This window comes from Rhinolophus sinicus, chromosome 2, assembly GCF_057876585.1.
Source record: "Rhinolophus sinicus isolate RSI-liver-muscle chromosome 2, RSI-T2T, whole genome shotgun sequence".
Classification (NCBI taxonomy): domain Eukaryota; kingdom Metazoa; phylum Chordata; class Mammalia; order Chiroptera; family Rhinolophidae; genus Rhinolophus; species Rhinolophus sinicus.
Genome location: NC_142502.1, coordinates 105575861 through 105715799, shown reverse-complemented (window position 1 = coordinate 105715799; position 139939 = coordinate 105575861). Strand labels below are relative to the sequence as shown.

General features: G+C 47.7%; 5 protein-coding genes, 1 long non-coding RNA gene, 1 other non-coding gene and 4 pseudogenes across 31 annotated transcripts; 7 read left to right on the top strand and 4 right to left on the bottom strand.

Annotated features, from left to right (window-relative positions):
• Nucleotides 1-18454: 18454 nt before the first annotated feature.
• Nucleotides 18455-18733, bottom strand: LOC109450934 (large ribosomal subunit protein eL43 pseudogene; annotated as a pseudogene).
• An 8427-nt stretch (nt 18734-27160) lies between these two features.
• On the top strand, nt 27161-38205 carry KIFC1 (kinesin family member C1). 2 transcript variants are annotated; one of them, XM_088795837.1, is made up of 11 exons: nt 27161-27724; nt 31130-31267; nt 31399-31498; nt 31998-32051; nt 32166-32216; nt 32422-32819; nt 33450-34229; nt 34861-35151; nt 35241-35314; nt 35431-35506; nt 38015-38088. In XM_088795837.1, the coding sequence occupies exons 1-11, from the start codon at nt 27167-27169 to the stop codon at nt 38057-38059; spliced, it is 2565 nt and encodes an 854-aa protein (XP_088651963.1). In that variant the 5' UTR covers nt 27161-27166; the 3' UTR covers nt 38060-38088. The 2 variants fall into 2 exon arrangements, with proteins under 2 accessions (XP_088651963.1, XP_074188885.1); XM_074332784.2 differs by lacking the exon at nt 27161-27724 and adding an exon at nt 27776-27919 and having other exon boundaries at nt 38015-38205.
• Nucleotides 38206-39477: 1272 nt separating this feature from the next.
• On the top strand, nt 39478-44565 carry PHF1 (PHD finger protein 1). 2 transcript variants are annotated; one of them, XM_074332786.2, is made up of 15 exons: nt 39478-39656; nt 40406-40580; nt 40672-40753; nt 40862-40957; nt 41398-41498; nt 41597-41745; nt 41927-42022; nt 42233-42301; nt 42440-42563; nt 42672-42739; nt 42901-43005; nt 43127-43313; nt 43399-43493; nt 43698-43778; nt 43935-44565. In XM_074332786.2, exons 2-15 carry the CDS (start codon nt 40422-40424, stop codon nt 44221-44223), a joined length of 1701 nt encoding a protein of 566 aa, XP_074188887.2. In that variant the 5' UTR covers nt 39478-39656; nt 40406-40421; the 3' UTR covers nt 44224-44565. The 2 variants fall into 2 exon arrangements, with proteins under 2 accessions (XP_074188887.2, XP_074188888.2); XM_074332787.2 differs by having other exon boundaries at nt 39481-39656; nt 43701-43778; nt 43935-44362.
• Nucleotides 44566-44667: 102 nt separating this feature from the next.
• Nucleotides 44668-46316, bottom strand: CUTA (cutA divalent cation tolerance homolog). Of its 4 annotated transcripts, none has more exons than XM_074332788.2 (7): nt 46186-46305; nt 45934-46100; nt 45575-45783; nt 45343-45402; nt 45194-45239; nt 45018-45067; nt 44668-44891 (listed from the first exon to the last, which is right to left on the bottom strand). In XM_074332788.2, exons 3-7 carry the CDS (start codon nt 45754-45756, stop codon nt 44765-44767), a joined length of 465 nt encoding a protein of 154 aa, XP_074188889.1. In that variant the 5' UTR covers nt 45757-45783; nt 45934-46100; nt 46186-46305; the 3' UTR covers nt 44668-44764. The 4 variants fall into 4 exon arrangements, with proteins under 4 accessions (XP_074188889.1, XP_019594394.3, XP_019594396.1 ...); XM_019738835.3 differs by having other exon boundaries at nt 45985-46100; nt 46186-46304; XM_019738837.3 differs by having other exon boundaries at nt 46054-46100; nt 46186-46302.
• A 2212-nt stretch (nt 46317-48528) lies between these two features.
• SYNGAP1 (synaptic Ras GTPase activating protein 1) lies at nt 48529-79444 on the top strand. Of its 19 annotated transcripts, XR_012496533.2 has the most exons (21): nt 48529-48683; nt 51837-51958; nt 54130-54235; nt 60313-60404; nt 60814-60935; nt 62678-62831; nt 63019-63117; nt 64542-65168; nt 65306-65450; nt 65660-65804; nt 67274-67510; nt 67634-67835; nt 68045-68223; nt 68870-68911; nt 69261-70335; nt 70730-70903; nt 72543-72754; nt 73779-73869; nt 74704-74783; nt 76752-76867; nt 77534-77554. XR_012496533.2 is itself a non-coding variant. In XM_088795830.1 (19 exons), the coding sequence occupies exons 1-19, from the start codon at nt 48617-48619 to the stop codon at nt 77678-77680; spliced, it is 4035 nt and encodes a 1344-aa protein (XP_088651956.1). In that variant the 5' UTR covers nt 48529-48616; the 3' UTR covers nt 77681-79444. The 19 variants fall into 19 exon arrangements, 13 of the variants coding, with proteins under 13 accessions (XP_088651956.1, XP_074188890.1, XP_088651955.1 ...); XR_012496531.2 differs by lacking the exon at nt 74704-74783 and having other exon boundaries at nt 76757-76867; nt 77534-77671; XR_012496532.2 differs by lacking the exon at nt 76752-76867 and having other exon boundaries at nt 77534-77669.
• Nucleotides 79445-80993: 1549 nt separating this feature from the next.
• ZBTB9 (zinc finger and BTB domain containing 9) lies at nt 80994-86625 on the top strand. Of its 2 annotated transcripts, none has more exons than XM_074332803.2 (2): nt 80994-81545; nt 81769-86625. In XM_074332803.2, the coding sequence occupies exon 2, from the start codon at nt 81775-81777 to the stop codon at nt 83176-83178; it is 1404 nt and encodes a 467-aa protein (XP_074188904.2). In that variant the 5' UTR covers nt 80994-81545; nt 81769-81774; the 3' UTR covers nt 83179-86625. The 2 variants fall into 2 exon arrangements, with proteins under 2 accessions (XP_074188904.2, XP_019594353.2); XM_019738794.3 differs by having other exon boundaries at nt 80996-81545; nt 81699-86625.
• Nucleotides 86626-93984: 7359 nt separating this feature from the next.
• On the top strand, nt 93985-94088 carry LOC141571943 (U6 spliceosomal RNA). The gene has a single exon (XR_012496985.2). It is a non-coding gene; the product is annotated as a U6 spliceosomal RNA (small nuclear RNA).
• A 669-nt stretch (nt 94089-94757) lies between these two features.
• LOC148758869 (pleckstrin homology domain-containing family A member 5 pseudogene) lies at nt 94758-97733 on the top strand (annotated as a pseudogene).
• A 443-nt stretch (nt 97734-98176) lies between these two features.
• LOC148758868 (pleckstrin homology domain-containing family A member 5 pseudogene) lies at nt 98177-99402 on the top strand (annotated as a pseudogene).
• Nucleotides 99403-109062: 9660 nt separating this feature from the next.
• Nucleotides 109063-138369, bottom strand: LOC109450981 (uncharacterized). The gene is made up of 3 exons (XR_002137904.3): nt 137834-138369; nt 114396-114526; nt 109063-113918 (listed from the first exon to the last, which is right to left on the bottom strand). It is a non-coding gene; the product is annotated as an uncharacterized LOC109450981 (long non-coding RNA).
• Nucleotides 138370-138400: 31 nt separating this feature from the next.
• LOC141571624 (small ribosomal subunit protein eS27 pseudogene) lies at nt 138401-138778 on the bottom strand (annotated as a pseudogene).
• Nucleotides 138779-139939: the final 1161 nt, after the last annotated feature.

The following is a 139939-nucleotide window of genomic DNA, read 5'->3' as shown; positions in this document are numbered from 1 at the left end:
GTTACGTTGGTGATCCCTAATGGATGCCTCCCGATATTCACAACCTCATATAGTCCCCTCTCCTTGACTCTGTGCTGACCCTGTCATCTGATTTAACCAGTGGTCATGACTATGTGCCAGTTCTGAGCCTAAGCCCTAAGAAACTTTGGTAGTTTCCATTTTTCCTCTCTTGGGAATTTTGAGACTCCAAGTAAGAAGTCTGTCTACTCTGTTGGAATGACCTCACGGAGAGGTCACATGGAGATGGACAGAACTTGAGATTTCACAACAAAGAACTGAGGCCTCAGGAGTGTGACCCCAGTTGAGCAGTTTCAGTCTCCCCCGGCCACTCGGGCCCTCCAAGCTGAGGCTTATGGGTGAAGAAACCCTGAGTCCCCAGTGGACATCACGTGGGTCAGAGGCGAGCTATGACCTACCAGAATTCCTGACCCACTGAACTGTGAGAAACAATACAATGGTTACTGCTTTAACACACCAAGCTTTGAGGCCATCTATTTATATCAGTCGATAACCTAAACTGAACCAGAAGAGGAACTTTGGGTTCTTGGTGTTTGAGGCATTTCCTCTACAGACTGGGAAGGTCTGATGACATTTTGACAGTGCTTGAAAAGAGCAAAACATACCGGGCAGCTAAAAGCCTATGGTGATTGTGAGGACAGAGCCAGGAGTGCAGTTTCCAGGCTCTCAGCCTCAGGTGGAAAGGTGCTGGCTCGGGTAGTAAATGGCCATCACCTGTGACTGGATGGTCGTGGGCTGTGACTGGTTGGCTGTTGGCTGTAACTGGTTGGCCAATTGGCCACTGATATAACTGCCATGACTGCGTTGGTTGGTTGGCTGGTTGGCAGGCAGTAAAGTGGGCGGTGGATTGTGGATTGTGTGGATCCTACTTCATGTGTCTCCCCCGGCCGCCAGCGAGAATATAGTGGTATGCCTCCCCTATCTATCGCTCCGTGGGTGTTCCTTTTTGGCCTCACCATATCCTGCATTCTTATGTGGGGGGCGGCAGCTGAGACCCCCTATGACACCCCACATGACAGTGATCTGAAAGAAAATATGCATTTTAGAATTTTAAAAAATCTTTTGGAAATATGAATCATAGGCACTGTTTTCTTTATACATAGTTATATCCTTCAAAAGCCTAGGTTTAAAGATTACCGTGGGAATTGCCCCAAATAGTACCTCCAGATTGGGTTTCTGACCCATCCTAGTGTGTGCTCCCTCTAACACATGGAAGGGGGGGACCAAGGACTTCCCTCTTGTGATATTTCTTGGAAGGGAGTTAAATCTGACACCTTTAGTTTAAAGCCAGGTTTAAAGTCAGATAAACTTACTTTTAAGCTTGTTTTAAAGATTAACTCCTAAAGGAAGGAAATATCCATCTTTAGCAAGTCCTCCCCGTGTCATGCTGGCACATTCTCTCAAGGGGCACCTCAACGTAGGGAAAGATGGTGAGGTTAGGAATCACAGGGGATAGAGTTTGAATCCCACTGCCTTCGTGTTTCAGCTGTAAGGACTTGGAGAACTTATTCAACCTCTTTCAGTCTATGTTCCTTCATCATTAAAAAGTGAGAATGATAATACCTACCTTCAAGGATTGCTTTAAGAATAAAATGAGGTAATGTATATGAAAGTACATAACATATTGTCAGGCATATGGCTGAGAATCAAAAATATCTTCATTTTCCTGCAGTTGGAGGTTGTTGGCGCCAGGGTGATGACTCAGAGAAGTCAAAAGAGGAGCCAGCGGGCTAGATAGCTCAGTGGTAGTTCGGTTGGGTCACCATCACTGTCCTCTTTTCTATCTCTATTGCTGTTGACTTAGATCCTGGAGATACAAGATTTTAAAAACAGTAACCTATTATCCTGTATATCCTGTAACTCCTATCTTATTCACATCACAAAAAAACAAGGATCCTGGACTTATTAGCTCAAGAAATGAATGACAGTAGAACACCAATTACAAATGAGTCAAACTTTTGACTTTGGGGTTTTAAAAGCCAAAGACTCATTACATAAGAAAACAATTTTGGAAGAATTGGAGAGTTCATTTTTCTCAACAATGTCACACATATGCATGTACACTCTCATACATATGCATATGTACACACCAGCACACGTGTGCATGCACACACATTCAAAGAACTAGATAAAAATTCCCTAGACTTTGGAGTAGGGACGTCAGGTGGAAACAAGGAGCTGGAATGGGTAATATATGGAGAAACTATTAATGTGTGTTTTTTTCTTTGCCCTTCGCAACTAAATGACCTCCTCCTTATTTGGTTGTGGCATCAATCTGTTTGTGAGGAGATTAAGATTGTTTCAGAAGAAATATAAAGAGAAGAAAAGAGCTAATATGCATCTATTGAAATTCAAAGTAGAATTTTTCAACAAGACAATAGGCTTGTAGAAATAATTTTCTAAATTTATTCAGCTCCCATTTAACAAAATCAAGATCCAGACCCAGATTCATGTTTCTACCAAAGAGGAAGTAATTTACTCTCTCATCTTTGATTTCCTTATCTGTCCATCATGATGATAAGAACACCTACCTCAAGGATTGCTTGCAAAAGGAACTCTGTCTTCTGAAGTCGCAACTAGAGCCTGGAGGCCAAGGATACGGTATGTCTTGGGGATTGAAGAGGAAAGCTGGGAGGTGACAGTCAGATAGGAATCAAAGAGCATTAACTTGGAATTGGGAGGAATAGCTTCAGAAACATCCAGAAAATAGAAGAAATCATAGAAGTTGGTACAAACTTGTAACCAATATAGATAAGGGGGCAAATCAGGGTGAACCAGCAGGGAGAAAGGGTCTAGTTTGTACTTCCAGTTCTTCTCTAATGATCAGTTTGAGAGCCATGGGCCTGCCATGGGGCATGGTGTGGCAGTGAATGGACAACAGAGGTGTATGGCTTGAACATCTTGGGCCAGGGGCTGGATGAGGAATATGATGGAGACTTAGGTGGTCCAATGGGCTTCCCAGAGAAACAGGAAAGTTGATTCAGCTAGAGAGTACCAATGAGATCAGACCCAGCCAATAGATACCCAGGAGATGCTCTAAGTGCTGACTTTAGCCAAAGGCCAGCAGGGTGAATATGACCAAGTGTATGTTGACCCATAAACCAAAGGAGCCAAAGGATAAACACTGAGAGCATGAGGATCCCAATTCTCCTACACCTGCCCCCCAAGAGATTGCTTAAGCCTCTCCTCTCTCTCCATGCACCTCCATTAGCCCTACTTGTCAAGAAGCCTGGGAGGAGGGAAGACCTCTGAGAAATCTGAGACCGAGCATTTTTCCCCAAAAGGACTAAACATGTATCTGAACAGCCTGTTTATTCTATGGCATTGCACTAAAACAACTGAGTTTTGCTGCTACCCAGAGCATGAGAGTTATAGGAAAGACCACATTGCTTACAGACAAACTATATTTCCTCACACCTCTGTTGATGGTGTAAGATAATTAATTGATCTTGCTAAACAGTTTAGACATCGCTGGGGCCCGAAAAATGGCTTGCAATAGTCAGTTTTTGCTGTGTAACAAACAGCCCCAAGAACTCGATGGCTTACAATGACAACCATTTATTTTCATGCGCATGGTGCTGGAAGGTGGCTGTGGTTTGGTTGAATCAACCAAACCACATATGGGCTCGACAGGGATTGGTAGGGCTCCATCCAGGCTTCTGGTTGTGTTCATTCTGGTCCACGGTCTTTATTCTGTGACCCATGCTGAAGCGGCAGTGGATATCTGGAACTTGCATTTCCCACATCACAGGAGTGCAAGAGGCCAAGTCAAATTACAAAAGCACATTTAAAGTATCTGTTTGCATCATGTCCTATGATATTATATTGACCCACACAGCAAGTCACACAGCAAAGGGCATGGAGGTATACTTAAATAATAAGAAAGAAAAAATTGGGAACAGCCATCCAAATCACCACAGGGCCACTGTCCCCTGTCCACCCTACCCCCCACACACGCACCCAAACAGTAATTGTGGGGACAAAACCCCAGAAAGCAGTTTCCAGGCTCTCAGCCTCACATAGAAAGGTTCTGGCTCAGGAAGTAAATAGCCATCAACTATTGGATGGCCATCAGCTGTGGCTAGTTGGCCATCAGCTGTAACCAGTGAGCCATTGGCCACTAATATAACTGCTATGGCTATGCTAGCAAAAAATGGGGGGCTAGCAAGAAGATGGTGGCTGAGCCTGCAAGCGGTACAGTGAGGGTTGCGAACAGTGTGGCTCCTGCTTCCTGTTTCTCCAACCCAGCTGCCAGCGAGAATATAGTGGTATGACTCCCCTATCTATTGCTCCATGGGTGTTCTTTTTTGGCCTCACCATGTCCTGCGTTCTTGTGTGGGGAGCGGGACCAGAGACCCCGCAGGCCGCCCCGCACAGCACCTGTTTTCTTGTGCAGGGAGCGGGAGCTGAGAGCCTGCCTGATACCCCGCACGACAGTAATACTCTCAGATTGATCTGGGAGGTCTAGGAGCAAAGTTTTCCGTGAGCCAAGAATATCAGTGGAGTGTTACAGAGGGCCCAAAAAACCAGAACACTAAGGATGATGGAGCAGGATGAGGTAAGCCTGGGTGAGATAGTTAAGGGGATTTACCAGCTGCCTACCTCTAGACCTTTTTGTTATATGAAACAACTTACTGTCTATGTTTAACTGAGTTTTCTTTGCTAGCGTCTGAATGTATCCTAACTGATGCAGGACTCTGATTAGCCCTATTTTTCCATGTGGTCCAGAGAAGTAAATGCTGGACGTTCGATTTGAACCCAGGCTTTGTCTCCAGAGTGCATGCTTTTACCTACTATAATGCCCGCTTTCCAAATCTTGTGTGAGCCTGAAGTCTTTCATGTATGAGTCAGTTGATTCAAAGAATAATACATTTAAAGGCTCCCATGGTGAAAAAGTGGAAGATCTGGCAGTAAAAAAATATAGGCATACCTCATTTTATTATGCTTTGCTTTATTTCACATCACAGGTACTGAGTTTTTTTACCAATTGAAGATTTGTGGCAAACCTGTATCAAGCAAGTCTGTTGGCATTATTCTTCCAATAGTTTGATCTTCGTGTATCTGTGTCACATTTTGGTCATTCTCAAAATAGTTTAAACTTTTTCATTATATATTTGTGTATGGTGATTTGTAATCAATGATCTATGATGTTACTATTGTAATTGTTTTGGGGCTACATCTATATAAGTTGGTGAACTTAATAAGTGTTGTATGTGTTCTGACCACTCCACCTTCCAGACATTCCGCCATCTCTCTCCTTCTCCTCTGGACTCCCTATGTCCTGAGACACAACAATATTGAAATTAGGTCAATTAATAACCCTACAATAACCTCTAAGTATTCAAATGAAAGGAAGAATTGCATGTCTTTCTTTAAATCAATAGCTAGAAATGATTAAGCATAGTAAGGAAAGCATGTTGAAAACCAACGTAGGCCAGAAGATAGGCCTCTTGGGGCCAAACAGTTAGCCAAGTTGTGAATGCAAAGGAAAAGCTCTTGAAGGAAATTAAAAGTGCTACTCTAGTAAACACACAAATAAAATGAAACAGCTTTATTGCTGATATGGAGAGAGTTTCAGTGGTCTGGTTAGAAGATTAAACCGGCCACAACATTCCCTTAAACCAAAGCCTAATCCATAGCAAGGCCCTAACTCTCTTCAATTCTATAAAGGCTGAGAGAGGTGAGGAGATTGCAGAAAAAAAGTATGAAGCTAGCAGAGGTTGGTTCCTGAGGTTAAAGGAAAGAAGCCATCCCCATAGCATAAAGGTGGAAGGTGAAGAAGCAAGAGCTAATGTAAAAGCTGCAGCAAGTTATCCAGGAGATCTAGTTAAGATAATTAAAGAAGTTTGCTACAATAAACAACAGATTTTCCATGTAGATGCAACAGCCTTTTACTGGAAGAAGATACCATCTTTCATGCTAGAGAAGAGAAGTCAATGCCTGGTTTCAAAGCTTCAAAGGACAGGCTGACGCTCTTGTTAGGGGCTGATGCAGCTGGTGACTTTAAGTTGAAGCCAATGCTCACTTATCATACAGAAAATTCTAGGGTCCTTAAGAATTCTGCTAAATTTCCTCTACCTGTGCTCTATAAATAGAACAAAGGCTGGATGAGATCACATCTGTTTACAATTTGGTTTACTGAGTATTTTAAGTCCACTTGTTGAGACCTACTGCTCAGGAAAAAAAAAAAAAGATTCCTTTCAAAATATTACTGTTCATTGACAATGCACCTGGTCACCCAAGAGCTCTGATGGAGATGTAAGAGATTAATGTTATTTTCATGCTGCTAACACAATATCCCTTATGCAGCCCATGGATCAAGGAGTAGTTTTGACTTTCAAGTCTTATAATTTAAGAAACCTATCTTGTAAGGGTATAGCTATCATAGAGAGTGATTCCTCTGATGGATCTGAGCAAAGTAAATTGAAAATATTCTGAAAAAGATTCACCATTTTAGATGCCATTAAGAACATTCATGATTCATGGGAAGAGGTCAAAATATCAACATTAACAGGAGTTTGGAAGAAGTTAATTCCAACCCTCAAGGATGACTTTGAGCAGTTCAAGACTTCAGTGAAGGAAGTAACTGCAGATGTGGTGGAAATAGCAAGAGAACTAGAATTAGAAATGGAGCCTGAAGATGTGACTCATGATAAAACTAACTAGATGAGGAGCTGCTGCTTATGGATGAGTAAAGAAAGTGGTTTCTTGAGATGGAATCTACTTCTGGTGAAGATGCTGTAAAGATTGTTGAAATGACAAGAATTCAGAATGTTACATAAACTTAGTTGATAAAGCAGTGGCACTATTTGAGAGGATTGACTCCAATTTTGAAAAAAGTGGGTAAAATGCTATCAAACAGCGTCGCATGCTACAGAGAAATCATTCATGAAAGATAGTCAATCAATGTGCCACACTTCATTGTTGTCTTATCTTTTTCTTTTTTTTAAAGATTTTATTGGGGAAGGGGAACAGGACTTTATTGGGGAACAATGGTCAAATTGTTGTCCTTTCAATCTTAGTTGTGGAGGGTTCTGTTCAGCTTCAAGTTGTTGTTCTTTCACTTAGCTGTGGAGGGCGCAGCTCAGCTCCAGGTCCAGTTGCCCTTGCTAGTTGCAGGGGGCACAGCCCACCATCCCTTGCGGGAGTCAAACCGGCAACCTTGTGGTTGAGAGGACAGGCTCCAACCAACTGAGCCATCCGGGAGCTCAGCAGCAGCTCAGCTCAAGGTGCCATGTTCAATTTTAGTTGCAGGGGGTGCTGCCCACCATCCCTTGCAGGATTCGAGGAATTGAACTGGCAACCTCGTGGTTGAGAGCCCGCGCTCCAACCAACAACTGAGCCATTTGGGAGGCAGCTCAGCTCAAGGTGCCGTGTTCAATCTTAGTTGCAGGGGGCAGAGCCCACCATCCCTTGCGGGACTCAAGGAATTGAACTGGCAACCTTGTGGTTGAGAGCCCAGTGGCCCATGTGGGAATCGAACCGGCAGCCTTTGGAGTTAGGAGCATGGAGCTCTAACAGCCTGAGCCACTGGGCCGGCCCCCATTATTGTCTTATCTTAAGAAATTGCCACAGTCACCCCAACCTTCAGCAACCACCACCCTGATCAGTCAGCAGCCATTGACATCGAGGCAAGACCCTTCCTCTGCAAAATGATTTGTTGAAGTCTCAGATGATGGTGACCACTTTTTTAGCAATAAAGTATTTTTAAAGTATGTACATTATTTTTAAAGACATAATGCTATTGCACAGCTTAATAAACTATAGTATAGTGTAAACATAACTGTCATATGCACTGAGAAAACAAAAAATTCATGTGACTCGTTTTACTGTGATACTTGCTTTATTGTGGTGGTCTGGAATTAAACCTGTAATATCTCTGAGGTGTGCCTGTACAAACATCGTCTTGGTCTGGCCTGTAGCTGTCCAACTCAGAGAAGAGTCAGGACCTCAGATGCAAGGCTAGTCCTAAGGTTTCCCTGAGTTTTATGCAGTGAGAAATACCATATTGTGTGCTTATCTCAGCCTATCAATAACCGATGTTGTGGTTGCACCCGCTCTGTGGTTCTTATTATGATTGCAAGAAGCCCTTCAGCAATAACCATCAGGAAACTCTGAAAAAAAAAAAAGGTTTATTACTTACAGGACCTGGAAACTACATAACACTCATTCATAGGGCTGAAACCCAAGGCCAAACAAGTCCAGGGCTCACACCGCCTGCGCTGCTCAGCCAATAGACTGACACAGGAGTTGGGTCATAGAATAAGCGTTTATTATCAGAGCACAGGTGGTCTGAGAAGGCAGCGGGTTAACACCTTCAAACACTGCCTTACCATCCTCAGACTGACTGGAGGTATTTAGTGGAAAATCTGGACATTCCTCTAGTGACAGTTTCGGGGGTCTGCATGGAGACTTCCCTCTGGAAACGTGGCTCTCTGGTGGAGTCGGCAATCTAGGACCAATGGTGGGAGCAGCCGGTAGACCACTAGATTGTGACGGATAAACCTGAGGGCATTAATCCTAAATTTCAGGGTAATTTTCTAAAACAGGGAACTGGGTGGGAAAGGGGACATTCCGAGCTCAAGCCGCAGGGGATGCTCTATTAAGCTGTAAGTAGGTCAAGGAAAGGCGAGGCCAGGGACATGGAGAGGCCTCTACTTTGGGGGTGCCAACCAGGCCCTGTTTCATGGCCACACGGAGGTCATGGGTAGAGAGAGAGTGTGTCTGTGTGTGTGGGCCTGGGATTCTGCTTTTGAGGTCAAGGGTGGTGGCATAGGGTTTCCGGGGCTCACTCTTTACTGGTGAATTTAAAACATCAGAGTGGGAATTTAAAGCGCAAGAAGAGAAAAAACAAGTGGGCTGAATTGTTGGTTATCCAAAACAACAAAAATCTTACCGAAAGTTCAGAAATAACAGAAGTAAAACCAATGAAGCACTTAAGTAGTAGTTAGTAAAAGATTACTGTGTATACAAAGACAGACAGTTTGCAAATAGGGAACACTCAAACCAAAACAGGAAACGAAACTCAAGGATATATTGTTATAAAGCAGCTTAAATAGTGAGAAAGCAGTGCCTGTTTATTCTTCACAGTGATTGGTTGCGTTAGAATTTTCTTCAATGATAGGAAATTGGTTAGTGGTTACCTTATATCAACCTTGGAAAACAGTGTAAGTTTTGCTTATGATTTCCAGACTCATAAGCAAGAAATGACCCAGGTCAAGTTAGCTTTACAAAATAAACAATTTTAAGCTTTGTTTGTATGACTAAACTGGTTTTATCTGCTCAGGGAATTTTCAAGGTTAGTTTGATTTTAGCAATCTCTAAAACAAGAGTCTCAGACAGGGGGAGGTGGCCTGGCTCTTTATTTAGTCATGTGTTTATTCAAGACAGCCATCTTTGATGTGGATGCCGCTGTAATCAGAGACTTAAGTCAGGGACTTGCATTAAAAAACAAAAAACTGTCATCATTACCACACCTTGTAATGATGACCCCACTCAACAATTTAGTCAAACTGCGCTCTTTTTTTTTTTTTTTTTTTTAATTGGGGAATATTGGGGAACAGTGTGTTTCTCCAGGGCCCATCAGCTCCAAGTTGTTGTCCTTCAATCTAGCTGTGGAGGGCTCAGCTCAGCTCCAAGTCCAGTCGCCGTTTTCAATCTTTAGTTGCAGGGGGCACAGCCCACCATCCCATGTGGGAATCGAACCGGCAACCCTGTTGCTCAGAGCTCACACTCTAACCAACTGAACCATCCGGCTGCCCCATCAAACTGCACTCTTAAAACAAGCCCTCTCAAGCACCTCTTCCCATCTTTCCCTTATTCTCCTTTGAAACAATGGGAAAGAAATTTACCAAATAACAGGTTTTAGCCGTAAGTCTTTAACTCTACTCTATAGATCAAGATTTCTGAGTCACATGGAAATAGCTCTCCAGGTGGGTACCAGGGACTGACCCAACCATGGTCTCCCACACAGGAGGTGTTCAGGCGGAGTTTACTGGATGAATGAACAGACCGCCACCCAGGATCAGCGCCTGTTGATCCTCACTGCACGGCTAAAGGTCTCTTTGCCAGTGTATTCAGCGTTACTGAAGCTCAAGGCGCTAAACGATGCTAGTCAAAGTCACATAAGACAGGCAAGCCGGGATGCCCAGGAAATCATCTCTCCAGTGAGTGACTTTCTCATACCTCTGTCCAAGGCACTTCTTGGTATTGAGGTGTAGATGCAGAATGAACATGATAGTCGCTGAGCATGAGTCAGAGGGATGAGGACTTGGCAAGGGAGGTTTCTCCAGGGACCTCCAGAAGCCACTGAGCCATCTCTGCCTCGAGAGGATTTGGGAATTTTGAAAGTGTAATCTAATTTCTCAGGTATGGATAAAAGTTGGTCATGCCGTGCAAAACAATAAAATAAATTGAAACCCAGAAAACTTAAACATATTTTGGGGACTCTGCCTGCAGTATGAAGAAAAATCTAGCCCCATTCAAGTCCCAGTCTCTGTCTGTGAGAGAATCTCTAGGGTCTTCCCCACGACCCTGCATAGTACCTGGCTCTCAGGTGGCATGATGACCATCCCAGAATCTCTACATGTCCAGGGCCATGTCTGGTAGAGCCCCTAGGGTTCTGGCAGCCCTCCAGTGATGATGTGGTCCCTGGTGCTGACACATCTCTGCCCCATCACTGTCTTTTTATACACAGAGGGATCAGGATGGTTCATCCACCTCCTTCCATAGGCCTCTGCTTCCGTAGCTGGGGTCCTTGTCTTTCTTGGTCCTTATCATCTCCTTGTTCTGAAGCAAAAGGTCTTCACAGGGAGCTCAAATTTGCCCATATCTAGGGATAACTGGATTCATGTCTCCTTTTGAGGCTATTTCTTTCACTCACTTAATCAAACACTCAACAAATATTTATCGATGGTTAAGCACTAAAGTAGTGATGAACAAAAATTAAGTCCCTGACTCATGCAGCCTGTGGTCGAGCTGCCATTTAGTGAGACATTACAATGAAATGTGAAGTGAGTTACGAGAGAGGAAATAAAATGTGCTATGAGAGGCATGGAATAGGGACACTTAATCTAGTATGAGACAGCAAAGAGCTTTTTAAGGATGTGAAGTTCACAATGAGAAGGATGAGTAAAAATTAGTCCAGCAAAAGAGTGGGGGGCCTAGAAGCTCACTGTTTTATACAAATTATTACTTGGATACAGAGTTATAACCAACATTAAAAAAACAAACAAAAAAAAAAAAACATACACTTTTCCAGAGAAAAGAAGAGAGTATAATTTCAAACTATTATATAAGACTTAAGATTACCTTAATAACATGAAACAAAGACAGTACGAGAAAGAAAAACTATAAGCTAATCTCATTGACAACGAAAGTTGGAAAAATCCTAAACAAAATTTACGCAAGTCAAATCAAGCAATATGTGTGTGTGCGCGCGCGCACTGCTAACCTGACAATGAAAAAGGAAAGAAAAGCATAAATATTGATTGTATTGTTTATAAGGATTTGATCATCTACACAGAGAGCCCAACACATTATCAGAATAGATAGGAAAGCTTGGATATGTTACTGGATATGAGAGTAATAAGCAAAACAATTGGTTTCCTTTATATCAGCAGCAGACAGTAAGAAAATATAACTTTATATAAGCCCTTTACAACGTGATAAAAAATTTAAGATAGCTAGGAATAATTCAAACAAAAATTTTCAAGAAATTTCTGATAAAAATTATAGCATTTTATTGAAAGGTGCTAGAGTAGACCTAAATAAGCAGAGAGATATACCATGCTTATGAATGAGAAGACAATATTACAGTGATGTCAACTTTCCCCAAATTAATCTATAAATCTAATGCAATTCTAATAAAAAATCCTCAGTAACATTATTTCTGGACATCATGAGCCGATTACAAAATTTATATGGATGAACAAAGGGCCAAGAATAACTGAAATAACAAGTTTGAAAGTTTGTCTTACTATATATCAAGAATTATGGTAATTATTTAGTAATTAAAATAGTCTGGTATTGATACAAAGGTAGACTAATAGACTTGTAGAGCAGAATAGAGAACTTAACAAAAAAAAAATCATGCATGTATGCAAACGCCCAATATCTGACATAGGTAGGTTGTCTTTGTTCTGTGGACAAGATTGAGTATTCAATAAATTGTGCTGAAGCAATTGGTTATCCATATGAAAAATAAGATAAAACCAGATTTCCATTGATTCCATACAGAAAAAGGAGGTCCAACTGGATTAAAGACTGAAATGTGAAAAGCAAAATTTTTAAACTTAAAAAACATATAGAATATAGAACAATAGGTTATTGGGATGAGATAAAATTTCTGAAATAAGATACTTAAAAAGCACCAGCCCTAAGGGAAAAGACCGATAAATTTGTGTTAAAAGCTTCTATTCATTAAAAGTAACTATAAATGGAGTTTTTTCAACAACAAAACATTGGTTACCTCTGAGAAGGGGTAACAGAGTAGCCAGGCAATAGGATTGTGAGAGACTTTTAATTGTGTTTTTTTTAAAGGTGAAAGTCACATAACATAGACTTAACCATTTTAAAGTATACAGTTAAATGATATTTAGCATATTCACAATGTGGTGCAACCACTACCTCGCTCTAGTTTGAAAGGTTTTTTATCTCCTCATAAAAACTCTTAATGGTTGTTTGTTAAGTAATCACTCCATATTCCCCAGGACGCCATCCGTTCTGTGTAAATCATATAATATGTGACTTTTTGTGTCTGAGTTCTTACACTGAGAATAACGTTTCTGAGTTTCATTAAAGCTGTAGCATGTATCAGTACTACGTTCCTTTTTATGGATGAAGAACATTCCTTTCTATGTATATGTCACAATTTGTTTATCTGTTCATCAGTTGATAGACACCAGGCTGTTGCCACCTTCTGGGTATTATGAATAATGCAGATATACAACTTGTACAAGTTTCTGTGTGGACATATGCCTTCATTTCTCTTGGGTATATGCCTAGGAGTAGAATTTCTGGGTCATGTCAAAGATAAACAAAGCTGGACACTAGTTATAGTGGTAAAGACATTTTAGTCAGTAATAAACTATTGTGATAGGCACAAGAGTCCAGTATGAATGGAATTCACTATGATTTGTACAGAGGTAACGGGGCATTTTAAAAGGAGAATGAGGGGAAAAGATCAATGATGTTGTGATAGCGTGGCACAGCGTCAGATGGTTGCTGGACTTATCATGGTGATCACTTCTTTAGCATTGGGAATAAAATCAATAACGTGGTAATAACACTGTTAAAGCCAGGTGGGTACTGCAGAATAACTATGATGTACACCTGAAACTAATATAATACTGTACGTTAGCTGTATTTTAATAAAAAATATTTTAAAAATAAAAAATAATTAAAAATTTTTTTAAAAGTAAAAGGAGAATGAGGAAATAGGGAGGGGGTGAGTGACAGCTCATTAAAGTCAGGGAAGTGAAAAATTACAAAAAGTGGGAAAGGGGTGTTGGCCCATGTGATATCCATTTGGGTTTGTTTACTGGCTCTTATCCAAGTTAGGTTCCTGCCCTCCCAAAGTGGCTTGGAGACAGGGGCCCTATGCTCAGATGTTGGCTGGAACAAACAGTAAGTTCCTCTAACAGCTTTGAGTTTTCTCAGTCAGGCACTTTAAGGGGGCAAGAGTCAGCATAGGGTTGTGGCCTTGAGTTGTTAGAAACTATGTTAGTGTTTGTTCACGTCTTCATAGGCCAAGGTAGGAACGGCTTAGAGGAACCTGGTCAAGGAGAGAATCCTTTTCAGTCATATGGTGATTTTATGTCTAATTTTTGAAGAACCCTGGTTATCTTTGTGTACCTTTTGAAATACACGTGAATATATTGCTATGCCAAAAATTAAATCAATAATAAAGGGCACATTATAGTAGATATCATATACAGGCATATAACCAAGAAAGAATTACTATCCAGAATTTATGGAGGACTTCCACTACACAATCAACCCAAGGGAAAAGTGACAGCAATAGGAAAGACAATTCCTCAGAGAGGAAAAATAAAATGCAAATTAAAATAATGATGAGATAACATTTTCACATCCATCAAATTGACAAACATAAGTCTGGTAATAGCAAATGCTGGCGAGCCTATGGGGCAGTAATAACCCTCTTACATTGGATGGGAGTGTAAACTGGAAAAACCACTGTGGAGACCATTTGGCAATATCTAGTAGAGTTGATAATACAATTCCACTTATAAACTTATACCTAAAGTCTCCCACATTTGCACAAGAAAGCATACAGAAGTGTGTTCATTGCAGCAGTATTTTGTATAGCAATAAGTTGGAAATAATTTTAATATCCATAAACAAAAGAATGGATACGTTATATGTGGTACATTTAAATCATTGAATATTACAGGTAGGGTTTCCAGGCGGGAATTCCTGCCTGTTCTCAGGAATTTTTCTCACTTTCCGGTTCTGAATCCGGAGAAAAGTTGGTCAGGAAATCCTTGAACTCAGGTGGTTGGTAGTATTGGCTGTCACTTTGTGGAAATGATTCATCGTGGAGAACATAAAACAGTTTATATCTCGGGATTCGGGACCCGGAAAGCGAAAAAAAATCCTGAGAACGGGCGGGAATTCCCGCCTGGAAACCCTAACAGGGCTGTGCTATCCAATACGGTAGCCACAAGCCTCATCTGGCTGTTTAAATTTAAGTTTGCATTAATTAAAATTAAGCCTGCGTTTTAAATTTTAAATTCAGTTCCTCATTCTCATTAGCTGCATTTCAAGTGCTTAGCAGCCACATGTGGCTGGCTAGAGGCTACCATATTGGATAGCAAAGAACATTAGGTACAGAACATTCCTGTCGTTACAGAAAAGTTTGTTGGACAGCACTGTCACAGGAAGATAAAATGAGCTATCTGGCTCTACATGTTTCAAAATATATACTCTCAAAAATATAAGGTTGATGAAAAAGCAAGTAAGTTGCAGAAGTACACCGAGAGTATCCTCTCATTGAACTAGCTTGGAAGAAATTGATAACATCAGATGTTATCAGGCAAGGGAAGGGAAGTGTGCGGTGAGGGGTGAAGTAGCTAGGAGACTTCTCATATATATCCTTTTGCAGCATTAAAATTTCAAACCATTTAATTGTATCATCTATTCAAATATAATAAGATAATTCTCCTGGCCCCAACTAATTCAAGAAAAAGGCCGAATGCATGTACAGCCTGTTTGGACTTTGGCAAAATCATATTTATTGAATTCTATCTACCAGGTTATCTAAAAAACGGTAAACTTGTGCTTCCTGTCTGTGATATTTTGCAATTTACACAGAATGCAAAATTTGAATATTTGCACCAAAACGTCTACAGCAAGATCTTGCTCCATTCTCTGTATTAATTTCATGTGGGCATGGTCAAAACAGTCTTGAAATTGCTTGGAAAGGGGCAACAGACAAATGTAACATGAACATGAAACTGAACTGTAATATGTTAGCTAATAAGTAAATCTGGCTTGAGCACATTAAAAATGTTATATATTTTCACAGATGCATAAAAATATGATAATAGTACAAAACCATTCGTTGGACTGTTAATCATCACATTTAGGCTAGAGGTTACCTCTGGGGAGGGAGGAAGGGTGTTAGGAACAAGAATGCAGGGGCATCAACTGAGTCTGTAATGTTTTGCTTATTTAAAAAACAGGGCAAATTATTAGTTGGATATGGGGGTGGTGATGCTGGGACATTCATTATGGCTATACTATGTTGTTTTCTACTTAAATATTTCATCGTTTTGAGAGAGGGAGAAGGGAGAAGATTGTTTTAAGCTGTAAATGTGAAGGCCTGGATGTGAGAGAGAACGTGGCACTTTTGAGGTTTTAAGACAAACTTCTGTGGCCATATACTAGTGCGAGGGTGGACTTGCCTTGCAGCAGTGTGGCCAGGCGGGTGTGGGCCAGCACACTGGACCAAGTTTTAAGCCATGTTCACCATAAAAAAATATGTAAGGTCTTCTTTCTAAGAAAATAGAAGATCAGATTCAGATACATGAATTTTTCTTTGAAGAGTGAAAATCCATTTTTAATTAGCAAAGGGCTCACTAACTAGATTTGGAAAACTTCAAAAAGCAAAATATAGCTCTCAAAGTGAATGCATTTTTACTTTGCACTTAATGCTCTCAAGATTCCGGCATCCAACGAGAAGAAGATAAGACTTCTCCGAGGGCTAATAAATTTTCAAATACCTTTTATTATATTATTTAATTGTTCCAAATGCTTACAATATGTTGTTTAGATAAATTACAATGATATCTGTGAAATTTAGTGATGGTTCAAAATTTGTATCACTTGGAGTAAATGGGGTATCTATGAGCTTACTAAGCTTTTCCTAAAAGTACATTATATTCAAAGACAAAAACATCAATTTGTGATTATGAAAAAGGCTCATCCCATTATATATTATTTAAATGAAGTTCACTCTAAAAGGGCTCCCCACCCCAAAACCCAAACACGGAACAATGTTCTTGCTTTAACTTTCTCTTCCATGTCATGGTAAGGAGTTTAGACTTTACTGTAAGTATCCTATTAAAATACGTTAAACTATAAACCTAAAAAGTTTAGACTTTAGACTTCAGCAATGAGAAGCAATGCTTCTTAATCCAGGGAGTGATGTGATAGTATTTGCTCTTTTGAAACATCACACTGGCTGCTTTGAAAATGGAGTCAGCAGGAGTTAGGAGGGGATGAGGGGAGGCAGTTAGGATGCTGCTGGAGTAGTCCAGGAGAGAGGTGAGAGAAGCCCGGCCTCAGGTGGTAGTAGTGGAGAGGCAGAGACATCAGAGATGTGGAAGGATGCTTAGCAGGTAGAATCTGCAGGACTTGGAGGTGGATTAGATATAAGTCTGATCGTGGTGGTGGAGAGACGGTAGTTGGAGGAAGACAAATGTACACAAGAGAAAATCCAGATCTCTGTTTGGACATGTCAAGGCAGGGTCGCACCTAGGGTGCACAGGGCTGAAGCAAATCTGTGAACAAATTGATTTTAAAATATATTACAAAATACATAGGCCCAAGTGAACTGTAGTGATATATTGATGAAAATTTAAATTGCTGGGTGAAAAGATAAGCACCTGGAGAATTTCATAGCTCCCAATACAAGAAAATAGATAGCACTGTTGTTATCATTCACAATGTCATGGCTCTTTGGAATTTGTTTGAATTGAAACAACATACGAGTAGCTCTCTTGCCTTACAAGTTCCCTAATACCATTTACTTACGTAATATAGGGACGTCATTACTCGGGACACTGCGTCATGTGTGACCCTGGCTTCCAATGACTCAACAATGTTACAGAGCTTCACTGATGACGACCCCAAATGCAAGTCTTACTCAGAGTACCCCGGAAGATGTAAAGGATAATTTGTTTTCTGGTCACGTTAAATTTATTATTTGGAATTTGATAATGTAGACATAAAAAAACCCATGTTTCAACCATGTACCGCAGGTCCTCGAATAACATGGTTTTGTTCAATATCATTTCATCACGTTGACGAGATGCCGTAGGCACTTAACTCTTGTTTATATCAATTAGCCTGTGGTAAAACTGGTTTTGTTCTATGTCATTTTGCAGTAGTTCCAAGAACCTATTGACAATATTAAGGGAGGACTTACTGTATTCTCTTGAGCTCTTTAGGACACAGCAGTTGCACTCTTAGACTATGATAATTTTCCATGATGTGGCAACCCTGCCTTTCACACACTGTCACTGGCAGGGTGGCGCGAGTAGAGTAGTCCCATTGTGCAAAGAATGTCCACCCCTCGACCAGCATGACTATAGACTAGCTTGGGAGAGCACGAAGTCACCACCTCAATGGAGGAGAAGAGGGGAAGTGCCTGTTGGGTTGCAGAACTGAGGTGTTGAAAGTCCAAGGAGAAGGTAGGCAGAGCCACCTGCAGAGGACAACCTAGCATGAGGTGCAGGGACTTGGAGCAGGTGGGTGACTTCCCTGGTACCAGTGGAGCCTGTGGAGCAGCACCAGTAGCCAGGGAGACAGGGTGAAGGATGCCTTTGACCACCTGACGCCCTTCCAGCCGCTTGTCCTCAAATTGCTCTGTGTTGCAGCCCCTTTTCATTCCCTGCCCTTGAAGAGCTTGGCTCTGACCTTCCTGGCCCTGCTGTGACTCAGTAGCGCACACTATTGGATGTGCTGTGCTAAGTGTCACATCCATGATCTCTTTTAATTTTTGTCATTGCCGCTCTGTCAGCTTATCTAACAGTACTCCTTTATTGGGCGAGAACTTCAAAAAAGTCAGGGGCCACATCTGTCCCGTCCACTGCGGTATTCCCAGCATCTAGTGCAATGTGGCACCCTTTTTGTTTGTTATATAAATTAACCCATTTATTATAGACTAGCAATGTTTCAAATTGTGGAGTTTCTACTGGTCTTTCACCTCCTTCAGTGGTCTGATGGCAGACTTTACTGTGAGGGCAGAAGTGGTGCTGTGGCTCCAGGCGCTGCCAGCTACTGTTTTCATGCAGGAGCCGCAGTGCCAGATCCCAGCAGCTCGTCTCTTCATCTTGGTTTTGCCACCGAAGGAGCAAGTGGACTTGGTGTGCGGGCTGATTTCAGTTTTCTTCACCATTTTCCTGAAGGAGGCACCTTGATGAGTCCCGTATTTACCCACGATTCTCACCTTCTTGGTGCGTTTAGCCATGTCACCTCTAACCAGGCTGGAACCCAGAAAGGAAGAACGTGGCACTTTTGAGTTGCCGGTGGCTCCATGTTATAGGTGGCCCACAATTTGTGTTTTTTATGTTTAATTTGTATCTTGCATAGAAAAATGAAGTGAGAGGTTATTAAGTGTAGTAACACTTTTTCCCCCTAATTGTTATTCTGAGGTACAATGACCAAAGAAAGGAAGATGTTTCCCTAGGCCTACTTTACAGGGCGTGTCTTCCCTGAACTGTGACTGCTTCTTGGAATAGGAATGGGCCTTACGCAGGAGTGGCTATCTCCTGGGAGGCCTGTCCCTGCAGATGGAGGGTGTGGGGGTGGTGAGTGATGCCTTCCTGGCAACTGAGCCTGGAGCCTGGAGAGGAAAGTCTTTGTCTCAAGGCAGGGGTCTGGGGAAGCGGAGTGTGTGCATAGACCCCCTTTTCACCTAACACCTTCCATTTCCCAACAAAGAAATGACAGTAAAATATAGAAAACTACATTTCTCTCTTCTAACCGAACTTCTAGCCCACTTCACTGACCATTCCTAGTCTGGAATGTGGAATTTTCCATTCTGCGAAACTCTCCAGGACCTTCATGCAGTACAGTTTGTCGTAGCAGAATTTTGTGATACAGGCATATAGCATTCCTGCAGCAGTTTGAGCTGAAACATGGATGACACCTGGACTCTGAAAGTGCCTTCAAACCCAATCTCACATGGACATGCTCAGCTTCAGTCTTGCTTTTCTCCTATTCTCAATCTGTGCCTTTAGCTGTATTTGGGTAATTTGGGAGGGTGGGGAGAGGAAGGATGAGATGGTGAAAGAGACTCCAGCCATCTGTTTGGAGTTAACATCAGGAGTTCTCTTATCTTTCTGAGAACTGGAAAGTCACTGGGGAAATAATTACCAAATGGACTAAAAATCTCTATTAGTCTTTGGGTAGAAAACTGCAAACAGGAAATTTCCAGTGTCCCCCATCTGACCTTTGTTTTTTCAAAAACATCTCAATTGATATCATTTAGGAAGGGGATTTCCTCCTTGGTCTCAAGGAAACTCTTTTAAAGTAATTTTTTCATACCTAGGTATAATAAACATGTTATGGGATATTTGAAAACACAGTGAAAAATTTTGCATTTTCATTATTTTTCCCCACTCTTTTTTTTGTGCACCTTTTTCCCCCAAAAAATGTAATTTTGAACATAGTATATGTACAAGGTGGTGGTGGTCTTCTTCACTTCACTTACCTTACATCATTAATTCTCTCCTTTGCGGAAAGTCCAGATGTAATGTGTTTTTGAAAGCAAATGTGTTACAATACATTTTTTTTTTTAACTTGTACTACCCACAATGAAGGAAACTCTAGAAACTCTAGAATCTAACTTAGCAAGATAATATACATACCGTGTTTCCCTGAAAATAAGACCTAGCTGGACAATCAGCTCTAATGCGTCTTTTGGAGCAAAAATTAACATAAGACCCAATATTATCATATTACATTATATTATATCATATTATATTATATTATATTATATTATATTATATTATATTATATTATATCCAGTCTTATAGTAAAATAAGATTAGGTCTTATATTAATTTTTGCTCCAAAAGATGCACTAGAACTGTTTGTCCAGCTAGGTCTTATTTTGGGGGAAACACAGTATATGATTAATTTTAACAAGATCAGTGAGGTCCTAAACAGTAGGCTATCATTATAAGGTAATTTCATGTAACAAATATAGTGAGGTGAACAAACACAATTTGCTGTACAAACATTCCCACAAATGCAAGTTCCTATAACAAATAATCAAAGCCTTAAACTTCAGTCTATAATTGCTGGAGTTAGAAGTAGACTACCACAGAGGCTACCTGACTTTATCCCACTTTTTAAAACAGAATGGTAGTTACCTTTAACTGAGACAGAGCATGCATAAACCAATCTTAAACACCTTCTTCTTTTTGGCCAAATGTTGGTCCGCGGTGACCTGGAGTCTATCATGATGTACAAGCATGGTATCTATACCTGTACCTGTACCTATCCTGCATTGAAAGACCTAATGTCAACAAAGTTCTTTTCTTGCAATGTTTCTCATTAGATAGCATCGTGACTTGTAACTGGTTTCAACCAAGGTTGAATTACAAACTTCTTAAATTCCTTATCATTTTTTTAAGCATTTTATTTTCAATTTTTTAATTAGGGAATATTGGGGAACAGTGTGTTTCTCCAGGGCCCATTAGCTCCAAGTCATTGTCCTTCAATCTAGCTGTGGAGGGCGCAGCCCAGCTCCAAGTCCAGTCGCCGTTTTTCAATCTTTAGTTGCAGGGGATGCAACCCACCATCCCATGTGGGAATTGAACTAGCAACCTTGTTGTTGAGAGCTCTGAGAGCTCGCACTCTAACCAACTGAGCCATCTGGCCACCCAAATTTCTTATCATTTTTATGGCACATCTGTTAATGTAGAGTCTTCAAAAAATCACTATTTTCAGTGGCTACATCATATTCCACATGTCCTCAAATGCCCTTCATAGAATCCATGTCATTTTACAATTGTCGACTGAACGGTGTGGCTGTGTGTTTCATGTGTGTCTCTTCATTTGACTGTAAGCTCCCTAAGGGCAGGGCCATGTTAGTTTTGGCTGTGGGTTGAATCACCAACAGCAGCAGTAGTAGTACATAGTAAATGTGAGATATTATATATATATATATATATATATATATATATATATATATATATATATATAAATTTGCATTATGTAGTATAATTTTGTCTGCTTCCTTCTATTGGTGGAAATTTTAATTGTTTCCAGCACTTTACCTTTGTAAACTTTTGTGCACATTTCCAATTATTTCCTTAAACTAAATTCTTAAATCAGAATGTTCATGAGATGTTGAGTTTCCTGAACTGCTAGGAAAGAAGTACCATTTTATAGTCCCAGAAATAATGTATGGAGTACCAATCTGACAGGGAAATGTATTTCATGCTTCTCATTTCCTTTTAATTCTATTTATCTTATTATGTTATATATTCATATAGTTCAAAATGTAAAAGTACTCCCCCCTGCCCTGGCATGCTTTGAGTTGTCTGGTCATCATGCCAACTTGGTCTTTACTTCCCACTCAGCCTAGGCAATATGGAGGTTTTCTTCTCACCACAAATACTTCTTTCCTTAGGGGGTAAAAGGCTGATGGGGTATCTCAGGCCTCATGGTATTTATGTTCATCTGCCACGGGCTACTCAAATCTTGGTGCCTGGAGAAAGCCCCACAACTGTCACTTGTGGATTTGGGGCAAGTAGGGCTCCTCCCTAGCTCACTGTGTTTCCAGGAGGTGAGTATGTGAAGGCCCCTGGAAAGACCCTCGGCACCCTCTTCCCTAGAGCCTGTAGACAAGGACCAGGGAGTCATTGCAATGTTGGAATACTTTGGAAAGAACCAGAGGCCTTCCTCTCCAGAATAAATCACAAGGCCCATTCCATGCCATGTTGAGGAAGTGAGTAGGTATCCCCCCTCATAGGACTGGTACCTATCTCTGAATTGGTTGTGTTAGCAAATGGAAGTCTGAAATAAAGGGAGAACAGCTTGGGGGGAAATCAATCACCTCTGGATGGGTCCTCTCAGATTCCCAGAGCTAGACCCATTCTTGGGGACCTCAGCTCCTATCCTGCACCCTGACAGGAGTCTTCAGCTCCTGTCAAGATGGAAGGTGTCTTTTCTCTTCACTTTTACTCATCTTGTTGGTCACAGCTGAGATGAGAACTTCCTCTGGAAATCTTTCTCCACTTCTCACTTCTGAGAAAGGTGATCTGACAGCACCTGTCTTCCATCTGCCATTTTATTGTCTGTCTCCCCTTTACTCGTAAACTGAAACTCTTGGAGGAAAGAGATGGTGTTTGACTCCTTTGTCATTGTTGCAACAAAGCCTAGTACAGTAGATGACACAGAGTGGGCACTTAAGAAATGCTGAATGAACTGTACTTGAAAATTGAATGAAAAAAAGAAAATTGAATGACTTATTAAAGCTTTTTTTTTTTTTTTAAAGATTTTATTGGGGAAGGGGAACAGGACTTTATTGGGGAACAGTGTGTACTTCCAGGACTTTTCCAAGTCAAGCTGTTGTCCTTTCAATCTTAGTTGTGGAGGACGCTGTTCAGCTTCAAGTTGTTGTCCTTTCAGTCTTAGTTGTGGAGGGCGCAGTTCAGCTCCAGTTGCCTTGCTAGTTTGCTCCTTGTGGGAGTCAAACCAGCAACTTTGTGGTTGACAGGACATGCTCCAACCAACTGAGCCATCCAGGAGCTCAGCAGCAGCTCAGTTCAACGTGCCATTTTCAATCTTATTTGCAGGGGGTGCAGCCCATCATCCCTTGCGGGACTTGAGGAGTTGAACCGGCAACCTTGTGGTTGAGCGCCCACTCGTCCATGTGGGAATCGAACCAGCAGCCTTCGGAGTTAGGAGCACGGAGCTCCAACAGCCTGAGCCACTGGGCTGGTCCTAAAGCTTTTTATAAAAATTCTGAGAAATAGAGTTCACCCTTTTAAAATGTACAAGTCAGTGGTTTTTAGTATATTCACAGAGTTGTTCAATCATTACCACTATCTAATTTTAGAACATTTTCATCACCACAAAAAGAAATCCATGCCTATTAGCCAGTCACCATTCCTCCCTCTCCTGTCCTGTGACAATCACTAATCTACTTTCTGTCTCTACGGATTTGCATATTCTGGACATTTCATATAAATGGAATCACACAATATGTATCCTTTTATGTCTGGCTTCTTTCACTTATCATAATATTTTCAAGGTTCATCCATGTTGTTAGTACTTTATTCCTTTTTCTAGTTGAATGATATTCTGTTTTATGCATGTACCACATTTTGCTTATCTAAAGTGTCTTTCACATTTTTTGTTTGTGTCTCTTTTGTTTTTATTTTTGGAATTTAAAAAATGCAGTATATGTATGGAAACAAGGCTGGGAGGCAATACACCGAAATATGAATCATGTTTATCCATTACTAGCAAAACGATGGATTTTTCTTCTCTAAATTTTCTACAGTGGAAAAGTACCACTTTAGAAAAGAAAAAAAAATTATGATGAACATTATTTTTTAAACGCTCCAAGTGTGGGACAACCAGACATGTACCTCCTGAGGAGATGCAACTGAACATGAGAGGAGAGGGGAGCACATTAAATGACACCACAAAATCACAATAATCCCAATCCAGAATGCAGCACAATAAAAATATATTATTTCCTCAAGAAATAGAGGTCATTTTAAAATTGTGTGTGGTGGGGTGGGGGTGGAGGTTGTCACGGAGAAATGGAAGAGACAAACCAATCAAATGTGATCTGTGGGTCTTGTAAAACCAGTTGCAAAAGAAAGTTGGGGACAATTAGGAAAAATTGAACCCTGGTTGATTATTAGGTAATATTGAGGAATTTTTGTTCATTTTACTGGTATAATAATGGTATTGTGATATATAATATATAAATATATACCATATATCATATATATATATATCATATATATATAATATCCATCCACAATGCCATTATATATTTATATATTTATATAATATATATATATATATAATATATATGTATGTATTTTCCAGGGAAATTATACAATCTCTGCTATTTGCTCTAAAATAATTTTTGAAAAATAGCCCTATAAGCTAAGAAAGGTTTAAAGGTGAAAACGTTTGTTTCTGTGATTTTCAGAATGGGGCCATGAGAAGGACTTAGGAGGAAGGTGCTCTTGCTCATCAAGGGTCTGTTGGGCCGGAAGCAGAAGTGTGCAAGCCTTTGTGAATCCTGTGTTCCAAGCTGGGGAGAGGAGACCCAAACTGGATAGGGCTTTCCTACTCGGAGATTAAGGGGTCTGAGGACCAAGGCAGTGAGAACCAACTTTGTGAGAGAAGGTAGCAGAGGCAGAACACCTGCAAGGACAAGAGCCTAAGTGACACACCTGTAAGAGAGTGGACATGAGAAGTTGCTGGGGTAATGTATGAATGAAGGGTTGATTTCCTTCAGACATATTCAAGGTAACTTCACTGTACACCTTGCCATCTGTGGAGAGGCCTGAAAAGGACTGGGCAGGAGAATGGAATCTGCCAGAGAAGCCAGGGAGGAAAGCAGGAGAGGGAGTGGGTGTGAGGCTCAGAAATGTGATTTCCAAGGTAAGAAATCCTCCCTGACTTGTAGGAGAGATCTCTGGGGAAGGGGGAAAGACCACCAAGAGCTGTTGCACTCAGCCCGCTCCTGAGATGGGCAGATGGGACAGACTCTAGCAGAACCAAACATCAAGGACTATCACTCCCTTAGCTCAACAACAATGACGTGGAAAGAACTGACATCTTTATAATATCAAGTCTTTCTCTGCAAGTATGTAGTTTATCTTTCAATTAATTTAGATTTTCTTTAATATCTTCTAATAAAGTTCTCTCGTTTTCTCCACAAAGGGCTTGCACACCTATTGTTAAATTTATTACTAAGTACCTTACTTTTTGTTGCCATTGCAAATGATATATTTGTATTCAAGTTTTTATTTCAGAATGACAAAGTGCACAAATCAAGTATACAGCTTGACTTTTATATATGTATATATTCATGTAACCAAATAGTATATTTTTAAAGTTACACTTTCCAACTGATGGTTGCTGATGATAGGAATGCAATAGATTTTGTATATTGATTTTTTTCTATATTGAGTTTGTACCTAGCAACCTTGTTAAACTCATTTATCAATTCTATTTGAACTTTCTCTAGGGGTTGCTATACATGCAATAATTTCATCTGCAAATACTGACATTTTTTGTTTCTTTCCAATCCTTATATATTTGTTGTCATTTATTGGACTGGCTAAAACTTTCATGATCATATTGACTAGGATTATTGAGAGCAGGCATCCTTGCCTTGTTCCTCATCTTAAGAGGAATGCTTTTCACATTTCACCCTTATTGTGATGTTTGGCATAGAATTTTTGAAGATATCCTTTATCAGGTTATTTTTCTTTAACATCAATGGATGCTGAATATTTTGAGTATTGTCTGCCTCAATTGAGATGAATAAACTCTTTCCCCTTTAATGTAATAAAGGATCCATATTTCTCCTAGAGTAGCTAACATTTGTTTTTTTAACTTTGATAAATGGCTTTTAATACGTTTCTTCTCAGGTTTCCCTTCTCAGTTCTCCTTCTTTACCCATCCATTAAGTGTCGGTCTTCTCCAATTTCCTCCTTCACTCCTCTTCTCACTCTCTTCTTTTCAAGCTCCTGCTTTTTTCAGGTTTCCTCGGATACCAAAGGTGGCGGGATGACCAGAGGGTTTTCAGATACTGTGTCTCCCCACAGTCTGCTCCCCTCCACAAGCAGCTTTGCATTCAAGTTATTAAAGCACTGGATTAAAAGATAGGTGGCTTGAGTTCCGGTTTTGTCAATCACCAGTTATACACCAAGTCTCCTGTCTTTCACTATCATAAATAAAATCCCTGTCCTGCCTATCCCCAGGATTGGTTGGAAACTCAAACGAGTAAATGTTGTAGAACCACTCTGCAAATCATTCATAGGTTGTTGTTTTTGTTACCAAGATTGTTAGAGGTAGTGTGAGGTGATAGATACAGCTTATATTTAAAGCTAATGGAATCTAGAATCACTCTCAATCAGAGTGTGACCTTCTACTTATTACTTGTGAAAGATGACATAAATGGAGCCATTTTTAAACGGAGCTAGGGCAGCCTTTCTAGAGGAACTGCATTGCTCATCTTGTTCCTTGAAACTTCAGACTGCGCTCTATCACAATTGTTTACAAACAATTGTTTGTAAAGTTGGCAGGAAAGCGGACATCCTGATCCCAAGGACTGATGATAACAGACCTATCTGAAGATAGAATCAGTAACCCCTCATGTATAGCCAAGAACAGCTCAGCTGTCAGCACCAACAGGAATTTTTTCTTTTCAGGTAATTACTCCTTTTCTCTCATAAAACCCCCTAGCTTTCACCCTATAATTAGGACACTATTTGGGTTTCTGCCTGAATCTGTGCTTCCAAAATTGCAATTCTTATATCCAAAATAGACGCTTTGCTTCTTCAACTGGTCGTTTTTTGTTGTTTTGTTTTTTCAGGTTGACATACTTAACCTTTCTAAACCTTCACCTAGCTTGCAGATAAGATATGTAAAGCACTGGACACATAGTAATAGCTCATTGAATTTAGTGATGATTAAACTGAGATAATGCACGTGCAGATAGTCTGAAAAACAAAATACTCCATAAATGGAAGCAGCAAACTCGCCGTGGGTTCGAGGCTCCCACGGTCCTATACCAGTTCTCCAGCACCAGTAACAGCGCCCAGGGACGGAGGAGGTATGGTACCTTTTGGAGGAGGTTGCAGAGAAAAATCGTCTTCCCCTGAGCCTCGAATCCCCACCGTCAGGTTTCCATGGAGCGTAAAGCTGCCTCCACGGTCCCTAAATTTGGTGAGAAATGCCAAAATGACCGGGAAATGGGCAGATTTGCCCACTCTCTCATCCGCGTGAGGGCGCCAGCTCCTACTTCCCCGGCCAGTCCGACTCCGCCGGGAGACGCCGCAAACGAGCGTCCAGTCGAGCTAACGAGTGCTCTCCCTACTGCAGTCGCTAGGGGGCGCTCGTCCTGCCTCTCGCCCTGCACGGCTCCCAGTTTGCGCACGCGTGTTTCCTTTTCACCAGCGTCCGCCCCGCCCCAGCAGTTACGTTCGTGTGGCGTGTTCAGGCCAACTTCTGACGTAGCGTGCGGCGGCCGGAGCCGTGTGGCAGCCCCGCCGACTACGGCTAGAGGAGGGGTGGGTAAGAGGGAAAGTGAGGCCGGAAGTGTGACCAACCCGCCTGCCTCCCGGGCGTCCGCGGAGCTAGAAGGAGAAGCGCTGGCCCGGCGGGGTGTGGCCTCGGGAGGCGGAGGGCGCTGCGATTGGCCCTCGGTTGTGGCGACGGCGACTATTGGTCCCTGCGGGCGGAGCGAGGTGAGTGGGGTGGCAGCCGTTGGAATTCAAAAGTGGCGGGTGTGGTGCAGAGTTGGTGGCTGCCGGAGCCGCGAGCGCGCGTGCTGTGCTTCGCGAGCAGGCGAAAGAACGCCGGTCCCGGGAGCCCCGGCGCCCTGTTCCTTCCCATTGCATCCCCTCGGCTCGTGTGGCACGGAGCTGGACATGGAGCCGCAGGTGAGTAGGGGCCGGCGCGGATTTCCTGTCCCGGAGAGCCGGGATGACGGCGGCCGCCTCTGATGCTGACAAGACCCCGGGGCCCGGCTGGCCTTGGTCCAGCCTGCCCGGAGGGCGAAGGCCTGTGCGACCCCAAGTGAAAGCCGGATTGGGGTGGGTTTAGGAGAGAAATTGGACACCGTGAATACTCTGCAGGCAACACTTTTGAGGAGTTCTGCTGCACAGAGCAACAAAGAAAAAGGGTCAGGAAACGCTGAGGTTGCAAGAAATAATAGCATATGTTGTACACTGATTGGAATTAGCCAGTAGAGAGTGAAAAGTTGATGGTGTAGAGAAGGATTGCGGAGGCGCTGTTCTTGAGTAGGTGAAGGGGTGGGATCTGATGCACACGCCGAGAGGTTGCCTTAGGAGTAGGGAAGTGGGTATAGGAGGGGTTGGATGAATAGCTCTTTTTATAGGTTAAGTGATTGTGCTTACTGTGCAAAGTTGGGAGTTGTCATGTCTGACTTTATATGTAGATGGGAAAAAATAAATACTGCACTCTTTGGAATTGTCCTGAATAAACAAACTTTTGAACACGTTTTTTGAACCCTCACAAATTCCAGGGACGTAGGTATGCCTAGGTTCCGTTATGATAGGGTAGCATGAATGAACCGGCAGGGGTTATAAAATAAAATCAGTGTTTGACTTTGGAATAGTTAAAGAAAAATTTGGTTTTCACACTACATTTGATTAAATTAAAATAAGCATTCTTTGTGCACATTTCTTCAGATGGCTGGGGGAAAAATGCCACCTCCACCACCCCCCTTATTTGTATGGAAGCCAATTGTTTGTATATATCACAGTTTAAGTATTCCCCCACTGATGGACATCTGATTTCATTCCTTAAAAATGTATTGAGTCATACCACATAGTGGACATTGTACTAGGCACTCTAGTTATATATACAGTTGTAAACAAAACAGAACAATTGTTAAAATTGTTCTATTTTATTAGTTATGGTTGTTAATCTCTAAATTAAACTTTATCATAGGTATGTATATATAGGAAAAAACATTATATATAGGGTTTCAGGCATCCACTGGGGGTATTGCAAAGTATCCCCCGTGGATAAGGGGAGACTACAGTGCTTGATTTCACGTAATCCAGCCCCTCCTTGGCATTCTATCAGATAGATTTCTACTTTGTCCTTAAACACTTAGAATAGCCCCTCTCAACTGAGTCCCATGAGAATTAAGCTCTTATGCCCTAAGGCACCCTTTGTATTGAGTGAATTAACTTCTCTCTTAGGCACCTAGAATGTTAAGAGCTGTATACATCCTTGGGAGAATTGAGAAAATAGATCACTTTCTGTAGAGCTTAGTTGTCTTATGGTACTCCAATTTGGAAAGGCCGCCTTAGAAAGTAAGCTCTGGGAAGGCAGGAACTTTATATTCATTACTCTGCAGTACCTAGAACAACTGGTACAGAGCATTCTTTCAACAAATGTTAGCGCAAAAAATCCTTGTTGCATGGATGAATAAAGGAATGATACAGTTTCTCTGCCTGTGATAGACCCCTCATCTACTTCTATTCATTTTTCACATTGCTCTTACTTCACTTTTTCAGTACAAATCTAGTCATATTCTCCTGACTGAAAACCACCAGGGTCCCTCTTGCGTTCAGTAAAACCCAGACTCTTTTATCATGGCGTACCGACTGCCACAATCTTTTCCTTTCTGCCTCTCTTCCCATCTCCCCACTTTCTATGTAATTCCCTGTGTTCAGCTGAACAGAACAATTTGTCATTCCTTGAATATACTCTTCCTTGCTTTTTATCTGGAATACTCTTGGCCCAAACCCATCAAGCCAACTCTTTCTCATCCTCAAAGCTTGGCCTGAACATACTTCTTAGAAGCATTCTCTGACACTCTCCCCATCTAAACTAGATGCCCACCCCCTCTTCTGGGATCCTTTTAGGATAGTGCTAGGTAAAGTTTTAATCATCTCTTTCAGTGCTTCTCTTCCCTACTGTCCCATGAGCACACTGAGGGCACAAACCACGCCTGTTACTCCAGAACCTAGATCATTTCCTGGCACATAACAGGCACTTAGTAAACGCTGCACGAGTGAAGTAAATTGAAGGGCAGAGAGAAGCTCGCCTTGGAATTAAGTTACCTATGGTGAAAATCAGATCTGTACGTGATGCTTTCTTGCTGGTGGGATAGAGGGAGGGTGACAGCTTGTCCCGGTTTGCATGGGAATGACCTGGGTTTAGCCCTGAAATTCCTGTGTCCTAAGAAGCCCCGTAGTTCTGGCCAAACCCGAATGGTTGGTAATCATGGGGTGGGCATAATCCCCAGGCACTGAATTGGGCTGCTTAGAGGAGAGGCTCTCTCTTTCCCACTGCCCCACCTTACGCCTCTCCTTCGGTGGTCTCCAACCTGGTCCCGCCTCTTCCTAGTCTGCCCATGCAAGTCAGCCTATTACAACTCATTCTTTATAATAGGTTCTTCCGCATATTTTTCACATGCCTAATCAGAAAGTGTATCTGGCTCTCCAAGGATGCAGGGCTACAGCCCAAACTCCTTCTGAGCGGGGCATCAGCCTTACGAGGCAGTGTTGTCTAGTGGTTAAAAACATGGCCTCCAGAACAGACTGTCTAGATTCTAACCCTGGCTCTGCCTTTTACTGGCTGAGGACCTTAGACAAGCTATTTTACCTCTCAGTACCTTCCCTCCTCTGCAAAGTGACGCTAATAATAGCACCTCCTCTGGGCTGCTGTGAGGATTAAGGTGATACAGATAAAGCATTTCAAACAGTTCCTGATAAATGTTACCTGCTCCTCCAACCCAGTCTTCAGCTTATATCCGCTTTCTTCGTTATTTGTTATTCCCAGCTCTGGCTAAAAGGGCCTATTGATTTCACTGCCATACCACGCGTGTGTTTTGAGTTTATGTTATCTAAAAGAAGTGTCCATTTCTCTCTGCTTACTTAAGTAGGGTAGCTTAGACTTAGCTGAAGTCCGTCATCCATCCAGCTTCTCCCTTAGAGATTGCTCCCACTTTTGCATTGTGTCCCACTTCTCTCCTTGTTTTTTGGCTGGCACATAATCTGTGGCACATTAATGCTCGGTGGTTATGTGAATAATTAGTCTGGAGGGTCAAAAGGGAGAGTTCTTTGGACATTTGGATTCCAGGGTGTTGTCTTCAGCGTCTCTTTTCCCAGCAGAGATCCCCCTTGTTGGAAGTGAAGGGGAACATAGAGTTGAAGAGACCCCTGGTCAAGGCTTCTTCCCGGCTGCCTCTCCCAGGAAGCAGGTTTAAAAGGGGGCCTGACCAGATGGAGGATGCCTTGGAGCCTGAGAAGGTGAGCTGGGTTTGGAAGCTGCGAGAGAGCGAGAGCGAGAGCGAGAGCGAGAGAGAGAGAGAGAGAGAGAGAATGAGAATAAACCAGTGTGTGGGGGGGTAACTATGGACCCCGTTCTTGTCTTTCCCTAGAAAAGGACACGAGTCCTGGGCACAACGACCAAATTTGCCACGTCCTATCCCAGAGCACCGGCCCTCACCGCAGTGCCACAGACACAAGGCCAGACCGCAGGTGGGTTCTAGGGGTAGGCAGAGACCAGCGCTGTCAACTCACTTTTTTCTTTTCTTTCAATTGTAGCTTAATTTGAATAGGTTTCAAAATTTCATTTCACTTGTTTCAAAATTCCAAAGGCACAAAAGTTGTTACACTTTTGCAAAGTCTCCCTCCTACTTCTGTCCCCTATCACCCAGTTCTCCTTCCCAGAGGCAACTGTGTATCCTTCCAGGGATATTCGATGGGTATTCAGGCAAATACAGACATGTTCCCCAACACTTTTTTTTACACATATGTAGCATGCTTTACCCATGGCTCTGCTCCCTTGCTCTTGGCATGTTCAGTACTTTCTGGTCCTAGGAAGGATGTCTTTAGGAGGTGGCTAGACTTAGGGGACGAGGGAAGTTCTCTTACTTCTGATCCTCAGAAAAAGCAACGGCTCTGCCACTGGCCGAGCTAGAGGACGTGCGACCCTGAGAGTGATCGCTCTGCTTTCTCCTCTCCCATCTCCCGACAGCGCCAAAAGTTCCCAAGAGGACAGGCCCCCGGTGTTCCACAGCTGTTGCCACAGGTATTAGCCCTTAAGAGCTGGGGCTGAAAAGGGATTTGCGGTCTGGTAACGGAAGAAGGTGGAGGTGGAAGGACGCTGGTGATATAATTCCTTATGTCAACTCCCGTTCACTAGTGTTGAAGAATCAGAAGCCAGGCCCTGCTGTTCCTGCCAAGAAGCCTGGCAGTAGGTGACAAACATAACCGCTGGGTGAGAGGCTGGGATAGGGAAGAGGAGGTGGTGAGTACCCAGGAGAATACGTTTGGCCTCTTCCCTTTCTGGAGGAGAAGGAGATGTAGCATCAGGTGTGGAGGCCCTAAGGGCTGGGAGGGAGGAGAGACAGAGAACCAAGACTTCTTGACTTTTGTCCTTTCTGTGCCCATCTTTGCAGCAGCTGCTCCTCCCAAACCAGGAGGGAAGAAACCCAGCAAACGTCCAGCCTGGGACTTAAAGGGTCAGTTATGCGACCTAAACGCAGAGCTGAAATGCTGTCGTGAGAGGACTCAGACCTTGGACCAGGAGAACCAACAGCTGCGGGACCAGCTCCGGGAGGCCCAGCAGCAGGCCACGGCCCTGGGGGCAGAGCGCAGGACACTGGAAGGGGACTTGGCCAGCGTGCGGGCCCAGGCCGAGCAGGGCCAGCGGGAGCTGGGGAACCTGAGAGCCCGTGTCCTGGAGCTGGAAGAGTGGCTGGGCACACAGGAGGGCTTGGTGCAAGAGCTCCAGAAAGAACAGTTGGAACTTCAGGAAGAGCGGAGGGGACTGGTCATCCAGCTGGAGGAGCGGGAGGTAAGGGCCAGCCTCTCACCAAACACTGACCCTCCTTTCCAGGTTTGGGCTTAGGATCAATCCTTGACCACCCCTGCGCTCTGCACTGTACCCCAGCCCTGTCCTGACTCTGTCTTCCTCTCTGCCCCCCTTCTCCCTGTCTTGACTCTGTCTTCGGAGCTCCCCCAGATGTGTGTCTCCCATACTCCTCCATGCCCCTCTTTCTGGCTGTCTTTCTTGATCAGAACCGCCCTGCATTCTTTCTTCCTCTTACATCCATTCGACTCCTTGGTGAGCACCAACTAGATTGAGTTACTTGCAGTGTCTCAAAGGATTCAGTTCTCGCTTCAGGGCATTGCGCACATGCGCTTCCTTCCCTCTCTGTGGAATGTTCCCTCTGTACTCCATCCTTCCCTTGGTTCACTCCTGTACTTTTGGGTGTCAGCCTAGATATCTTCCTTGTGAGCCGTCTGGATATGCCCAGAGCACTCCGTATTCTAATACCACGATTCCTGTTTTCTTACCTTTTTTTTTACCAGACTGTGAAGTCCTTGGAGGCAGGGACTACCCTTCCTCCACCCCCCGCCCCATCATGACTTGTTCTTATTCTTGGTTGTATCTTGCCATCTCTGTCTGTTCTGTTCTGGGCAGAGGAGGCTGCAGGCATCAGAAGCAGCTCTGTCAGACAGCCAAGCCGAGGTGGCATCCCTGCGCCGGGAGACTGCAGCGCAGGCGGCCTCGCTGGCTGAGCGGGGAGAGCGTCTCCATGGGCTAGAGATGGAGCGCCGGCGACTCCACAACCAGCTACAGGAGCTCAAAGGCAACATCCGAGTGTTCTGCCGGGTCCGCCCTGTCCTTCCGGGGGAGCCCACCCCACCCCCTGGCTTCCTCCTGTTTCCCTCTGGCCCTGGTGGACCCTCTGATCCTCCAACCCACCTCAGCCTCTTCCGATCTGATGAGCGGCGTGGGACCCTGAGTGGGATGCCAGCCGCTCCCACGCGCCATGACTTCTCCTTTGACCGGGTATTCCCACCAGGAAGTGGACAGGACGAAGTATTTGAGGAGATTGCCATGCTTGTCCAGTCAGCCCTGGATGGCTACCCAGTGTGCATCTTTGCCTATGGCCAGACCGGGAGCGGCAAGACCTTCACCATGGAGGGTGGGCCTGGGGGAGACCCCCAGGTGGAGGGGCTGATCCCGCGGGCCCTGCGGCACCTGTTCTCTGTGGCTGGGGAGCTGAGCAGCCAGGGCTGGACCTACAGCTTTGTGGTGAGCTACGTAGAGATCTACAATGAGACTGTCCGAGACCTGCTGGCCACGGGGACCCGGAAGGGCCACGGGGGTGATTGTGAGATTCGCCGGGCAGGGCCAGGGAGCGAGGAGCTTGTTGTCACCAATGCCCGATATGTTCCTGTCTCCTGTGAGAAAGAGGTAACTCCTCATGGGCACTGGGCTGGAAAATGGGGAGCAGTGGGTAGGGGGACAGAGATGGAGTGGAATGGAGAGGGAACAGTGAAAGGTGAAGGATGAAGGAAAGGGGAGTTGTAAGGAGTGGTTGCCACATTCAGTTTTGGCTGGTGGGCTGTGAGGTCCTTTTGCCTTAACAGGGAGTGGGGAGGAGAGGCAGCTGCGGGAGCAGGGGTGTCGCTGGCTCCCTGACCAGGGATCTCGGGTCTCGTTTCCTACTGCTCTCCTTGCTTACCACAGTAACCACACTGGCCGCCTGGCTCCTCAGCCCACTGGTCACTCGTGTTTCAGGGCCTTTGCTCGCTGTCTCCTTTTGCCTGAATGTTCCTCTCCTGCAGTGGCTTGCTCCCTCATTGCTTAAGATCTGGCCATCCTGCCTAAACTTGCAGCCTCACCTTACCCTCATATACTCCTTATTTTTCTGTTTTATTTTACTCCTTAGTACTCTCAGATATGTTGTATATTTTACTTATTTGTCTCTTCACCGCCTAGAAAAAAAGCTCCAAGAGGGCGGTGCTGACCCCTGTGCATTGCCGTACCTGAAACCGCTGTGTACTGACCTCTGCCTGCCCTGCCCTTGCTCTTCCCCATCCAGGTGGAGGCTCTGCTCCATCTGGCCCGCCAGAACCGGGCTGTGGCCCGCACAGCCCAGAACGAGCGCTCATCACGCAGCCACAGTGTGTTCCAGCTGCAGATCTCTGGGGAGCACACTGGACGAGGCCTACAGTGTGGGGCTCCCCTCAATCTTGTGGACCTGGCTGGGAGCGAGCGTCTAGACCCCGGCTTAGCCCTTGGCCCTGGGGAGCGGGAGCGTCTTCGGGAAACACAGGCCATTAACAGCAGCCTGTCCACACTGGGGCTGGTCATCATGGCCTTGAGCAACAAGGTGGGAATGAGGTTAGGTCAGGTGGGGCCTGGGACTGACCGTGCTGAACCCTGTCCTAGCTTACTCACTTGTCCCCCTCAACTTGCTAGGAGTCCCACGTGCCATACCGGAACAGCAAGCTCACCTACCTGCTGCAGAACTCTCTGGGTGGCAGCGCCAAGATGTGAGTGGAAAGGGTCGGAACTGTGATGTTGGGGTGAGGGGTGGGAAAGGGGAAACGGGGTCCAGGCTCCACCAGCCACTAATGCAGGGGTTTGGCCCCCTGTCCTCTCTCCACAGGCTCATGTTTGTGAATATTTCCCCCCTAGAAGAGAACGTCTCCGAGTCCCTCAACTCCCTACGCTTTGCCTCCAAGGTGCGGTTACCACCAAGCCCAGTCTCTGTCAGGACCCCTGGGTGACTGTGGGCTTCTCTGTCCCAAACCCTTCTGTCCTTTAGGCCAGGGGCACATTGATCCAGAAAGGATTTATGTTGGTCAGGCGTCTGGGGCACTACCCACCTAGATCCATTTTTTTTCAAATTTGTTTCAGGTGTACAAAAGAATGCACTAGCCATTTCACCCCTCACAAAGTGATAACGCCCCCCCCCCCAAAATATTGCCCCTCTGACTCATATATATCACTATTCCATTGACTCTATTCCCTATAGATCCATTTTTCACCTGTTGGCTTTTTAGGGATTTTTAAGATGTTAAAAAGAGGTGGTTAAAAGGTCAAAACTACATATAAAGCTATGCACTACTCCTGTCCGCCCCGTCCTCCCCACCTGTCACTTTTATCACTTATCATTTTATTCTTCGAATGTTTGCTTTTGCAAATACAAGCAATATGCATGTGCTGATTCCCCTCCTTCTTACATACGAGTAAAAGACATCTCTCTCCCTCTCTTACATGTATGTTATTCTACACTTTATTTTGCTTAACAAGACAACCTGAAGATTACTCCCCACGGGCACACAGAAATCATCCCATTATTTTCATATTTGCCTAGGACTCCACTTTGTGGATACACTGACGTTTATCACCTCTACTAGGCACTTGGATTGTTTCCGCCCCTCTTCTGTTACAAACAAGGTCATGTTGACTAACCTTATACATATGTCATTTTCTATTTGTTTAGTTACATATATCTATCTAGGGAAGGATTCTTTGAAATGGGATTGCTGGATCAAAGGAGATTTAGAGGTTTTTCCAAATAGTGTGAATTCAGGCTCCCAACCCCATGAGGGTCGGCCATGGCCATGGCTATGAACTCTCTAGGAGACTTACGTTCCCTTCTCTAGAGCTGAGTCAGAAAGTTTCTTTACAGTCTGCCTTTGGAGGGAAATTTTTTCCCTGAGACTATAGCCCTGTGATGGGTTCTGGCTTTAGTCAGAGTTTCTGATCACGTGTGCCTTTCTGCTGCACTCAGGCTTCAGCCTGTGTTGTTGCCGGAAGTGGTCAACTGCCTTGGCACCCTGACCTGGTCTTCTGTTTCAATCAGGATTTACCTTGCTATCTTGCAAGTTCAATTAAAGTTATATCAAATCATTGACACCCAACAACTTGAACTCTTTAATATCCTCTAATACCCAGTTTATATTAAAATTCACCTGATTGTCTCAGAAAATGTCTTTTATACATTTGGTTTGTTCTGATCAGGATCGAAGCAAGGGCTGCTCATACCATTTGGTTGAAGTGATCTCTTAAGTTTCTTTTCATCTGTAACAACCCCGCCTTCTTTTATGGCATTTATTTGTTGAAGAAATTGGGTGATTTGTCCTATAGAATAACCATATCCTGGATTTGGGCTGGTTGCTGCCTTTTTCCTCCATAATTTTTGTTGTCTTGGAGTTAGGTTTAGAGGCTTGATTAGATCTGAGTCACGTTTAAATTTCTTAGCAAGAAAACTTACATGGGGTTGTACACGTTCTATTGCATCATAGCAGGAGGCACCTACTATCTAATTGTTCCACTTTCAATGATACAGAAATTGATCATTGGATTTGGGTGTTGTCAGCCTGATCTATCCATTAAAAAACTCCCTATCAACTTTTTTACCTAGTGATTTAATCAAACAATGATCATACCTAGGTCTATTATTTCATTGAGTGTTAAAATGGTGATGATGATGATGATTTTTGTTTTTCCTATTTTTTTCTTTTTTCTATTCTTTATTTTACTTTATTTAAAAATGGTTTCCTGATTTTCTCAGTTCTACTTTCATTAGCCCAGATTCTTCTATAAAGTACTTCCTATTGCCATCTATTTGATTACTCTAAAATTCAGTCCATATAGGAAAGTTGGGATAAAGGTTGAATTCTTTATCAATTTTAAGTATACATTGATACTCTAGCAACTTCCAAAGGTAACCAGTGAATTTTTATCAAGGGGTTATCTTTACAGATGCTTATGTATTTGATATGTGTCCTTGTCAGTTATCATTCTTTCTTATGCTCAAATTACTCCATCTTTGTCCAGTGGGAGCTCTTTCAAGTTGACTCTTGTGTCCCTTAGGTCCCCAGTAGTCTTTATTCCAGGTTCTTCTTGTATATTGCCTGCCGTAGACTAGTAATCATTCATTTTCCAAGGAGCCTTGGTTCCTAAATGAGTGTTGGTATTGTTCTATCTAGTTTATTAAGCGCTAGTGATGGGAGACAGTTGGGGTCTCTAATCGACAGTATTGCTAGAAATGAAAGCTCCTTCTCACTCTGCTCCTGTGTGGTGGGGCTCCCATCCCTTCTCACGCCTTTTCACCTCTTTCAGACCTAGTGTGCCTAGTCGACATAGAACCAACCATGGGGATTGGGAGGTTGATCTTGGGAAACCCAGCCTGTTGGTTACTCTGAAAACTTTTTTATCCTGTCTAAACCCCCTGCCCGCAGGTGAACCAGTGTGTTATTGGTACTGCCCAGGCCAACAGGAAATGAAGACAGATCCAGATCCTGGGGGGTGGGGGGTGGGGCTGAGGGGTGATTTGGGGGGGAGGGGGGCACTGTGTTACCTGGGCCTATTAAATAAAGAAGAGTCTTTTGTTTTTTGGGTTTTTTTTTTCAAATAAAGGTTTTAATAGCAATTTCTCAAGAAAGGACACATTTTTCACATCTGTAAATATGGCGCTGTGGATCTGTCCACTGCCCAGCAATTTGTGTTTTGCAGTGCAAAAGCCTCCACTTTTGCTTTTCTCCCTGACAAGCTGTACCCTGGATGGCCTTCAGCTCCTGTACTTTCCCGGTTGTCCACACCTACCATGTTTCCCCGCAAATGAGACGTAGCCGGACCATCAGCTCTAAGCTCTAATGCGTCTTTTGGAGCAAACATTAAATATAAACATTATATATAAGGGTCTTATATTTAATGTTTGCTCCAAAAGACGCATTAGAACATGACAGCTGATGTTCCGGCTAGGTCTTATTTGCGGGGAAACACGGAAAGAGGTGTGCCCACTAGCTATCCACAGCCACTCGTTCTGTTCCCCAGTTGCCACAAGCCACCCTAGCCCCGGAAAGGTAGCCACCTGATCCCAAAGACGGGGCTGACACACCCTCCCATTAACTGCTGGCTCTTTCCTCCCGCCCTTTCCCGGCCTTCCCGTTCGAACCGCCAGGCCTGGCCCTACCCGCTGCCCATTGGCTGGCTCTCGGTGGCGTCACCGCCTGGGTTCTAGCCCTCCTTGGTCGGCGCCCCGGCCCTGGAAGTGCGGGGCGGGGCTCACGCCCGCCGAGACCGTCGCGCCAACAGCCAACGGCCGCCGCCCCAGAAAGGAGGGGCTCGATCCTCCCAGGTGCCGCGCGCAGGAGGGGTCACGCGTGCGCAGAAGCTCGGGGGGACAACTTGCCACCGAGAGGGTGGGGCGGGGGCAAAGGCAGGAGAGGAGGGCGGGGCACTAGAGGGAGGTGGGCGCGGAGGGGGCATAGGGAAGGGTGAATGGAAGGCGGGGTCGTGAACTGGGGTCGGGGGCGGGACTTGGAGTGACCATGGAGGTTGGGGGGGCAGTTAACGGATGTGGCATGGGGCTGGGGCCAATCCAGAGGGCGGGCTGCCGGGAGGCGGGGGATTCCCTCCTGCCCCCTGGGCGGGTCTCCCTTCCGAAGAAGGGGCTTCGGGGATTCCCTTTCCCGCCAGGTCAGACTGTCCGCCCGCCCCACCAGCGGAGAGGTCGCCGCTGGCTCGGTGCCCTCCAGGCCTGTTGGAGGTGAGGGAGGTGGGGTGAAGTAGTGCTCGTCCCCCGCCCCCCGGCTCCTCCTTCCCCCCAGTCCTCCCCTCCCACCACCCTCCCCCCGAGCCAGTTTGTCCCTCCCCTCCCCTCCCCTCCTTCCCCCCGCCGCCTCCTCCTGCCGCTGCCGCTGCTTTGGCTGCTGCGTCATACGCCCCAGAGCCGCCGGGACGGAGGGGCTGGGCCTGGGGACCCCCCGGCCTCTGCCTGCACGCCCCCCGACGCCCAGACGTGCCCTCCCCGCGCGGGGGGTTCGCCTCGGTCTCCCACGTCTGCCTCTGCCCAGCTCCCGGCGTCCCCAGCTGTCACTGGTAAGGAGGCGGCGGGAGGCGCTCGTGGTGGGGGGGGGAGCAGGGAGCCGGGGGTCGGCGCGCAGGGCGCCAGCGGGAGAGCCTCGTCGCCCTGGCATCGGGTCCGCCTGGGCCGACTCAAGTCCCCTGTTAGACTCGCGGTCATGGGTAATAGAGACTGGGACTGGGACACGCCCCCCTCCCGGGGCACTCAGGGAAGTTATCTAACCCGAGGGCAGGGAGCCCCGAATTTGAGGGCGACCTGACATAACCTGACATCAGGATAATTGTTCTGAATGAGACACGCGGGCCCAGGGAGGCAGCTGTTTCTACTCTGGAAAACATCACTAGAAAAGCTCCCAAAATACATCTCTGGGTAACAGAGCACCCCAATTATGATACCTCTAAACAGCAGGAGAAGGTGACAGTAGAAACTGAGTGATAACCTTTGCTTCTGCAACCATTGTTTCTGCTAAAATCTGAAGGCCAGGATATAATATCCCAGGGGAGGTCTGGAAGCTGGGAAACTAGAGAACTAGGTTGGGGGGGGGGGGGCGTTAGGGAGAGGAGAGCCAGTCACCAGAGTTGGGAGAGCTGGAGTCAAGAAGCTTGGGAGGGGTGCTGATTGGTTTCCTATCCAGGTATGTCAGGGATTTGGGGGGGGGGGGCGGGGGGGGGCACAGCTGCTTCAGTCCTTGACAGAAAAATAGGCAAATAAGGAAGGTTTCTCGGCTTTCATAACTTTCTCCTCCCATTCCACTTCTGGCTAGGCCCCCCCAGGATGCAATGGCACAGCCTCCCCGGCTGAGCCGCTCTGGTGCCCCCCCACTTTGGGACCCAGCTCCCCCTGCTCCCACCTCAGGCCCCAGGCCTCGACTTTGGGAGGGTCAAGATGTGCTGGCCAGATGGACAGATGGACTGCTATACTTGGGGACCATCAAGAAGGTAAGACCTTTGACTTCTGACCTGTCACCTCTCCCCATTCCCCTTATCTAATTCTGATTCCCATTTCATCCTCTATGCTCACCCATTCCAGGTGGACAGTGCTCGGGAGGTGTGTCTGGTCCAGTTTGAGGATGATTCCCAGTTTCTGGTTCTATGGAAAGACATTAGCCCTGGTGAGATCCTAGAGGCCTGGGAGTGGCTTCCCATGGAAGATAGAAACCTGGCTTGGGGGAGAGAAGGGGGCCTAAGGACAGGTTCCCTGACACTGTGTTCCTTCATAGCTGCCCTCCCCGGGGAGGAATTCCTCTGCTGTGTCTGTCGCTCTGAGACTGTGGTCCCTGGGAACCGGCTGGTCAGCTGTGAGAAGTGTCGCCACGGTGAGAGGGCAGGACACCTGAGTGGTCCAGCTTGCCCTAGGTCTTCCGGGCGGTCTCTGACCCTTCCCACCAGCACTGGTCCTATGCCACCTGTTCTGGCCTCCGTCCCCAAGCCACTGCTCTGGCCAGTCTCCTTGAACCTGTAGTCTCACTCCCTTCCAACACAGGAAGAGGTATCCATGGAATGGGGCTATGTGAGCTTTGCAGGCAGAGGGTGGTTCAAATACTCCCTTTTCAAACCATACGACTTTGGGCAAGTCCCTAAACCTTTAGGAGCCTCAGTTCTCTCACCTGTAAAATAAGGGTAATTATTTTACCCCTCCCCCTGCCCAGGACCATGGTCAAGGATTAATGAGATAAGATTCTTCCTATCCCAATACCTAGCACACACAGGTTTGCAATGCAATAAATGCTCTACCATCGATAATATCATTCTTCAGCTTATCACCAGGACTGCCACGTTCCAAGGGCCCCAGCCCCAGGAGAGGGAGAGAGCACATCCTGGGTCTGCCGCCAGTGCATCTTTGCCATCGCCACCAAGGTAAAGGCACCTTCCTGTGGGAGCCTCCCACCCACAGCCTCTCCCAAGCCTTTCTCTCCCCACCCGTCTGAAGCAGCCTGCCGGTTCTATCTCTGCAGAGGGGGGGTGCACTGAAGAAGGGCCCCTATGCCCGAGCCATGCTGGGTATGAAGCTGTCTCTGCCATATGGACTGAAGGGGCTGGACTGGGATGCTGGACATCTGAGCAACCGGCAGCAGAGCTACTGTTACTGTGGTGGTCCTGGGGAGTGAGTAATGAGGGGGCGGGGTTAACGAATGAGTGACACAGTGTGGTGGTGGGGGAATCCCAGGGAATGAAGGAGAAAGAATAGTGAGGGGAGTGCTGAAGGGGGTGGGAGTAGGTGGTGAGCAGGGTTGGGCAGTTAAGGAGGGAGTGTCTAGAGGTCACCAGTCCTGTGTCCCCTTTAGGTGGAACCTGAAAATGCTGCAGTGCCAGAGCTGCTTGCAGTGGTTCCATGAGGCCTGCACCCAGTGTTTGAGCAAGCCTCTCCTCTATGGGGACAGGTGAGACCAGGGCACTCTCCAGGAGCCCAGGGGGCCCTCTTGTTCTCCCCACCCTCTCAGTTCCCCCACACCCGCCTGACCCAGATCCATTCTCTTCCCAACCTCTGGAGTGTTTCTCACTGATTCGCCCATCCTTGGATGCTTGTGAGTCCTTCATAGTATGGTATAGTTTTCCTATCTAAGGTACGTCCTCTCCTTGCTCACATCCAGGTTCTACGAGTTTGAATGCTGTGTGTGTCGAGGGGGCCCTGAGAAGGTCAGGAGGCTACAGCTTCGCTGGTGAGCTGGATTGGGCATGGCCTATGTAACTCCTCTCTCAACACCCTGCTTTTCACCCTACCTGCCCCAGCCTCACACTCGGGACTCCCCTGGCTTTTGTAATGCTTCCACAACCTTGACAACTCAGTGTTTCTCCAGGGTGGATGTGGCCCATCTTGTCCTCTATCACCTCAGCGTTTGCTGTAAGAAAAAATACTTTGATTTTGACCGTGAGATCCTCCCCTTCACCTCTGAGAATTGGGACAGTTTGCTCCTTGGGGAGGTAAGGAAGAGTGAAGGTTTGGGGGTTAGGGTGGAACAGGGAGATGTGAAAAAAAGGGAGAGGGAGGGATCAAGCTCCCTTGAGCCCATTTTCCCTCCCTTCCCCCAGCTCTCAGACACCCCCAAGGGAGAACGTTCTTCCAAGCTCCTGTCTGCACTCAACAGCCACAAGGACCGGTAAGTTGAGGAGAGGCTCAGAAAGAGCTGGAGGTGTGGAAATGGAAGCCTGGGAGGGCAGGCACTGCAACTCAGCTGGAAGGTCATCCCTGGGAAGGGCTGAGTAATGGCGGAAGAGTGATGGCAGCACTGACCCTGGATCATTTTTCTTCTCACCCCAGCTTCATTTCAGGGAGGGAGATTAAGAAGAGGAAATGCTTGTTTGGCCTCCATGCTCGCATCCCTCCTCCTGTGGAGCCCCCTACTGGAGATGGAGCTCCCACCAGGTCACTGGTCCAGGGGGGATGGGGAAATTCTCAGGGTATTAATCTGGGTATATGTATGGAGATGGGGAGGTCTTTGGGGGTGTCCGGGAGGGGGCTGGGGGGATAAGGAGGCCTCTTACAGCTTCCCTTCAGGGCAGGGCCCTGGGGGAGGGGTCTCACGTCCCCTGGGGAAGCGCCGGAGGTCGGAGCCAGAGCCCCTGAGGAGGCAGAAGGGGAAGATGGAGGAGCTGGGGCCATCCTCAGCAGTGCGCAATCAGCCAGAGCCCCAGGAGCAGAGGGAGCGGGCTCGTCTGCAGAGGGCACTGCAGGTACAGGGACGGGGAACCCCATGGGCAAATGGTGGCATGGGAAGGAATCAAGGATTCTCTCTCAGTCCCTTCCTCATTCTTCTAGGCCTCAGTGTCTCCGCCACCCCCCAGCCCTAACCAGAGTTACCAGGGCAGCAGCGGCTACAACTTCCGGCCCACAGACGCCCGCTGCCTGCCCAGGTCAGTGCTCCTCCACCCTCCAGCCGATGTTCCCTTAGAACCTCTCCGCCAACTGTACTTCCTCTGGATTTTCCCTCCTCCCCTTGGCTACCCACTGCCTGTCCCAGAGACTTGTAGAACCAGTGTCTGGTCCCCAGTGTCCTGGGGATGGGGTTCCTTGGGGGCAGTGTTTGAGCTCTGCCCCTCTCCTCTCCCCAACCCCAGCAGTCCCATCCGGATGTTCGCTTCCTTCCACCCCTCTGCCAGCACCGCAGGGACCTCTGGGGATGGTGAACCCCCAGACAGGTGAGATTCTACCCCTTTACCTGTGACACCCCTCTTCGCCTCTGTTCTTAAGATCCTCAGTCTCCAGCCATTTCTTCATTCCTCTGATCCACATGTGGCCTCCATTTCTCGTCAGTCCTTACTGTGTCTCGACTCACAACTGCCTTTCCTCCCTAGGTCACCCCTGGAACTTCATATTGGTTTCCCCACAGACATCCCTAAAAGCGCCCCCCACTCGATGACTGCCTCATCTTCCTCAGTCCCAGCCCCCTCCCCGGGTCTTCCCAGACGCTCAGCACCCTCTTCTTCCCTGTGCCGTAGTTTATCTCCTGGGACTGGGGGAGGAGTCCGAGGTGGGGTTGGCTACCTGTCCCGAGGGGACCCTGTCAGGGTCCTTGCTCGGAGAGTTCGGCCTGATGGCTCTGTGCAGTACCTGGTAGAGTGGGGGGGTGGGGGCATCTTCTGAGCAGCCTGCCTCTACCCACCTCCCCATTCACACACACCGGCACTTTCATACCCTAACCTCTGACCTCACCTACAGCTGGGATGTACCTGGGGAGGTAGGGGGTAGTTCTCCCTACTGCCCAGGGGGAATCCAGGTTGGGGGGGGAGGGGAAGAGGCTCTCTCTTCTCTTCTCCCTTGATTCCCGACCCTTCCATCCCTCTTCCCATTTCCTTTGATGTTATTTTGTTACAGCTTTTAAAATATTTTTAAAAATTATTTAACCCCTGGGGATGGAGACTGAGGAGGGGAGGGATGTTAAGGATCCCAGGCTCTGTATGACTGAAATAAAGATAAACAAATCTAGCAACTCTTGAGTCTTTCTGAAAGATGAGAGCAAAGGCACTAGATGCACTGACTTTCCCACCCAAATTCACATACATGACAAGAAAAGGAAAAAGCCAGAAAGAACCAAAGATAGGATTTATTAAGGGCCCACTCGTCACCTGGAAGTCAGAGAGCACTGAGGTCTGTGAGGGAACATGGCAGGAACAGGGCCGGCTCATCACGGTAGGACTGTGCTGGAGTCAGAGCCTGACTCTGTAACCTGGCGCACCCAGTGCAGGTACGGGGAGTTTCCCTGCTCCACAGGCAACGCAATCACCTCAGCCACTTCATAAGGGTGCACAGAGCTTTGAAAAAGATGGGGGTGGGGGGGTCACTCAAAGATTTACCCAAAGGAGCCCAGCCCCTCAGACTGCCCAGCAAGTCCCACCCCACAGTACCCACCCTCACCCCACCCATCTCAAAGTTCTCACCGAACAAAATCTGTCAAAGCTGGAACCAAAGAACTTTGTGTTTTAATCATCTAAGGGACGAAGAAAAACATGGCTGAATCAAGGGGTGGGGTTGATTTCAGGATCTCAGATGAGGGACAGGGGTCCCGAGGGCTCAGGGAATTGAGGTTTTGTGGGGTGGGGGAAATGTTTCTCACCATCAGCACCTCACTGTCTTCCTCAATCTTTCCTTTCCACTCATAGCTGAAAAAGGCAAAGAGAGTGTTGTGGGAGCAAAAGTTTTCCCCAAGAGAAAAGACTGCCAGCCAACCCCTAGGTAGTGTAACCCCCCAATCCTATGACTCACATGGATGTAATCTGAGGGATGAGGTTGACACAGGCTGCCAAGCGCTTCTCCACCACAGCCCTGAAGGTAAAGAGATAACCCCACTCAGAGCACCACATGACCCGGATTTTTGCACTGCCAGCCCAGAGGCAGGTTTCCAAGCGGGAGCAGGGAGGAAGCAGCGGGAAGGCACTCTTCTTCCCCACCCCCAACTCCCTTCCTGATCATCCTCTCTCCACACTGCGGTCCCCACCTGGCGATCTCCTTGGCGACCTTCTCGTTGGGGCAGGTGACAAAGGCTGCAGAGACCGAACCAGGTACATAGTCAGAGCCCGAGGCCGGAGAAGGCCGGAACGGGGGGCTTCCTGAAGCCATGGACAGCAGGGCTCGGGGTAGCAACTGAAGGCGGGAGGCCAGAGGCAGCAGCGCCGGCATCCAAAGAAGCGACAGGAGCAGAGCGGCCTGGTAGCAGGAGGTGAATTCGGTGTCTCCCCACAAAATATCCAGAAAACTGCACCCACCCCAGGAACTCTTCGCTTGCACAGACACTAAGGCTCTGCCCTCCCTTTTCTGCACCCCGAAGGAAAAGGTCCCTGAAGCTGGGAGATAAACCTGAAAAATCAAGGCAAAGGCTCTGTTTTCACTCTCTCCTCAGGGGCCAACCTCTGAGATTTTGGGTGCGGGTGGTGGTCGAGGCTTCGAGGACCGGAAGGGGCGGGGCCGGTCACTCACCCCTCCGCCGAGCAGGATTGCGGTAGCCCGCACCCCACTCATGCAGCCTATGTTGGTAGAAGAGGGTTGAATATCAAAGGCCACACGTAACGCCGAGAAAGGACCCCAAGCCCAGGAAGAGCGACCTCTTACCTGGGTGGCAGCAACGTGATAAGAAAACAGCGCACACCACGTGAGAGTAGACGCTGGACCACCCGAGTCTCCAGAACCAGCCAATGCGGCCCTCACGTAGCCCGATTCGCCCCGCCTCCTGGTGAGGGAGGGGCGAAACGGGAGCTGACCAATCCACAGCCAGATCTTCAGCGGTATACGGCAAGGGCACGCCCGTTTCCGTGTAAACCGGAAACCGCCAATTGCTAGCCCAAGAGAGTCGCTGCTCCGTTCCACTGTCACGTGAGGGGGCCGGTCCCTTGGGCAGCGGTACCTCAATGAGTGACGCGAAGAAGCCAATCGCAGGCCCGCCCCGCAGGCCACGTGATGAGAGACCTGGCGCTAGGAAAGTGGTGCTGGAGACACCGCTGACTGGATGCGTCAGGTTGTGGAGTGAGGAATCATCTTTAGACCCCAGAGAGTGCCTACCGTGTTTCCCCGAAAATAAGACCTAGCCGGACAGTCAGCTCTAATGCGCCTTTTGGAGCAAAAATTAATATAAAACCCGGTCTTATTTTACTATAAGACTGGGTATAATATAATACCGGGTCTTATATTATTTTTTGCTCCAAAAGACGCATTAGAGCTGATTGTCCCGCTGGGTCTTATTTTCAGGGAAACACGGTAGTAATAGCTCCTACAGCGTTCCCAAGGCCTGGAGGAGTAGGAGGGTCTGAGAAGATTGAACCTCGGGGTGAAGAGAGCGCCCCCTGCCCTTTTGGTTAGGACTGACATGCCTGGGTTTGGGAATGAATAATGATAATCTGAGGGGAAGCCAGCTGTCCCTAGGTAGGGGGGCGTGATTAGGCAGGCCCCATCGTGGCAAGACGACGGCTTGGTGAGGACAGAGTGAGACCCTGTGAATGGGATAGAGGATGATGAAAAGGGGCCTGAGGGCGTCTCAGCCTTCTTAGCTGGAGACAGGCTAGTGAATCGGGGGAAGAGGAAAGATGAGAGCTGTAGGTTGGGATATGGAGAGGACACCAGGAAGTAGTGATGGTCCTTTTGTCCCTTACCCCCCTTCTATTTCACTCTCCAGGACTGGTCTACCTGTCAGCCTCGGGTTCCCTTCACTTAACCCATCCCCCTAGGAGCCAGGACCTGTCCTACATAACCTCCCTTGGGCCCAAGCACATCCAGTGACCCAAAAATGGAGAGAGGGGCCAGAGAGAGGAGAAAGAGGTAGGAGGAAGCAGCAGAGAAAAAGGCTCTTGCCACTCCCCGTACCCAGTATTTCCCCTCCCAAGGTCTGGGGTCTCTGGTCAGCTGGGTGGGTGTGACTGGGCATTTCCCAGGCTGATGTCAGAGTCCTCTCATACCTACCTCTCTGGGATTGGGGTCTACCTGAGATCTCTGTCTTTGGGTTGGATTTTGTCTCTGAGCGAGATCGCTGTAAGATCTTTCAATGTTTACATTGGGATCTTTCTTAGGACTCGGTTTTCTTTAGGATTTTGTTTTGGGGTTTCTGTTTCTGGGTCTGTGGTCACTCTCCAAGGTCTTTCGAACTTTTCTTTATGAGTTTGGGGGTGCTGAGTTCTCCATCTCTGGACTAGTTGAGTTCTCTCTCTCTCTCTTACCCTTCCCCTTCCCCCCTTTCTCCCCACCACCTCCAAGGTCTGGAGTTTTTGTCTCTGAGTTATCAGTCTCTGAGTGGGCAGTTTCCTTTCTCTGAGATCTAAATCTGGGGTCTCTGATATCTCTCTGAGTTCTCTAATTCTAGGTCTGGGTTCTTTCTGAATCTGGGTCTCATCTTTTTCTTTGAGTCTAGGCCTCAGGCCCTGGTCCCTGAAATCACCATCTGAGTCTAGAGCCTAAGATTTCTGTGGTTATGGAGAACCTTTTTGAGGCTGGAAACTCAGATTTTGACCTTTGACCTCTCAGGTGTGTGGGGGGGGTCTTTATTTTCCCCCCTGAGATTGAGGTCTATTTTCCTCTAGATTTTGGATTTGTGCCTCGGATTACCCCCCCCCCCGCCCCGAGGGGAGGGCGACAAGATACCTTTCTCTGTGGGTCTGGGGTCTGCATCTTTAGAACTTCCCTTTCTCTGGTGTTTTTGAGTCAGGGGTCTCTATCTCTCTGGTTCGCACTGAGTAGGGGTGGGGGCTGCAGAGTCTCTCCTCCTCCTCCTGCTCTCTCCTCTCTCGCTCACTCCCCCGCCCCCCTCTCTCTCCCTCTCTCTCTCTCTCTCTCTCTCTCTCTCTCTCTCTCTCTCTCTCCCTCCCGGCTGCCGCCGCTGCCGTTGGTTCCTATTCTCCTCCTCCTCCTCCTCTCTCCTCCTCTCTGCTCCTCTCTGCTCCTCTCTCCTCCTCTCTTCTCCTCCTCCTCCACCTCCTCCTCCTTCTCCCCCTCTCTCTCCCCCTCTTTCTCTCTTCTCTTTCTCCCCCGTCCCCCCGCCCCCTCCCCCCCAGGCCTGATGAGCAGGTCTCGCGCGTCCATCCATCGGGGGAGCATCCCCGCGATGTCCTATGCCCCCTTCAGAGGTACGGTGGTGAGGGAAGGGGGAGGGCCAGTTGGGGGGGCAAAGGGGGGAGGGGCAGGGCGGAGGAGGGGGCAGAGCCGGGGCCAGGAGGGAGAGAGGAGGGCTGGGAAGACAGGGATGGGAGCAACGGGGAAGGAGGGATTGGAGGCTGGAGGATAGGGGTAGATAGGGACCGGAGGGGACAGGAAACTGGCCTTGAAGGGGGCTGAGGTGAAAATGATGAAGGGGAAAGAGATCGCCAGAAAGGGTGGGAAAATAGGATAGGGTTGGGGGGAAGAGCTGCAGAAATAATTTGGAGGTGGGAGCTTAGAGATGAGGAAAATATCAAGGAAACAGAAGGACAGAGTCAGGAGAGGGGCTAGGAAGGAGAAAGGAAAACGGGTGAAAAGAGAAGCAGTAGAATATTGTGGGGGGGCTTAGAGAATGGTAGGGGGTAGAAAAAGAGGAGGATGGAGGGAGAGAAGAAGGGGCCAGATGGAGAGAGAGGGAGGCAGTAGGGGGGGAGGGTCCAGATGGAGGGAAGAGAGGAGAGGGAATGGGTTGGGGGAGGAGAGACCAGGGCAGGGGGAGGGCCAAATATGTGTGTGTTTGGTGGTGGGGGGGACAATATAAGTAAGATTGAGCGATGGGAGTGGGGAGGCCGGTTAGACTGCCCCAGACTCTGACCCTCATGAAGGCCCTAGACCAGTGTAATGTAACCCCTGGGGTCTTACTTGCTCCATTCACTTCACCACTTTTACCCCCTCCCCCACCTCCAATCCTTATTTCCATTCCCCCTCCCTCCTCTGATGTCCATCACCTATATCTTTCCCCCCATATGGTGTCCGTTCCTTATATGAGTCCCCCTTCTGTCCTTCCCCTATATCAGTCCCTTCTCTGGTGTCCATTCTCTCATTCCCTCTCTTCTACCTGGGAGCTCCTACATCTCTGCCTCCTCTTCACCCCCTCCTTCTTGAGCCCCTGTCCTAATCCTCCTATTAGCTCCACCTCGTTTCCTCTGCTCCATGTGCAGTGGGGCCCTTCTGATACTTGTCCCTAGGGATTTACCATCATTTCTGCCTCCTCTTCTAGATCCATCCCTTCCATCCCTGTTATCTGTCCCCCAGCCCACCCTCTATTCCCGACCCCTTTCCCCTTCTTGTCGCCACAAACCTGTTCATACCCAATTTCCCCTAATGCCCCAGCTTTTATCACCCATTCCTCTTTTCTTGTCTCTTCTACTTTCTGGGGTGTTGAACATTTGGGGTGCAAAGACACAGGTTTTGGTGGGTGGATGAGAGCCTACAAGAAATCCGCATCTGAGCCCTGTGGGATTTCTCATCCTAGTACCTCTTGCCCCTTTCTCAGCTGTGTTCCTCTATCTCTTGCATCTGCCTCCAGAATTTTCCTTACTTTAAGTCCAGACAGTGTGTATGTGTGTGTCCAGAGTTGCTCCTAAGCTAAGTTCTTGTGTGCTTCCCTGCTCCCAGGAAGGTGTCCCCTGAAGTCTAACCTGCCTCCCAGTGGCTGCAGCCTGAAGCAGTCCCTCCCCTAATGATGCTGTGTCAGCAGATTTCTCCTCTGGGGGTCCTCAGAGTCTGAGCGCCTGGGCAAGTTGCCTGCAGTGGCTGCACGCTCAGAGCCTTGATGATTTCTGTATCTAGACGGTATTCGTTAGAGTCTCCGAAATGGCATTGAGATAGTGAGACTTTCAAAACATTGGGGTTTCTAGATGTCTGTATTCTGGGAATTCATCTCTGACTCTGATCTGCAGGTTGGGTACATTTGAAGCACATGTTTGTAGACAGAAAAGGGCTAGAGTTTTCAAAACTCTCCTATGCAGGGCATTCAGTTGGAAAGAAGCTCAAAGACCAGTTCTTTTGTTGCATTATACCCATGGTTAATTATTCTGTAAAGATGACAGAATTTGATGTTTCTTGCTCTAAACTCTCACACTCTGATACCTTAAGCCTATTTTCTATCACCGATTTGATTTCTCTCTCACTTCCATAGGGTCTGTCCCCGTGTCCCTGTGACGGTTTGTGGCATTGGGGTTTAAAGGAGAGGAAGTTTGCAGGGATGGGGTCGCGGGAAGAACAGCAAAGTGGGGAAGGGTGACCCCGGGGGCATTTCTGAGCATGGGCAACACTTGGCCTACTGTTCTTTTCTAGAAGTTTTGTCCCCATGCCCAGCTTTAATCTTTGGAGGCTCCCTCTATGTCACAGGCCTGGATCTTCCATTCTTCCCATTCCTCTTCCTTCCTCAAACTCCTCACTGTGCCTTGGGAAGGTTCCTAACCCATGGAGACTCGGTGGGGCAGGTGCAGTATTGAATCTTTGATCTCTGAGCATGGAGTGGGGGAAGAGATCTGTTCAGTCTCTATTCATTCAAACAAGGGCATCTTTCCTACCTCCTTACTCCCAGTCCCCCCACTGCCAAATGCTGACAAGACCCATCCTCCCCCTACCACCAGAAGAACCAGAACTTTCCCCAAAGGATGAGCAGGGTTGGGCTAGGAGAGGAGGGAGCAAAAAAGAGAGGTGGGAGGGGAGGCCCGCTCATGTCTATGGCTCTGAATAGATGAGCTCCCTCATCCGTCTCTTTTCCAGATGTTTGGCTCTCAGAATCCCATGACCCAAATGTTTGTACACCCGCAATCCATCCTTCTTTCCCACAGGTGTGTGGCTTTCCGCTTATTCCCTTGCAGGTGGATCGTGCCACCTTCCAAGTTCTTGTCTTCTGCAGTTATTTGGATGCCCTCGTCTTCCCAGACACCTGCCACCAACCCCTCTGTATGCTTTTCTTCTGCCAGTTTTTGCTGCCCTCACCTTTTTATTTTTTTGAAATGGATGGAGAGCTTCCACCTTTCTCTGCCTCCAAACTTGTATGCTCTCTGTCATGATATAATTCTCCTCCTGTGCCACCCCTCCATATTTCTTCTCCAAAGTCCACAGAGCCCTCTGTGATGCGATTCCCCTCCCCTCTTTTCCCCCAGATATAGAGGCTTATCTTTGTTCCTTTAAAGTCACCAGGAGCCTCACCCCCAATTTGATCTCCTCAAGGCATGTGGGGTCCCCTTTTTCTGCTTTGTGGATTCTCTTCATACCATTTTAGGCCTCTGTCTCCTAAATGCATACAGCCTCCCTTACCGTTTTTGTCTGTCTCTGTCCCCCAGATGTACGGGGACCCCCTATGCACCGAACCCAATACGTTCATTCCCCATATGATCGTCCTGGTTGGAACCCCCGGTTCTGCATCATCTCGGGGAACCAGCTTCTCATGCTGGATGAGGATGAGGTGAGCAGGGAAGATTGGAAGAGGACCACTGGGTAGGGTGGGAGAATGTGGAGAGAAATATGGGGAGAATTCTCATTAGTGAAGGAACAGGAAACACCAAGAAGGCTGACAAAGAAGCTCTATTTGCAAGTAGTGGGAGGAGGGTGGCCATTGAGATTTGGGCTGGGATGTGAAAAGGGGCCAGCATTCTCTCAGGGGGTCTTTGAGGGCCATGTGCAGTGTTCCCCATGTGGTTCTGAAGATTGGGGAGTGCCTCTTGTTTCCACTTGCCTGTATTGTGGGATAGGCTAGGAGGGGGAAAATAAACTGAAGGGTGAAGAAGTGGGGATTGTTTTGGAGGGATCACCTCCAAAGCCATCCTCAGGAACCCTCTCCTCTTCCCCCACTGAGCAAGACCCATCACTTACTACTCCCAGTCCTTTCTCCATCACGGGACAGAGTCCAGGGACTGGGACTCAGAGAAAAGGCAGGAAAGAGTGGGGTCTTTGGGAAACTGGGAGGGGGCTGGAGGATCCTGGGAGAGATGACAGAGGTCGGTGGGTCTTGGCGGGAAGAGCCCTGAAGACTGGCAATGTACCTGAGATCAGGTGTGGAGAGACACAGAGAGGGCTTTCACCAGGGACATCAGGAACAAATACAAGAGATGCCCCGGGAGGAGATGCCAGAGGTGAGGGGAACTGGGAGTGCGCCAAGTTGTTTGAAGGAGTAAGAAGAGTGAGATGGGGCAGGGACTAGCCAGCATGAAAGACGGGAAATGAACAGAAGCGTCTTGTGGGAGGTGGTAGTCATGCAGGGTGATTAGAGAGCCAGGGGAGTGTGGCTTGACAGTTGGGAGATGGGTCACCAGTGGAGGCTCCATCAGAAGAAATAGGGGGTGAAAATATGAAGGGTGGATGCCCAGAGGTGTGGTTCAGGGAGTGGGGGTGATTTGGGGGACCAACTTTAGAGGGTGATAGGGTAGTTAGGAGACCAGAGAGGTGATGAGAGATATACCCCGAAAGCTGTTGGGGAGGTTGTAGTGAGACAGGCCTAGAATTGGAGTTGAGATTAACCAGGGTTTTGAGGGACCTGGTTGGCAAGGAGAGACGGCTGGGTAGAGAGCTTCCAGGCCACGCAGTAAAGTTGAGGTCTCCAGGGAGGACCTGGTGACTTTAAAGGGAGAGGTGCTTTGTGTAGTCCAAGTTTTAGGCGTTGGGGGGCATTTGAGTGACTTACTAGTGGTCAGCAGTCTTGACCAAAGGTTTGGGGTCTGTAGGATGAATTGGGGAAACCGGAACCAATACAAGTGGGGACTGGGGACTGTTGTGAGGATGAAGGGATGGGGTAGGGAAGGAATGGCAGAGGTGAGGACAGGTCACGGGGACTGGTCGCCAACAAGCTAAGGGGCAACAGCAGTGGCCAGAGTGGAGCAGGAAGGAGAGAGGGGGTGGGAGGGAACTGGGAAAATGAGCAGTGTGTAGGCCACGCGCTGGCGATGGCGGGGTGGAGATAGTTCCTGTAGGCTGGAGGAGAGGGGGAGGTTGGAAAGGAGGCGGCAGGGAGTAGTTGGGATGAGGCTCAGGGAGCAGCAGAAGGAAAGTGAGAGAGGTTGGGGCGGGGGGAAGCAATGGAAGGAGACGAAAGGTGGGGGGAGGTGACCAGGCCCTCTGGGGGGTGGGGAGGTTGGGTCCCAGTCTGGCCGCAAGCCCGGCGTGGGTGGGAGACAAGCTGTGGAGCCTGATTATAAATGCAGCTTCTGCTACCCCCGTGACAGGCACGGAGGGAGGGAAAGGGGTGAGGGAGGTGGGAGGCTGGGAGGCAAGCAGGGAGAATGGGGGAACTGAAGGTCAAGGAGAAAGTGGATGCAGGGAGTAGCCAACTCCTGAGGGGTTGCAGTTAGAGATGACGAGGGTTTGGGAGAATTCCCCGGAGGGTGTTTCAAAAGAAATGGAGGGAAAAGAGAGGCGGGTGGGACGGGAAGGAACGAGGGAGAGAGACTTGGCGAGAGAAGGGAACGAGAGACCGATTCACCCAGAGACACTTAAAAAGTGTCGAGGGGGGAGGAAAGCGTGGAGGGGCAGCGGCAGAGGGTGGGCTGGCGGTGGAACGGAAAGTTTCGCCTGCCTGGTCGGGGAGAAAAGAGGAGGGACGGCCGGGGCGGGTGCGCTCTGACACACCCCCGCACCCCCTAGATACACCCCCTGCTGATCCGGGACCGGAGGAGCGAGTCCAGCCGCAACAAACTGCTGAGACGCACAGTCTCCGTGCCGGTGGAGGGGCGGCCCCACGGCGAGCATGGTACGGCGGCCGACAGGCACTGGTGCCTCGGACAGTCGCGGGGAGAGGGCTGAAGGTGGAGCGGGCTGCTGGGGCGGGGCACGGCGGGGGCTGGGGAGCTGTCCGCGGCTGGGAGGAGGCGGAGACAAAGTCTTGCGTGCTGCGAGTGGGAGCCCGGGAGGAGGAGGCACCCTCCTCTGGGATCTGGAGCGGGACCGGGGCTGGGGGTGACAGCCCTTGCTCTGTTGCGCTCCCTTTTTCCTCTCCAGCAGCGAAGTTTCACTGTTTTCCTGGTGCGAGTAAAAATAGTCTCCTTAGATCTGTAGCTTCCTGTCCGAGTGTTCCTGCCCCTGCCCCTCCCAGCCCTTGGGCTGGGATCTTGGAGAGAACGACCTAGTTCCTGCCCTGCCCCCAGACCTCTGCCCACCTCCTCACTCCTGATTCTTCCTCCAGACCTTCTGGCCTGTGGGCCCGCCCCTCTTTTCTTGCCCCTTTTCCCTCTCATCAACTGTTTCTATTTTCCGCAATTCTCTCACCCCCTTTTATTTCCTCCCGATTTCTCTTATTTCTCTACCCCTCTTGATGCCTCTGTCTCTCCCCTCTGCTCCCGGGGGAAACTCCATGAGATCCCCACCTCAGCTACTTTCTGTCTGTCTGTAGAGCTATGGGCTCAGTCTGTCTCTCCAACTCTCTCCCTCTCTCCATCTGTTTCTTCCCCTCCCTCCCAGTTTCTGCCCCCCTCCACCCCCCTCTTTAGTCATTTAAAAAAAGATTTTTGTCTTCCTGAGAAGTTCGCTTAAAAGGTTTCCATGGGAACAGTGAGGGGAGATGAAGGCAGAGAACAGAGATTTGCAGCCAAGGTGTAGAGAGAGGCCCTCAGCCCCCGGAAACCCCCTCGTCACTGCCCTCTACCACCGCATTCCCCTTCCAGGATCAGGCATCCAGGTCCTGCATCCCCCCTCAGCCCCTGGTGACCCCTTTCTTCCACCAGCTCCCCTCCCCTCAGGGATCCAGGCTTCCAGTTTTTCTTCCTTAGAGAGAGCCAGTGGCCTGTCTCTATCCCTCGGCTCCCTTCAGCCCTCTTCTGATAGGCCCAGGCCTCACTGCCTTTGGGGGCCTGCTCTGAGACCCTGGGTGGGTGGGTGGTCAGGGATGTGTGTCATTGTCATGGAAACCTCTGACCATGGTGGTGTGTGGGTAGCACATCTCTGAGGCAAAGCCAGGTGGTGGTGGTGGTGCTGGTGGTGTGTGTACAGAGAATGTGTATGATGTCTGTCACATCTGTGCGTGTGTGTGAGTCATGTCCATGTCTAGGAAAGGTTTGTGTGTTTGTGTGCACACGTTCATACCTGTGTCCAGGCCAGAATGGTCACATGCTCATGGAGCGTGTTTCTGGTATGTCCGGCAGTTGGTGTCTCTGTCCACATGTTCCCCATCTTTCTCTTTACCTTGAGTCCTCAGGGTCTGGCATCTCCGGTGTGGGTCTCCTGTGTTTTGGGTGGGGGCACCCATGTGTGTTTGGAGTTGTGGAGGTTGTTAGTTGGGGGTTCAATAGAGGTTGGGAGGGGGTCCAAGGTATATATATTTGGGAGGAGGGTTTAGTGGAAGAGTTGATAGTTGGTGAACGTATGGGGTTTTCAGGGGCATAAATGTGTAAAGGGCATGGAAGATGTGCTGGAAACATGGGGTCTTGGGGGCCTGGGTCCACGAAGGTGTGGGCTGAGGCTTTGGATGCTCGAGCCCAGAAGAGGTCGCCGGACCTTTGAGGGGCATTGGAATCCAGGGCTCCTCCTCTGCTGGGTGGAGCCGCCGCCCCTCATTCCCTCCGTGGTTTTGTTGTTGGGGGTCCTGTTCGGGAGGGGATGGTGGGAGGCCCGGTTGGTTTGGGGGGTCCCCTCGCCCCCCTCCCCCGTCTCTCTCGCGCTGTCTCCGGGCGACGGGGCTCGTGACAGAGGCGGCCACGGCAGCAGCGGTCGCCTAGCAACGGCGGCGGGGCCCGGGCAACGGCGGCAGCGGCGGGAGCGGCGGCGGAGGGAGCCGTTCCCGCGGCCGTCACCGCGCGGCCGTCCGGGCCGTCCCGGGCCCCGCCGCCGCCCCCACCGCGCCGGGCGGCGCGAGCCGGGCCGCGCCGCCCCCTCTCTCGCCGCACCCCGCCCTTCCCCCCGCGCAGGGGCGGGGCCCCTCCCCCACCGGGGACACCCCAGACCCCCCGGGGGGCGGTACGAGGTAAGGGCGGGGCCTCGTGGACGAGGAGAGCGCGTGGGGGGCGCGTGGGGGCGGGGGCGCGCGTGTGCGTGGGTGCAGGGAGGGGGTGGGGAAGCCGCGGCGGCGGTGGCGGCGGCGGCGGCGGCGGCGGCGGTGGCAGCAGCTGCTCCCTCCGCATGTTCTCGCTGCATCTTCCGAGTGGGGGGAGTTATGGTAACTAGAGAGGGGGCAGCGGAGGTCGGGGGTGGAGGTCGGGTAGGGGCCTCGTGGGGCCAGGGTCTCAAACGCGCGGGGGCGGCCGGCTTGGGGTGGTCTTGGAGCCCCCTCGATAGAGGCGGCAGCCCGTGTGTCCGCATGTGTGTCCCCTCCATGCTGATGTCCCCTGTGTGTCAGTGCCATGTACACATGGGGCCCCGGTTCCTCTTGCACACATGTGCAGCCAGCCCTGTCTCATCCTGCCTCTGCACGGTTCCTGCTTAGGAGGCTGCTGGGCCAGCCACTGGCTTGGGGGGCAGCCCAGGGCCACACTAGTACAGGTCACCTCTGACCCTGAACATGCATGTCCCTGGCTGGGGCTCACCTCCAGCAGTCTCCTGCGTGTGGGGGTATGTATCGCTGCATGAGCAGGATTTTCCGTGTCCCTGGTGGCAGGTGTGTGTCTTTGCATGTGTGTTCCATCATTGATCTTGGTATCTGTGTCAGCCCCAGCATGGGTGTCCAGGGTGTGTCTGGTTGTGGGTGGTGTGCAAGTGGGGGCAGGGAGTAATGTGTGTGTGTGTGTGTGTGCCTTGAAATCCTACTGTATATGAAACACCTTTGGGCTAGGCATGTGTGAGCCCCAGCTCTGGCAGGGAGTGGGGACCAAAAAGCTGAAAAGAGAGAATGGGGTAAAGAGGAAAAGTGGGGGGGAAGGGGGAAGAGGAGGAATGAGAGAGGCTTGGAGAGGAGAGAAGAGAGCCAGGGAGAAAGAGTAACTGGAGATTTGGAAACCAGATTTAGAAGAGAGAAGAGAGGATAAGAGTTTAGGATGGGTAACGGGGTGGAGATGGTGGAGAAGGGGCCTGGGAGCTGAGATGGAGGGGATCAGGCCTTTAAGGAAGTGGGAAGATGGGGTTCATGTAGGCCATGGAGGATCAGGGGAGGCCACTAAATGTAGAGGCTGGCTCACAGTGAGGCCTGTCACAGCAGGGACTGTCATTAGAGGTTTCTGTCTCCAACATAGAGTTTTGCCCCCCATTTCTTTGCTCTCTGTCCAACTCTGTACCTCATCCTGCTCTGACAGCCTCTCTCCTTTGGCTCCCGGTGAGAGCTGCCAGCTGGGTGTGATAAGAAAGAAAGGCCAAAGGGAAGGTTCGGGATGCAGGGGATTGCAGGGTAGGGGGAGATTCTGTGGTGATGGCAAGATTAGAGAGGCTGAAGAGGTGGCAGTTCAAGCTCTTGCTGTGTGTGTGTGTGTGTGTGAGCAACTGTGTGTGTACACAGGGTGTGTACATGTGTGGGTGTGTGCACAATGCCTGTGTTACGGGTGTGTGTAGATGGCTGTTATGTGTGTGCATGCGTGTATACATTGTGCAAGGATGGGACATGGAGACCCAGGATCACAGTGTATGCGGATCAGGTTTGCTGTGTGTGTGTGTGCGTGTGTGCGTGTGTACACGGGTATGTGCTGTGTTTTCTGTACATGTCACTGCATGTGACACTAATAACAGGATGTCCTGGGCTACTGTCACTCTGCCCCCTTTTCCTCTGTGTTTCTGCTATTCTTGTCCTTGCGGCAGTGAATCTTTGTAAGCATATGTGTGTGTGGCCTCCGTGTACCTGTGACTTATGTGTGAGTTCATGGATCTTAGTTCCTGGGAATATGTGTAGGGTTAGATTACTTCCAAGAACCAAGCAAACCAATTAGCAAATGTGTTCTCCTGTTAATTCTTTAGTTCCAAAGCAAATTTTAGTGGATTTAAAGTTAGACTTTGTTGTATGCCTTTATTGGAGGAGCTTGCTCTGAAAACAATGGCTGAGCTAGGTTGCCATCCCGGAGAAAGTCAGACTAGGAAAAAGATATCCTGAGCCCTTCAATGCATTGTTGAGTGTGTAACAGATGGATAATGAACACACTTGCTCCTTGTCTTTCCTTTATGGTGGTAGCAGTCACAAGGCCTGTGTTGGAGTCAGGGAAGGGCTGAGGGAGAATAAGGGTTGTTCTGAAGCAGAGTGGATGGAGTTGCACTTTTCATGTGAATGGAGGGGGTTGTGCTTGTGGGATGTGGGGATAGCCTGATGCGGTCGGGACCATGGTGAACTCAGCCTGTATCCTAGAGGTAAAACCGGCTTCCCTTTGTGGGGCCGTGTGTGTCTCAGGGTGAAACGTCCACAGCTGTAATGTGCTGCCCACATGATGGCCTGAGGGACTCGGGCCACATAGCCATACCAGCAGCTCCCATGTGAGCGTCTGGGTCCAAGTATGTCCTCCCCTGCTGTAGCGCTCACATATGTCTTAGCACGTGTCCGTGGGGTATGTGGGCCTCAGGGTCTCAGACTGTGGCCTAGGGTCCCCCGTGCTCAGCTCACTGTTGTCTGTATGCCTGCTAAGCACCTAGGTCCTGATTTGGTTTTGCGTCGTGGTTCTCACACATGTACCCCCACAACTCAGTGTATGTTTCTGTGGTCTACACATGTATTCCCGAGGGACTGACAAGGGCTCCTCTGTCATGAGATCGTGTTTTGTGTGCAGACCTCCTAACACTTGGGTTTGAGAGGCAAGGGGAACCTGGGGACTGATTCTAGGGCAGTTTGCCATTCTGGAAGCAGACTGAAAATGTAGCTATGGCCCTCCCTTGTTCTGGAACCTAGAGGGTTAACAGGCAGCTCTTCCGGTCCATCCCCCTCCAGCCTGTAGCTTCTTGTTGCCGTGGAGATGGTAGCCCCGCCCCTGATGCAGCACCTGCCCCCCCATTGGCTGCAGTGGTGACTGTGGGGCTGAGGGGGGAGCCCAGGCCTGGGCAGCCATTCTGGAGCTGGAGCCGGAGCTTGGCATCCCCCACTTTCATTCTCCTCTAGCCCCTTGGCCCCTCTAAATTCCCTGGCAGCAGAGCCTTAGCTTCTCTCTTCAGAGCTGCCATCCCTCTAGACTCTTGGCAGTCCAAGCTCATCCGCATTCACCTCCCCTCCTCCTTTTCTCCCTGCCCTCACTTGGGAGTCCCCCACTCCCCACTCCCCTGCATTCTTCTCTTTTCCCCTACCCTTCTGAGTTCCTGCCACTGCAGTGCACGTGGACCCGGCCCCTTCTCCCCTCCTCCCTGCCTGCCCCTTCCTTGAATTTTCTGTCCCCAGGCTTCTTCCTCTGCCGTTCCTCACAGGTCCCTTCCAAGACTTCCCCCTCCAGTACAGGGAGGGGGTCATGGGAAGCAAGCCTGGCCCTCCAGACAGACGGGGGTTCCAGGAGTGTGGAGGCAGGTGGAAGATGTGTCCAGTGGAGGGAAGGGGAAAGCTTGCCTACAGCCAGTGACCTTAACCCGACTTCCCCCTCCAGTTAGCCTCTGCCTGGGTGGGGTGGGGGGACACCAAGGACCTATCTTCTGTGGATCCGTGTCATTATTACTGGGGTTTTAGTGACCCTCTCAGCCATGCCCCTCTGCTGACTGCCAGCCCCAGTCATGGGCCTAAGGCCTCCCACCCCGTCCCCTTCGGGGGGCTCCGGCTCGGGTTCCTTGCCCCCTCCTTCCTGCCGCCAGCCTCTCAGCCGCCGCTGCTCTTCCTGCTGCTTTCCGGGGGGTAGGTGAGGCTGGAGTGAGGGGCAGAGGGAGGAGGGCCAGTGTGCCGGGGCCAGGGGTAGAAACGTTGGCTGACAGCGACCCCCTCTGAAACTTCCCTTCTGGCCCTTTCCTTCCCTCCAGAATACCACTTGGGTCGCTCACGGAGGAAGAGCGTCCCAGGGGGGAAGCAGTACAGCATGGAGGCCGCCCCCGCTGCGCCCTTCAGGCCCTCGGTGAGTGAGTGAAGGTGCCTGCCAGATGTGGCTCAGCCTGGTCCCTCCCCTCCAGGCCCAGCTGGAGCCCCAGGAGTCTGAGAAAGGGGACAGGAGCGGGAGGAAGAGAGAGAGAGAGAGGGAATATGAGTCTCCCCACCTCTTTGGTTCCCCCCTTCTTGGCTGTGCCCCCTGATTCTCAGACCAACCCTCCCACCTCCTCCAAGCTGGTGTGTGTATGTGTGTGTTTGTGTATGCACTAGCCACCGTGGGAGCAAAGGAAGGCAAACTGGTAGCAGAGCTCTTATCCCCCTCTCCTCGCCTCTAGAGACTTCCCTTTTCCCCCACCCTACCTTCAGCCTGGGACTCTACCAGCTGAGGGACTCTACCCTGCCCCAACCCACCCCTATTCCCATTTCCTGCCCCCCAGCAAGGCTTCCTGAGCCGGAGGCTAAAAAGCTCTATCAAACGCACGAAGTCACAACCCAAACTTGACCGGACCAGCAGCTTTCGCCAGATCCTGCCTCGCTTCCGAAGTGCTGACCATGACCGGTACAGGGCACAGGGCGGGAGCGGGAGGGTGCTCTACAGTGAGATTGGAGGGTGGGGGTTGTCTGAGTGCAGAGGGTGAAGGCCTCAGGGTGGCTGCAGGATATTATGGGGTACGGGACCGGGAGAGGACCAACAGAGAGGCGGGAAAGGGAATGAAGGTGAAGCCAAGGAAGGAGGACTCTTGTGGCCAGCACAAGGGTGGGCTCCAGCCCAGGGCTGAAGCAGCTGTACAGAGGGTCAGGGAAGGAGTGGTGGAGCCGTTCAGGAACCCAGGGAAGCAGGGGAGCCCGTGGGAGAGGAGCGGTGTGCTATAGGTAAGAGGATAGCAGGGAAGGGCAGCAGTTCGCAGTGGGGCTGGGCTGACAGATGCTAATGGCTGAGGGAAGGGACAGCCGAGAGCCCGACAGAGCAGGGGGAGGCTGGCACAGGTGTACAGGCGGACAGGCTGGGGAGAGGAGGCCATAGGGTTAATCCAGGGACTGAAGCGTGAGGAAGAAATCCTCAGAGGAGTCCAGAGGGCACTGTCTCTGAGGTCGGGCTTGGGGGGCCTCTGATGTCTGCTTCTGTTGTCTGCTTCTTGGGGTCCCTCTCTGGGTTTCCCCCTGCACCCAATCACTCCCCAGGAAAATCTTGTCCTTCCTTTCCCTCATGTCTGGCCACCCCCGGGATTGGGCAGGTAGGGAGGTTGGGATAGGTGAGTCACACCTTCCCCTGCCCTCCTCTCATGTCACCAGAGCTGGATTTGGGGCTGGTGGGGGGTGAGGGCACGGTATTCCTGGCCGCGGGGGCGGGTGGGGGGCCGGGGGGAGCGTGGCGCTGACGGCAATGGAGCCCGAGATGACGGGGCTGCTATAAATAGCTTCATGGAGGCTCCCACACCCGAGCTCCCCTCCCGCTCTCCGACTGCTCTACTCTTCATCCCCAGCCGGCTCCACACTGCTCCCTGTCCTGCTCCTCATGGCCCCCATCCTCCAGTTCCCCCACCCCCTTTTTCTTCTGCTCTCCCAGTGATAGCCCCATTTCTTCCCCTTACCCCCATCTCTATTCCATGTCCATCTCTCCAGTTACCCCCTCATCTCCCGTCCTGTGTTTTCTGCATGTAACTCTGTCTCCCCTTTCCTCCTCCTCGCCCTAGCTCCTCTGCTTCCCCGGTTCCCCTTTTGTTTCTTCATTCTCATTTGTCTGCTTTTTCTAGTCATTTCCCCATCACTCTTAGTTTCCCTGGACTGCTGTAACCACACACCCAGATTCTGCTAAAACTTGTCTTCTTACCTCATTCATTCATTCATTCTTTGAATCATTAAATGTTTTGTAAGCACTAGCCGTGTGCCAGGCCCAGATGAACATCTTTGCACTTGTGGTTCTTTACTTCTATTTTATTGAGGCTCTGGGTTTTGGGGGTCACATAGAAGTGTCCCAGGCCCCTCCTCCCCCCGTTCTCTTTGTTTCTCTGCCGTGGTCATTTCTGGGTTGAGATGTTCCCAGGTGTCCCCAGACCTTGCAACCCCTGAGGTGTGAACCGAGGGGAAGGGGTTTCTTAGAGGGTTCTGGTTTTCACGTCCCTCATGTGCTTCCCCAGGGACAGGCTGCTTTCTTTCTGTCTGTGTCTGTGACCATATAGGAGGGGGTTCAGGGAGGCCTTTCCCCAAGTCCCCATCCTAGAGCCAGACTGACGATGCAGGCCCCGGTGTGTGAGATGAGTGGGGGCACAGGTCGTCTCTCCTGAACCTGCCACCCCCCAGGGCCCGGCTGATGCAGAGCTTTAAGGAGTCACACTCTCACGAGTCCTTGCTGAGTCCCAGCAGCGCGGCCGAGGCCTTGGAGCTCAACTTGGATGAAGATTCCATTATCAAGCCAGTACACAGCTCCATCCTGGGCCAGGAGTTCTGTTTTGAGGTACGGGGTGTAGTGTGCTGGGGAGGGGTGCTGGAGGGTGAGGGCAGAGAGGCACTGAGAAAGTGGCGCAGGTGGGGATGTCCCGCGGGGGATAGGAGAAGGGAGGAAGGCCTTGGCGGTGGAGTCTGCAGTCCTTGGGTGTCACCTTCCCTCTGCAGCCCCATCTCAACTCCACACCCCTATCTAGGTAACAACGTCATCAGGAACAAAATGCTTTGCCTGTCGTTCTGCGGCCGAAAGGGACAAATGGATCGAGAATCTACAGCGGGCAGTAAAACCCAACAAGGTATCAGGAATGTAAGGGATAAGGCAAAGGTCAGGCCCCGGGGAATCTGGGAACTGAGGGGGAAGGCGAGCTGGCAGAGGGGAGGCTTGGGAGAGGAGGGGCCAAGGTAGAGGGACCTGGATGAACACGAGGTGACCCCCATTTCTCTGAGTCCGCCATTTCTTTTCCCTTTCTTTCTACCTCATGATCTGTTTCCTTATCGTAGAAATCATAGACTCATAGAACCGAAGGGGCTCTGGAATTCCTCCAGTCCATCTTCCCCGCAGGCAGAAATGCCCCACTAGTCCTCTGACAGGTGTCGCCCAGCCCTGCTTGCAGCGTTTCTGTAGGTCACATGCGACTATCAGTTAGCCAAGTCTCTGGACCTCGGTCTGCCCTCTGGGATTGAAGCTGGAATACATGATCCCTAAGGTCCTTTTGGCTCCGAAATTGTGTCTGTTTTTCCCCAGACTTCTGTTTTCCAGGAGAAATGCTCCCAGTTCCATCAGTTATATCCCATTTTCCAATGAGCTCACAGTCCTGGTGGCCCCTTCGGGGGGAACCCTTGTTTCTCAATGTCCTCCTTAAAGAACTAGACCCAAGATGCTGGATGCGATCTAACCCGTGCAGTCCAAACACCATGCTCCTTTCACGGTGCAACATCACAGCCTCCCCACGAGCTGGTGGTCACTCGTGTCCCCCCAGGCTGTTTTCACACTGACTGTATATATAGCCTCTCCCATGTACGCCCTGTATTTATGCAATTCTTTAATTTTTTAAAAATTAACTCCTGAGTGTTTTTGAAGGACTCCTCAGTTCTCCCCTTTAACTTCCACCTTAATATTTTTTGTTTATTATTCTAGTTTTTAAAATCTTTCCCAGTACTGATTCCATTGTCTGATGTATGAGCCAAACCCATCTGTATTAGTTTCTTAGGGCTGCTGTAACAAATTACCACAAACTGGGCTGCTTAGAACAATAGAACTTTATTCTCTCCCAGTTCAGGAGACTAAAAATCCAAAATCAAGGTGTTGGCAGGGCCTTGCTCCCTCTGAAGCTGTAGGAAGAATCCTTCCTTGCCCCGTTCTAGCTGCGGGTGGTTGCTGGCAGTCTTTGGCATTCCTTGGCTTGAGCTGCATCTGTCCAGTTTCTGCCACCGTCTTCACACGGCCACCTTCCCTCAGTGTGTCTCTGGTCTCCAAATCTCCCTCTCCAGTCGTGGGATATACGGCCCCCTCTAATCCTATATCACCGCTTCTCAATATGATTATAGCTGCAAGGACCCCATTTCCAAATCAGGTCACATTCACAGGTTCCGAGCAGACGTGAATTTCTCAGTTTTATGACTGCTGTCTCACAGACTCTGTCTCACTGTCTCACTGATCTCCTCCCTTGGTGTCTCTGTCCCTTCCCCTATATCTGCTGTGCCCACCGCACCCTGCCAGGACAACAGCCGCCGGGTGGACAACGTGTTGAAGCTGTGGATCATAGAGGCCCGGGAGCTGCCCCCCAAAAAGCGCTACTACTGTGAGCTCTGCCTGGACGACATGCTGTATGCACGCACCACCTCCAAGCCCCGCTCGGCCTCAGGGGACACCGTCTTCTGGGGCGAGCACTTTGAGTTTAACAACCTGCCGGCTGTCCGTGCCCTGCGGCTGCATCTGTACCGTGACTCAGACAAAAAGCGCAAGAAGGACAAGGCGGGCTATGTGGGCCTGGTGACTGTGCCCGTGGCCACCTTGGCTGGGCGCCACTTCACAGAGCAGTGGTACCCCGTAACCCTGCCGACAGGCAGTGGGGGTTCGGGGGGCATGGGGGGCTCCGGAGGGGGAGGGGGTTCTGGGGGCGGCTCAGGAGGGAAGGGCAAAGGCGGCTGCCCGGCCGTACGGCTGAAAGCACGTTACCAGACAATGAGCATCCTGCCCATGGAGCTGTATAAAGAGTTTGCAGAGTATGTCACCAACCATTATCGGATGCTGTGTGCAGTGCTAGAGCCCGCCCTGAATGTCAAGGGCAAGGAGGAGGTTGCCAGTGCATTGGTTCACATCCTGCAGAGTACAGGCAAGGCCAAGGTGAGTGCCACGCCTTCAGGAAGAGGTGACCGGGGAGTGGGCACTGCTTCAGGGGAGTGGGCAGTGCAGAGAGGGCACTTCTGTCTTCATGAGCTTGGATTGTACAGAGGCTGACCCTTGGCTTTTCCCGGCCCCAGGACTTCCTTTCAGACATGGCCATGTCTGAGGTGGACCGGTTCATGGAACGGGAGCATCTGATATTCCGCGAGAACACGCTCGCCACTAAAGCCATAGAAGAGTACATGAGACTGATTGGTCAGAAATACCTCAAGGATGCCATTGGTATGGCCCAACCCCCCGTCTCTTCATCCCAAACCTACCACATCCATCCCAGCCCCAAACCTGGCTACTCCAGACCCAAGTCTACCCTTCCTCAGGCTTCATGCTTCCAAGGCCAGAGTGTTTGGACGCCAGCCTATGAGATACCCCAACCCCGCAGCCCCATCCCTGCCCTTGGAGAGCGTGACCACCCCCACTGTGCTTCCCCCCAGGGGAATTCATCCGTGCTCTGTATGAGTCGGAGGAGAACTGCGAGGTGGACCCCATCAAGTGCACGGCATCCAGTCTGGCCGAGCACCAGGCCAACCTGCGGATGTGCTGTGAGTTGGCCCTGTGCAAGGTGGTCAACTCCCATTGGTGAGACTGGGAACGCTGGGTTGGGGGGCCGGGGTCGGGGGAGTCGTGTGTTCATCTGTTCATCCATCTGTCCATCCTCAAAGAGGACTGAGGACCAGTTATGGGCGAAGTGTTGTGCTGGGTGCCGTCTAAGCGGGCAGAGGAGTGAGGCGTGGCCCCTGCCCTCAGAGGGCCTCCACCAGCATGAGGAGGAACAAATTAGATACAAAAAAGCCACAGAATAGTTGTAGGACGTGTTAAGTGCCAAGTGAGGGTCTTCCCATGTAACATGAAGTCAGAGAAAGCAGAGCTTTGATTGAGATAAAGCAGGGAAGGCTTCGTAGAGGAGGTGCCCCTGGGCTGGCCTTTGAAAACTGGGTCAGGTTCAGGTATTTGAATATGGTGGGGAAAGAAGACATTTCAGAAGAAGACTATGGGAGAAGGGCCAGGAGCTTTCAGAGTCCAGCAGTTAGGACAGGTTTAACAGAGCACACAGCTCATAATGGAGGCTGGTGGGAGAGGTGTCTGGACGGGCATTAGAATTAGACTCCAGAAGGTGTCAGCCAGCAGGTTAAGGAGTTTGAGTTCATTGGTGGGTCATGGTATGCCATTAACCAGTTCTGGTGCCAAGAAGTGTCATGACTGGGAGGATAATTCTTAGGTAGAGTAGGGGTGGGGAGTGACTGGTGTAGGGAGAAGTCCAGGCTAGTTGGGGGCTACTGTTAAAAGGTCAAGCATGGAAATCAGATCCTGAATCAGAATGGTGGCAAGAAAAGAGAAGGGTTTCCTGAGAACCCTCTGAGGAGAGGATCAGCACAGTTGTCAGCTGACTGGAAAGGAGGGGGCGTGTCTGTGGAGAGTCAAGGATGACTGGAGGCCGTGAGCCTGGTGTGTGGGAGGCCTGTGGCCCCACTGACTGAATCCTAGCAGTCAGGAGGAGGAGCCAGTTGGAGGTGTGGGGGTGTTGCTTTACGGAACTCAGAATTTAAGGTCTCAATGGGTATTAGAGTGGAGCAGGAGATGAGGAGAATGAGCTCTTAGCCATTCCAGGGAGTGGGGATCATGCCTGGGGCACCTCCATTCCCATTTCCCTGGAATCCAGAAGAGTTGGGGGGTCCGAGCTCCCTGTACCTCAAGTGACCCTCCATTTCTTCCCATCTCTGTCTCTCCCTGGTGTCTGTTTTTCTTCTCCTCTCCTTGTCTCTCTCACACACCCCTCTGTCTCTCCCGTGTGTCTCTCTCCCCTCCCCTTCTCTCTCCCTCCAATTCTCTCCCCCTAATCTGTTCACTCTGCCATAGCCCTCTGCTCCCAGCAGCCCCCCGTCTCCCTCCTGCAGTCCCTCCCTGCCTGTCTCTCTCACCTGTTTCCACACCCTCACCTCCTGCCACCCCCCTCAGCATGTTCCCTGGAAGCTGAGGGTCTCTGGGTCTCAGTCCCGGTCTCTCTCTTTCTTTCTCTCTCTCTCTGTCTCCCCACCCCTTCCCCTCAGCGTGTTCCCGAGGGAGCTGAAGGAGGTGTTTGCATCCTGGCGGCTGCGCTGCGCAGAGCGGGGTCGGGAGGACATCGCTGACAGGCTGATCAGCGCCTCGCTCTTCCTGCGCTTCCTCTGCCCAGCCATTATGTCGCCCAGTCTCTTTGGGCTCATGCAGGAGTACCCAGATGAGCAGACCTCACGAACTCTCACCCTCATTGCCAAGGTCATCCAGAACCTGGCCAACTTTTCCAAGTGAGGGACGGCTCAGGCGGGGTTGGAGGTGGGCACTGGGGTCTCTGAGTTCCCGGAGACTCTGAGACGGGTGGTGTGAGGCCTTGTGGTGTGTGACTTGTACCTTCCGGATGCCTTGGCCAGGTTTACCTCAAAGGAGGACTTTCTAGGATTCATGAATGAGTTTCTGGAGCTGGAGTGGGGTTCTATGCAGCAGTTCCTGTACGAGATTTCCAACCTGGACACGCTGACCAACAGCAGTAGCTTTGAGGGTTACATCGACTTGGGCCGAGAGCTCTCCACACTGCACGCCCTGCTCTGGGAGGTGCTGCCCCAGCTCAGCAAGGTCAGTAAACACCCCTGCACCCCGTCCCCAGGTATTTCCAATGTTTCTGGAGGCTACTGTGGCCTGAGAGACCACTCCCCCCACAGAGTTTTCTCCCTGCCCTGTTCCCAGACATGTCATTGCCACTCCCCCAGCTGACACCTTCCACACCCCCTGAGGCCCTCGCAGAGCCAGGCACTTAGCCCCCGGTAACGGCCTCACCCTTCCAGGAAGCCCTCCTGAAGCTGGGCCCGCTGCCACGGCTCCTCAACGACATCAGCACAGCTCTGAGGAACCCCAACATCCAAAGGCAGCCAAGCCGCCAGAGTGAGCGGCCCCGGCCTCAGCCTGTGGTGCTGCGGGGCCCATCGGCCGAGATGCAGGGCTACATGATGCGGGACCTCAACAGGTGAGCACCTGGGCACCCCACACCTGGGCCCCAGGACCCCTGCTTCTCTGTTTCCGGTACACTTCACTGGGCTCCACGTGCACCTCTGTAGGGCTTGAAAGAGAGGAAAAAGCAGCAGGTTGTCAGAGAAAACGGTAAGGAGACAGGTACAGTCAGTGGGTACGCTGAGAGCCCTCTAAGACCAGATAGCGAGAAACATGGAGCTCCAGCAAAGTGCAGAGGCCCCTCCAGCTCCAGCTTGTAAGCTGAGGGGGTCCCGCTGCCAGCTCTCCCTTGCCCGTCCCAGAGCTGAGGTGCAGCCCGTACATGTTGGGTCAGTTAGGGGGTGCCCAGACCTTCAAATATCTCTGTATCAGTTGTAAAATAAGCACCGCCCCAGCCCCACCAGAACCCTGCAGACCCCGCCATGACCCAGCACTAGAGAAGTAACACCTGGACCCAAAGGGGCCTCCACGGCCGCTGCAGCCATTCCGATGGGTGACTGCACATTGTTTTGATGACACCCTGCTTGTTCCTCTGCCTGTCTCTCCCTCCATGGTGCCACACCCATTCTGCCATTCGCACCTCTCCTTCCACTCGGCCATGCCTTTTGCCCACTCTCTCCTTCTCTCTGTCTGTGCTTGCCCCTCTTTCCATCTCTCTCCAGCTCCATCGACCTTCAGTCCTTCATGGCGCGAGGCCTCAACAGGTGAGGGGCTCTCCCCTCCCCCGCCCTCCTCTCCTCTCCTGTCTGCTCCCCGTCTCCCACTCCAGTGGCCTTCACCTTCCTCCTCTCTTCTCCTCCATGCACCCTCATCTCCTCCATATCTGCCCGGACTTGCCCCTCATCCCTCATCTTGCTGCCCCCATCTCCCCTCCTGTAGGTCCCTCCCTTCCTGAAGGGGCCTTGTCCTCTCCTTTTCCCACATATCCCCTCCCATCCTTCCTGCCTGCCCTGCAGGTCCCACTTTTCACCTCAGCCTACCAGACCACAGCAGGCTCGATTGCCAGTAGCTTTGGCCTTACCTCCCATTTTGTGCCCCCTTCCCTTCCAACAGCTCTATGGACATGGCTCGCCTCCCCTCCCCAACCAAGGAAAAGCCACCTCCACCACCCCCTGGTGGGGGGAAAGACCTGTTCTATGTAAGCCGGCCGCCCCTGGCCCGTTCCTCGCCAGCATACTGCACGAGCAGCTCAGACATCACCGAGCCGGAGCAGAAGATGCTGAGTGTCAACAAGAGCGTCTCCATGCTGGATCTGCAGGGCGAGGGGCCCGGCGGCCGCCTCAACAGCAGCAGCGTGTCCAACCTGGCGGCGGTCGGGGACCTGCTGCACTCCAGCCAGGCCTCCCTGACAGCGGCCTTGGGGCTGCGGCCGGCACCGGCTGGACGCCTCTCCCAGGGCAGTGGCTCGTCCATCACGGCCGCTGGCATGCGCCTGAGCCAGATGGGTGTCACCACGGACGGTGTCCCTGCCCAGCAACTGCGCATCCCCCTCTCCTTCCAGAACCCTCTCTTCCACATGGCTGCTGATGGGCCAGGCCCCCCAGGGGGCCATGGAGGGGGTGCTGGCCATGGCCCACCCTCTTCCCATCACCACCATCACCACCATCACCACCACCGAGGTGGAGAGCCTCCAGGGGACACCTTTGCCCCATTCCATGGCTACAGCAAGAGTGAGGACCTCTCCTCAGGGGTCCCCAAGCCCCCCGCCGCTTCCATCCTTCACAGCCACAGCTACAGTGATGAGTTTGGACCCTCTGGTACTGACTTCACCCGTCGGCAGCTCTCACTCCAGGACAACCTGCAGCATATGCTGTCCCCTCCCCAGATCACCATTGGTCCCCAGAGGCCTGCCCCCTCAGGGCCTGGAGGTGGGAGCGGTGGAGGAGGCAGTGGCGGGGGTGGCGGGGGCCAGCCGCCTCCGTTGCAGAGGGGCAAGTCTCAGCAGTTGACAGTCAGCGCTGCCCAGAAACCCCGGCCATCCAGTGGGAATTTATTGCAGTCGCCGGAGCCAAGTTACGGCCCTGCCCGTCCACGGCAACAGAGTCTCAGCAAGGAGGGCAGCATTGGGGGCAGCGGGGGCAGTGGTGGCGGAGGGGGTGGGGGGCTCAAGCCCTCCATCACCAAGCAGGTAGGTAAGGGTGGGAGGAAGGGAGGGCGGGAAGAAGGAAATGGGTTGGGGAGGTGGGGGTAGAGTAGAGTTTGTGGTCTGAAGTTCCGATTTTCTCACCTCCCTTCATTCATTAAGCAAATACGTGTAGAGCGCCTGCTCTGTGCCATGTGCTGCTCTAGGCGCCGTGGATTTGGCAGTAAACAACAAACAGTAATCACTGTCCTCACGGATGGAGCTCCCGTTCAGAAGGGAGACATAACAAATACTTAAGTGCACAGCATTCCCAGGGTGATCAGAGCTAGAGCAGGGGACAGGATTGGGACTCATGTCTTGGCAGTGCTCTCGCTCTAAGTGCACCCTGCCCTCTCCCACCTTTCTCCTCTCTATTTGCTCCCACCTTGCCCTGTCCCAGCATTCTCAGACGCCATCCACACTGAACCCCACCATGCCAGCCTCCGAGCGGACGGTGGCCTGGGTCTCCAATATGCCTCACTTGTCGGCTGACATCGAGAGTGCCCACATCGAGCGGGAAGAGTACAAGCTCAAGGAATACTCTAAATCGATGGATGAGAGCCGGCTGGACAGGGTACGCCGGCCCGACCAGCCCTAAGCCCCTGTCCTTCCTTTTCCCACAGGGGAGGCCTCTTGTCATTGCTGAGGGCAACATCGAGTTAGGAAGTTACGATGGGAAGAAGAGACACAGACCTGATCCCGTCCCTTGGGAAGCCTTCAGTCTATTAGGGCAAACCACATACAATCAGTCCACTGAAAATCCAATTCTAGTTCTGTTTTGCGGGTGATACACATCATAGACTGGGGAAAAACACGTTCTATATTAGGCTTAGCTCCATGTCCTTCCCCAGGGAGAACAGAAACCCTGGCTCCTGTGACTGCTCAGGAAAAGGAAAGTTACTTTACTGGCAGTGTGAGCTGATAAATTGGCCGGGGGCAGAGGGGTTGCAGTTGTACTACAGGCGGTATTTGGTTTGCCTGGTCACTGCCGCATGGGCATAGGTGACAGGGCTGGTGTGGAAAGTGGTGCGTATCGGACCCTGTGTGGAAAGACCATCCAGACTCACCTCAGAGCGAAGGACAGCAGGAGCTCTGGGTGCACAGATAACAGAGTGCTCCTTGAGGAAGCCACTGCTCTAAGGACCCTGCAGGAGAGGGCAGCTGCAGAATTACAGTAAATGTAGCCAATGCATGGCTCCACCTTGGGGAGCAGAGAGAGATTTCTTGGGGGGAAGTGGTCTTTAAGCATAGGAAAATGTTGGGACTGATTTAGATGGACTTGGTCCAGAAAGTTCCATGAGAGAATTAAGCCCTAATGCCCTGAGTTAGCCATTGTGGGCAATGAAGTAACATCTCTGCTTTGCCTGTAGCATGGGGTTGGTTATGTGTGTGCCCTCTTCGGAGAACGAGAAGATAGTCTCACATCGTTTTTCTGTTTTACGGTTCAGATGAGGAATCTTTGTTGAAAAGGCTCTAGACTAGTACTGTCCAGTAGAAGTGTCTGCATGATGGGATGTTCTGTGAGCTCCCCTGTCCAATATGGTAGCCATTGGTCACATGTGGCTGGTACAACTGGGGAACTGAACTCTTAGTTCTACTGAAATTTTAAATAGCCACATGTAGCAAGCGGCTGCTGTATTGGACAGCAGACTCCAGACTTCAGAGCCAGTAGGGCAGATGAAATGACTTTTCTGAGCCTTCCAGCCCCAGAAGTCCAGGGTGATTCTCAACAGAGGTATTCGTAGATTCTGAGCCTGGACTCACCTGAAGCCCAGATCCCTGTCCCCAGGATGGAGCCTTTCCTCTCCCTAGCCAGTGGTCTCCATATGATTTGTGGCCTGGCTTGGGGCTGAGGAGGCACGTTAGCTTTAATTTCTGGGTACAGTCATTCAAGATGTGTCTGTGAGTCTATCTAGGTTCCTGTGTGGGTCTTCATGTGTCCAGGTTCACATGTGAGGACAGGTATATATATATATACCTCTCAGGGCGTGGGAGTCTGGACTTCCTCCATTTTGAGGGAGCCTCAGGTCCATGGAAGGGCCTTGGAACAGTGGGTGTGTATGTATGATCAACAGGCAGGGAAGGGGTGGGGGCAACCTTGGGAATGGCCCTCCCCCAGCAGTGGCTGTGCTTGGCAGGCAGGGATGGAGGCTGGGTGGTGGCGTCTGGGCAGGGTGGCCCTCACAGTGCGGGGTCATGTGCCCGGCGGGCAGGTGAAGGAGTACGAGGAGGAGATCCACTCCCTGAAGGAGCGGCTGCACATGTCCAACCGGAAGCTGGAAGAGTATGAGCGGAGGCTGCTGTCCCAGGAAGAACAGACCAGCAAGATCCTGATGCAGTATCAGGCCCGACTGGAGCAGAGTGAGAAGAGGCTAAGGCAGCAGCAGGTGGAGAAAGACTCACAGATCAAGAGCATCATTGGCAGGTGAGGGGTGGCCTGGGGAGGGCAGCAAGGGAGGGCCTGAGGTGGAGGAGAACTAGCGAGTGCCCCCTCCAGCCCCTGAGGAAAGCCCACCCCCTACTTCTAGGGCACCACCCACTCACCCATCACCAGAAGGGGAGAACCTCTTGCTTAGTGCATTAAATGTCCCTTTACGAAACCCTGACCTTTCCTCATAGAGGACCTTTTGAAGCCCTTGGAAAATGTGCCTGTTACTGGCCAACCATTATTGTGTGTCTGGGCCCGGCCTAGCTGGGATTCCCCATTGGTTCTTTTCAGCTCAGCCCCGGATGTTCACCCCACACCGAGGCAGGGATCCCTTCCTCTCCAGCTTTGGCAAGGTGTGCTGTTAGAAAAGGAATGCCCTTATCTTATAAAGCTGTGCACGTTCTCAGCGGGACTGCAGAGCCCTGGGCTCCAAAGGAGGGGACTCAGTTATCCTGAGAACTGGGCAGTACCCCGGGCCCCCCTCCAACTGGAGCCCGCTCTATTTTGATCCATTCTGAATGCATTTTTGAGTAAGATTAATTAAAAGGCTTGACTTGAAACTTTTTTTGTAAACCACTGCTCTAATGGGTATCCTTTATGAGAAATCACCTTGAGAATCTACCACCGGTGGAGATGCTGAGATAATAGTAATTGTAGAGACCCCTTGGGCGAGGGGCATCCCCGGGGCTGCACTGGAGATGGCCTAGGCTCCGTGGGGGTGGAATGGGGGACGTAGAAGCCAGGCCTCCAGCCGCACAGGATCTGAGAAGGCTCTGTCCTGAATGGGAGGCTGGAGGGCCAAGGTATGTGGGTGGTAGAGGTCTGCGAGGCTCAGAAAGCTGTCCTTAGCAGGTCATGTGAGGGTTCCTGACAGGAAGGTGAATAACGCATGGAGGAGGGATTCTGAGGGCAGGGGAGGATGCCCGAGGCTTTTCCCGAGATCTGTGGGGGTTCCCGGGGTCCGGAGTTCCAAGGGCAGGTTAGTGCCCGCCACTAACCCCACTGAAGCCCGTCCCTTCAGGCTGATGCTGGTGGAGGAGGAGCTGCGCCGGGACCACCCCACCATGGCTGAGCCGCTCCCCGAACCCAAGAAGAGGCTGCTCGACGCTCAGGTGGAAATTACAATGTCATTTATCTTCTCCGTGTCCCATCCCCATCCATCCCACTGTCCTTCGTGCACTCACTGCACCAGCCACCCCAGCCCCATTGCTGTCTGACTCTCCCATGGTCCTCCGTTTGTCCGCTGGCTGCTCCCAGCAGCCCTCAGTGACCCCATCTTCATCCCATCGTCTGTGCCTGTGTCACTCCTGGCAGTGTCAGCCCCACCCCCTGTGCCTTCCCACCCTGTCTTTCCTGATTCTGTCTGTGTCACAGGATTTCTCCACCCCACCCCACCCCGGTCCCACGGTTCCTGGAACCCTGGCCCCTTCTGTGCCTGCCCGTCAGTCAGGGAGTTCAGCTTCCCCTGAGCCCTTCTTGGCCACGAGGGCTAGAGGCTGCATTTTGCTAGAATAGAGCACAGGGCAGTATGAGTTCTCATTTCCCCAGGCTCTGGATGGTGCCCTGGGGACTTGGGGTCCCCATCATGTCTGTTCTCTTGGCTCCCCACTTTTCCTGACTCCTGGGCAGCCCCTGCATAGTCTTCCTGACTCTTCAGATCTTAAACCCTCCCACCCAATGAGCTCCCCTTTCCTTCAGTGTTTAAGTCCAGCTTCCTCTGGCCTCTGCCCCTCTGGTCCTCACACCTGACTAGCATCCTAGCTCCCTGCTGCCCCCCTCTCTTCTCACCAGCCAGCTGTTAGGACCTCCCTCCTGCATCCTCACCCTTGTTCTCCCCAAAGTCTGCTCTTTCCCCCCCACGCTCCTCCTTCTGCTCTGACCGCCAGGCTTCCCCACCACCAACACCAAGACTCCTGACCCCATGACCCCACTCTCTCCCCCTGCAGCTCCTCATCAGGTAATTCTCCTGGTTCCGCTTTGACCACGGGCGGAGGACACAGGGGGAGGTGACTCCGGACCACTGCAGGTTGGTCATGAAGCCCACTCCCCTCCGATTCTCCACAGCCTCTCCCCCATCACTGCTGCCCTCCACACCCCAGAACCTCCACAGGCCCTGCCCTCCTGACACCTCCCAGGGCACTGCCCAGAGAGTACTTCCTGCTGCCTCCCAGACGGTTCAGGGTACCGGCACCAGGCATCTACCCCGACAGCCCAGCACATTCCCGAGCACACGCCCTTCCTGCAAAACCCACCCCCAGCCTCCTCCTGACTCTCGGTCCTCTTCCTCTCCGGTGTATGTCTGTCACCCCCCATTTCACCAGAGCGTCCTTGGGGGTGGGGATGTTGGGGTTGGGGCTTGTTAAGGGGTGGTGGGTGATGATGGGTTGGGGGACCCTGGCTAGAGGGGCTGTGCTGACTGCAGCAGGTAGGTGGGGCTTTCATCTCCCTTCCCTAACCTTGGTTCTCTACCTCTCCTTCCTTCCACCTCTCACCTGCTTCTCTCTCTTCCTCCTCCTTACATCTGTGAGGTAGAAAGCATCTGGGGCTCCGATTTGGCCTCTTTGGGTGGGAATTAACCGAAGAGGGGCTAGTTAACTCAGGGAGGCTCTGGGGGGCCTGGAAAGAACGCTGTTCAGATATGAGGACAGTAGGCAGGGCGAGTGGAGCCAGGACAGGTGTTAGCATGTGGACTGGCCCATGTGGTGTGGGAGCTGGAAGGGGTGGGGCATCTTCCTAGATAAGATCATGGGCTCAGTAGCCAGGTTGACTCCCAAGCAGAGATGCCAGGAACAGCATGTTAAATAACCTCTATTCTTCCTGTCTGAGCTCACATCCCTGGGTTGCTAATGCCACTCACCCCCCACTCCCACCACCCAGTGGTCTTGCTGGACACACAGTCCTACCTAAAAAGCTAGTAAATGGAAACCAGTCAGCCACTGCCATCATTTCTGAAGTGCTTTATCTTCTGTGAGATTGAGCTGTAGTGGGCAGTGGCTCACACTGTAATTTTAACTCTCTGCCTGCCCAGCCTCTCTGTCAGAGTTGTTGGTGATCTGTAAACAGATGCTGAAAGGCACCAGGGAACCTCACCATTTAAAGGACTCCTGCAGTGAACTCTTTTGTAAAATGAATGATGGCACCCTAATTTATCTACTTTCTAAATTTGGGTGCTTGGGGGTGTAGGGGGCATGCCTGTGTGCTGTCACCAGCAGACAAGTAGAGGGAAGGGAATCTGAGGTTTCCTTCGTCTGCTCTCCCGCCATACTCAGGATCCCCTACGATAGGTGCTTTCCTCTCGCTTACTTGTGGGAACTTGGGAGACACTCAGCAAGCTAAGAAGGCAGGTTTGCTTTAGGCTGCGGTTTGGGGGACTTTCCAGAGGGGAGCTCTTTGATTTGGAAAGGAGAGCTGATCTGGGAGCCTCTGCTTGGGATGTTTTTGTATCCCTTAGAGAACCGTCAGACATAACTGGGTTGCTGGGCCTAAATGCCCTGTGGCCCAGGAAATAATTTGGAAACTTTTGCTAAAACCACTTTCAGGTGTTGGTCCCTCTGCAACTCAGCCATTAATTTAAGAATTAATTTTGTGCCTTTATTTTAAGCCAAGTGAGCAACCAGAAGTATAGTACAGATAGCTTTCTTTCCCAGCAGAGGAACAGAAGCCGGAGCCTGAGGGCAGGAGCCAGGAGTTGGTCCAGGAGCTGGGGCAGGGGGTGGGGTGGGGTGGGGGGGGGCCGGTGATACAATAGGACCAGGGGTGGGAGTAGGGTCTGGTACCCCTCACCCTTTAAGTGGGAGCCCAGGGAGAGGGATTGAAAGGAATGTGGGGGTGGAGAGGAATGAAGCGCTTTTGCTTCCTGGGGATGTAGAGATTGAGGCCTGCTGAGTCTGCAGAAGCTCCCAGTGGTTCCCCTTAGCGTGAGAGAGAGGCAGCCCTCCCACAGTATTTGTACCTTCCCACGTCACTGCCCTGAATCCCCTTCCTTTCCCCCCAGTACAGTTAAACCTCTCTAATTTGGAATGTTATATTTGAGAAGATGGCCACTCTGAATAAGTGACAAAACTGAATGACTGTCTATTTAATGAAATGCATGTCTTCAAAATATATACAGTAAGTAAACCTCACTGAATAAGGCTTTTCCACTCGAGGCCCTCAGGGAGCATGCGTTAATGAATAGATAGGACTGAAAAGTCTGTTTTCTGGTATAGGTTAAATATTCCTCCTACAGACACATTTCCATCATTAATTTGCTTAGCACACCCTTTCTTCATAGATAAAGGAAAACTCAAGCCCAGTTTTTGTTCAAATTATGAAAAAATTCCAAATCCATGGGGGTTTGGATTAATGAGGTTTTGCTGTACTGCCTCCCCTTTGTTCCCTCAACACAAAGTTCCCACCTCGGACTGGGGGTGGGCCGGGAGGGAGCTCCGAGAGGAGGAGGCTGGAGGCTGGGCTGGCAGGGGAAGATACAGGGTTAGGTGGCTGGGGGCAGGGAGGTTTCCTGGTGTGAACTGGTTTCCTGGTGTGACTCCCTGGGTTGAAGGCCCCTGTTAGGAGTCAGGGGTAAGATTCTCTTCTCCCTGAGCCCAGAAGATGTAACTTCTACTGCAGGTGAGAAACAAAATAGGAGGGAGGTTGGGGTTGTCCTGGGGGAAGGGGTGGGACCTGGCATCCAGAGCGGGCTGGCTAAGGGGGAGGCCGCTAGGAGAGGGCTGGCACCGAGGCCCCCTCGAAGCGTCTCAATAAGTCCGCGCTCTCCTCTTTGGTGTCTTGCAGGAGAGGCAGCTTCCCCCCTTGGGTCCAACAAACCCGCGTGTGACGCTGGCCCCACCTTGGAACGGCCTGGCCCCCCCAGCCCCGCCCCCCCCACCCCGGCTGCAGATCACCGAGAACGGCGAGTTCCGAAACACCGCGGACCACTAGCCACCCAGCATCACAGACCTTCTTCCTGACCATGCACCCCACCTGAACAGCACCAACCAACAGGACTGGACTTCGCCGAGGGACAGCGGGTTGCTCCCTGAAGGCCTCCTTGGGGGGCACCAGTCTCCCCCCTCACTGCACCATTTCCAGGAGGGAGAGTGGGCACCCTTAGCTGCCCCTTTTTCCTTCCTGTTGGGGTGCTGCCCCTGTAACCCACCAAGGACCCTTGCCCCAGGACACCACCTACCCCACACAGACCCCTTCACTCCGGGGTGCTATCCCCATCCTCTGCCTCATCGTTCCCCTGAGCACTGGGGGACAGACCCTAGCCCCCACCCGGGGGTGTGGCACCTCCAAACTTTCAACTTCAGGGTGATTTTTTAGCAGTAACCAGAGCTGACAATCTAACTCCCCTCCACCGCCCCATTTTGGCCTCCCCTGTCCCCCTTGTTATGGGGAGGGGACCCCAGGTGAGGGGGCCCTATTACCCCTTGATTTCTCAGGAGCGTCTGGGGGGGCTCAGCACGCACAAACTCCTTCTCCTCCTACCACTCTTAAATTTCCTCCCTCCCCACCCAGAACCCAGATGGGGTGGAGGGGCCACCGGGGCAGGGAGGGGGCGGCAAGGGGGGAAGGGGAGTTGTGTCCCCTTCTTCCCACACCTGATCTGCTCTTGGCTGGTCCCAGAGCGGGGTGAGGGGGCTTATGCCCCCCCCTCCCCCAGTATGTTGGGTGGGGTGGAATTGAGGTTAGGGTGAGGGGTTAGGGTTTAGGAGGGTGTGTATGTTGGGGAGGACAGACTAGCTGGTCTGCCCTACCCTGGTACACGCAGCCCCCTGCCCCCCCCTTCTTGGTCTCTACTCCCAGGGGGAGGAGGGAACTTACTCTAGGAAAAGCCATGTCTCTCTCCCCCAGGGTGGGGGGACCTGTGTTGGAGGAGGGGTGTTGGGGGGCCCCCTTCCATGACTCTGTCCCCCAGGGGGAGGTAGGACAGGGCTGGGCCACCCTTTCATCCTCCCCCCACCCCAATCTCCCTCCACCTCCCTCCTTCCCGCCAGCTCCACAATTTTTTCGGTGTTTCTCTGTACATAGCTCTCTGGCGGGATAGGGGAAGTAGGATGGATGGGGTTTGGGGTGGGTAGGTCATGGGAGGGGAGAAACCCCTCCTTGACACCCCCTCTTCCCTGACTGCTATCCCCTACCCAGCCTTGCCCCCTCATCCCTTCTTGCGTTTGGTATTGAGACTTCGCAGACTCCATCCTTCTTTCTTTTGTATGGACAGTTCCCCTTCAGTCCCCTTCCCCTATACACGTACACCCAGCCGGGGCCAAATTTATACTTATATAAAAGTTGTAAATATGTGAAATTTTATCCCTGTGCCCTTTCCTTGCTTTCCCAACTTCATACCCAACCCTGGACCCCCTTTCCTCCTCCTCTCTTCTTTGGCTGTTGTAATTATCTGGGGTTTGTACTGTACATATCCGGGGTGTGTGTGTGTGGGCTGGGGGCAACCCCTCTGTACAGAGCTTCCTGGCCCCCTCCCCCCCATGCTACCGTCCCCACCCACCACCCTAAGGGTAGGGAGATGCTCTTCCTACCTGTTTTATTTTGTTTTCTCGTTCTCCCTCCCCACCCAGCCCCACTCCCAGCCTTCTCCACCCCACCACTGTCCCTTTTTCTCCACTCCCAGCCCCATTTCCTTTTTTTCTGGAGTGTGTGGTGAAACAGAAAAATCATGTTTAATAAACGGAGATTGTTCTTTTATCACTATGCTTATTTTCCTAGGCTGGGGCCTCCAGGACCAGCACAGTGACCGGATCTGCTTTTTTGGGCGGGGGCTTCCAGCCTAGGAGACCGTACCCCTGCATGATACCATAGTATGCTCCTAGAATACCACTCTCACACCCAGTGAGATTTACTCTGTTTTAGAGCAGGGGTGTTAAAAAACAAAACTCGACTGAGTAAATTTAAAGATCTAATTGGCTTTATTCACTGATTCATGAATTGGGCAGCATCCCATCTAGCGAATAGGAAGGATCTGAGCCCAGCTACAGAAAAGGAAAGGTTTTTAAAGGTGGAAAGGGGTGGAAAACAATTAGCAAAGAACGCATTGTCGCAGGCAAGGTTGCCCTCCTAAGGGGCACAGAAGGGGTCCTCATTATAGAGCTGCAGGTAATTCCAGGTTGACTACCTAAAGCAGGGGTGTCCAAACTGCGGCCCGCGGGCCAACTACAGCCCGCAATCCATTGTTAATTGGCCCGCAGCAAATTCCAAAAATATATTTAGTTTATTTAAGTAAACCAGGTGAGGCAATGCGTACTTCACCTCGAGTGAGTGGCCCGGCTGTTTGTGTATTTTACCACATATGGCCCTTGGTGAAAAACGTTGAAAAAAGTTTGGACACCCCTGACCTAACGGTTACATTCAGGGGACAGGGTAAAACTGCAATTAGGTTAAGTATTGATTCTTAGTTTGTAGACATGGGCTTGGCACAAGTGACTCCATTTTGGACCTGCTGTCTGTTTTGTAACAGGGTTTTGCACTGGCCGAACACCCCGTCTAGCTCTCCCCTCACCTCTGCCCCACTTAACCCCAAGGAGTAAAGAAGCCAAGGAATCTGATAAAAGATTCCAAGTATATATCTACATACATCTTTTGGGGAAAAAAATTACCTAGAAATAAGGTTTAATTGCTGGTTGAAATGCTCCCGTGTGGAATGGAGGGAAGAACATGGTTCCTTGGCAAATTGGGTTTCAACGCCAGACGTACCATTTGCCAGCCTCGGTTTCCCCCCTGTGGGGACAGAGCCAGGACTGCAGTTTCCAGGCTCTCGGCCTCACGTGGAAAGGTGCTGGCTCAGGTAGTAAATGGCCATCAACTGTGATTGCATGGCCATCAGCTGTGGCTAGTTGGCTGTCAGCTGTTACCAGTGAGCAATAGGCCACTAATATAACTGCTGTGGCTACGCTAGCAGCAAATGGGGGCTAGCAAGAAGATGGGGCTGAGCTAGCAAGAGTGGATTGCAGTTAGTAAGTGAGGTTGGTTGGCAGAGAGAGAAGTGGACGGTGGGTTGCGTGTGACTCCCGCTACCTATGTCTCCAACCCAGCCGCCAGCGAGACCATAGTGGTGTGACTCCCCTACCTATGGCTCCGTGGGTGTTCCTTTTTGGCCTCACCATGTCCTGCGTTCTTATGTGGGGAGCGGGACCAGAGACCCCACATGCCACCCTACATGACACCCTCCTCCCCCCAAGAAAACAGGAGGGCAACACCTACCTCTCAGGGCAGGGGTAGGACACAGCGCGATGTGGCCAATGCCCAGCCCACACAGCAGGTGCCCACTTAATCTCGCCCTCTCAGCACTTGGCTGGGCACGGGCAGTACATTTTACCACCGAGGCGGCTTACTAGTCTCCGCTCCTACCACTCAATGTTTCCCAAGGCCCGACAGGTGGGCCTCCCGCAGCGGCAGCCTCCGTGAGACGAACATCGCTTCTCACCCGCGCAACCAATCAACACGAGGCCCGTGGGCCTCCGATTGGCTGTTCCTCGCCCGCCCTCCATATCCGGCGTCGGCGTCCGCCGGGAGGAGGTGGCTTCCGGTCCCGGCCGCGCGGTGGTTCTTTAGACGCTCTCCGGCCGCGGGGCGCGTGTACCGGCGGGGGCGTGGCGGCGAGAAGGACGAGGACGGCGCGGCCGGCGCTCGCGGTCTCCCGGAGCCGCGTCTTCCCGGGAGCCGGGCCCTGTGGGCACCGTAGGGGAAACGGAGCGGCGGCAGGAGCCGTCCCGGGCCGGCGGGGTCAGTCAGGCTCGTGGCTGAAGGTCCTCCTCATCTTGTTCCGCACGCGCTGGAAGTGAAACCCCTGGTTGGTGTTTGATTGTTTTTGTTTTGTTGGTGGGGATGTGCGCGGGACTGAGCTGCAGAAACCATCACTGAAAATGGGGGGTGGGGAGGCGGGTGGTATCTGAGGTGATATGGTCCCTTTATCCGATATGACCCCCGTCTCTTTCCTCCGCAGCTTTTATCTCGGTGGGGCCTTCCACGCCCCTCATCTGTTCTCGATTCTCTGCGACATCTCTCCTTCCTAGGAGGCCATGGATACCTCGACGCCTTTGCCTCCGGTCCCTCCGTCCCCGATCTGCAACCCAGCGCCACGGACCATCCAGATAGACTTCCCTCAACATAGCTCATTGCTGCTGGAAGCCCTGAACCGGCACAGGCTAGAGGGAAAGTTCTGTGATGTGTCGCTCCTGGTGCAGGGCCGGGAGCTTAGGGCTCACAAAGCAGTGCTGGCTGCTGCCTCTCCTTACTTCCATGACAAACTTCTTCTGGGGGACGCGCCACGTCTCACTCTGCCCAGCATCATTGAAGCTGATGCCTTCGAGGGGCTGCTCCAGCTCATTTATTCAGGGCGCCTCCGCCTGCCGCTGGATGCGCTCCCTGCCCACCTCCTTGTGGCCAGTGGCCTCCAGATGTGGCAAGTAGTAGATCAGTGCTCAGAGATCCTGAGAGAATTAGACACCTCAGGTGGTGGAATGTCAGCCCGTGGAGCGACCCCTTGTCACACACTTCTTTCCACCACGTCCTCTACGGGAGGTTGGTGCATTCACTCTTCCTCTTTCCAGACTCCAGTGCAGTCTTCTGCTTCTACCGAGAGCCCCTTTGGAGGGGAGGGGAGTGAACTGGGAGAGGTGCTACAGATTCAGGTTGAGGAAGAGGAGGAAGAGGAGGAGGAAGAAGATGATGAAGACCAGGGGTCAGCAACACTCTCTCAGACTCCTCAGCCTCCGAGAGTATCATGGATTCCCCGCACTCATGGATCCCACCCACTGCCCATGTCCGCCGTTCCCTGTAGGCTTCCGGAGGATGGGAGTGCACCAGCTGAACCTCCTGCCCCTCTAACCACAGTGCACCCCAAAATCTTCTACGTTAAGCAGGAACCTTTTGAGCCTAAGGAGGAGGTATCAGGAGGTGGGACTCAGTCTGGAGGAGTAAAGGAGGAGACCAAAGTGGTTCCTGGAGGGGACACTGAAGGGACTAGAGAGCTGGGGTTCTTGCTTCCCTCAGGAGCAGGGGCAGCATCTGGGGAAGGAGGTCCATCCTGGAAACCCGTGGATCTTCATGGGAATGAGATCCTGTCAGGGGGTGGGGGACCTGGGGGTGCAGGGCAGGCTGTGCATGGGCCTGTGAAGCTAGGCGGGGCACCCCCTGAAGATGGAAAACGCTTTGGTTGCTTGTGTGGGAAGCGGTTTGCAGTGAAGCCAAAGCGTGACCGGCACATCATGCTGACCTTCAGCCTTCGGCCCTTTGGCTGCGGCATCTGCAACAAGCGCTTCAAGCTGAAGCACCACCTGACAGAGCATATGAAGACCCACGCTGGAGCCCTGCATGCCTGTCCCCACTGTGGTCGTCGCTTCCGAGTCCATGCCTGTTTCCTTCGCCACCAGGACCTATGCAAGGGCCAGGGCTGTGCCACTGCTCACTGGACTTACAAGTGACCACTGAGGCCAGACAGTAACTTCCAGGACGAGAGCTGCTGCTGCTGCTGCTGCTTACCCTTCACTACCATGACACCCCAGTCCTGGCTCTTGTAATCGTGCCAACAGGAGAGATACCTTATGGACTCTTGTTCTTGGTTGTGGGCCTCAACCTGGCAGATTTGGAGACTCAGATTTTTCATCCCACTCCAGGTTTTGACTAATCACCCTTAGCAAAGTGGTTTACAGGCCATATGTAAATTGGTCACTTGCCCACAATAGACCTTTTCATACAGGAAACCAGATTGCACATTAGAAGTTTATCTGAAGAGAGAAAAGTTAGAACAAGAAGACAAAATGATATATGTTTCATTCAGTCTCCATGAGGAGTTAAGGGGCTGGTCTCCACCTAGGTGTATGTTTGATTCAGAGCTTTAGTAATTCAGAGACGAAGCTCTAAGTTTCCTTTCCCTCATCATAGCGGAAATGTGAACAAAATTCTTTTTTTTATTTTTTTTTAAACAGAACTTTATTCGGGAACAGTGTGTACTTCCAGGCCTTTTTTTCCAAGTCAAGTTGTTGTCCTTTCAGTCTTAGTTGTGGAAGGTGCAGCTCAGCTCCAGGTCCAGTTGCCGTTGCTAGTTGCAGGGGGCACAGCCCACCGTCCCTTGCGGGAGTCGAGGAATTGAACTGGCAGCCTTGTGGTTGGTAGGAGGTGCTCCAACCAACTGAGCCATCTGGGAGCTCAGCTGCAGCTCAGCTCAAGGTGCTGTGTCCAATTTTAGTTGCAGGGGCGGAGCCCATCATCCCTTGTAGGACTCAAGGAATTGAACTGGCAACCCTGTGGTTGAGAGCCCACTGGCCCATGTGGGAATTGAACCGGCAGCCTTCGGAGTTAGGAGCACGGAGCTGTAACCGCCTGAGCCACCGGGCCAGCCCCAGAATTCTGTTTATGTACTTTCCTTATGTCTTTCCAGAAGCCCCTCAGGGTGTAACTTGCTTTCTCACCAGTAGACACCTTCCCAACACCTTTATGTTTATGTTGTAGTTGAGCACTTTAATGTTGAGCATTCCATGTGTCACCCCTAGGAGCCCCTGTAATAGAGAGTATTCCCTCCACAGCCTGTGCCTCTTGTCTACCTTTGACCCCCCTGATCACTCATATATTGATCACGGTAACTGGCATGTGACCGATGAACTCAGGAGATGGCCACTGACCTAAAATGCTCTCAAGGTAGAACCACTGCTCTGAACAAGTGGCCTTGGTCAGAGGGACTCAGGGTGGAAACAGCGCCTGCTGCAGGCACAGTGGGACCACACCCTCCCTTTCTGTCCCCACCCACACAACTGCCTCTTGGTGGAGAGATACAAGGGCAGATTTTGGAGGGGACGAGTGTCGCAGGTTACTTAATTTCTTCAAATAAACTTTGCCCTGAGGTCTCGGCTGACAGTGGATGGGACTGAGTGATTTATATGGGGAAGAACGTGAGAACAGAATTGCAAAGACTTCGATGTGTTCCTTGTGCAGCTGGGTTATGTTGATGGGGGAAGAATGGGATGGTTTCACACTGGTGCAGAGAAAACTGTTCTGGATTTCAGTGGGCCAGATTCTAGGCCCGGACCTGCTGCTGTGAATAACCTCTGGTAAGTTACCTTATCCTTCAGAGTCTGAGCTGTTACTTTTTTTTGGTGGGGTGGTATGTACCTCCTAACTGGTTCACTGTCTTCTTTTTTAAAAGGGCTTGGTTCACGTGATCTTTACCTATAATATTCTCTGGCTTCGTGTATTACGTATAATGTTTGGTTTATTCTACAAACATTTAGTGCAAAGCACTGTGCTATACCCTGATTCATACTCTGCCCTCAAGGAATTCACAGCTACTATGGAATCTAGACAAATAATGATAGTGCAGTATGGCAAGTCCCTGTAGTGGGCAGGACAAGCCACTGCTGGTGCAAAGGAAGTCCAGCAGACCTAGTACAGCTCAGCAGAGGTTTCACAGAGGACTCCCATGTGCCAGAGTGTGGCAGTTGGTGTGGGAGGCTGAACTGAGGTGGAAATGGAGAGCATGAGTTGAAGTCCCAACTTCACTTCCAGGAGTGATAGCCTTCCCCAAAGCGTGTTCCTCAAAAGTTACTAGGTATGGCACCAAAAATGTGACATGGCTGAGAAGGTGAGATGTAGCTGAGATCTGTCAGCCTCTCTAAAGAGCCATGCCTTGGCACCATCCCCATGGTAAGGGCTGTGAACACATTGGGAAAGGTCAGGGAGCAAGGCTGCCAGTCTTCAATCTGCTGCAATCCCACCCCCGCCCGTCTTTTGGCACACAGTCTGTAGGTGGCTGTAGCCGGGGGCCAGGATCCTTTGGTTGCAAGCAACAGAACCTGGCTCTGACTAGACTTATCAAAACAGGGATCAGTGGAAGGATGTGGGGTCTCCTAGAATAAAAGGAAGGGATGAAGGACCAGCCTTTGGAAGGACAAGACCTCGGTCAGCTCTGGGGGTCCAGGGAGCAGGAACTCCTGGGGAATCTCTTCAGGTCATATGTTATGGGATGATGACCCAGTCATTATTTCTTGTGTCACTCAAGATAAAATTTCCCAGGTGAAAACTCAGTCGCAGGTCCACCCTCTGGCCAGAGCACCTTGATCATGTTCTATCAAGGCAACAAAGTGGGCATAGAATCCTCAAGGGGGAAATTGAAGTCCTGGGATGATTGAAGAGTGGGGAACGGATGCTGGCCAGACAACAGGAACACAGGCTCACCCCAGACAATCTCCACATGCTGCCCATCTTGGGATCCTTAAAGCCTCAGATACACCTGGTACTTAATAGTAGGTGTTCAAGATATATGTTGAACCTGCCCACCTTCCACCTCTGCTCTCTGAACTTAAGGCAGAATTGCTTCCTCCCACTCCTTAATCCCCGTAGCACTTTGTTATGACTCTGTAAAGCCAATTAAAACGTTCAAGTTTGATTTTAAAAGTTACTAGGTATTAGAAAACAAGTTCCGTGATGAAAGATTTTGATTTAAACAAACGTGTGTGTCCCTTTCCTCCTTGTAGTGGCAGAGATGTCCCTCCTGCAGTCCAAGGCTAGCCCCTACCCAGGACCTTTGTCCTTTTTCATTATCCCGTCTGCCCTGTTTCTTCGTGTAGTTCCTCATTTGCAGTTAATCATGCTCACGGGTTGTGAGATTAATATCTGTAAAATGCTTAGTGCCTTGCAGTCAGTAAACTCAATAAATGTTAGGTATTATGAGAACATTAGTCAGTTACCCACACCTTTACTGGGACCAGTTCTTTCAGGGATCAGGGAGGGATCACTTACGTAAAGAGAAAATATTTTCAGCTAAAAGGGAAATGAGGCACACAGCGCTCAGTAAGGGTTAGATGTTAACCCTTGTGTGGGGACAGAGCCAGGAGTGCAGGGTCCAGGCTCTCGGCCTCACATAGAAAGGTGCTGGCTCGGGTAGTAAGTGGCCATCAACTGATCAGATGGCCATCAGCTGTGGCTAGTTGGCCGTCAGCTGTCACCAGTGAGTCATTGGCCACTAATATAACTGCCATGGCTACGCTAGCAGCAAATGGGGGTTAGTAAGAAGATGGTGGCTGAGCCAGCAAGCGCGGGTTGCAGTTCGCATGGCGGATTGCAGCTAGCAAGTGAGGTTGGTTGTCAGAGAAGCAGACGGCAGGTTGCAGATCGTGTGGCTCCTGCTTCCTGTGTCTCCAACCCAGCCGCCAGCGAGTCTATAGTGGTATGACTCCCCTATCTATGGCTCCATGGGTGTTCCTTTTTGGCCTCACCATGTCCTGCGTTCTTATGTGGGGAGCAGGACCAGAGACCCCGCATGACACCCTGCATGACACCTTATTATTACCTTTCTCATAAATGCTAGAGTTCTAACTTTATGCACTCCTGGGTGATTTTTATCCACTCTTCTGAGTTAAACCACTTAATACTGATAACCCTTAATTTTGTATTTTCGATTTTCCTGACCTCCAGACCCACTTAGATTTCTTCTTTCCTTCCTTCAATAAGTGTCTGCTGTGGACTTGTACGTACCAGATAAAAAGAGCAGGAAGTATCACAAGGGCTTGGACCTATGAATATCGCTTTAAGAGACAGATGTTTAAACCGGCTATGTGGATACTTCATAGATACCTCAAGCTCAGCATGTCAAAATACTCTACCCCACCTACAGCCAGCTGTTCCTCTGCTCTTTCCAGGTTTAGTAATGGTTCCGCCATCCACCTAAATGCCCAAGACCAAAACCTAGAAGTGTTCCTGAACAGCTGTCCCACCTCCCATACCTGCCCTACCACTGGTGTTTCCTAAATATTTCAAATTGATGCATTCCTTCATTCTCACTACAGCTACTGCAACCTAACTGGTTGTCTTCTGTCTTGCTTCCCTCTGTTTTGCCATCTACACACTACAGCCAGAGTGATCCTTCTAAAGCAAAAAGTACTGTTTGACCAACTCTTAGCTTAACCCTTTTGTCTGCTTCCTCTTGCTCTCATGAGGTCCACCTGATCCGGTTCCGGTTATCAGTCTCTCAGTCTCGTTGCCCGTGGCTGTCTTCCCTAGGCCTCTGCTTTGTTCTGCTTATCATGCTTCTCTCTCCACCTAGAATAGTTATCTACCTAGAAATAGCCTTCCATCGGCTAATTCCTACTCTCTTTAGGTACCAGCTTAAACATTACTTCTTCTAGAAGTTTTCCTGATCGTTAAGACCTCTGCTATGTGTTCTTCTACTAGCTCTTATTTCCCGAGTCATGAGACTTCCTTGGAATTTCCTTTGTTCAATAAGTATTTGCCAGCTACCCACTATTACCCATTATATGGGGGCACTGTTTCAGGTGTGGTGGACATCGCTTGCCCTCATAAGATTACCTTCCAGGCTATAAAGGAAATAAACCTGGTAATAAGGCGGAGAGTAACAGAAAAGGAAGACATACGGTACACGTTGATCTAGTGTCCAGAAGAAAAGAAAGACCCAGACATGCAAAGCAGGGCAAGGAAGATGGTTCCAGTAAGGTGTTTAGCAGTTGCAAAGGTCAAGAAACAGAGGTTGGTATGTTTGACAAGGAGACTGGTGGGCCTGGAGAGGAATGAGATGTTGTTTTAGTCTGTGTAGGCTGTTCTAACAGAATCCCATGAATTTGGTGGCTTATAAACAACAGAAATGCATTTTCTCAGTTCTGGAGGCTGGGAGGTCCAAGACCAAGCGCCGGCAGATTCAGTTAGCGAGGACCTGTTTCCTGACTCATAGCCGGTCATCTCGCTATCTCCTCACATGGCACTAAGACAAAGGGAGCTCTTCGGGGTCAATTATATATAAAGGCACTGATCCCATTCATGAGGGCTCCACCTTTATGACCTCATCACTCCCAAAGGCCCCACTTCCTAATACCATCACATTGGAGGTTAGGATGTCAACATAGGAATTTGGGGTGGGGGGGGCACACATTCAGTCTGTTGCAGATGTGATTGAAGAGGTAGGCTGAGCTTGGTTATATACAGCCCTTCAGATCGTGATAAGGAATTTGGATTTTATTCTAAATGCAATGGGAAAGCAATCAAGAGTTTAAAGTAGGGGAGTAATGATCTTAACATTTTAAAAGAGATTTCTCTGGCTGCAGAGCAAATATTGGATCATAAGGGGGCAAGAGTGGAAGCAGGGAGACCAACTAAACTTTCAGTTGTTCAAAGAGGTGGATAAAAGCAGCAGATATGGAGAGAAGTAGATGATGAAAACTATTTTGATGTAGGACTGACACAGGACATTCTAACATTACAGATTGTGGAAAAGTGAAAAATCAAGGAAGATCTCTATAGAATTTTGGCTTGAGCAATTGAACTAGAGGCCATTTAATGAGTGGAAGACAGGAATAGAAGAACTTGGGAGTGGATCGAGGGTTTTGGTTGAATGACTAGAAATACCTACTGGGCAGGTGGATGTACTTGTCCAGTGTTTTTCTAGACCAGGGGTTTGCAAATTTGTTCTCTACGGGATCAGATAGTAAATATTAGGCTTTGCCTATTAAGAAAAAAAATCAAGGCTATTTCATAAGTACATAAAATTTGAATAAAAATTACAATTTTGTTATTGACAAAATTAAAAAATAATAATAGAGCACAATCTTTTTGTAATACAATGTTAGTGTTCCCTATCATCAAAACCAATTGCAAATGTTCATCTGTTAATGCTGATGTGTAATGAGATTTTATATATTTCATCTTTGAAAATGTCTTCATACAGATAACACTGCCAAATACTGCTATCAATCCAAGGGCATATGATTTTAATTGAGCATATTTATCACTTGAAAGACATTTATTGATTCTATTATGTCCTCTTGATACTTGTCTCTTACCATGTCATTACATTATAGATTAATCACATCCAATTGGTGGTTAGGTGGAAGTTCCTCAATTGCGCAATTAAATGAAATTTTCTTTGCACTTGCAGTGAGGTTCAAAAAACACTGTTGGAACGGTAATTTGAGCTCAGAAGATATATGTGCTACAAATTTGTGTGGAAATGGAGGTCTTGCTTTTTGTTTTACCATTTGATAGCACAGGAGGTGTGTATAGCAGCTTAGCATTACCTGTGATTTCAATGACCTGAATGAGTTGGCTGCAGTAGGTTTCACATATAAGCACTCTTCTCCTTGTGATGTCAGATTAAATTAATGAAGAAACATTACCATGTCTGCAGCGAGTGTCCACTGCCAGATGAAAGGACAAACAACATGTGGTATACACATATAATGGAATGTTATTCAGCCTTAACAAAGGAAGGAAATTGTCACATGAATGAATCTTGAAGACATTAGGCTAAGTGAAATAAGCTAGCCACAGAAGGACAAATACTTTATGATTCCATTTATGTGAGGGACTTAGAGCAGTCAAGTTCTTAGAGATAGAAAGTAGAACGGTGGTTGCCAGCGGCTGTGGGGAGAGGTAAATGAGGAGTTATTGTTTAATGGCTGCAGAGTTTCAGTTTGGAAAGATGAAAAAGTTCTGCTGATGGATCATGGTGATGGTTGCACAACAGTGTGAATGGACTTAGTGCCCCTGAACTATACACTTAAAAATGGTTTAAATTGTAAATTTTATGTTATGTATATTTTGCCACAATAAAAATAAATAATAAACAAACAAACAAACAAACCATCAATGATCTAGTGGATCTAGATATTGAGCTTCAGTGGCTGCTAAATAACATAACAAAAAAGAAACAACCAGACATTTTGTGCTTCTTACAGAAAATACCACCACAACCTATGAATTAGTCTGGCCCAAAATATCGCACTTGAATGTGACCAATTGCTCAAGATATACCTACCAATTCCCAGAAAATGCAGAGGGCAGGGAAACATGTTACACCACACCACAGTGGTGCAATGCACAAAACTGAGACTGTAAGAAATACTAAGGAACAAACAACCCATTTTCTTCATCAAAAAAAGGGATGCCTTTTTTAAACCTATAGTTTAAAAGATTTTAAAAGACATATTAACCAATTATAATGTCTAGAACTTATTTGGATCATAGTTTAAAAGATTTTAAAAAACATTTATGACCTGTATGAGACAACTAGGGATTCAACCACTGACTGGACATTTAATGATATTAGGAGTTACTGTTAAAAATTTTAGTTGTGATAATGGTATTTTTGTTAAGGTTCAAAAGGGCCCTTGTCTTTTTTTTTTTTTTTTTTTTTTTTGAATTTTTATTGGGGAACAGTGTGTTTTCCCAGAACCCATCAGCTCCAAGTCAAGTCATTGTTTTCAATCTAGTTGTGGAGGGCGCAGCTCACTGGCCCATATGGGAATCAAACCGGCAACCTTGGTGTTATGAGCACTGTGCTCTAACCAACTGAGCCAACCGGTCGCCCAGGCTCTTGTCTTTTGATGGAATTGGTTATTTATGGATAGATGAATATATCCATAATTATGGATTGAATAAAAATGCCAAATACATATATATGAGCTCTAGGTAATTGTATAAATTAAATTATCACTTTTGTATATATAGTCCATTTTTTAAAAGATTGAGAAATAAATTTGGAAATAGCTGTACTCTTTTAAGAAAGTCTAATCAGAAATTTTATATCACAAATACATTCTGGTTTGTGTTCTGGTCCAAGTTAACAAAACTTCCTGCTTGACTCTTAAGATAATCGAGTGCTCTGTGTATTGATGTAGAAAGATCTCCAGTATATATTGTTGATTGAAAAAAGCAAAGTGCAGAACAGTATATATAACATGCTATGTTTTATAGAGACAGTGAGGGTGGAGAGGAAATAAAAAATAATATTTGTTTACATTTGCAAAAAGATGTACTTCTAGAATAAACAAGAAACCAGTAAAACAGGAAAAAGTTAGGTAAGGACAGGACAGAAACAAGACTATGCTTATTTTAAGATTCCTCTGTGAGTACTTTGAATCATGTAATTCCATTACCTAATCAAAAAATAAAAGTAAAACATTTTTAATTCTTTAAATTTGAAAATAAATGAACTGAACCATGTCGACTTGGCAACATAATCACAGAGAAGGAGTTCTGTAATGGGATGTACTCTAAGGACAAAATAATCTCCAACTAAAATTTTAAACTTTAAACCCTTACATATTAAAATTTCTTAAATTTAAACTTCTCTAAGAATTTATATTGTTTGTAGTACTACCAGTAGTGGAATTTTGAAAATATAGTGATTTCTTATAAATAGGTTAAAGGACATCAATAATTATATTAATAATGTAAGGAATCAATATTTTAGTATAAAAGATATACAATTATATAACCAAAGAAACTAAGCGAAAACATAATAGCATTAAAAATGAAAAATCAATATGAACTCATGAGTTTTCAAGTATGTATTTTCTGGTCCTGTCCATCGAAATGGATGTCCAACGGTGGGGCAAAGCTGTAATGGCCACCGTAACAAGAAGGTATCTTCAAACTGAAAGATGAAGCAGCAACTCCATAGATTATAACAGAATTTATTATAGGGTAATTTACTTCAGGAAGATTGGGCTGGAGCAGACTGACAGCCCAGCAGTTTTGTGTAAATTATAATCTGCAAATAGACCCCTGCTATCACACTTTAAAAATAGTATAACGTAGGTACTGGTGAATGACAAGACAAAGAGACAAATGCAGAGGTACCAGGGACCATACCTCCTGGTGGTCTTGTGATAGATGATTGTTTATAATTGATACTCTTACTAGTTTGATGTTTATTTTGGTTGTCATGACATTCTGTCCGTTACTAACAAAAATATGTCTACATTTTAAGGAACACATATAATTACCAACTAGCAAGCTTTGATATGCTTACTAAGGACAGTGAGGTCGCTCAAAGGTCACACACAGCATAAAAGGACACGAAGATGGAAATGTTTCTATTCACATCTGTCACGTACAACGGACTGGGAGCAACGAGCAGTTCTTGTGCCCGTTTTGTGATCTCTAATCCTATTCCCCATTCAAACAAAGTCTGGGTTCTTCTAGAAACCTCTGACTCCAGGTCTAGAGCAGGCACTTTCAAAGGTTCACCTGGGACACCTCTGTGTTAAGAAGCAAGAAAGCTTTAGAAGATACTGTCATGTCAGAAGGACCCAGGAGCCCATATGAAAGTGTCCCCACTGAACAAAGTTGTGACAATCTGAGCAACTAAAAATTGATTGTATTGAACACACTGAAGCAATGAAAATTCATTATTTTATAATGATACTCAAAATGAGAGTAAGTCAAGAAGTCTCATTTGTTACCATTTGAGGCAACTATTAAAACAGTTATTTTAAAAATTGGTAATTAAAGGAAAAATATTAAGCATTTATTTTGCTCTCCCAGTAAAAATTTGTTTTAGGATAACCAAATATTCCTAGTAAATAAAGAAAACCTTCACAGAATTCTAGTTAAACAAAGTAAAAGAAAGAAAAGAATTAGAAAAACAAAATTTCACAGACTCCCACCAAATTATTGATTCAGGCAAGCGTTATTAATTGGTGTTAAAACCAATAGATGATTGATGGTTGTAAACATTCATATAGAGCCAAAGTAACACCACACAGTTTACTCTCTAGTCTCGAGGGAAAGCATTAACTGTAAACCAACCAATCAAACTGTCGCCACCCTAATCTAGGGAGTCAATCTCAGCATCACAAATGGTTGATCCCATATGTCTTGTAATGGAAAACAACATTAAGTACACGGCCGTCTGATAACTGTACGGCTCTATTCTCTCAGTACCTCGTATCCCAGTTCAGGCCGCCCTCAGAGCATTTCATCCATTCCTAAAAACATGTTGGAGAGTCAATTTCTAGATAGGGTGGTTCTGTACATCATTCTTTTAAATGGAAAAAATACAACTGTATTCCCAGCACATCTAAAAACCCCAACCAATTTCCCTGAGTACTTGAAACACTCTAAAAAAATACATATAACAACCAACCAGGTTTTCCTGCTTAATATAACGCCTTTAAATCACCAGTTACCTGTTCGTTTAACACTTAATTGACTCATGAATGAGTTTATTTGTGCAGTAACATTATAGGATATGAATCATGGTTTCCTTTTAACTGCAACAAATGTTTACTGTAATATAAATGAACACAAAATAATATGTTAAAGACACATAATGAAAGGAAATAACACTCAGCCATAATAAAATAAGCAAGGCAACTTTTTAAACATGGTCACTGAAGATTGCAGTGTTTCCTGAGTGAAGTTTGGGGCTGAGAAGGGAGAGAGGGAGGCTGTAGTCACTGTTGCCATGTAGGGTGGATAAAGGTGAGCAAGAATGAGCATCAGTGCTCACCTGGGCAGCCCACAGGCTGAGACTGGAACGGCACAGAAATTAGCATGGCCCCTGTGCCAGGATGACACGCAAATCTGTGAAACGTTCCATATTTTTATCACTTCATAGATTATATAAATGCCTAACCATTGTACTGTACACCGGACCGAGGGTTACAAAAAAATGTGTACACATTTTAAGAGATGTCACCTATGCTCAAGCAGTAGTTGGCCGTCATCAGAAGTGTCTGAACGCTGATGGTAACCACTTTGAGCACCTCTTGTCATTGCAGAAGTCAGACGTGACTTGTATTCATCTTCTGTTATCGGTATATATTGAGTATTACAATTAATGCAGTTTTTTCCTTTCTTAAAATGTGTATACATTTTTTGGCACCTCTGTATGTATACATATATGTATATATACTGACGAGATGTAAAGTACCGGATAGGGAGTATAGTCACTGGCACTGTAATAGCTGTGTACCGTGTCAGAGGGGTAGCAGACTTGGAGGGTTATCACTTTGTTCAGGGTGTAAATGTCTGATCATTGTTGTTTTAAACACCTGAAATAAGAAAGAAAGGAAAGAGAGAGAGAGAGACAGAGAGACAGAGAGAAAGAGAAAGAAAAAAAGGAAGGAAGGAAGGAAGGAAGGAAGGAAGGAGGGAGGGAGGGAGGGGGGGGGAGAGAGAGAGAGAGAGAGAGAGAGAGAGAGAGAGAGAGAGAGAGAGAGAGAGAGAGAGAGAAAGAAAGAAAGAAAGAAAGAAAGAAAGAAAGAAAGAAAGAAAGAAAGAAAGAAAGAAAGAAAGAAAGAAAGAAAGAAAGCTTCAGAAGGAGAGAAACGGTAAATGCCTGAGGTTCATCCAGGTCGGCACCCAGGAAGCTGGTCTGTTTGCCTTGGCAGTGGCGTCTTCAGAAGTGGATGGCTGTGAATCATCTTTTGAAAGTATTGACAAAGCATGACAAGGAACTCAAAATGGGCAAGTGTCACATTCCCTCGGCTTGTGTTATGTCGCTTCTGATAACCCCAGACTGTGTTGCAAATTACATTTTGAATGTGATTTTTCTGCTCTCGTCATGATTATGATCAATGTCTTGTAAGCAACACAGATCGTTCTGTCTACATGATCTGAAATTTCTTTTAAATACTTGTTTTCAAGTATTAGTGGCTCCTTATATTAGTCTGCGAGGGCTGTCATTACAAAACACCACAGGCTGTGCAGCTCAGACAACAGATACTTATTTTTTCACAGCTTGGGGACTGGAAGTTCCACGTCAGGATGCCGGCAGGTGTGGTTTCTCCGGAAGCTTGAGGATCACTGCCCTCGTGCTGGGTCCTCAAGCGGCCTCTCTCTGAGCCAGCACTCCTGCTGTGTCTCTGTTTTTACAAGAACACGGCCACGTTGGATGACGGCCCCACCATGATGGCCTCATTCAGCCTCAGTGACCTCTTTAAAGGTCCTGCCGCCCAATACAGTCACAGGGAGCGTTAGAGCTTCAACGTATGAATTGTGTGGGGGCACAATCCAGTCCGTAATACGTCTCTTCTTCCAACTTAGTTCCTTCCAGCATGATTCCTTCCAATGGAATGTGTTTCTTGGAAGGATTTTGGTTAACTTCCCAGAATCAACAACATTTTAATAATGCGTTTTTGTTTTCTCACACACAGGAAATAAGGTATTCATAGTAATTGGAAACATGTGTATGGCCAAGCACACATTTTGAGTGTGCTCTTAAAACACTTCACCTCTTAAAACACTTTATCACCCGGCCTTGGGCGGGTGGGATGCGGGGGGTGGGGGGGTGGGGGGCGCCGCCCGAGGGGGTAGAGCGCGCCCGGTGGGGATGGGGCGCTGGGCAGAAGTGCGCTCCGAACGCTCTCCCTCCTCGCTCGCCCGCCGGCTCGCTCCTCTCGCGGCGCAGCTGGGCGGCTGCTGGCGCGCAGACAAGGCGGCGATCTGAGCCTGGAATGAATCTGCTCCCTGCCGGGTCCTGGACTTACGGGATCACCAGGGGCGGCCGAGTTTTCATCAACGAGGAGGCGGAGAGCACCACCTGGCTGTGCCCAGTCACCAGCGAGGCAGTGGTCACCGGGCACCGGCTGCAGAGCACAGATTTACCTACTGGCTGGGAAGAAGCACATTCTTTTGAAGGTGCAAGATGCTACATAAATTATAATGACAGGAAAGTGACCTGCAAACATCCAGTCACAGGACAGCCATCACAGGACAATTGTATTTTTGTAGTGAGTGAACAGACTGTTTCTACTATGACATCTGAAGAAAAAAAGGAACGACCCCCAAATATGATAAATGAAGCTTTGAACTATAGCGTGACTTCACATTACGCAGAGCATCCAATGAGCCCTGGAGGCAGAACTTCACGCCTTCCAAAAAAGTTCATAATTTGGGAAAGAGATCAAATTCAATTAAAAGAAATCCCAGTGCACCTGTGGTCAGCTGACTGAGGTTGGCTTATGAACAGGACTGGCATGAGCTCTGGAAGACACGCTAGGTGGTGCATTCTGACCTTTGCCTTTCTCATTATAGAGCTGAGAAAGAAGAGGGTGGTTTTCAGGTATGCTTACCTCATCGCAAAAATCTCAAATATGCTTTTAAGGCAGCCCATCCAAACATGCGGACCTATTGTTTCTGCACTGCTACAGTAGAGGAGGTGGAGTTGTGAATGAAAACCATGGAAGACGCTGCCCTGGTACAGACAGAACCGGTAAAGAGAGTGGACAAGATTACATCTGAAAATGCACGGGCTCAAGAAATCAATAACTTTCCCAAGCATAGAGTGCTAATTAAACTAGAGGCTAAACATAACCAGAAAAACAAGGGGGGAAAGCAAAAATGAAGAAAAAAGGGCATTAGAAGCTGAAAAATATGGATTTCAGAAGTATGGTCAAGATAGACCTCTAACAAAAATTAATAGTGTAAAGTTGGATTCTCTGCCATCTGAATATGAAAGTGGGTCAACATGCCCAGCTCAGACGACACTACAGGCCAATCAATGTGAATAGTTCACAGAACAAAACAGTCAACGTTAGCCTGGCAGACCTTAGAGGTGGAACTTGCCCAAATACAGGGCTCTCACACACACAGGCCGATCGACTCAGGCAGAGAACCAATGCAATGCAACAGTTGGAACAGTGGATTAAAATCCAGAAGGGGAGGGGTCATGAAGAAGAAACCAGGGGAGTAATTTCTTACCAGACATTACCAAGAAATATACCAAAGTCCCCGATTATGGCCGGCCATCCTGAAGGTTATAGAACACTCCCAAGAAACAGCCAGACCACGCCTGAGAGTATCTGCAGTGAAACTCCTTCCGCTCATGATAAAACAATAGGACCTGGAGCAGAAGAGAAAGGAAGCTCAATGAGAGATGACGCGATGTGGCAGCTCTATGGATGGCAGCAGCGTCAGTTTTATAACAAGCAGAGCACCCTCCCTCATCACGGTACATTGACCAGTTCTAAAACCATCGTTAATATTTCTAACCAGACAACACATTCTATTCCCATATCACCTTCCCATGGGTCAATAGCTACTTATCAGGGAGACTCCCCTCAACGAACCTACAGATCAGAAGTGTCTTCATCAATTCAGAGAGGAGATGTGACGATAGACCGCAGGCACAGGACCCATCACCCTGAGCGTGTGTATGTGCCTGACAGGAGGTCAATGCCAGCTGGCCTTGCTACAGTCTGTTAGTCCCCAGAGTCTCCAAGGCAAAGCGCTGTCACAAGATGAATGAAGAGGCACATTATACAAACGAGACCTGAAGAAGTAGATGCTGATGCCAAGTGAAGCCATCTATGTGAACAAGATAAAGAAAGTGGTACGTGCTCTGGAAGAGAAACTTCAGCAACTCCACAAGGAGAAAGACACACTTGAACAAGCTTTGCTATCAGCCAGCCAAGAAAGAGAAATGAATGCAGATAACCCAGCAGCCATTCAGACGTGGTGTTACGGAGGGATGATAACACAAAACGGACTGCTTAGTACATGTCCATAACTCTCTCGAGCCACTGCTGAACTGGAATGAGCATGGAGAGAATGTGGTAAGTTAAGATATGATGTAACTGTTACCAGAAACAAGATGCAAGAGCAGCTGGATCGCCGTGGTGAAGTTCAGACTGAAGCAGCAGGAGTTCAACATGCACAGATTCAGAAAGAACTTTGGGAATTCAAGATGTCATGGAAGGACTGAGTAAGCACAAAGAGCAAAGAGGCACTATGGAAACAGGCATGGCAGTATCAGAGCCTATCTCAACAGTTACACACAAAAATGAGGGTCCAGATTATAGATCTACAAGAGTGAACCAGAGTTACCAAGAGTGGCAGAAGTCAGAACCTGTTTCAGAAATGGATAAAAGTTCCCACTTTCCTCTTGGAGTCGTCCTTCCAAAACCAAAATCACCAACACCCGAATCTTCAACTATAGCCTCATATGTAACCTTAAGGAAAACTAAGGAATGGTGGATTCAAGAACGGAAAGACCAAGACGTGCAGTGGAACCGCTCTGTTGGGCTGAAAGTACTCGACCCAGGGTGACTGTGGAAGAACACATGGAAACAATAAGGAGACATCAGCAAGCATGCTTAAGGGAAAAGAAAAGAGGATGAAATGTTATTGGTGCCTTACACCAGTTACCCTTACAGACTCTTTCAAATTTAAGGGATAATCCTTTCAGTGTTACCCAAACTCGAAGGAAGGATAAAAATGTTAAGGAACGGGACACTGTCATTAGCGAAAATGATGTAATGCCAAACCGTGAAACTCCTGCAGCAGAAATTGTTAAATTAAAAGAAGCCGAACCTCAAAACATGGATTTCAACAAAGAGTTTAAAAAACTGAAAAAGTGTTTCACAAAACACTTTTCAAACCTGAGCCAAATGGAATAAATTCTGAGGAAGTCATGGATGAAGAAAAAAACAAAGAAAAAATGCCTGAAGATGTTTCATACAGCTCTCCGGATGAGACACAGATCACAAATCGTATATCAGGCCACTGAAGAAAATACAGAGGATGATACTCACCAGCAGGAAGAAAGCGTTGTTTCTTGTGAACTAACTCCTGAGGCTTCGAGAGGAAACCAAACAATGACAATGAGAAGCCTGTCCTTGTCGCCTGAGTCCTTAGCTCACAGGTTTGTCCCCTCAGCTGCAGCTCACAGAACGACCACATTTCGTGTGTGTAGTCTCAGAAAAACTGTACTGACTTCTGCCAAAACCATCACACCTGGGGACATGCCCTCTGGCAATGTGAGAAGATATTGTACAGTATATTTGAAATCCATGAAATTCATAGTTCTGATGCTTTGGGCCACAGAGTATCCTTTTATCACTTCTGGCAAATGTTTATTCCAAAACAGCTTTAATGGTCCATATGGACACTCCGTGATCTCAAGGTTATTATTCTGACACCAGCTTGCTGCTCTGATTTCAGAGCACATAAGTAAAGGTGCTTTTTCCTATGCAGTCTGCAGCCAGAGTGCATAGCTGCTGATTTCCAGATTTTGATGTTCCTAAAGGCCAGGTGGAATTATATTTCTTTTTGATTTTCCGTTTTTTCCAGCAAAAGCTTGTTTTCCTTTTGTTGTGGTTGTAGCCATTTTGGCTACTGCAATGCTTTGTTTCACACTTGATTTGTTTTATATGTATATATGCCATGCAGTCATCACCACTATCTAGTTTCAGAACTTTTCCATCACCCCAAACAGAAACCCTGTGCACATTAAGCAGTCGTTCTCCATTCCCCCATCTACCAGCTCCTTCAATCTGCTTCTGTCTCTATGGATTTGCCTATTCTAAATATTTCATATAAATAGAATCACTCAATATGTGTGGCCTTTTGTGTCTAGCTTCCTTCACTTAGCATGTTTTCAAAATTCATGTAGAAGGTATTATTAGTACTTCACACATTTTTATGTCTGAATAACATCCCATTGTGTGTATATACCATGATTTGTTTATCCATTTATCCACTGATGGACATTTGGGTTTTTTCCATCTTTTAACTATTGTGAATAATACTATGGAACATTGGAGTACAGGTATCTATTTGAGTCCTTGTTTTCAATTCTTTTGACTATCTAGAAGTTGAATTGCTGAATCAGATGGTAATTTTTTTAAGTTTTTTGAGGAACTGCCATTTTGTTTTCCACAACAGCTGTACCATTTTACATTCCCACCAACATTTTCCCTATTTTTAAACTGGGTTGTTTGCCTTTTGTTTTTGATTTGTAAGAGTTTTTTGCATATTCTGGATACTAGCCCCTTATACATTTTTTGCAAATATTTTCTCCAATTCTGTGACATATTTGCAAGTATTTTCTCCCCTTTTATAAGTTATCTTTTCATTTTCTTGATAGTAGTGTCTCTTGATGCACAAAAGTTTTACATTTTGAAGCGGTCCAACTTAGCTATTTTTCTTTTGTTGCTTGCACTTTGGGTGTCATGGTCCAGAAACCATTGCCAAATCCAAAGTCATGAAGGTTTCTCCCTAAGTTTTCTTCTAAGGGTTTTATAGTTTTAGCTCTTATTTTTAGATCTTTGATCAATTTTGAGTTAATTTTTGTGTTGTGTTGCGTAAGGTTCAAATTCATTGTTTTGCATGTAGATCTGTGTTTGTGTGTGTGTGTGTGTGTTTCTTGAATCCATAATTTAATGTTTATCAGCGATTGGGGAAATCCTCTGCCATTATTCTATCAAATATTGCTTCTACCACATTCTCTATCTTTTCCTCTGCTAGAACTCCAACTAAGCCTATATTACACTTTTTACCATTTCTGATGTTTCTCTGTTCTTTTTTGTATTTTTCATCTTTCTGCTTCAGTCTGGATATTTCTTACTAACCCATTTTCCTGTTCACCAATCTCTCTTCAGCTGTGTCAGTTCTGCTGTCAAATCTACCTATTAACTTATTAATTTCATTTATTGTATTTTTACATTCTAGAATTTCCATTTTATTTATTTTTATATGTTCCAGTTCTGCAAAATTTTCCATTGTGTCATGTTTTTTTCTTGAACATATTAATCAGCTATTTTTTCTTTTTAATTTTCTTTTTTTGTTGTTCTTTTATTGTTTGTCCTTCTTTCTTAATCAGCTATTTTAATATCTGCATCTGAAATCCCAATATCTGGATCTCCTAATGGCCTGTTACTGTTGACTTTATTTCTTGTTCCTGTTTCTTGGTGTGCCTGGTAGGTTTTTATTCAATGCTGAACATTTTGTTTGGAAAATTGTAGACACTCTGGATGATGTTATCCAGAGAAGATTTACTTCAGCTTCTCCAGGTAGGGAGTTAGAGGTAGAACAGATTAATTTAATCTGGTCAGGAACTGAGCTAATTTGTGCCTGGTTTGCTCTAAGGTTTTATCCATTTCTGGTTTCCCATTGCTCCTAGGACATACACCTTAAAAGGTCCTAATGAGAACCTGCAGATAATAGGGAGCTGTCATGCGGGGGACCCTGCTCCCTGCGCCATTTGTCATGCAGGGTGTCATGCGGGGTCTCTGGTCCCATTCCCCACATAAGCACGCAGGACATGGTGAGACCAAAAAGGAACACCCACGGAGCCATAGATAGGGGAGTCATACCACTATAGTCTCGCTGGTGGCTGGGTTGGAGACACAGGCAGCAGGAGCCACACTATCCGCAACCCGCCGTCCACTTCTCTGCAATCTGCAACCTGCACTCCGCCGTGCTAACTGCAGTCCGCGCTTGCCAGCCCAGCCACCATCTTGCTAGCCCCCATCTTCTGCTTGCGTAGCCACAGCAGTTATATTAGTGGCCAATGGCTCACTGGTTACAGCTAACGGCCAACTAGCCACAGCTGATGGCCATCTGATCACAGTTGATGGCCATTTACTACCCGAGCCAGCACCTCTCCACGTGAGGCCGAGAGCCTGGAAACTGCACTCCTGGCTCTGTCCCCACAGGAGCCCTCCTCCTTAATCGGCCTGAACTCTGCATATTATGTCCCTCGCACCATGAGACAGCCAAGACCTCTGTTTAGATACTCATTTCTTGGCATATGCTTCCTGCTCAGCTTCTTAGCCTCTCACTCTGTCACTGGCAAATAAGCAAATGCCTTGCAGGGAAAGTTCATTTTTTAGGTCTTTCCCCTCCATGGTCTTGGCCCCTCGAGTCCTGGTTGTCTCAGAAGCTTCCTCAGCCCCATGACATTGTTGAGAGAGCTTCCGAGCTTCTGGGCTTTTAGTGGCCCCTTTCTGATCAGCTTCTCCTCCTCCTCCTCCTTCTCCTTCTTCAAGTGGGAGGAGAGTCAGTGATCTCCTTCCTATTTATTTATTTATTTGTATTACCTCATTTAATTCTTATTATAACCCTGTTTTTTTCTTTTTTCTTTTTTCTTTTTTTAGTTCCAGGTGTACAAAACAATGTAATAGACATTTACACCCCTCACAAAATGATAACCTCCTTCCCCCAATCTACTCCCCCTCTGACATCGTATATAGCTGTTACAGTTCCATCGACTCTATTCCCTCTGCTGTGCTCCACATCCCGTGACTATATATACATTAAATTATAGTTGACATTCAGTATTATTCAGCTTCAGCTCCAGGTGTACAGCACAGTGGTCAAACACTCCGTCCATGAAGTGGTCTCCCCAGTAAGACAAGTGCCCATCTCTGATAAGCTTCTTAGCCTCTCACCCTGTGCCACCCACAAACGTCTAGGTGAAAACTGGAGTAGAACTTGGGCTCATCTCAGTGACTTTCCATTCTCTTTGGAAACTTGGCCCCTGAAATTCTGGCTGTCTTCGTAGCTCTCTGATAACTTCAAATAAATTTTGTTTGTTTGTGTTTCTTTTTATCTAGTCCTTCTTGTTCTTCATGCGAGGGTTAGTCAGTGACAAGCCAGTCCATCGTAGCTAAAAGAGGGAGTCTCTTCTTCACTTTGTACCCCTTTCCTTGCTTTATTTTGCATATAACTTATGGCCAATTGACACCTTTTTTTTTTTCAGTGTTTGTTTGTTTATTGCTCATCTCCCCTCATTACAATGTGAGCTTTATGAGAGCAGGCAATTGACCTGTCTTGTTCATTGCTGTGATGCTAGGACCAAAAACCGCACCTAGTACATAGTAGGGGATCAATAAATATTTTTAAATGTTATAGTAGCCTCACAAATGGTCTGTAAAAGAACATTCCTTTTTTGCCTTTTTCTGGAACTGCTTGGATAAGCACTATAGAAAAGTGGTTGAAAGCATTATGCTAGTTATCCATTTATCAACTGTCAGCTCCAAATTCCGCCTGTAGTACTTGCTCTGCAGTAATGGACTGCATTTTGCTTTTACTGCTCCCACTACGTGGTCTGTCAGCAGTGTGTGTGTGTGTGTGTGTGTGTGTGTGTGTGTGTGTGTCGGCCGGGAAACCATCCGGGAGTGCTCTGCCCTCACCATGAGCCCAGGCCGTGCAGTCCCTCAGCTACCGTGAAGACCCAGGGTGGGCCCAGTGGTCGCTTCGCTGCTGCTGTCCCCGTGCAGACAGAGCACATGTGGGCCTCATGCCCATGGTGGTGCCCTGACTCCCGCTGCCTGCCCGCTCACCAGCCTCAGCTCACCCGCAGCCTGGAGGGTTGTTTCCTGCTTTACCTGGTGATTGCTGATGAGCTCTGGCCTGGGCAACCCAGCAAACGTGTCTGCCATCCACTGGGCTGCAAACATACCTCCTCCATAAGGTCTGAACCACAGCCTTGGGGACTCTCCCTCAGCGCTCGGAAGATTCTTTTTAGAATCTTCTTCACATCTTTATAGTTACTATCCTATCATTGTTTAACAATTCTTTGTATTAAACTACCCTGTTTAAATTACTATGTGGTTTCTGTCTCTTGTTTTGACACAGATTAAAAAAGAATTAGTCAGGAATGGTCCCAGGAAATAGACCCATAAAGGTGGGATTTGGGCATCGGTTTGGTTGTGCCTTTGGGCTTAAGCACAGTGCCCACCTCTTTGCCAATGAGAAATGGGCTGCCAGGAACCCATAGCAGCCGTGGCACCACAACCAATCAGACTATCACCTGTGGTTGTTTGCGATGAAGTGTGAACTGAGGCACATGCCGGGGAGCCCACGTGGTGGCAGGAACAGTGACCACAAGCACAGTGGCAGACACCATGTATTTGAGTGTATTGAGCACTTATAAGGAGACAATGAGAAGCTCGGGTCTCTTAACTCTCAGCTCAAGTCACGGAGTGAGAACCAGAGAGCTTCCATGAGAACCCTAAAAGAATTTCTCACTTCTAGCTCCAGGATAGTGCTGAAAATCAAAAGCTAAATTTAATTGTGTGGATTGCTGATTAGAATGACTGTTGAATTAACAATCTTGCCAAGGTTTTCATGTGAAAGTTAAGGCATTGATCAGGAAAGAAGAGGATCCTGAACCTTGAAATTGAGACATCTCAAATGAATCGAGACATCCAAATAAAATTGATAACCATGGATCCCGGGTCATTCTGAGGTCCCTGACCATAGAAGTAGTTTGCCCTCTGGTGTCTGAGGACACTAGTTTTCCTCTACTTGAAAAACTTGTGACAACCTTACTTGAGCAGATGCCTTGAAGGAGGATGTTCATTCTTCTCAGGAGCCACCACGGTCAGGAGCCACCACGGTCAGGAGCCACCATGGTCAGGAGCCACCACGGTCAGGAGCCACCACGGTCATGCCCTATTGCCACTAGGCTATGACAGTGTCAAATCTTGGCATGCTCTAGAGGGTCAGGAACACAATATGACCCAGGAGGAAGTAGCTTGGGCACCGAAAGAGTTGCAGGACTTTGCTAATATAGATATATTGCAGTAACCTGGGGAACATGGGTGGGAATGGGTTTTTAGGTTGGTAGAACAAGGAGGGCAAAATATAACACTACAGCAGGTCGTTTCTATGTGAAGATGCTTACTAGAATTCCAGATAGAGTGTGTAGCAACTTGTGTAGCTAGAAGTACTTCTAACTTCCTATTTGGTTGACTGACTGAAACTTGAATTCAATATCCAAGTTTAATGAGGTCACATTTAATGAGGTTAAGATGCCAGAGCTTTCCTGGCATGATGCGGAGGAAGAAATCCAAAGGCGTCAGGAGACTGCAGTGTTGGCTTGGGTTTATCTCGTGTGACCTATCCCCTAACTATATTCTGTGTCGAGGCCCAAGAAGACACTCCTTTTACTGAGGAACTGAGAAATATATTAGTGAGGGGTCACCTGCATTCTTGAAAAGTTCACTGGTTGCTCTCCGTTGTGGGCCCGTTATAACTGTAGGAGATGCCACCTTGAAGATGGGCTCCTGCCTTCAGTGAGGACGGTGGTACTCCATTGCAGCACAGGCCAGCGTGAGCCCTTCACCAGCAAAGACAAGGTAGTCCCGTCAGTCGGAAAGGGCATCGGGAATGTGTCAGGACTCAGAATACCTTGACCAGAGATCTTCAGTGCTGGCTGATTGATCATGGTGTCCCTAGGAATGCAATTGTAATCAGCCTGCTAGAAAGTTGCTTGAGCTCCATAACAGGAAAAACTCTAGGTCTGAGAGCCAAAAACCTGACTTGAGTCACCATAGTGGAGAATGATGCCCTCTCACCCTGTCCAGACTTAAGTCAGTTCACAGACCCAGAGCCCTTTGAAAAAGTCGGATTCCCTGAGGAAGCACCTTGCACGACTACCACAAGGAAACACCTTCATCTTCCTCCCAGCATCCCCCACAGGGACCTGCCGCCAGTTACTAGAGGGAGAAAGGAAATACCCAGACTTTTCAGGGATTACTATTACAGACACTGGCTCTGAATTGATGCCAGTTCCTTGGGATTCAAAATGCCACTGTGACCTCCCACTCAGAGTAGGGTATATGGTGACCAGGTGACAGATTGAATCTCAACTCAAGTCTGACTCACTGTGGACCCAGTTGGCCCATGAACCCACCCTGTGGTTATTTCCCTGGTTCTTAGAAGTACAATTGGAATAGACATCCTTCGGCAACTGACAGAATCCCCACCTATGGGGATCATTATGGGGTCATTATGGCAGGGCTAAGTGGAAGCTTCTGGAACTTCCACCCCTTGCCAAGATAGTAAACCAGAAGCAATACTGCATCCCTGGAGGAAATGCAGACATTGCTACGCCATCAAAGACTCGAAAGAAGCAGGGTTAGTGATTCCTAACCCTTTGCATTTACTTTACTAGTTTGGACTATGCAAAAGCCAGGTGGATGTTAGAAAACTGAGTGTGGACCATTGGAAACTTAATCTGGTGCTGACTCTGACTGCAGCTGCTGCCCAGACGTAAGGTGTAGTCTTTTTAACCATAGTATCTTCTACTGGACCTGTGGCCTGCGATTCACCTACGGTGTGTGTGTGTGTGTGTGTGTGTGTTTGTGTGTGTGTGTGTTTATGTGTGTGTGTGTGTAATTTACAAAAATATGGAGCTTTAAAGGTATCTTTTTTAAAAATTAATGTCTAACTTCATTGCATTGTCATCTAAGCATATGTTTTGTATAATAACCTTTGCAATTTGTTAAGACTTATTTATGCCTCAGTGCATAGATAATTTTTGCCATTTTTGTAAATGTCTCCTATGTACTTGACAGGAATGTGAATTCTCTAATTGTCGTATGTTAGATTGCTTAGCTATGTTGTGCTAAAATATTTCTTACTAACTTTGTCTGCTTGATCTAGAAATTTCTGAGATGTATGTTAAAATCTCCCATTGTCATTGGGGATTATAAACTTCTCATAATTCTGTCAGTATTTATCTTTCTGTGATACATTTTTTATCATTTTGTTTGATTGATCTGCCAGTGCCCAGTTCTAACCTCAGCTACTTCTAATCTTCTGTTTAACCCACCCATTGAGTTTATAATAATCATTTGTAATCATTGATACCTGTCCAATCATATTCCATTCATTTTTCATGCCTTTGATTCTTTGTTTTACGACTTCAATAATTTTTAACATCCTAATAGCTGAATCTTGTAATTCCATTGTCTGAAGTGCCTGAGGGTCTAATCCTGCTCTTTGTTATGTAGACCAACTCCCATTCATGGTGGATTAATTTCTTGTGGGTTTTCTAATTTTGGATTGTGAGTTCATGTTGGTGGCCTTGAGACAGAGCTTCACAGACTAGCACGAAGATTCAGTAAATTAACTCATATGAAGGTAGGTATCAAGTCCAGGTGTAAATGAAATCACAATGCAAAGAATATATAGAAGGGCAAGAACAGTCCGCCAGGTCATACTATGTGGTGTAAACACAAACAAACAAAGCAAAAACCCCACAAGAGTGATGTGCTTAAACCATCAAACCCTGACAAGAATCACCCAGGGAATAACATTAAAAACTCTCCCCCATGTGCCAGACACTTTACTCAGATTATCTTCAGTCTTCATAACAACTGCAAGGGAGGTGGCAGTCCCATTTCACTGACCAGAAACTGCAACAAGCTCATTAATTTACAGCTAGTTGGGGAACCCCAGTTAAAGCCCAGGTCCGAATGATTGTAAAGTTCATGCTCTTTCAAATTCATCCCATTGTCCCTCAGAATTATTACTGGGGGGAAAAAACACCATCGTTTGGACTACATATGTATTCTTTCCCAGTTTTAATTTTAATTCAGGCTAGTTACCCTAATGGATCATAAAAATGTGTTAAATAATTAAGGAAAAAGGAAAAAGAATGCATAAAACTACAAAAGAATTGCATTTTAAGTAGAGAAATTTTGGTTCTTAATCTTCTTTCATTTTTCCAATTTGGGATTTTGTTTCTGTACAAAAAAGGCAACTAACAAGAAGCTTACTTATGAGAAACCCCTGGAGCTCCCAGAATCTAATGAAAAATGTATCTGAGCTGAGCATTCCAAATACAGCACAGCAAAACAGTGTAAATCCCATCCCTTAATGAGGAGCTTGCACATGTAGCTTCAACACAATTTTACATCAACAAACCGGAATCATCAAAGCCAATTGGTGGGGATACATTTCAGTAGTCAGTCCTTTGTTACCCAGGCCTAGGCAGGCTGTTGGGATGTGCCCACTGGAATGTGAGGTTCTGGGCTGTCGAGCTCTTCCAAAGATCAGCTTCTAAGAACATGCCAGGCATGTTCAGGAATTGCTAACTAGAATAGATATACTTCCAGTTACTTCAGGAATTTTAAACATTATCGGCATATATTGTGCCTAGTATTTGGGGTAAAGGGATCTGACTTTTTTTTTTTTTTTATTTAATTGGGGAAGGGCAACAGGACTTTATTGGGGAACAGTGTGTACTTCCAGGACTTTTTTCCAAGTCAAATTGTTGTCCTTTCAATCTTAGTTGTGGAAGGTGCAGCTCAGCTCCAGGTCCAGTTGCCGTTGCTAGTTGCAGGGGGCACAGCCCACCATCCCTTGCGGGAATTGAGGAATCGAACTGGCAACCTTGTGGTTGAGAAGAAGCGCTCCAACCAACTGAGCCATCCAGGAGCTCAGCGGCAGCTCAGCTCAAGGTGCCGTGTTCAATCTTAGTTGCAGGGGGCAGAGCCCACCATCCCCTGTGGGACTTGAGGAGTTGAACCGGCAACCTTGTGGTTGAGAGCCCACTGGCCCATGTGAGAATCGAACCGGCAGCCTTTGGAGTTAGGAGCATGGAGCTCTAACCGCCTGAGCCACCAGGCCGGCCCCTAGGGGATCTGATTTTAATGAGGTAGATTCAGTTCCCGATTTAAAACATATGGTATGAGTTTATTTAAAGTACTGATCTGCATCTTTTGCTATAATCACCTTTCCACCAAAAGTTAGTGCTTGGCATTTGATATAAATTTAATACATGACTGCCACATCTCAGATTGGCTCTAGATTTAATTTTATTATATGGACTTTAAAAAATTTTAATAGCATTAAATAATTAACTAAATAAGTAAGTTTAATCATTAACCAGAAATATGAAGATTATTTTGTTCACGAATTTAGCAAAAATAGATGATGCAAATAATTGGAGTCACTGGGAGATTTACTCTCTCCAACTAATTGATCAGTTTTGTATTTTGGCTGTGAGTTAATTTTGCCAGACTGTGGGACCAACACTGTTACAAAAAAACAAAAACAACTGGCATTATAAAAATATTTTATTTTTCTAAAACAGCCACATCATATCATCTGGATTATTTCTTCTATAACAAGTGTGTATTAACTTTAACAAAACAAACTAAGCGATTTTAATACCATGACAGCAGTACAAATAAAATATTGTTAAAATTGAATTTTGTAATCATCTCAACATGAAAAAATCACCTTGGCTTCCTATTTAGTTAGGGCCCCTTAAAGTAAAGCTTTCTTCCTTTTTCAGTTTCCATAGGCTACTGAGTGACTTATTCCAAATGAAAACATTCCTTTCATGTCTGCTTTAATAAAGCCACTGCCAGCTACATGAGGGCATTCATGCCAGCGGCTTGCAGCCCAGCATGGCTGGGGTAACGACCCTCACGCTGTTCTCTGCACAGGCCTATGCAAGGGTGTCTCTGAGCTCTGAGCCCAGGACTAATAGTAACAGTGGGCACACGTGCTGATGGCACAAAGCACTACAGGTGCCTCTCCAGAGGGTAGTAGTCTAGACATATCCACAAGCATTGCCCAAGGATGCCAGCTCCCCGAATCCTGGCCAGGGTTGGATATTTCTCACTTTGCTAACTTTTGTCTCTCTAATTGGCATAAAGTGGTTCTGTCACTGACATGAGTTTTTCATTCCATGTATTGCATTTACCATTTCTAGAAGTTCAATTTGATTATTTTAAAAACCTATCACATTGCCTTTTAATGTAGATAGTAAGGGTACATGGTGTTTTATGAAATTACCTTTGCAGTTTCCTATTTCCTGCCGATATTTCACCCTATTTCTTTTAAATAATAAACTTAATTATTTTATAATCTGTATCAGATAGTTCCAATATCTAAAGTCTTTATGTGGGGCTGCCCCTAGGCCATAGGGCACCTTTATGCAAATTAGAAGAAGTGCCCCTTCTTCAGGCACATTTTTTGAAAAGTTGGAATATTATCACAGAACCTGACTAGCTCTGCCAGGGAGAACTTTCTAGCACTCTGGTGGCACACACATGCACCTACAGTGTCATCTACTCAGAATCCCTGGATGCTGGGACACACCTCTGCTGATGGCCACACCCTCTATGCCACCCTTGCACCCAGGTGTCAGATTTGAAGCCCACAGAAACTGGGCGTCTTAGGCAGTGGGTGGAGCCTAATTCCTTGTGTCCCGAGTTATCTTTGACTATATGCTGGTCATTATATTTGAAAAGTTCTTTATAGGAAAAATTGGGGGGCCAGGATGAAGGTAATTTCCTCCAAAGAGAACTTGTGTTTGCTTCTTCTGGGCACCTGGGGGCATTGTCAGTGCTGAGCTACCCAAGGTCAAGGCTTGGGATCCCCTGGGTAACCCAGGCAAACAGAAGCTGTAATGCTGGCAGGTTGGTCCACTTCTATAATAGCTTACCTTCATGGATTACTAGGGGCAAGGGGACTCCAGTTGGACTCGGCACAATGCCCCCCTCGGCACAAAGGCTTGGCAGGCCCTGGGTTGTGATAGAGACCTCGTCATCTCAAGGGACCATCAAAAGGGAAGCTCAACCAACCCCTAGTGGAGTCCTAGGGAGAGAGCCGACAGCAGCCTCTGTCCTCCCTCCTTGGTTCTCGTGACCTGAGAGTGATGCTGTCCCATCTTGTCAGTTCTTTTCAGAGCATGCTTGCAACATTTTATCCAGCTTATTTCATAGTTTTCAGGAGGAAGGTTGCTGGAGAGTTTTTCTGCTATGACCAGAAAGAGAAGTCCTGTTGTTTTAACTTACATTCCTGTGATTAGTGATGTTCCCAGCATCTCTTCTTACTCGGGTAGCACTTTGAGTTTCCTCTTCTGTGAAATGCTATGCATCCTGGGACCTCTTGATGGTTTCCTGCTTTTCTCTCGTTGATTTGCAGGTATCCCTTAAATACTCTAGCTATTCATTCTGTGTTAATTTTATATAATGTATTTTCCTAGTCTGTTATTCATCCAGTCATACCTTTATGGTGTTTTTTACTGATCGCTGATTTTGATGCTGGCAAATTCAACATATCATTCTCCTCTAGAAGGTTTTAAATGCGTCAATGTCGTCCTTAATAATTGTTCAGACAGAGCCAGTTCTTCCCACATCAATTTATCTGCACAAAGCAGAGCGGCTCTGACCGGCCTCTGTTCACTAAATCGCATTTTCACAGGCTGTCTGCAGTGTCCACGACCTTGCCGTATTTGTCAGCTTCCAGCAAAAACCACAGGTCCCTCACATGTGTTGCTGTGAAACGTATGCCCCCTCATCCTGCGCTTATGATGTCAAGTTTTACACCTACAGGCCGAGTACAGATCTCTGTTATCCTTCGTCTTGATCCAGCGTGCCATTCCAGGCTGCTAAGTTATTTTTGGACCCTGATTTTGTCATCCAGTGCTTTGGCTGTCCCAGTTTTCACCACCTGAAACTTTCATAAATATGTCATCCATTCTCATGTCCAAGTAACTGGTAAGAATGTGGAACGTGAGAGAGCTAAGGCCAGAGCCCTGAGTCATGTCCTGGGCTGGAGTCCTCTTTCAGGCAGATACTAATTAATGAATAATAACAGTCCACCAAGAGTTATTGAGGAGCATTGAAATGCCTGAGCCTGGGTAAGTGCTGGGAAGACAGAGGTGGCCCATGAAATAAGAGGACACCCTCAGAGGGTTCACCTTTGAGCGGAGGAGACAAATGCAATGAAATGTATGATAGAAATGATAACTTAACACTTGTTCAGTAGTTTTGGTTTGACAAAGAACTCTCCTCAGGGATTGTCTCTTTTGAGCCCAGTTTGGGACAGGGAGTCAACCAGGGATAAACTTACTTAACCACAAACCATCCCACATCTCCCGAGTTATCCTTGGGGTTATTAGGAAACTAGTCAAATGCTTTGCTGGAATCCAGGTGCACCGTGTCTACAGTCCTCGTGGAAGCGTTTCAAACAGGACAGATTCATCCGGCGTGAATTGTTCCTTGGGAATGCGCGGTTCCCCTTTATATCTGCTTTTTAATTGTTTGTTCATAATGCCCTGCCAGTTTCAGTGTGGCACTTCCTCAAAGGTCTCTGAGGCCAGTTCTCTCCGCTGGGATGTAATTCATCAGGACAGGGAGATTCAAGAACATGATCTTACAGTTCTCATTGTTTATCCGAGGAGGGGATTTATCCTTCAGCCCAGCAATTCAGGGGAGCCTGGTAAAGCCCTCTTCTGATCCACTGTGGGGAGGTGGTAATGCAGTGTTTCTCCACCTGGGGATTGGGGGAGGGCTGTCCCATTAATGAATTATGAAATGCATTGAGCAGTTCGTGACCAGCATTTCCTTTGAAATGAAGTGGAATAAATAGAATAGAAAGTATTTGTGAGCACACTGTAGGTAGTAAGGGTCCATGTTGTTTTATGACATTTTCCGTTCATTGTATGTTATATGTATGTGCTCTAGGCCAAGACCTAATACATCTCTTACTGTGTGGGTCTTAGTCAAATTTAAGTTCGCAAGCTACTGGCATAGTGATTAAATCCATCCTCTTGAGTCAGCTAAAACTGGGTTTAGCTGTGTGGCTTTGGGCAAGTTACTCAACCTATGAGAATTTCCTCGATAAAACAAGATTGTAATACCTATCTCCTTGGGTTGTTATGAGGATTAAGTGAAATAATAAGTGCAAATTGCTTAGTTTAGCACCTGGAACGTAATGTGTTAGAACAGTGGTTATTTCCCAGCTTTAACGATACGCACACATGGCCCTGTTTCTTTCTCATTCCCAGAGCTATTAATTGCACTTCCTATTTTCTATTTTCAGCAGTTTGGAGAAGCAAGTCTGTGGCTTTCTAGCAATCCTGGATTTTATGGATATTATCTCTCACACCTCAGAGGGTTTCAAGGCTCATAAACCTGCCTCTCCCACTGCTGGATGCGGGTGTTACCTGCAGTTTGGGGCGCGGATCCGAGCTCCCCGACCACCCTCCGCAGTCGGAGATGCGCCTCCGGGGCCCCATTGGTTACTGAAGTGGGGGTGGGGATGAGGGTTTTGTTTTTAACAGAAGGCTCGCTCCTTCCTTTTCCTCTCAGGAATCGAAACCTTTTTCCTGCCTGTCCTCCCAGCGCTGCACGCTTTCTCGCGTTCCTCGCGGGAAATGCCCTCCGGCCCGCCGGCCATTCTCCCCCCACCCTGCACCCCCGCTCTTTGGCCGTGGGGTCCAGGTGCGCTCAGCCCACCGCCCGCCTCATTCCTCCACCGCCCTTTCTGCTCCGACCGAGGGGAGGGAGCCATCTGTCCGCCGGGGTTTGGGGACAGCTCCCAGCTGTAACGCCTCCTGTGTGGGCGGGGACCTAAGGGCGGGGCAGCTGGGCTGCGGAGCCCACCCCCTCCGGGAGCAGGCCCCCGGTTGGCTGCTTTATGGCCACGTGACAGCCCGGCAGGCCTCAGTCATTTCCTCCTCATTCAGTTCTTCATTCACAAGCGCTGGAGATACCGAGATGGCTGAGAAGTGGCCTCTGCTCTCAAAAAGCTCAGTGTAGCCCTACGGCTGTAACACCACCCCTCATAAAAGTTCGTATCAAGCAGCAGGGGTAGGAGGGACCTCTGAGAAGTTTCTAACGGTGGAAATGACCTATGTTAACAATACAATTTAAATTCAAATACGTAAGATTTATACAAGTGAGAAATGGAATCAGGATCAAAGAATTTTGAAGATGAAGCGAAGCTGGCTTTTAAAAAAGACTGTTCCCATTTCAACGGTTTTCCTGTTAAATTTAAACAGGAACCACCCTCATTTTTCTCTTCAGGTTACGCATTTCGTGTGGTGTGGAGAGGGTAGCACGATACTGTAGCGTCACTTCTAGGCCAGGGGAAACACAGCATCACACGGAGAACCCTGGAAGATAAAGAAGTCCACTCCACCTCTGGAGACAGGTCCCCAAGTGACTACGCATGGGACACTCCCTGCTCTGCACAACTAGCAAATAAACATCACTCAGAAAAAACTCTGCAGTTGGTACACCAGTAGGCAATGAAATGGATACTTCTCAAATATTCCAAAATTATACCCCCTTTTCAGCAATCCCATTAGAACTAGGCTTTAATCTTTAAAAGTAGCTCTGATTAGATAGTAACTATTTTTCTACACTTTCCTTAAGCCAAAAATAGGTTATAATTTTTTTAAATCTGTGCTTTACTAATCACGTGGACTGTGTGGAAATTAAATTTCGAAAGCAATAGATGTTATGGAAGGATCAGCTGAGCAGAGCCCTAATCCTGAAAATATTCCTTACAAAAGACACTAACTAATGGTCAGCAAACAACACACATATATTTTTCAATATTTTCATTTCTCATTCTGATTACAAAGTACCTTAGAGGCACACGACAGACAGCAGGGCTCTCCAACAATTCCATTTCCGATGACAAACCTCAAAAACAGTTGAGTGCCTGGCCCATCTTATCCATAGTGAGGCCTGTGTGTAAACACTCTTCCAGGAGAATCTGTAAAATAAGTAGAAATGTTTGCTTCCATCAGATGGTTTGAAGTGCCTCTGACTGGTGGGAGGACAGCATAGGATGGAGGGGCTTGTGCTGGTGCTGGGGGTGGCACACTGCCCCCTGCAGCATTTCTTTAGCTGGGGTTGGCTGAAAGGAATAGAAGGGAAAACTGGGGAAGGAGGCGACTCAAAGGAAACACTTCGAGTTGGCATTCCTCCAGGGAAGGGGAAGAGCTAGGAGGTGGCAAGCAATTCCTGGAGGAGGCCAGTGAGGCCAACCTCCGGAGGGAGGCTGGCATACCCCCATCCTCAGTGACTCCAGGAGAAGGCCAGCCACTCTCCCTCAGCACCGCCCCTGCCTCCACCACCAGCACCACCAGCTGCTATGCCCGGGGCAGAGCTCACGGACCAGCTCCTGCAGGTGGCAGGCGGCAGTGGTCCTCTTGGACATCTGCTTGGAGCATAGCCCTTCTGGAAATGCAGGAGACAGCTGATTCCTTCTCCCTACTCTTCTCCTGCAGTTCATTCCCCCAAACAGGGATACTGGGCCAGTCTCTGCCATCGTGGAGCTACCCTCAGGCTGATGACAGACACTAAACAAGTGAATTGAAAGAACAGAGGACCCAACTTACTTGTTAGGGGTGTGTCTCGGAAAACCTTTTGAAAAATGTATGTTTCAGCTAAGACTTGAAGCACATCCTCCCCACAAACCATCTTCCTCCAGGTGTTATCCCTTTCCAGCAAGTAATTTCATCCTGGCATCACATGTCTCTACACATCGAAATGTGGCCTATTCTGGAGAAGGCCCCTCCCTAAGACCTTGTTTAGTTCTCTTTTGTTCAAGGCTGAGATGACCTCAACCCCCCCATTCCCCAAAGCACACCACTATTTGTGTCCCTGTTTAAGAAATCCTAAGAGCTGGGGTAGGCTTTTACCACCTGAGATCTGGGCACTGGCCTTATGCCAAGCTTACTGTGGGTGCCCTGCATACAAGGAGACGGCTTCTTGTCCCTGGGAGCTTGGGAAGTGGGTTTTGCTATATGAGGACAAGTTTCTTGTGGCTGCGGGGAGGATATGTGTTTGTTTTACGGATGGCTGCCTCAGTACAGAAGGCAGCCTGGTTTCTCTATGTGCCCTTAAGGGCTGCCAGGGGTGCCCACGGCAGCTGGGGCCATTGTAAGTTTGTTCTCTTTTGCCTCCTGCCCATGGGCCTTGGCAGTGCTCTCTCCCCACCCCCAGGCAGGCTCTGGTGGCCTCTCGACATAGAGAGCCCCTGACGCAGTACGCCCACTGCAACAGCTGATTCCAGAAAGGCCGTGGCTGTGTAACAGGAATACTGTGATACAGCTCCCCCCACGTCCTCCATCCCCCTTCTGAGAATGTGTGTGGGGTGCTGCATCTGAGCTGAGTATAACAAGATCCTTGCTTTCAGCAGACAAGTGTGACTCAGGCTTACCCTCTAGCTCTAGACACACTTGCTGTCTGTGCTCCCCCTGCCCCCATTCTCTCCAGAACCAACAAAACCTGTAGTGGGTTGAATGGTGCCTCCGCAAAAAATATGCCCACACCCTACCCCACAGGAACCTATGAATGTGAACTGATGTGGAAAAAGGGTGTTTGCAGATACAATTAAGAATCTTGAAATGAGATCATCCTGGATTATGGGATGGTCCCTAAATCCAATGACAAGTGTCCTAAGCGACACAAGGAGACAAAAAAACAGAATAGGGGGAGTGTGAGGATGGAGACAGAGAATGGAGTTCCACAGCCACAAATCGAGGAGTCCCAGAGCCGCAATTCAAGGAGCCACCGGGAGCTGGAAGAGGCAAAGGATTATCCCCTAGAGCCCTGGGAGGGAGCACAGCCCCTGATTTTGGACTTCTGGACTCTAACAATTATGACAGAATAAATTTCTGTTGTTTTAAGCCACTCTGTGTGTGGTAATTTGTTGTGGTGGTCCTAGGGAGCTAACACGCCCCCCTGACAAATCCAGTGATCCATTCCCAGCCCTGCTCTTCCCTGTCCAACGGCAGCAGTTGGAGGTGACCGTCCCACCCTTCAGAGGCTTCCTTCTCCTGACCGCACATGCTGTATTCCTTCCTCACAGGATGCTTTCAGTCTCCGGCTGGATCCCTCCTTCTCCCTGATTTCTAAATATTGGAGGCCCCAGCTCAACCTTCATGAATCCCCTTGGTGAAATCATCCAGTCCCATGGCTTTAAACACCATCCACATGCTGACATGTCCAAATTTACCACTGCAGAAACCTGGCACAGAGTTGGGGCTCAAAAATTATTTGGAGGAAAGACTGAATCTTTTCACATGAATCCCTATTTTAAGTGTTTTACCATAGTCACTTCGAAGGCACTATTATTTCATATTTCTCTAATTCACTCGTATTGATATTTTTGTGACCCAATACATTTCTTTCTTTTTAAAATAATGTTTAATTACAGTTGACATATGATATTATAGTAGTTTCAGGTGCACAACATAGTGATTAAACATTTATAACTTATGAAGTGATCACCAAATCTGACACCATACATAGTTAACTATATATATTCCCTAAGCTACACTTTATATCCCTATGACTATTTTGTCAATACCAATTGTACTTGTACTTTTTTTCCTTCTTCCCCCCCTCCCCCACTCCGGTTCAAGATGTTGTTTCTCAGTCTAGTTGTGTAGGACACAGCTCCCTGGCCCATGCTGGTGTTATGAGCCTTGCGCTTCCCTGGCTGAGGCAGTTGTTCGGCAGCTCACAGCTGCTCACGCTGGCTGCCGGCCACTCACACTGGGTGCCAGCCACTCCTGGCAGCTCACAGCAGCTCATGCTGACCTCCGGCTGCTCATGGCTCGTGGCAGCCCAGCTCCAGGGAGAACCATTGTTCACAATCTAAGCTGTAGAGGGTGCAGCTCACTGGTCCATGTGGGAATCAAACTGGCGACCTTGACGTTAGAAACATGGTGCTCCAACCACCTGAGCCACTGGGCCGGCCCTAATTTGTACTTCTTAATCGCTTCCCCTTTTTCACCCATCTCACCAACCCACCTCCCATTTGGCAACCATCAAAATTTTCTTTGTATTTATGAGTTTGTTTCTGTTTTGTTTATTTATTTTGTTTCTTGGATTCCACATATAAGTGAAATCATATGGTATTTATCTTTCTCTGTCTGACTAATTTCACTTAGCATAATACCCTCTAGGTCCATCCATGTTGTTGCAGATGGCAAGAATTCATTCTTTTTTATGGCTGCATAATACTCCATTGTATACATGCACCACATCTTCTTTATCCAGTCATCTATTGATAGACCTTTAGGTTGCTTCCATATCTTAGCTACTGTAAATAATGCTGCAATGAACATATGGATGCATATGTTTTTTTGAATTAGTGTTTGTGTTTCTTTGGATAAATACCCAAAAGTGGAATCATTGGGTCCTTCTTTGTTTCTTGTTATAGCCTCTGTTTTAAAGTCTACTTTGTCTGGTATAAGTATTGCTACCCTAGTTTTTTGTTTGTTTGTTTCCATTTTCATTAAATATCTTTTTCCATCCCTTTACTTTCAGTCTGTGTTTGTGTCTTTCGATCTGAAGTGAGTCTCTTGTAGGCAGCATATGTAAATGGGTTTTGTTTTCTTATCCTTTCAGCCTTCCTATGTCTTTTGAATGGAACACTTAATCCATTTACATCTAAAGTAATTGTTGATAGATATGTAGTTATTGCCATTTTATTATTCATATATATTTTTTTAATTTTTATTGGGAAATATTGGGGAAGAGTGTGTTTTTCCAGGACCCATCAGCTCCAAGTCAAGTCGTTGTTTTTTCAATCTAGTTGTGGAGGGCACAGCTCACTGGCCCATGTGGGAATCGAACTGGCGATGTTGGTATTATGAGCACTGCACTCTAACCAACTGAGCCAACTGGCTGCCCTTATTCATATTTTTTATTCTTCTTCTCCTCCTCCTCCTCCTCCTCTTTTACCTTCTTAAAGTCCCTTTAACATTTCTTGTAATACTGGTTTGATGGTGACAAACTCCTTTAGCTTTTTCTTGTCTGGGAAGCTCTTTATTTGTCCTTTGATTCTAAATGATAACTTTGCTGGGTAATCTTGGTTGTACGTCTTGCTTTTCATCATTCTGAATATGTGGTACCAATCCCTTCTGCAAAGTTTCTGTTGAGAAATCAACTGACAGTCTTATGGGAGCTCCCTTGTGGGTAACTAACTGTTATTCTCTTGCTGTTTTTAAGATTCTGTCTTTGTCTTTAACCTTTGCCACTTTGATTATGATGTGCCTTGGTGTGGTCCTCTTTGGGTTCATATTGTTTGGGACTCTCTGGACTTCCTAGGCTTATATGTCTATTCCCTTTGTCAGGTTAAGGAAGTTTCCCATCATTATTTCTTCAAATAGGTTTTCAATTCCTTGCTCTCTCTCTTCTCCTTCTGGTACCCCTATGATGCCAATGTTAGTAGGCTTAATGTTGTCCCAGCAGCCTCTTAAACTATCCTCATTTTTGGATTCTTTTTTCTTTTTGCTGTTCTGATTGGGTGTTTTCTGCTACCTTACCTTCTAAATTGCTGATTCAGTCCTCTGCTTCATCTAATCTACTGTTGATTCCCTCTAATGTATTCTTCATTTCAGTTACTGTGTTCTTCATTTCTGACTGGTTCTTTTTTATGTTTTCTATCTCCCTTTGTATGTTTCCTATCTCTTTGTTGAAGTTCTCCCTGAGATCACTGAGCATCCTTATAGTCAGTGTTTTGAACTCTGCATATGCTAGATTGCTTGTCTCCATTTTGTTTAGTTCTCTTTCGGGAGCTTTGTTTAGTTCTTTCATTTGGGAAATATTCCTTTGTCTTCCCATTTTTGCTGCCTCCCTGTGTTTGTTTCTGTATTAGGTAGAGCTGCTGTTTCCTGGTCCTGGTAGAGTGGTCTTATGGCACAGTCCCTTTGGTCACCTGAGCCAGGTGCTCCAGGGGTGTTCCTTGTATGGGTTGTGTGTACCCTCCTGTTGTAGTTCAGCCTTGATTGCTGTGGGCATGTCAACGGGAGGAATTGACCCTCAGGCTGACTGGCTGTGAGAACTGGCTGTGACTACAATGGAGGAGCTGTTGTGCAGGAGCTGAGCCTACAGAGCAGGATTTGCTTTAGTGGGGCTCTGATGCGTGCTGAGTCTGCTCTTTGGGTGTGTCATTTGTGGAGCTGGTTGGGTGGTGCTCTGGTGTGGTTTGAAGCTAACCACTAAGTGTGTTGGTTCTAGGGCCTCTTGAGAGGGCTTCTCATGCAGGCTAAGGTCAGCTGCTGCCTATGCCCTTCCTAGGGCCACTGGTATTAAATGCAAAGTGATCTGCAGATGGTTGCCACTTGTGCTGGCCTTGGAGTGCCTGGGAGAGGATAAGCTATGAACTGAGATTGACTGCCGCTAATGCCAGCGTTTGGGCTGCTTAGCAAGAGGTACAGGGCACACCAAGGCCAGATGCTGATTGTTTGGGGGTTATGAATCTTTGAGAGATTTTAGGAAACTTTGCAGCATTAGCCAATACAGGCCATTTGTGTGGAAAAGCCACTGAAAGCGACTTGGGTGGGTCCACAAGTTGGATGGGGCGGAATGTCAGGGAACCACCAGGGCGAGGTGAACAGTGTTCACCAAGTTGATGGAGGCTCAGCTATGGTGGCAGCCTGTGTCTGAACGCCAGGAGGGGAGAGGGCTCAACAAGGAAACAATGGCTTCTGCCATCACTTCTTCTGGGAGAAAGCTGCCCCTCCAGCCCTCTTTCTGAACCCAAACAATTCACTTCCTCCACCGTATGTCCCTGGCACCTTTAGAGCAGCTGTCCGAGCACTGGAGCTCAGGTAAGTCAGTCCGTCAGTGAGTAAGTCCATGTACAGGCTTTAAGAGGAATGCCTGGGACTCCAGCAGCACTCTATCTCACTCAGACACAATCTCTCCTGGTTTTTACAGCCAAAAGTTATAGGGACTTCTGCCGCACTGGAACCCTGGACTGGGAGCCGGGTGTGGGGCTGGCATCCCTTGCTCCTTAGGGGGGGCCTCCATAGCTGAGATATCCCTGCCAATTTTTAACTGCCACAAGTGGGTGTGGGACCAGCGCATTCCATGTCTCTGCCCCTACCACCAGTCTTGAGGTGGCTTCTTCTGTATATCCTTAGTTATAATCTTCAAAGACACTTTTAGATTTACTGCTTTGTTCTTTTCATAAAGCCCTGTGGCTTTTGAGTGACTGGGTGCTAGTCCTTCAGCTCTTTTGTGGCAGAACCCGGGTCTCTGGGTATTCAATGCGTCTCCTACTGATCCCCCTGACAAGGTGGGAGCACCCCCCTGAATGCTTTGCTCCACTGATCATGACTTTCTAGGATTTCTCTGAAGAAAGAATCCAGTCTAATGTGACTTTGAGTATAAGGTTTCTAGAGAGGCTTTCTCTCTAGAACAGGGGTTGGCAAAGTATGACCCATGGGCCAAATCTGGCTGGACATCTGTTTTTGTAAAGAACGTTTCACTGGAACACAGCCACGCTCATTCATGTCTCTACTGTCTGGCTGCTTCATGCTCCAACAGCAGAGTGGAGTAGCTGTGACAGAGACTGTAGGGCCCAACATATTCACTCTCTGGCCCTTTACAGAACAGCTTGCTGACCTGGCTCTGGAATGAATTAGCTGCAGTGAAGAATTTCCCCTCCTTGGTTTCTTTGCACAGTCTGTCTCCTACATCAATTCTGGGATAGAGTAAGGTGAGATCTTTTTCTGCTTTCCCACTCATCACACTCAAGGGATTTGAAATTGTGTGAATTCTACTATGTTAATGAAAATCTCCAAGATCATTAATAACCTTCCTATCCTCCTCCCTCTTCGTCCCCAGAGAGGAGTCTTTGATTAATAAGGTTGGTATTCTTTGTAAAGGCCTTCTCTCCTGGTGTGGCCCTTGATAGGCCCTGAGATTCCAGTTCTGGCTGAGGGCTTTCCCGCACCTCTGAATTGACTCTTAAGGCTTCTTCACAGTATGAATACTATGATGGGCAATAATGACATGGGGCTGGTCCCTGCACTTACCACACGGAAAAGGCTTTTCTCCAGAGTAGATACTCAGAGAAACCAAGGGTTGGAAGCATTTACACTCAGGGGCCTTCTCTCTGCAGTGAAGTTAGTGTTGTGGGGGTTCAGAATGAGCCACCCAGGATGTGCCTCAGTGGTATGTAGATTGTTTTGAGCTAAAGGCAACCCCTACAGGCTCAAGAGAAACTTCTGCCCCTCCCTTAACTACCTAGAACTTGAATTGAGGGCCTTGCCCTTAATAAGAGATTATCAGAAGTAACCTCTTTTAACCTGTCTACAGGGCAGGGTAAACTACTAATTACTAAGCATGTGCTTTCCCTGCAATGACCCTTTGAAGCCCCAAGGTGCCTTACCTCATCCCTAGTTCAGAATGTCATATATACCCATGTTCCCTTTCGGTCTGAACTTCTCATGTATGTGGGATCTCTTGCTCACATATGCAGAGTTCCCATACATATGTATGTAGTTAAGTTTGGTTATTTTTGCTTGCTAATCTGTCTCATGTCTATTTGATTATTAGCCCAACTGAAAGAACTTTGAGGTTAGAGGAAACTTTCTTCCTCCCCCACATAAAAACTTTCTTCCTCCCCCTACATAAAAGCCCTTCCACATTTGTGCGTGCATATGGCCTATCTTGGCTGTGAACTCTCTGGTGTGTAATGAGGTGTGACCTGTCTCTGAAATCTTTCCTGCATTCTTTATATTCTATTCAGCTTTCCTCTAGTGTCAACTGTGTGGATGAGAAAGGGGCCACACACTAAACCTGACAAGCTCAGGGGAGGCCTGTATGGCAGGCCCTACAAATCCAGAGACCTAAATTAACCACACAGGATGGTCTGAACATAAAAATTCCTAACTAAAAGTGGGTCATCATGGTGAGTAGTCTCGTCCTAGGCCTGTAGCTTCCTTGACAAAAGTCAATCTTTACTTTAAGGGAGACTATTTTCTTTTTGCAACTAAGATAATATACCCTTGGAATGTCAGAGTAATCCCTTTTTCCGGACCCCTCCGGACACACCCCACCACACCAGAGCATGAGACCACAGACCCCTCATTGTTATCTTGTTGCTCATATACCATCTCCATGTGCCGTAAATGTTAATTATTAACTATCCTGTACCCACCAATATAAAAGAAGTATGTGTCTCTCTGTTTCACTTTTTATCAATCCCAGAGATTTCCCCACTTTGCTTTTTTCCACCCATTTAATCTACTACCAATGGATTTCATGTAACCCTCCTTACAGCTCCTCCTTTGATTCTAATGTATAAAATAAGCTGAAAAACTGCCATTCTCTAGAGAATTTTCTCAATCCATTGAGATTTTGCTTTCTGGCAATTGTCATCAGTTTGCCCCCAATAAAAATTCCCTACAGGTTTGGATGTTTCTTATGTCGACAACTGTTTGATCAACAATAAAAGTGGCCTCCTGAGAAGCGGCCTCTCTGCACTGCTTACAGATATCCAGATATACTCCTTCCCACCGTGTGCTTACTAATGGGAAGAAAGGGCCTCACGTTGGAAGGCTCTCCCACACTTGTTACATTCGTGGAGCCTGTGCTATTATGAAGTACTGATGAGCGGTTTGAGTGACTGGTTCCTGATGCTTTTTCCAGACGCTCAGCACTCAGGAGACTGCTTCCCATGTGTTGTAAACTAGGAACCAGGGCTAAAGGTTTGGCCTCGTTCACAGGCCTCGTTCACTCATATTCATAGGCCTTCTCTCTGCTGTGGATAGTCACAGCCCTGGACACACAGAATTCCCCACTCACTGCAGGTGTGGGGTTTCTCTCTGGTGTGAACGTGAGAACACATGTCTCCTTCTCTGCTTTCTCACACTCCTTATACCTAGGAGACTCTTCGCCCAGGAAGTCCTCTGGGCTGCAGGATGAATGCCAGCAAACCTCTCCCCAGTGGATTTTCTGACAAGCAGTAAGTTGTGACGTCCTTAGGGATTCCTTACTGCACGCACCATACTTGGAGGAGCCTTCCTTCTAAGACCCCTTGTGGTTTCTTGGGATTCATGAGATTCTTCAAAATTGGATCTCTGGAGCCAAGGCGTTGGGAGTTCTCACAATGCTCTCCCTCCCCATTTAGTGTCCTCAGAAATGCCACGCTTTAAACTTGAACCTTCTTGATTGTGCTCTCACCATCTGACAAATAAAAACACATGACCTGATCCCCATTCTGAGCAAAAACCAACTTGAAAAGGACAGAATAATCATGTACAAGAGAGAATGGCAGTGTGCAGCACTTGTCTCACAACCCGTAACAGTAAGAGCAGGGAATGGGGCCAGAATGGAAACCTCCAAGAGCCAGCAGACAAAGAAGGCTGAGTGTACTGGTAATACATGAACTAGAGTAAGAGGGAGGGAACAAAGAGCTTGCTGGGGAAGCGCAAACAGGCAGGGCTACTATCTAAGGGGACGACCATCTCAGGACAGAAGTAAAACTCCCGAGGGCAGGGTCTTCAGTACAAAGGCAGACTCCCCGGGTACCAGTGAGGCTAGGGCAGACCCAGAGCACGGGAGAGCTGCCCATCTCCAGTGAGGGAAATACCAGAACGCAACATTAAAGGGAAGCAAAAATAGCCCCTTTGCATCAGGAGGGATCCTGCAGCTGGCAAGGATTCAGAAACTGAAACCAACTGAACTGACCCTTTAGACACACCCCTGCTGACAAGTGGATGGCGCCAACGACGTGGTTAGCAATGGTGAACTGAGTCAGACAGCGTTCTTAGGCAGTCACATCATGTTCCAGAAATTCTCCATCATTGCATCCTGATGGAGATGCCTCCTGGAGGGGCCCGACAATGCCAGTCCCCATGAGTAGAGTGTATGGCCATAGCCTCACCGTCCTCTGAGGTCTTTCTGGGGACCAGCCCCGTCCTGAGGCGATGGAGGGCCCCACTCTAAGTCACCTCATTAGCATAAACTTAGGTGTGCTCAGAAGGGGCTCCTTGTGCATAACAAGAAAGTCCTATCACTCGGGAAATTCCAAGAGTTTTAGGAGCTCTGTGCCGGGAATCAGGGACAAAGCCCAAATATACTTATTAATATTATAGCACAGGAAGGAATGCAAACCTTATTTGGGTGGCAAGGCAAAGTCTTGCGAAGGAAGCAGAGGGAAGCAAGGCTTCCCAGACCCAAGTGCTGGGGCTGCAGCTGCCATTACCTGGCCTCGTGGTTTTCCTCTGCAGAGGGTGGATACTTTGGGGCCATGACTGGTTAGACTCAGGGAAGTTTAAGGCAGAAAAAATGGCAGAGATAGGACAGGGCAGAGCACCTAAATGCAGGAAACAACAGAACATCAACTGTGGGCCAAAAACCAGTGAACCAGGATGTAGCACAAACTGACCAGAACTGGCCAAGACCAAGATGGCGACAAGATTCACCTCCAAGTAACCTCCAGCCTCATTATACCCTCATTAAAATACATCTCCATACTAAATAACACGCCCAGCAGCGCCATGACACTTCTGAAAAGGATCGTAAAAGAACAAAAAAGGATGTATCCCTAATTTTCAGAAAAGCCCACCTGTTTCCTGAAAATAGAATATCCTTCCCCTTCATTTCCATGTGGAATACCTACCAAAGAAAAAATTACTGCCACACATCGAGTGGAGGTGGTCTCTTACTCAGAGGCAACCTCTACTCTGCCTGGAGAGTAGATCTTTACTCAATAAACTACTATTGCTTTCCATCTGGCTGACTCATTTTTGTTGTTGTTGTTGTTGTTTTTTAGTTTCAGGTGTACAAAGCAACATAGTAGGCATTCACACCCCTCACAAAGTGATAACCCCTCTCCCCCAAGCTACTGCCTCTCTGACAGCTTATATACCTATTACAATATGTGGTCCACTCTTGAATTCTTTCCTATACGTAGCCAAGAACCCTCTTTCCTGCAACACACCTGCCTTGTATATTTGTAATCCCAGAACCAGCTCAAAATGGTCCTGTCCAGTTTGACAAGATGCTGAGTTGCTTTTCAGACACAACAGGCTCAAACCAGAAGTCTGTAGCCAAAGCATGCACAGAGGAGAGAATTTTGACCTGGAGCTGTACCTGGATCCAAAGTCTCGCCCTCCCCCACCCCCTGGCCCCCCAACCCCCACACACAGAACCAGAGGACCTGGACATAACCCGAACTTGAACACTGGAACCCTTTCAGAAACGAAGAGTCCGTTGTCCAGGAAGACCCAGTGCTGATACCTCTTACCACAAATGGCCAAGTTCCAACGTCCTCAATGAAAACTCACCCCACCAGTGCTTCTGCATATGTGTTCCCCTAATCCCTTAAAAATCCTTAACCTAAAAAAAAACCAACAAAAAAAAACCCTTAACCTAGTCCAGTGAGCAAGATGGATTTGAGGCACTATTAGGTCTCCCATCTTCTTGCTTGGCACCTTCTCGATCAATAAACCTTCCCTTACTCCAAACCCGGATGTTTTGAGTTCTGGCTTTTCAAAGTGTGGGCACATGAACTTGGGTTTAGTAACACCCTGAACAACTCCCAGTGACCAGGGAGAGACTACACACAGGCAAGAATATTTACAAAGGGGGGAGTGTTCACAACCCTGCACTTCTGAACTTGCACCAAATCCACTTCAGAAACCAGACTCTGGGGTAATAATGTACCCAACATCTCTCATGTGGAGGAAAAAACATGTAGGCTTCGCTCTAAGAATTTTAAAATTTAGCCATATGTACCCTAACCTTATCTTAACTTGGGCTGTTGAATAGTTAAGCAACTAAAAATATCATAAAGGATACATCCCCATTGGCTAGATGGATACGGCACGTCAACATATGAGATACCATGAGCTATAAAGAATAAAGTATGTTTATATGGAAAGACCTGGAGGTGTTTTCATACTGCAGTAAGTTGCGGTAAGTGGAAAAACAAGGTTCAGCTTGTTGCATTAAAAAAATACATATACATACATAAAATCTGGATGAATTTATTCTAAACTTTTGAAGGAAAGGATAAAGAGAGGTATTCACTTTCCACATCTGTTTTACACAAAGAACTTCAAATTTTCTTCGCAAATTTTTATTATGGTAAAATATAAACATAAAACATAGCTAGTTATTTACTTTTTAAACCAGCACAAAGATTTATTTCTCATGTGTGTTACTTCCACGAGGATGTGGTTGGCTATGGCTTTGCTCCCTGGCATCCAGCTGAAAGAACAATCCCAAACAAGACTCTCTCATGGCTGAGCCCAACCAGCCACCATTCTTTTTTTTAAAGTTGTGGTAAAATGTATGTAACTTAAAATTTACCATTTTAGTAATTTTAAGTGTACAGTTCAGTGGTATTAAGTACATTCACGTTGCTGTGTTACCATCACCACCATCCAGCTCCAGAACTTTTCATGTTCCCAAACTGAAACTCCATACCCATTAAACAGTAACTCCTCGTTCCTCCCTCCTCCAGGACCCTGGCAACCACCATTCTGCTTCTAGCTCTATGAACGTGACTCCTGTACATACTTTTATAAGCAGAATCAAAAATCGTTTTGCGACTGCCTTATTTCACTAGCATAATGTCTTCAAGGTTTATCCATGTTGTAGCAGGTCAGAATTTCCTTTACTTTTAAGGCTGGATAACATTCCATTGTGTGTGTGTGTGTGTGTGTGTGTGTGTGTGTGTGTGTGTGTGTGTAGAAGGTACGATCAAAAAACATGGTGCATGTTTAGATTTTTAAAAATTATTACAGTAAAAGACACCTTGCCATTAATCCCCCTCACTTTGAACACACTTATCCCATCGTTCTTGCCACTTTCTGAAGCAATTCTGGAAGTCCTCTTTCGTGAGTCTGTAGTTGCACTGTTGTGGCTGCCTCTATATCCTGAATTGATTCAAAACGTTTTCCTTTCATGGTCATTTTGACTTTGAGGAAGAGCTAGAAGTCACACGGCACCAGATCCAGTGAACAAAATGGATGAGGATGCACCATAATGTTTTTATTTGACAGAAATTTCCGTACCAGAAGTGATATGTGACAAGGAGCATTGTCATCATGGAGGATGAAGTAAAGACACTCACGAAAGAGGACTTCCAGAACTGCTTCAGAAGGTGGCAAGAATAAATAAGTGTGTTCCAAGTGAGGGGGAGTATTTTGAGAGGGATTCATGGCAGTGTGTCTTTTACTGCAATAAACTTTTTAAATTCAAACATTCACTGTATTTTTTTATCACACCTTGCATGTATATATACTATCACATTTTGTTCACCCAGTCACCCATTAATGGAAACTTCTTGGCTATTGTGAATAATGCTGCTATGAACATGCGTGTGCAAACACCAGAGTTCCTGTTTGCAAGTCTCTTGGGTGTATACCAAGAAGTAGAATTGCTGGGTCATTGGTAATTCTATCTTTAATTTTTCTGAGAAACCGCCATACCACTTTCCACAGTGGTTGAACCATTTTACATTCTCACCGGCAACGCACAAGGGTTCCAATTTCTCCGTAGCCTTACCAATACTTCTTATTTTCTGATTTTTGTTTTTTTTTTTTATACTAGGCATCCTAATGGGTGTGAAGTGGTATCTTATTGTGGTTTTGATTTCTGTTTCCCTAATGATTGGTGATGTTGAGCATCTTTTCATGTGCTTATTAGCCATCTGTGTATCTGCTTTTGGAGAAATGTCTGTTGAAGTCTTTTGCCCATTTTTAATGGAGTTTGTTGTTGTTGTTGAATTATAGGAGTACTTTATATATTCCGGATAGCTTTCAAATTTTTAAAACTTTCTAAAAAGTAGAAAAACTGCAGTCATAAATATTCTGTCATTCTTGTTTCATCTACTTGCTCTTGATGACCAAGAATGTGTCAAAAATATCTTTTATTGTTGGATCAGGTTCTTGGAGATTTTTCAGCTTTTTGTTTTGCAATGAAAGCTCTACAAGATCTTAGATATTTGTATCTGGACTTGAAACAGCATTACAGGCTGAATGTAAAGCCTGTACATGTGAAGCCAAGCGGAGAGCCTGTCGCAGCCCCGCCCGGAGGCCACCTAGTTCACAAAGCAGAATGGGACACTATATTTGGCAGGGAGAGTGTGTATCTGGGAAGAACAACAAGGTCCATCACTTCAAGTTATTTTGGTTTCACTGAGAACATCCCCAGAAAAGAATTTCCATAAAGGGTAGGCAGTGGAAATCATACTTGCTACCAAAAATGAACTGTGACTATTAGTGGGGCAGATTTTGTAAAAAGCTTCTCCAGTACAATCTGAGCACTTGTGCTAGTCACCCCCCAACATCACGTTCCTCTTTCCTATGAACAGAAACACACTTGTATTCAGGGTGACAAAGTGCTCCGCTGACAGACCACAGCTTCCAGCCTCTCCCGCAGCCAGGGCTGCTACATGATACAGTTTTGGCCAATGAAATGAAAGCAGGAGTCACTGGACAGGGCTTCCAGAAAGCTCTGTAAAGCCCTGTTATTAAAAGTATGATATTTTGGGGGCAGCCAGTTGGCTCAGCTGGTTAGAGCGCGGTGCTCTTAGCAACAGGGTTGCCGGTTCAATCCCCACATGGGCCAGTGAGCTGCGCCCTCCACAAGTAGATTGAAACAACTACTGGACTTGGAACTGATGGGTCCTGGAAAAACACACTTAAATAAATAAAAAAGTTTTAAAATAATGTGTGATACTTTGTTAGCCGTACTTGTTGTCTGTCGTCAATAAATCGACAAACAAGTGCGAGCGAGGATGTGGAGAAGAGGGAACCTTCGAGCACTGTTAGTGGGATTGCAATTTGGTGCAGCCACTATGGAAAACAGTATGGAGGTGCCTCAAAAAATTAAAAATAGAATTAACTTATGACCCAGCAATTCTACTCCCGGTATTTATCCAAAGAAATCCAAAACACTAATTCAAAAAAATATATGCACCCCTATGTTTACTGCAGTGTTATTCACAATAGCCAAGATATGGAAACAACTGAAATGCCCATCTATAGACGACTGGATAAAGAAATTGTGGTGCATTTATACAATGGAGTATTACTCGGCCATAAAAAAGAATGAAATCTTACCGTTTGCAACAACATGGAAGGACCTAGAGGGTATTAAGCTAAGTGAAATAAATCAGACGGAGAAAGTCAAATACCAAGTGATATAGAGAAAAAACTGATGGTTGCTAGATGGGAGGGGGCACGGGGGAGAAGGTGAAGGGATTAGAAGGTACAAATTGGTACTCACAAGATAGTCACGGGGGTGTGAAATAGTATGGGGAATATAATCAATAATGTTGTAAAGGGCCGGCCCGGTGGCTCAGGCTGTTGGAGCTCCATGCTCCTAATATCGAAGGCTGCAGGGTTCGATTCCCACATGGGCCAGTGGGCTCTCAACCACAAAGTCGCCGGTTCGATTCCTCGAGTCCCGCAAGGGATGGTGGGTTGTGCCCCCTGCAACTAGCAACGGCAACTGGACCTGGAGCTGAGCTGAGCCCTCCACAACTAAGACTGAAAGAACAACAACTTGACTTGGAAAAAGTACTGGAAGTACACACTGTTCCCCAATAAAGTCCTGTTCCCCCTCCCCAATAAAAAAAAAAAAATCTTTAAAAAAATAAAATAAAAATAATCTTGTAAAGAGTATGTAAGGTGCCAGATGGGTACTGAACTTATTGGGGGGATCACTTCATAGACTGTGTAAATGCCTGACCACTGCACTATACACCTGAAGCTGAAGTAGATTAGTGTTAAATGTCAATAATTAAGTGTGTGTGTGTGTGGTCACAGGATGTAAAGTACAGCATAGAGCATACAGCCAATGGTATTGTAACAGCTATATACGATGTCAGAGGGGTAGCAGACTTGGGGGGTTATCACTTGGTGAGGGGTATAAATGTCTAATCATTATGTTGTTTTGTACACCTGAAACTAATATAAAAAAATAATAAAAATTTTTTTATTTTTTTTTATGATCCTTTGTTAGAACTGCAGGATCTTGGGCCACAGTGCAGACCTACAGAACCGGGAGCTACATTTTAACAAGATCCCCTGTTGATTCACACGTGCATTCAAAGTTTTGAGAAGGGGAGCTGACATAGTTAGCTTCCTCTTTCTTCCTGACTGAAATGTGAATGCGATGGCTGGAGCTACAGTGGCCATCTTTTGACCACGGTGTGACCTCTAAGAAGCCACACACTGAGGATAGGCGTGGGGGAAAAAGGCGCCAGGGGGCACTGATGGCATCATGGGGCCACCACACCACGTGGAACTCCTTCCTCCAGATTTCTTCAACAGAGAACAATCTCTACCCTGTGCATTCACTACTGAGAAGGAGTCAGTCAGATGCAGACTGGGTATCAGAAAGCCCTACGTAAGAAAGACCACAGACGACCGCTACTGATTATAAGCTATATATAATCATTTTAAGTTAACATATGTACGCACATATATCTGTATAAAAATGTCTGGGGGATGGAAGTACATACATCAAAATGCTTATGGTGGAAGTGGTGGGACTATGAGTAAATTTAATTTTCTTCTTTATACCTTCCTTTAGTGACTGAATTTTTAATATTTTGCATGAATTTTATTTTATAATAAAAAACATTTTAAAAAAGAAAGAAAATGTACCCCACCCCACACAAAAGTACACCTTTCTTAAGACAAAAAGGTACATGTTGAACAGGATAAAGAATTGCCTACTTTTGGGGGAGTTAGTGCGCTAAGAAGAAAATAGGGGATAAGAGGGACCGGACCTCGCTCGACCAGTGATGACAATGAGCCTCCAACTGAGTGTATTTGCACACCCCCTACTCCCAAGGTCCAGCAAATCCCCAGGGCACATCACATATATTTTTGACAAAACATCAATTTACCAGCTTGAGCAGTCAGTCCCTTGGTTTTCAGACTCCACTAAATAACTTTTGGCTACATTTCATAATAAAGTGATCTTCAAGAGGCAAAAACTTACCTCATCTGAGGCCTACACTCATATATGTGCCAGCTTCGAAGGCGACTCCACAAACACTTAAACAAGCACAGCAAAACTAAACTAAGTATAGCTTTCCAGGATCCTACCTGTAAGGGGGAAATGTACACACACACACACGCACACACACACGCACACACGCACGCACACACACACACACACACACACACAACACTGCAGCATCCTGTTACACACATTTCCTTCTCTCATTTTCCTTCTCGCTCTACTCTCCACACAATATATAAGAAGAAAGTTTCAAAAATTAAAAAAAAACAACTATTTAAGTTGAATACAGCAAAGTTAAAATGTCTGTACAACAAGCCAAACTGGCAAAACTCACACTAAACTAGAACTGTAACAAAAGAGTAGCTGAGCCGATACTAGTACATTGATGCCCCACAGTGAAATTCCTAACACCCAAGCCCCACCCCACGGGGATGTAAGTTCATGAGGGAAGGGCTTTTGTCTTTGTCTACTGGCGACCCCATGTGCCTAGAACAGCACCGGGTACACGTTAGGTGTGGGGAAAAACAAAAGCTGAAGGACCGTATAGAGCAATAAACTCTTTGCCTGAATTTAAAAATTACTGGTACGCACACACATTAAGTTGATTTGCAAATGTCTCCAAGAAAAAAGGATACTAAGTTTCCGCCAATTTATACATTCATCTAACAGTATGTAAAGCTAGTATTTTGTCTATTAATACTTAGATGTTACAAAGATACAGATTCTCCCCAGGCAAGGAGATGAAAGTTATGGGGCAAAGATTACAAGCAGCATGTATGCATGATGGACAGCCATGTAAGGTGTTTGGGTGTCAGCCCGTGGGGATGATGGTGACAGACACTCAGGAGCCTGAGGGTGGCGAGAGAGACACAATTAGTCACCTGCAGAACCCATTCACCTCAGGGAATCTCCAAAGGTGTGGGTAAGGAGACCTGACACACATGGTTCAGGCAGTCTCTGATGTAACTTGGAAAGCTGCAGTGTAGACAATCTTACTCAAACGTCCAAATCTGCATTTACAGGCCATCACAGAGCTTGCTGACCCCAGTTATTAAGACCAATGTCCCTGTTCTGAATTCTATGATATAGTTTGATTTCCTACATACTTTCTTACAGGGAAAAGATGTGTGACCAATTTGCAGAAATACTCTTGTTTGCTTGCCAGATATATTTCTCATTGTAAATTTGCATGCTGGTTAATTATAACAGCTTGGAAGTTACATAAAGGTCCAACAATAGAAAAAATCAGTTAAGAACAAAATTCATTATAGTGCATACGTATAAGACTATGCAGCCATTAAAAAACATGATGTAACCGAGTAGGTACTGCCATGGAAAATGTTCACAATTGATGGCATTTTAAAAATTAGGCTACAAGGCCAGCCCGGTGGCTCAGGCAGTTAGAGCTCCATGCTCCTAACTCCGAAGGCTGCCTGTTCGATTCCCACATGGGCCAGTGAGCTCTCAACCACAAGGTTGTCAGTTCAACTCCTCGACTCCCGCAAGGGATGGTGCGCAGCACCCCCTGCAACTAAAATTGCACACGGCACCTTGAGCTGAGCTGCCTCCCGGATGGCTCAGTTGGTTGGAGCGCATCCTCTCAACCACAAGGTTGCCGGTTCTCCCGCAAGGGATGGTAGGCTGTGCCCCCTGCAACTAGCAACGGCAACTGGACCTGGAGCTGAGCTGCGCCCTCCACAACTAAGACTGAAAGGACAACAACTTGAAGCTGAACAGCACCCTCCACAAATAAGATTGAAAGGATAATAACTTGACTTGGAAAAAAGCCCTGGAAGTACACACTGTTCCCCAATAAAGTCCTGTTCCCCTTCCCCAATAAAATCTTTAAAAAAAAAGAATTAGGCTACAAAACAGATGTATCATATGACCCCAGCTGTTTTTAAAAATTTATGCTCAGGAAAAGAAAAAAACAACCCTGACAACCCCTAGTGTGGGTTTATGTCAGTGTACAATTAAAAATGAATTGTTTTAATTTGTAGTTTCTAAATTTATTTTTTTCTATATTTTCCAAATTTTCTATAATGAACAATAATTACTTGTATAATACAATCAGAAAATAAGAAGAAATATATATGTATTTTAAATTATCATTCAGATGACCTTAGGCAAGTTATCAACCTCTGTGCCAGTTTCTTACCCTATAAATGGAGATAAAAGCACCTCCCCCTGAAGGTTGCCAGGACAGGGAAAGCTTCTAACAGTCCCTGGCAAGTGGGAGTTGCTCGATAAAAGTTAGCTATTAACACCGGAATTTTTGTGAATTTGGGGGTGAGCCTGAGGGCCAGGCCTGTGTCACGTGTGACCTCACTTGTCCAGCCACCCTGAGGGGCCAGCAGGCTTCTCCATCCCATTCCAATGTGAACAGGTAACACAGACAGAAGGGAAAGTGAGAGCTGAGTTCACAAACTCACAAGTCTTCAGGTACCAGGTAGGAAATGTAAACATGACTGAAGCAGCTGGGAGTCAGAGTGGGGGTGGGAGGGCCTCCCTGGAGAGGGCGGACTCCCCAGAAGTACCTCAGTTCAGCTTATTGTAACACCCTGCACTGGACTAACAACCCTCATATACCCCGCAGCTGCCCTGATTTGTGCACTAAGGTGTCCCCCAAAAAGACCAACGTAAAGCCGTGTGAACTGCACAGGACTTCCCAGTTGATGCTCTGTTTTCTTCAGGGTGTTTACAACAGGGTTTCAAATGTTTTTCAGTGTTCCTTTGGAAGGGTGTTGTTAAAGCATACGGCAATGAACAGCTTTCATCCTCATACAGTATCAGCGACCACAGAAATGATACTGTGGTAACGAAAGGATGGGTGGGTTGCACAGTTGAGGGGGCCTGTAGGCAAGTCAGCCTGACTGGTTCCAGGTGGACGGAATTCAGAGCAGGAACCGACACGGGAGCAAACGTCAGCTGTCCTAGAATTCTAGGGACCATGTGATTTATCGGTGCAATGGGGATACCTCCTACTTCTGAGCGTGGCAGGGAATGCTATTAATTACACCAGGACACAGGACTTCACTGGAACTGCCTCAAACAAACTGGGACACATGGCACACTATGAAGTGAAAGTGGTCCCTGAGCCTACGGTAAATTCCAGCGCTTCACCTGAAAACTACTTCTGTGGCGGGAAGGCACCTCCTCCAATCCAGAGACCGATTTCAAGGGCTCACCACACACACTACCCTGGGATCTTCCTCTCCGGAATCCCGGACAGAAAGCAGAGAGCCTCTGGAGCCAGGGGGAGAGCCCTGCCTCCCAGAGCTGAGAGAAGTGCTTCAGAAGGAAAGGTAGCAGAGATTACTCATCTCTGACTCTCTGCTCCCTGGTCCCTCCCCAGATTCCTGATACCATGCCAGCCCCCACTGGGGACAGGAGCGGGTGTTTTCTGAGCAGCTAGGCAGTGGCTCCATATGGACTTACCAGTCAGGGGCTGTCCCACCAGCCAGCCTCTCCCCTTTCCTCACTGGAACCCAAGGGTTACAGGTTGGCCACTGGCTCAAAAGCCACGTGAGCAGCTGGGCCCACCTGGGAGTTAAATTTGATGTGCACCCTACCTCCCAAGTATCCTACAGATGGGAAACAGGACTGTTACATCCCCACTTTCTGTTCGGTAATTATCCTATTCAGCCCTTTTCCTTTCTGGGTTGTGAATTCCAAGCTTCTAGACTTGCCTCTCTTTTCCCTCATCCTGTACTAACAGAATTCCAAGCCTGGCTTTGAAACCTCAGGCCTTCCCAACTACTGGAGAATTAAGTTTCAGCAAGATCCGGGGAGAAAAAAAAAATTGTTTTCCTACAGCTGCAGAAAAGCAAAGACTATTCAATGTCATAAAACTGCTCTTGCCAATGTTATTTTTAAGGAGACTTTCAAGACTCCTGGACTTTAGAGACTGTTACCACATCCTGGGAAAGTGAGCTTTACAATCAAGTCTAATTCCAATTGGTTACTTAATCATTTGTTATCCTGGTGGCACTATTTAAAAAGACATGCTAGGTTTTCTGGAAGCTGTGATTTTTCATTCTTAAGCCAGGAGAGGGTCATTAGCAACCTCCTGTACTCATAAGACCATGGAGGTAAAAATGAATAAAAACGATGACTTTACTGGATTTAGTTTTTAAAGAGAATTTGACAGTCTAAGGTTTAAGTTAACCTCAGCAATAGAGCTCCAACTGTGTAAATGTCTGGTGGTTGAAGTCATTCTTTCGCCTTCAGCAAACCCGCGGAGAGGACTGCCACAAGCTGTCTGGGTCACAGGGACCGCAGCCATCCTGCACGATGGCCAGGGCCCAACCCCGCAGCAACCATGAGAGCGGAGAACAGGCATGGCTGTCGGTCCTCCACGTAGCCAGAGAAGGGCTTCATCTTCAAGGGGCAAAAACAGGCTGTCCTATGGAGATAACTTTCCGGTCTTCTTTCCATTGCCCTGAATGAGAAGTCTCTATGATTTCACTGAGAGGGCAGTGGTGAGGAAGGAGGGCTGGGGTCCCATCACAAACACCTTTTCTCCGTCCAATGTCAGAATAGGGGCCACTGGAATCAGAGTGGTGCTTATTTGAATATGAGCGTTCTGATGATTTGGGAGTTCCAGGTCCGAAGCCCCATTCTCTACTCTGCTTCCATTTCCAAAGGAAAATGAAGATGCAATTTCTAAGTAGAGCACATAAGAACTGTAAATGCTACACTGTGCTCACTTAGAAATCCTAAGTCCACTGGCAACTGAGGAAGATGGAAAGAAAGCCACCTTAAGGCTTCTTTCACAGTAACTCTGAACCAGAGCAAGACCTGAGAGAAAAAGGCTGGGTAATCACTGGTAATAGCAAAATCAACCAGGAGGAAATAAGTAATTAGAATGACCCTATAAGCTGTTAAGCAGAACTCACAAGCCTTTAGAATTACTTACTATAAACAGCGGAAGTCAGACAGCACAGGGGCCCCAAAGCTCTTCCTGCACTCCCCCTACTGGCTTTGGTTTTGTCCAGCCCAGATACACAAGGCCTCCCTCTTTCCAGATGGCTTATCACCTCAGCTTTATAAACTGAAAATGCTATTTTTGGCCAAAGAAAAGAGTCGCACATTAAGGAATCTGGGTATTAGAGTAAACGTCTGCCGGTGCCCCGCCTAATCTCACCACCCCAAGCAAGCTTTGTTCGCCCCTTGGCTTTTTTCCACTGGTTCTAGACAGTCCATTTGCTTCCTTCTTTCCTTTCTCCCCATGATTAGCTGTAGACTTCGCAGCTTTCCATTTTCTTACTGTCCACTCTAACCTAAAAAAAGCTTCTCAGATAAAGGTTTTTCCGCTGATCACTACAGAAACAGACAATAGGGAGTTAAAGCCAGTCTATATTTCTGGTTTTCCTTTTTAGATGCTATCCTGGGAACTTTTTTCTACCCCTTTCATATCAAGGGTGGAGTTCAACTCCATCCCATTCTTACATACTTTCTCCAACACTGGGGGGGGGGGGGCACTCCTTTTCTAACTACCAAGGAAGAGGGACTGGCAAACTCCAGGGGGCAAACTCCACCTCAAAGTCCCCCCTCCCCAAATTTAACCTAATTAACTCATCCTGATACAGGATTATAGTGACAAATGTAGCTAAACACTCCTTTCATATATTTGGGAGATTGGAGAAATATGCTTCCTCCGGGGCCAGATTACAGAGGCCTGCAAAGCAGCATGGTGCTGGTGGGCACGTCCTTTTTGTGTCTGAGACGACCTGAAACACAGCGGCAGTGAACAGCCACCCCAGAAACCTACCAGTCAGTCCCAGACCTGGGATCCCACTGCAGGGAACGCTGACAGAACTACCATATGAGAAAGGCAATCATGGAGAGCACTTAGAAAACTGCCCACTTTTAACAGGCAGGAATCGGGATACGAGTCTAAGAGCAGAAATCATCTTGCCCCATGGCCCAGTAGCACCTCAAGGCTCTCCCCGTCAACACAGGGGGATCACACAGCTCAGCTCCATCCAGCAGCATTCGCACCAAAAGAGGGCCTGTCAGCCCCAAAAGGACACAGGAAAACTCCAAGCCTTTTCGTCTGACATAAAGGTAAAGTAATATAAAAAAGAAACAAGGAAACACTGACTAAAAGGAACAAACAAGAAATGAGACACTTGAGCTCAGAGGTCTATCCAGACACATTCTGGAAGCTCCCGTTTCTGACACGGTCCAGAACACACGGAAGAAGACCCAGTGAGGACGACACGGCAGCTAAGCTTTCCAGTCCGGCAGCCCGTGGGTCCCAGGCGGTCCTTACTCAGTGCGATGACGTTCCCACAATTCTGCAGCATCACCTCCGTGTGGAGCCTTCCCAGGGCGCCCGGCGCTTCCACTCTTCGTATCCGAAGCTCAAGTTCTACGTCCTCGAAAGTCACCAGTTCCAGGAACAGCAACTTTGCCACTGTGGCCCGGGGACCCCACCACCACTCCTCAAAGGATACGCACGAGTGGAAACGTGAGGCGTGGGGGATGGTCGGGCCTGAGACGAGGCGGCCGGGAGACACGGAGGGTGCCAGGGCACCGACAACCCGGGCACCGGGACACGCGCGGCGGGTGTCGACCCTGCAGGGAGCTCTCCTCGGGCGCCGGCGACACGACTCCGCGAGGGAAAGAGGACAGAAAGGTAAAGGGCACGCTGTCCACGCTCCTCTGGGCGCGTTCCACGGACTCGCGTGGAGCGGCAGGACTCCGCCCCGCACGCCGACTGAAGGCGACGCGGTCCCGCCCTTAGCCAACTGAGTGGCCTCTCTAGGCTGCGCGGAGGACCTGCATCTCGGTGGGCCTCCCGGGACACCGGGGACCGCGGGTCCAGGCTTTTGCCGGGGTAGGAATGCGCGGCGGCGCTGCTCTGAGGCTTGGTTTAATCTGCATTCAGATTTTATGTGACTTTTTTTTTAATCCAAAATGTGTTTATTGGGATGGTTCCTCACTCATCTTGACTCAAGGTGCTTTTAGTGCTGCTTCCTTCTGCAGGAGCATCCTTCTGTAAGCCTTGCTTTTCCTCCTGTAGACTGACAGAGGGCCGTGGAGCAGCCAACACACAAACTCCCGTTTGTGCATGGCTAAAGACGGTGGTGATTCTAGAGCATCCTGGGCACTTCACGTCCCTGAAGTAGGAATCGGGCTCTGCACCAGGCGCTTCTTCTTGTGTTTCTTCTTCTCCTCTTCTGGACAGGAATGATGGAGACCGAGCGAGAGGCATCTTCTCGTGGGGAGGTCGTCACCGCCGGAAAGGGTGACTCATTTTTTAAAATGCTTTTTCCCCATTGTAGTTCCCGTTGGACATCTGAAGAAAAATAAGGAAGGAAAAAAAAACAAAAAAAAAACGTTACTCCTAATATACGGAAATTACTACTGTTAACATTTTAGTGAATTGTACTCCGATAATTTCCTACACATAGATATTTTTGTGTTTTTGTAACCTCCGATGTTTCAACTTAATTTTTGTCACGTAAGCGCCCCGCCCCCCCCCCCATACACACACTCTGTGGCGTGCATTGTAACAGTCCATTAACTGGGTTATCATCAATTATTTATTCATTCCATATCAAATCACCTGGATTGAGCCCTTCCATAGAGCGGCGGCACCGAATTGTGTCTTAGCCTATCCCTGGGGAAATGCTCGTCACTATATTTTCTCCAACGAGTTGTTGAGTATGGTGCTTGTTGACTGCGCTGTCCCTCTTCCTAATTACTCAAAGGAGGATGTTCTTACGATCTTGCTCTCAAGAAGAGTTTAACTTTTCCAGAGCAATTGATTGGATTTTGGCCTATGGACCCTATAAGTTTTGAATTTGAAAAGCTTAGAGCAAATCATACCGGGCAAGATATATGACGTTAGAATGTGAATTTGGTATCGCTAACCCCACTCCTGCCCGCCCCCCACTCTACTATCTTTGTTTTTCCTTTGTCTTACCTTCCTTGTTTGTTTTAAATATATTTTATCTTGATTTTTTGTTTTATCAGCCCCCATAAAACCCCTTAAATCCTATTTGAAACAAAGTGGCATAGAAAGAAATAAATAAAATTGCTCAACTATTTCCCTACTGTTGGAATAAATAGTCCTAATGTTTAGTTATTTGTAATTTTGTTGCAAGTGAGCATTTTTTACCATAAAGCACTTTTTCTATTTAGGTTTTCCTGTAAGCCAAACTCCTAGAAAATACTGGATCAAGAGAAAGGATATTCATTGAGTATTTATTGGGTTTGTGGATGCTGTGGGATATGGAGATGATTGGGGGAGAGGGGCAGGAATAGCTAACATTTGTTGAGGGTTCACTCTATGCCAGGTACTTCCTAAGCCTTTCCCCTGGGTCTTGCCCTCAAAATGCTCAGACAAAACATGTATTCTTATAAAAGTTAA

Excerpts from the sequence above, each read along its gene's own strand:
- KIFC1 (XM_088795837.1), top strand. The coding sequence starts at position 27,167 with ATGGAGCGTAAAGCTGCCTCCACGGTCCCTAAATTTGGTGAGAAATGC. Across the intron at positions 31,499-31,997 it reads GACACAAGGCCAGACCGCAG|CGCCAAAAGTTCCCAAGAGG; the intron begins GTGGGTTCTAGG and ends ATCTCCCGACAG. Across the intron at positions 32,820-33,449 it reads TCCAGCTGGAGGAGCGGGAG|AGGAGGCTGCAGGCATCAGA; the intron begins GTAAGGGCCAGC and ends TGTTCTGGGCAG.
- PHF1 (XM_074332786.2), top strand. The coding sequence starts at position 40,422 with ATGGCACAGCCTCCCCGGCTGAGCCGCTCTGGTGCCCCCCCACTTTGG. Across the intron at positions 42,740-42,900 it reads CTCAACAGCCACAAGGACCG|CTTCATTTCAGGGAGGGAGA; the intron begins GTAAGTTGAGGA and ends TTCTCACCCCAG. Across the intron at positions 43,006-43,126 it reads GGAGATGGAGCTCCCACCAG|CTTCCCTTCAGGGCAGGGCC; the intron begins GTCACTGGTCCA and ends GGCCTCTTACAG.
- CUTA (XM_019738835.3), bottom strand. The coding sequence starts at position 46,095 with ATGAGTGGGGTGCGGGCTACCGCAATCCTGCTCGGCGGAGGGGTGAGT. Across the intron at positions 45,068-45,193 it reads AAGACAGTGAGGTGCTGATG|ATGATTAAAACACAAAGTTC; the intron begins GTGAGAAACATT and ends TTCGTCCCTTAG. Across the intron at positions 44,892-45,017 it reads GCTTTGACAGATTTTGTTCG|CTCTGTGCACCCTTATGAAG; the intron begins GTGAGAACTTTG and ends TCTTTTTCAAAG.
- SYNGAP1 (XM_088795829.1), top strand. The coding sequence starts at position 48,617 with ATGAGCAGGTCTCGCGCGTCCATCCATCGGGGGAGCATCCCCGCGATG. Across the intron at positions 63,118-64,541 it reads GGGCAGTAAAACCCAACAAG|GACAACAGCCGCCGGGTGGA; the intron begins GTATCAGGAATG and ends GCACCCTGCCAG. Across the intron at positions 68,912-69,260 it reads ATGGCGCGAGGCCTCAACAG|CTCTATGGACATGGCTCGCC; the intron begins GTGAGGGGCTCT and ends CCCTTCCAACAG.
- ZBTB9 (XM_074332803.2), top strand. The coding sequence starts at position 81,775 with ATGGATACCTCGACGCCTTTGCCTCCGGTCCCTCCGTCCCCGATCTGC.